The following is a 144,179-nucleotide window of genomic DNA, read 5'->3' as shown; positions in this document are numbered from 1 at the left end:
TTTGTATTATTAATTCGAATATTTATTTGAATTTAAACATTTGATTGTAACTTCCCTGAATTAGGGGAAATATATTCTTACAACCAGTTTTATAAATAGTCTGGACTAGGTCATTTGTACTCACGCACAATTTTGACTTTGCCAAACTACTTTCATCCGAAGCTTTTACAAAGTGTTCATAATAATAGTGACTCATGGATGTAGACAGATTTTAAATGCCAAATCACGTTAAAAACCTTTGATTTCTTCTATTTTGTCTAAATCATTGTCTATTGCTCTACATAATTAAGTTGACGAAAAACGACATCAACAATAAGGTACCAAAAATGTACTCGGTAAACACATAGGGTATCAGATGCGCATATTCTCTATATTCTAATTAGTTAAAGATTTATAACTAAGGGTAATTAAGGAATTATGAATAGTTTGTGTCCAAATTCAAGCAAAATATACCATTTTTTACTTATTTTACAATTACAAGGTACCCGATGATAATTATTCGTAATAGATGGTACCAAAATTGTACTCGGTCAAAACATAAGGGACTAAACGAGTACCTACCTTTTTTTTTAATAAACTAAACTATTTTATTTTATTTATTCTTATTGTATACATTTTGTTATTCTATTTCAATTGAATATACTCGTATGTTTATTTTCAATAAAATATACTGAATTGTTTATTTGTTATATGAAACTAAACAAAATATATTAAACTATTATGGAAACAAAATATATTAATATCAACACAACGATGAAGGATATAAACTAACATGTTTTTTAATTTGTTGTATGAAACTAAACAATAAAGTTTATATTAGATCAACATATATTTTGATGATGCCAATGGGTATAATATTTTTTGTAGTAAACGTAAACCGTTATCATTTTTGTTATACTGTTGCAAGAAAGTATACCAACATGTTTAGTTTTAGTAAAATATACTAAATTGTTAATGTTTATATGTAAACATAATATAACAATATTAGCAAGATAATTAATAAAAGTAAACTACAATGATTTTGATTATTTTATACTAAAAATCAATATTTTAAATATTATGTTTGTGGTGTATGTTAAGTTATTGAACAAACTAAAAATAAAATAACATATTAGACCAACATACAACGGTTACTAATGTCAAAGTTTCTAATAATTATTATATTTATTTTTTATTTAAAATATTTAAAAACAAATACTATTTATGTATGTTTATTGTGTTTACATCACAATTATATATATACTAGATACAAGCAACATGCAATATTTACGTTTGCCTAGTTTTATTTATAGAATTTATTAATTATTTTTATTAAATTTATATTAATATCATATAAATTTCAAATAAATATCCTATTTTAATTAAATCATTTATTTACTTTTTTTTAAGTTTATGTTTATTCTAGTTTTTTAATTTGGGAGTGACAACAAGAGATTAGATATTATATGTTTAATGTAATACTAAATATTATACGTGAATTTTAAATTTAAGTTTCTTATTAGTTTAAAAAAAAAAATTATTGCTAATTGACAGTAGATTATATTATATGTTTAATATGATATTATTTTAATAAGTAAGTTTAAGTTTAATTAAATTTTATTTAAGTTATAAAACGTATGATTTTATTATTTTTAAATAATTATTATAGTAAAATATCTCAAAAATATCATATTTTAATTAGTTTAATTATTTATTATTTTTAAATAATTATCATTGTAAAATATCTTTAAAATATCATATTTTAATTTGTTTAATTATTTATTATTTTTAAATCATTATCATTGTAAAATATCTCAAAATATCATATTTTAATTTTTTTAATTATTTATTTTATTTTATTTATGTTTAAGTATTTACAAACTACCGTTAAGTATAAGTGAAAATTACATTTTATATGGGTTTTTTAATAAAGCTTTAAAAAACATGGTTTTTTTTTACAAGTATTATTTTATGGCTTTTTAAAACTTGTATTCCTTTCTATGGGATTTTTTTCCCATATTTTTGTAAAAAAATCATTATTATGCCATATTTTTTTTGCCATAATCTGATTTTTTTTAATTAAATTTGTCCATACAAACTAAGAAAAGTTTAATTACCATATTTTTACATATTAATGGCTAAAAACCCATATTTATGAAAAAATCCCTAAGTATAATAATATTCTGTTAAATATAAGAATATTCCATTAAAATTAACATTAAAAGAATAAAAAACCGTTAAAACTAAGAATTTCTGTTATCTACACACTTATTATATAAAAGAGATATATATTTAAAAAAATATGTGCTACAGATATGCTTAATAAATTAAACCATTTTATTTATTTATTCTTATTGTATGTATTTTGTTATTCAGTTCCAATTTAGAATAGTCACATGTTTATTTTCAATAAAATATACTAAAATATGTCATTATTCCCATTGTTTACAAAAATGTCTCTAAGGTAAGTTGTGCTTCACTATTCTCTATCTTTCTGACTTTCTATCCTCCATCTTCTCCTCATTTTACCCCATGACCGACACACCTCCATCACCACCTACTTACCCACCTCCATTTTTTTTCTTAGTTTTCCCCTCTTTCTTTCTCTCTTTCCCCTTCCATTTCTTTTATTTTTGGATGATTTAGAACTTAAACCCACTAAAAGTTTAATTAATATACTAATATATGTATTTTGAACCGATCTAGACATTATTTTTTGGTTTTTCTTGCAATTTTTTTCTTCTTCTGTTTTTTCACAATTTTTTTATATCTAAAATGTTAAAATTTGTAGAAAATTCGATGCACATTGATGTCATAAGGTAGAAGGAGGAGGAGATAGAGGAGAAAATGTCAAAAAGAGAGAATAATTTTAGGATAACTTAGGGACATTTTTGGGAACAGGAGGAATAATGACATAAAATTGTATATAGCATGGCATATTTTGTAATGACATAAAATTGTATATAGCATGGCATATTTTGTATTTAGACCCCCATAATGCATAAATAATCAATCATATATGGAAAATTATTATATAATGGGAAAAAGCTAAAAATGAAAATTTATTAATTAGTGAATAATTAATAAATTTATGGTATATATAATTCAAATTAATAAAACTTATATTATTCAAATTGTAGTACATATTGAATAATTATATTGTAATAAGAATTTGTGGTATCAATATAATATAATATTTTATTCACTATTATAGTACACTAATAAAAAAAAACCATATAGAAACTCAGGTATTTTTAATTGATTACATAGAAAACCAAAACATTAAGATAAATAATTTTTTTATCAGTATTTCAATAGTAGATATTTTGGGAGTACTAAATAAATAATTTTGACATATAAATCACAATTCAATTAAGAAAATAAAAAATCAATAACGAATGATAAAATCCATAGTAAAAAAAGTTAAATATTAAAAATATATAGTTTTACTATTTTAATGCCATTTTTTAGGGGAACAAACCGATACGAAATGAAAAAATGTGGTAACACATAATTAATTGTTCACCTATTCAATATACCATTGATTAATAGTTTGAATTTTCAAATAAAGAAACTTTTTTTTTTGGGCATTCAAATAAAGAAACTTTGTCATTATTTTTGGTTTTTTTTTTTATTCTTTTGATCTGAGACAAAGGTTATTTTTGGTTATTTAATCGTATTACTGTTTGTAATCAAAATTTTCCGTTTTTAAAAGAATCAACCTTTAAATAATAATATTTTCTCAAAAAAAAAAACCTTTAAATAATACTAAAAAATAAATAAATAAAAGGCAAAGCTTACCTTTTCCAATTTGCATGCATATAATACAATAATAATAATCAAGCCCTACCCCAAACCATCCGAAGTCAGTACCCTAAATAGGTTTCAAAACAGAATCTGTTGAGATCTGACCCTTCTTTCTTTCTCAATCCTCCCATTCATTACTCCTTTCTTCCTCCCCACACAGAAACAAACCGAGAAAATGAGGGATCCTGTAAGCACAGAAAAAACAGCTTCATCATCCATAATATTATTATTTTTATTTTTATTTTTAAATTAAAAAAAAAACCCAACAGATAATAATAATAATAACACCCCCAATCGCCACGGCCACGGCACCGGAAACGCTATGAAATCTTTGCTCATAATTTGATTTGAATTATTTGATTATATATATTTTTTATATATATATACATAACACAATGAGCCTGAACCCTCCTACGACAACAACAACGACCACCACTTCTTCAAACTCGTCGTTAACCTCATCGTCGTCGTCGTCCAAAGGAAACGGCAACGGCCAAGCTTGCGCGGCCTGTAAATACCAGCGTAGGAAGTGCGCCCCTGACTGCATATTGGCCCCTTACTTCCCTCACGACAGCCACAGGCAATTCCTCAACGCCCACAAGCTCTTCGGAGTCAGCAACATCACCAAAATCATCAAGCAACTCGACTCACCCGCCGCCAGAGAACAAGCCATGCGCACCATCATATTCCAGTCCGACGCACGCGCCGCCCACCCTGTTGGTGGCTGCTACCATATCATCCAAGAACTCCTGCGCAAGATTGAAGCTACCAAAGCTGAACTCGACCTCGTTAATCAAGATCTCGCCGTCTACCGTGCTGCCGCCGCGGCCGCTGCAGTGCCACCACAACCTCAGGGTGTCTCTTCTCATCATCATGTGGATGATCATCATTTGGCAATGTATAACAATGACAATTCCATCTCTAACATGCACCATGATCATCATCATCATCTTCATCATCAGTTCCTTCATTCGCACGTTATTGGTGTGGATGGATCAGATCAATTGCAGGCGTCCCAGTATGATCTTGTCCAGGATGATGTTAGTTCCTGGGTTGTACAAGATTCTGGCATTGATGTGAAGCCATCTGTAGGAGGATGCGGTGTTGATGATCATGATGATCAAGATCTTCATGTCAAACCCCTCCTTGAAATTCCATCTGATGAGAAGATTATTAATGGGATACCTGCTAATTTTGAGCCTCATCATCACCATCATCACCAACGGTTGGTAGTTTCTTCTCTTCACATGTTATTAGTCTTATATAGACGAATGAGTAATTTTATTTTTATTTTATTTTTTGAAAATTGCAGAGTTGATGAAGCCATGTTGATGAGGACGGTGGAGGATGATAATGTGGGGTTGAAGGAAGAGGATGAGAATGATCAATACTCAATCCAACAAAATGATAATGGTGGTGATGGAAATGATCTAAGAGATGCAGCTACTCTGTTTACCCTTAAAAATTGTACCACTTAGAGAGGGAGGAATAAGAACACTGTTATAGCTCTCGTTCTATTACTTTCTTTTTCTTTGCTTTTGTTTCCTTTTCTTTCTCCTTTTTGTTTTTCAATTATTTAGACTTAGAAAAACATAAGAATATAAGTTTAAATATATATATATATATATATCCTAGCAATATATTGTAGCAAACTTCTTTCTCTTGACAAAATTTTGAAGCTTTATTTTCTGTCATTTTGTAGTCTCCAATTGTCTTCGTTTTAAATATATGTATTTATATATGCATGGTGGTAATGAATTTCTCCTTGCAAATGACAAACCTATCAATCATTTATGTATGAAATGTAGGAAATTATACACATATATTCAATGATAGTATGATAGTATCTTTCATAAATGATCTCTTTGTAAACAGCTGGGTCCATTCCATATTTTGAGAACAATAAAGTACAAATGAATAACATGTTAGTTTGTACAGATGACAAAAATTAGCATTCCAAAACTTAGATTCCTCAGGCATTGATAACTCTTTTAAAAGGGAAAGAAGTTGGTACTTCCTAGCCTCTCACTGCACCTCAACAATCACATTCATTTCAACACCAACAAGATTTTGGATATTAATGCTTCCATTGGGTATATATCCCTCACTTTCCATATGAAACGCCAAGTCACGAAGGAGTCCATATACTAACTTCGAATTTACTTGCCCTGCATTCCCTGCTGAGAACATATAAACCTTCTTCTTCACCTCAATCCAACTTTGCCCAGGAATTTTCTTCAAACCCTTTGTCTTCGCTGAGATCCTCACTTTAGCAGATTCCTCCCATTTCCCACTTGCAGCATAAATATTTGACAGCAGCATGTAGCTCCCTGTCGATTCCAAGTTGATCTGATGGAAAATGTGGTCTGCAGTTTCCTCTGTGATGGATATGTTCTTGTACATTCTACAAGAGTTCAAAAGAGCACTCCAGACACAAGCATTTGGTTTCATTGGCATGTTTTTAATAATGTTGCTTGCTTCTTGAAGTAGCCCAGCGCGGCCAAGAAGATCCACCATGCAAGAATAGTGCTCCATCTGGGGTTCTATTCCATAAACTCCACTCATCTGATTGAAAAGAGAACGGCCCTCGTTGATGAGCCCTGCGTGACTACAAGCAGAAAGGATAGACACAAAGGTGACATTATCTGGCTTGAATCCGGATTTAATCATCTGATCAAAAATGCTCAGAGCCTTCTGACCAATCCCTTGAATTCCATAACCGGTGATCATGGAATTCCATGAAATCAAGTCCTTTGTATCTAAATTCTCAAATATTAGCTGCCCTTCTTTGAAATTTCCACATTTTGTGTACATGTTGATCAATCCGTTTCCTACCAGAATGTTATCATCCATCATAGCTCTAATAACATTGCCATGAATTTCCCTTCCAAGATTTAGAGCAGCTAACTCAGCGCAGACAGATAAAATGCTACAGACTGTCACACTATTGGCCCTTACTGTCGTTAGCTGCATTCTCCGAAAGAGTTCCAGAGATTCTTCTCCTCGCCCCTTAGCAGCAAAACCACCAATAACAGCGCTCCAACTTATGATATTAGGCCTCACCAGAGGATAACCATTTGATTTCTCCAACTGAATAAAAATTTCAAAAGCTTCATCACATAACCCAGATTCAGCATAAGACGATATCAAAGCATTCCGACTCACTATGTTCTTGGTTTTCATCTCCAAAAATGACTTTTGTGCATGTTCGACATCTCCGCATTTCCCATACAAACAAATTAAGGCATTTTTGGCAAACAAGTAGTCTTCAAAACCACCTTTTATGACATAACCATGGATCATCTTCCCCGTGTTAACCGCAGCCAAATCAGCACATACAGATAACACTACAGCAAGAGTTTCAGCAGTTGCCCCAAGTCCCTTCGACCTCATCAGACCAAACAACTCTATGGTTTCTTCATGTTTCCCACATCGAGCATGACTCGACAACAATGATGTCCAAGTAATAGAATTCGGCTCGAAACCTTCCAACTCCATCCTGCGAAACATCTTAATAGCACCATCATAGTCACGGTTAAAGGCATAACCCGAAATCATATAGTTCCAAGAAACATAGCTTCTAATAGCCATGCCATCAAACATATGAGATGCATTTTTCATTTGGCCGAGCTTCCCATACATTCCCAGCAACTCATTCACCACATGAAGATGATTATTAAAACCCATCAGCAACACACGACAATGAATTCTCTTGCACAAAAACAGGTCACCAATAAACGCGCAAGCCCTAATAACCAAAGGAAAAGTAAAACCATCAGCCCAAACTCCAAACTTGAGCATTTTGTCATACAGTTCAAGTGCTTCGATAAATAACCCATTACTGACATTAGCTCTCACGATTGAATTCCACAAAAGCATGTTTGAGCTACTGGTCTCAACTGGGCAGTTGTCAAAAACTTTCCGGGAATCCTTAACGAGTCCCAAACGGGAATAGACCGAGACAAGCCGAGCGGCCAAGAACCCGGACCAGTGCCCGCCAGTGAGAACCACTTTAGCATGAACTTGTTTGCATTGTTGGGTTGTAATGCATCGTCCGAGAATGTAATCAAAGAATTCAATAAGTTCATTATGAGTGCCATTATAAGGTGGTTGTAGTTGGAGATAGCTCTGAATATTATGGTGGGCAACGGAGAACGAACGAGAAAAAAATGTCAGGAAACGGAAATGGGACTGAGAAAAAGATGAAGAGGTTGACGAGAAACGTTGAGAAGAGGATTTTAGCATGAAGATGATTAATTTGAAAAGGAAAAGAAGAAGAAGATAGAAGAGTACCTCTGTGACTCTGTAGGCGAGGCAAGTGAGTGAGAGAAGCCGCGGAGGAAGAATCTGAATAGGAAGGAGAAAGGAAGGAGAGCATTTAGATAGCGTCCGGTCTTGGGTGGGTCTCAGTCGAAGCTACTGCTACTCCATTGAAGACCCAAGGTCGGTGTTCGTGAGAGTGAGGGCCGGTGGGAGAGGGAGAGAGAGAACGATGAATGAGAGTAGAAGGAGAGGAAAATGGGAAGGGGTATTTTTTTGAATTGTTTTCAGTATACTTTTATGTTGAGTTTAGTTGCACGTAATCGGAAGATATACAATCGGAATTACTAAAATTAAGATTACTGAATCAGAGTAGAGGAAGTTGTTTCGTCAATTTGTATAGGAATTAGAATCACCACTTTACTTTGTAATAGTCGCTGTTTGGTAAAACTTAAAAAAATAGCTTTTTATTTAATTAATTAGAAATTTAAAAATTAAACATAAAATGTATTATTCTTTGGGTTTGTTTGGTATTGTTTTCAGTTTTTTGTTTTCAAAATTGTGTTATCAGAATTAAGAACAAAAAATTGTTTTTGTAGTTTTCAAAAAATAAGAGTTGTTTGGTTAATATTTTTTAAAAACAATTTTTTAGTTTTATTTTTTTTAAAATTTTAAATAAAAAATTAACAAATATATTTACAAAGCAAAAAATATTTTAAAAATTTGTAATAAATAATGAGATAAAATAATTTGAAAAAAAAATTATGAAAAATAAGAAGTGAGAAAATAAAGAGAGAAAATTTGAAGAAATAAAAAATGAGAGAGAATGTGATGAGAAAGAAAGTGGAGAGAGAGAAGTAGGTAGAGAGAAAGTGATTAGAGAGGAAATAGGGAGAGAGAAAAAATGATGAGAGAGAAAATGATATGAGAGAAAGTGAAGAGAGAGAAACTAACGACAGAGAAAATGATGTGATACATTAATTATTTTTTGTTTTTAAAAACAAAAAAACAAAAATAGTTGTCAAACATATTTTCATTTTTTTAAAAATAAAGAAACAAAAATAAAATTTTATTTCTTTTTTTGTGTTTAAAAAATTCAAAAACAAAAATTTTACCAAACACAACCAATAAATAAGTTACAAAAATAAATAACTTTCATAAGTTAAATTTTTTTATATAAATATTATAATTAAATATATTTTTAACTTACGGTATTAATTTATTTTTTGAATAATTTTTAAATATAATATATAATTAAAATAAATTAATAATTTTAAATAAACAATTGACAAATATTTGATTAATATATTTGTATTATTTTTTATTGAATCAAATAAAAAATATTAAATATTAAAATGATTAATTTAATAGATTATATATGCTCTTTTATTTAAAAAATGATATATTATCTTAACAAAAATATTTAAAATATTTTAAAAAATAATATGTATATATATTTTATTTAATTTTAATTAAATAAAAACAAAAATTATATTTTATAATTTGAATAAAAATGAGAATGACAATCTCATTGGTTATCTCATTTTTTAATCTCAAATTGATATGGGTCCCACATATTTTATTTTCATTCCTAATAAAAATTAAAGAAATAAAAAAGGGTGACGAAAGTGTTTCTCATCATCATTCCTTAATCCCATCAATAAACACACCATTACAATATTATTTTTTAACTTTAGCATATTTTATCAAGGGTTTATACTGTTTTAGACCCTGTGTTTTGCCTCATCATTTGTTTGGATCCGTTGATTTAACAAATTATTTTTTGGACCCTGTGTTTTGTAAAATGGTTCAAATAGGCCCCTAAACTTGATTTTGATGAACAAAAAGTTGAATATTACAACACTGTTCTTAGGTAAAATGAGTGTATTTTTATTCTGAATTGTTAGTTTGATGAATTATTTGTGATTTTAGTTCAAAAAACTTTGATCAAAGTCGGGTTTAGGGATCTATTTGAACTATTTTAGAAAATACAGGGCCCAAAAAGTAATTTTTTAAAATACAGGATCCAAACAGGTATTGAGCCAAAACACATGGTCTAAAAATGCATAAACCATTTTATCAATAAAGTGTTAGGAAAAGATGGGCTTATTAGTAGAGTCCGCTTTTAAAAGATGACGGTTCAGCGCCCTGTGCTGGAAGATGTTAAATTTGGCTAAAAACAATGAGTAAGGCTTAATTTTTAGGCAAATCAACAAACTTATTTAATATTAAAAATAGAAAACTTTTAATTAATATAAAAGACATTAATTAAAAACAAAAATGTAATATTTATTATATGTCAAATTTATCTCATATTAGACCATCTTCAATGAAAAATACAATAAGAATGTTAAATTTAGCACAAAAAATTAATAAATGACATATTTAACACCACTTTTACAATAGTGCTCTAATGCACACTAAATGATGTAAAAAGTCTACACTTAATGCTAATAATACATAAAATAACAAAAAAAAAAATAATAATAATAAGCAATAGCAAAAAAGTAAATAAAAAAATTAACATTTAATGTCAATAATAAATAAGATATCAAAAAATATAATAAAATGATAAGTAATAGAGAAGTTTTAACAATGCATCATAAATTTGCATCTCTCTATTGTATTTTGTGTTAAACTTGGTATAAATTTTAATATGTGCTAAATTTGGCACACCTTTTACAACATCTATTACGCCCAAATTTTAAGGATTAATAAATGAGCTTCGAAATGTAAAGCTTCAAGCTCGAAAGAAAGAATCTTCTCCGACGCATATGAGTGTTATGCGAGCCTTAGTTGCAAGCTCAAAGGTATTGGTCTCAGAATATTGAGTTCGATGAAACCACCAATTGAGGAGGAAGCTGACCGAAATAACAAGCTCGAATATATGTCGATCTCGAAAGCACGTTAATCGTGCATTCAAGATCAGCAACGCGTTTTGCGCATGACAGTTGTTAGGAAATCCCCTTAGGGATTCGTTGTTATGAGATATTAAATCTCAATTATCATGACATATTATGTAATTAATGTATATGTTTGCATTTATTTCAAATAATTGATTATAACTTTACTGAATCAGTGGAAGATATTATTCACCTGACTAGGCCTATAAATAGATTTTTCATTTGTGGTCACGCACAAATTTATACTTAGAATATTCTGTTGAATTGTTCTGAGAAAAATTTGAGAGAATATTACGAATCAATAATATTGACTCGTGGACTAGGCAGATTTAAACTGCTAAACCACGTAAAAATTTTACTGTTCTATTCTTCTTTTCTGAAATTCAGTTTAGTGTTCTTTAAATCTAAGTTAACGAAAAACGGCATTGACAACATCATTCATTGAATTTTTTAAGATGTGCTAAAATATAACAATGCAATATTTTTATAGTACTACACTAGAGATGCCTAGCACGAGGAACCAGAGCATCAAAAGAACGGAGCTAAGAGGATATGTTTCCTATCACTCAAATATATTTGAAATATTTGGGGTTTTCATTTTTTTATTTCATCTCCAACAAGTTGAATGTGATTTCTCTTTTCTGTGTTTATTATTAATTTCAGAGTCGGCCCTCGATATAGGCGGGCAGGACTGTGTCTAGGGCCTCAAATAAAAAGGCTCCAATTTTTAAATTTATCATTTTTTATACAAAATTGTTTTATAAGTTTACAAAAATATCATTTTACATATAAATATTGTAAAAATACTAAAAATTTCCTCCCTGATTAATTTCATAGTTGATTTATATGATCTGAATGAGAACTTTCTTTGGGCATAATTTTTTCTTGTGGTCGTATTTGTATCCGGGGATTTTAGTATAGGTAGTGGTATATAAATTGGAAGTTTGGTTTTTGAATGTGCTTTTTTCAAGGTTAGTCCGTGAATCATGATGAGAATCTCGTATGAATTATATAACATTGTATGATTTAGATTTGATTGATTCTATATCATCTACTGTTTTTCCAACAAGTTCCTAAATTTTTCTTTACGTTAATCATATTTGTGTGCACTTAGTATATACGTCCTTAGTTTTCATTCACGTGATAATTTAGGATGACTTTTGTCCTAAATGGTAGAGGGGAGAAGAGATGGATTTTGTTTTTAGGGTTTTGGGGAAGAAATTTCACAAAACGAAAAAAACAAGATTTATTTGTTTTCTATTTGACAACATAAAGTCCAAATATCGATTTGGATTTGGTTTTCAAAATCTAGCTACCAATCAATTATTTTCATAAGCCCCACAAATTTTCAATTTTCTAATTCATAAAGCTGCATCGAAATTCTATATCAATAAGCCCCTAAGTTTTGCATCAAAACTGACCCTATAGCTTTGAAGGCACAAAAATGAAATTGACACGGAAACCAGCAATTGATTCAGGGAAAATTGAGTAATTTACTTGAGTTTGTCATTTTTATTTATATTGAACTTTAAATTGTTTTGTTGCCTCAAAATGTCTTTTGTCCATTCAAAGTGTTGTTTTGTCATAAGAACAAATTAGGTCGCTCAATCCATTTGTGATCAGATCATTTCAGGCTCTCTGCTGCAACAGAAACTTTCAATGAATCTATTACATTTCATATGAATCCTTAATCGTACACTTAAAGAATTACATTATGTGTTACACTTATATGGATCTTCCATGTGCTCTGGAAATTAATCTCAGCTTTCAACCTTTTTTCTCAAAAAAAGCTCTAGGGCATTGCAACAGAGCAAGACATGGTGAGGACTTTCAATAGTCCATATCACCCATGTCCGGCATACGGCTTGGAGGTTTCTTCTGATCTGTGCTTTCCACTACAGCTGCCTCAGTTGTTGTCAAAAGCAATGAGACACTGTCAAAAACAAGTGAACAGATTTTGGTTAGAAATAACAGGATTTTTCCAACAAGGCGCAGCACAGGTTATGTTCCAAGTCCAACGAAACAAGAAACAAAAAAAAGAGTATTCCACCTAGCAGCATCTGACAATGCTGTTCTCACAACTTTGAGAGGATCTATAATGCCAGCTTTTACCATGTCCACATAGTCACCTACTTAGTCAAAATCATACTTGTTAGTGTTATTGAAAACTAACCTTAAATATGTGAGGGGGAAATCTTGAAAATTGTTTTAGCTTTGGTTTCTGAATAATTGAAAGAACAAACCTTTCGCAGCATCGTAACCAAGATTAGGATCATTTTGTTCCAATAATTTTCCGAGAATCAATGCACCATCAAAACCAGCGTTTTGAACTATCGTGAATGTGGGTGCCTGCAGCAAGTAAACCAAAATCTACTATCAGGGATATTGAGCCACGGCTAAAACCCCACACAAGATGCTAATAAATCCACTCAAACAAAACCTTGAGAGCACTCTGGATTATTTGCACGCCTCTTTTCTGGTCTTCATTTTGAGTCTGAAGATTTTCTAAAGCTTTGGATGCGTATAACAGAGCAACACCACCACCTTATACAAACAATGAAAATACAATATGATTAGTTGGAGGATATAGAAATACTTAAACCAATAGGTGGAAATAATGAAATAAACAACTAACCTGGGACAATACCCTCTTCCACAGCGGCCCGTGTAGCATTTAGGGCATCTGTTACCCTGTCTTTCCTTTCCCCAACCTCTGCCTCACTTGCCCCTCCAACCTTTAAAAATTATGCTGTTAAAAAGAGCTTAAGAAATACAAAACATGAGAGAGAATTTACAAAGTTAAAATACCTTAAACACTGCTACACCCCCAGATAGCTTTGCTAGACGCTCCTGTGATTTCTCCTTGTCAAACAAGGCAGTACTCTTCTCCATTGCAGTTCTTAGCTGGATCATCAGGACAAATTTAAAAAATAGTTTTGTGAAAATAAAAAATTGAAAAAACATCAATAAATCATTAAATATAAACCCTACTATCGACACACCTCCTCACATCTTTCTTCTATCAGCTTCTTATGCCCACCTCCATGTAGAATGATTGTGTCATCAAGAGAGACAGTCACCTGTTGTAATTTTATATTACCATTTGCCAAAATAATACACAAATAGGCAGGGCATTTACAAAAATACAAACCTTCTTTGCAGTACCAAGCATTTCAAGTTGGACTTTATCAAGAGTTAGACCACGATCTTCACTGATAACCTATATATAAAAAGCATAAGTCGACAAGAACACATGCATGTGACACTCAACTCCGAAATTTGATAGCTTTTTACCTCTCCACCGGTGAGGATGGCAAGATCGTCTAAATTCGCTTTTCTGTTATCCCCAAAACCAGGAGCTTTAATAGCACAAACCTAAAATATAAGGGTTCCCCAAGTTAAAGTACAAAATTCTCACGCCACATGCACCAATTAGAGAGAAAGAAAGAGACCTATGTACAGTGAAAAACTTACACAGATAGAGAAGTGCATGTGCATATTTACATGCATCAAGCACAAGGATGCATATATTGCATGTTAGCATATACATATATCCATTGCAAACAAAATCTTCAGAAGAACACAAACACCAACAAGAAATTAATCTGTTTATATCTATCAAATACCTTCTCTACACAAGATACTTGAAATGTACAGTATATGAGGACTGGAGCATTAAAAGGGAGAAAAAAATCCCTCCTATGTATCACAAAATGTGTACAAGTACATACTAGCACTACGTTTATTAGACAAAGTATTTGAAGGACACATATACTCTGAAATTTTCCTGAAATGGTTTCAACATAATTGACCCTGTTGAAGACCGGGTGAAATTTAATTATCACTAGATAAAAAATAAAAAAGTAATCCACTCAAATTATTTTAATCAATAAACATATACCATCCAAGGAACCAGCTATTCTAACAAAAAATTTGAAGCATGGCCAAATGCTCACCTTAAGCCCAGCATGATGCTTGTTGAGTATAAGCATGGATAGTGCATCACTTTCAATGTCCTCGGCCACAACAAGAAGTGGTCTGTTTTTCTGTTTAAAATGAAATGACAAAATAAACAAGGAATGTTCAACCACCAAATCACATATACAATTACCAAACTGGAGCACAAAAGGCCAATTACCTTTACTGTTTGCTCCAAAATTCTCACGAGAAAATTCATGTCTGAAATTTTCTTCTCATGAATGAGGATAAATGGATTATCAAGTTCCTGCCAGTATGATGGTATTGGAAATTACAGTGCATCAGAGCAACAAAAATATTTTTAAGTATAAAATAATAAGAGATGTAACTTCCCAAACAAAAATATATTGACAGGCTATTGAAAGAAAAAAAAACATAAAACAATATTTAAAAATAAAAAACAAAGAGTTGGCTTGATGGTACTTGGCCCATATATTTGGCCGATAATACAAGGACAGTATAAACTGCAAATTGGGAGGGAAAACATGGCTAGGCACACGGTCCCAAGCTTGACCCTGTACAGTGTCAAATTCTTGGGACCATTGGGGCAGACTCTTGTTCGAGTCGCCAAGGCCCATGAAATTAGTCAAGGTGCCTGCAAGCTGGCCTGGACACCCACGTTTAAAAAAAGATGGGAGGGAAAACATTCAAAATAACAATATCACATGCTGACCAAAATACAAGACCACACATGAAAGAAGTACACAACCTGCATTAGTAAATAAGTTGGGATGGTTGCACTTAATGTTAAGTTATGAGAAGGGAAAAAGGAAAAGTAAAATGAACTATAGTAAGGGGTAGGCACAGGAACAAGTTCACAATACTTCAAATTCATATAGCAAATTCTTAGCGCTGACCTTGTTATAGACTCAGTCATAGTGTATACATCAAAATGACTAATTGACTTGTGTCAAACAGAAACTATTTGCAAACAATATAATATCTAAACTTACACATTTCTGAGTCTTCTGATCAGTGACAAAGTAAGGAGAAATATAACCTCTGGCTAGCTTCATTCCTTCCACCACTTCTAACTCATTGTCTAAGGTATTACCATCCTATCAATATTCCAATCACACAAAATTAAACACTTGCTGAGTTGGCCAAATATATAACTTGGGAAGGAAAAGACGAAAAGATACTCACAGCGACAGTAATGACACCTTCCTTTCCAACTTTCTCCATTGCTTTGGCTATCAATTCTCCAATCTCACGTTCACCATTTGCAGAAATAGTGGCAACCTATATTGTATGTACACTATTCATTTAATTCTGATCATTACAAAAACACTCATGATTAAAGAGAACTTAAAGAGACAGCACAACATTCATAGATGTAACCCGGCAGTACAATCTTGTCAACACTTCATCTAAAAACTATTTGCTATTTCAAGACATAAATAAATAAACTCTCGGCAGGTTTACAAAAATTTATTGCTCCTATTTTAAATTAGTGCAAAATGCTCCCCCTAATTTACATTTTTATACACAAGTAAATTCCATGAAATTATGTAAAGTCAAACCCAATGTTTCACCTGAGTAATTTCTTCTGGTGTACTTATCATCAATGCCCTGCTTTTCAGATCTGCAATAACAGCATCAACAGCCATATTGATACCAGCGCGCAAATCCATCACATTTGTCCCTGCAGCTATCGACTTGCAACCTTCTGTCAGTATTGCTTGGGTAAGAACAGTAGCACAAGTGGTACCTGCAAAGAAATATAAACACCTTTTCCTGAATCTTTCCATATGAATATCTTCTTAAAAGTAGGGAAAGGAATAAAAACAAGTTTGTGCCTTGAATTTCATGGACAGAAATCTCATTATTAAATACGTCCAGAAAACAAAGTTTCGAAAGGATGATTACCATCGCCCGCAACATTATTGGTAGCTCTGGCAACCTGCTTTACAAGATCTGCACCTATATTCTTATACTTATCCTTAAAATTGATGCTTTTGGCAACGGTAACGCCATCCTTTGTAATCTTAGGTGCCCCCTGATTTTTCTCAATAATCACATGACGACCCTGATATACATCAAACAATCAAACATAATAAAAAGACAAGAAAAAACATTTTTGGAATCAACTTTCTTATTATAAAAAGTATTAAGTAGTATTCAGGAATTGGTGTTGTGGATATTTAACATGAACATAGAAATATTTTCCCATTGTCTCTGCCTAACTATGCAACAAACATACAATGCCTCCCACCACCCCACAAGCTTTAAAAAATATATATAAAAAAAAAATTGTATATATTAATTATCAAGGAAGCCCTTAGTTCCACCGAAATAAGTCAAAGATATCCAAAATTTGATCAAAAACAAAACAAAACAAAAATTTTAAGCGTGTAATTGTAATACCTTAGGTCCCATTGTAACTTTCACGGCCTCAGCCACCTCAGAGACACCTCCCAGCATTGCTGCACGAGCCCCAACCCCAAAATTGATATCTTTGGCCACATAATTTCTGTTGCATGTAACTCTGCTATATATCTTTACAAACCAATGAAAAATAACAATTAGTGATTAGTCCATATCCATTATATATATAATTAAATGAATGAAAAAATAAGGGCTCCTATGTCCCAACAAGGTACCGGATTTAACAATCTTTCTAAAATGCCCAAATGGCCCGGTATGTAATACGAATAGAAGAAATGGAAAAAACCAAAGTTTCCTCATAATAAAGCTCTAGGACCTTAGTGAAGCTAATTTTCGTTCCATTTTGATACAAATATAACAAATGTATAAACCCCGAAATTCGACGCTGTAACTTGGTTCTAAGGAAAAACCAAGTTGGAGCAAGTGTTTACCAGCTTCTTATAGTTAGAGGAATTAATGGATGCGGCCAATTTTGAAGCTATTCGATACATGAGCGCACTGGTTAGTCGCTGTCGGAGATGGTGTGAGCGATCAAGACTGTAGAGAGAGAGAGATAGCTTTTGTTTTCTGGGTTTAGTGGTTTCCTTGCACGTAATAGAAGTAGGAGTTCAGTAGGGTTTAAGGCTCAAAGATCAGCTGTTCTACTCTTTTGGGCCACTAGCGAACCATATTTGGGCTTTAGATTTTCACTTTGTTTTTAGTTTTCAAAAATAGCTTATATTCATTTTTGGGATAACTTGAAAAATACCTAGTTTTATGATTAGTTAACTAAAAATAGCTACTAATAACATTTAGTTGAATATTGCCCACTTTTTTAAGTACATTTCTCATATTACCCTTAAAACACTACTAAAAATTCAATGTAAAAATCACAATCTTTGCCTCTGTCGTGTCATTTACTTCCCCATTTAAATAAGTTGTAGTGGAGAGAAGACGATATGTGTGTGAGGAGAAGAAGTTGTGAAATAGAAGGGGTATAATGGGTAGAGTCAGTAATATTTTGGGTATTAATCTAAGAGTTTTAAAAAGTGGGTAAAAATTAAAAATGTTAACTTAAATTGGGTACTAGGTGTAATTTTCACTTCATTTTTATATCAACTTTACGGTTTCATATTTCTTTTGAAATATACTTTTATTTTAAAAATGAGAATTTACTCATTTGGTAACCTATGTTTTCAATAATACTTATATGGTACCCTGTATTTTGAAAATATAGATATTTGGTATCCTAATTGATAAAATTTTGTCAATATAACCAAACTGTCAGCAGTTATATATAATTTGTAGTTCGTATGATTGAGAGTAATTTAATTAAATTGGTAAAATTTTAATAATTAAATTTAAGTTTAGGGTACCAAATATGTACAATTTTAAAATACAGGGTACCAAATATGTACGATTTTAAAATGTAAGGTACCAAATATGTACGATTTCAAAAAATAGAGTATCAAATGATCATTATTTATAAATACAGGGTACTAAGATGATACTTTACAAAAACACAGAGTACCAAATGTTTACCCACCATTTAAAAATTAATACACCGAGAAAATATGGAACATATATTGAGTAAATACAATCAAAATATCTTTGAAAACATATATAATGTTATGGGATTGTTGTATTTTGTTATAAAATTTATTTTATTTTAATTTTGCAAAGGTTTGTATTTTTTTTGTATTAAATATAGACAAGTGACATTTCAAAATAATATGTATTCAAATATTTTTACTTCAAAATCTAACATAATTTTTTAAAAATATATACCGCATCCCAAGTTTTTTTATTTAAAAAAAAAAAACAAAACTTGCCCTGTTCTCTAAAAAATTTACAAAAACATATATATTATTCTGAGATTATTTTTACATAAATTTAGAAATATGATTTCAAAACCTCAACCAGTCTTCTTTCGATTAGTGACTTAATAATTATCTCAATTCACACTTATTACTTAATAAAAAAAAATCCAAAAAAATAAAAATCAGCAACTAATTGATTTTGTATCTTTTTTCTAACAATATCTCGTGATAGGAACTAGGATCACATGCCACAGAAAATAGCTCTCCGCCATAGCTACATCGTCCTAGGCTACCACTTCAACTTCTACTCTCACCAAAAAAATGATAGTATTGTAAAAAAAAAATTAAAAATTAAAAGATAAATTATATGTTGGTATAAAATATATTTTGAGAGAAATTGTAGTATGTTGTTTAGAGCAGTCACAATGGCTCTTATAAAATCAACAAATCTTCAAATTTTTAAAGAAATGGTCAAAAAAATGTGCTATGTATAAATTATTTACCAATGCTACTGAACCAAACTATATTTATAATATACTGTTCATACTATATTTATAATATACTATTCATACTTTAAATTATTTTTTTATTAATTTGCTCATCATTACTCTCTCTCTCTCTCTTCAATCTACATTTCTAGTTTTCTTTTTTATTTAAATGCCTTTCTTTCTTTAATTATTTTATATTAAGTGAAACTAGCAACAAGTCAAAAGTTATTTATGCTTAATTTATTTAAATTGTAATTATTAATTTTTCTTTTCACAATACCTTTAATTAAGGACTCATAGTTAGGTAAATATTTGAAATGAATAAAAAGTTTAATATTTAAATATTGTTAGAAAAATATATTTTATTTATATATTTAGATTAGTTAAAAAGAGAGTATAATTATATTTGTCATTATATATATAAATATTGTAAATATTAAAATATATATAAATATTATTAAAAGTGAGAGAAAATATTTAAAATGAATAAAAATATAATATTTAAATAATATAAAGAAAAAAATAGAAAAGTTGATATATGATATAATATAAAAATTAAAAGTAAAATAGAACAAAATAGTATTTTGGTGATGTATTTTAAAAAATAGAGTAAAATACGAGTTGAGATTGCTCTTATAAGGTTTTTTTTTTTCTTTCAGTTTGTATTTTATTGTGAAATACATACACTACTACCTATTTTAGTGAGTTATAAAACCCTTCTTTTTTAATATAATTTTTCTAGTGATAAGATTCATTACTTAAATTAAATGGACTAGTGCAATTAACCAAATAGTACATTGGTGTTAAAGCTTTTAAAAGCTAAGCCTCTGCCACCTACACCCATAAATCTTTAATGTTGTAAATTGTAATAAGGCAATTATCAAATTTATTATTATGTTGAATTTACTCTCACATTGCACCTAGTTTAATTGTGCGTTTCAAATTTGGATAAACCAACTTAAAAGCACATTACTCTGTGTCTATGGTAATTAATTGTTTTTGAGACAAATTTCAATGTACACTTAATTATAAACAGTGCAAATTTGTGCTTTAGTTAAATATCATATTTAACCTTCTCTTTTAATTATTATTTTTTAATAATAGTCCCGTATTTTATAAAATATAAAAACTGTAACAAATTAAAGATAAATAAAACTTATAAATGTACTAAAAAAATTAATTTAATTTATAAATTTATGAGTATTGTATGATAAATTTTAATTGTTATATTATTAATTTTTTTTAAAAATTAAAAGATAAATTTTTATAATTCACAATAAATAGATTACAAAATTACATTTTGTTGATGCGGTTCTTCGCCAACAGATAATTATACGAATAAACAGGATGGATTAGTGCTAATTAGTGAACTGTAATGTGAAAATAACTTAATTATAGACTAGATAAATTAATAACATGGGAAGGTGATCACCCCTTTCTTTTTAGGTAGTTCGAATGTTAAAATCTCTCTAGTCCACCAGTCGATATTATTGATATCTCTTGGTTAATCCTTACAGATTACTTCTTTACAAAAAATATGTCAACCCCTTGCAATGCCCAAGGTCTTGGTATTTATAAGAGGAGGATACTTAGGTTGGCAAATGGGTCATCCCGTGACCTCCTTACCCTTCACGTCATCTCTGTGACATTGATGATTAATTCTTAAAACCTGACAGTGAAGTGTGGTCTAATCAATAGGTAAGAAGGGATAATGGGCCGCATGGCCCAAACCAAGCGTGGGATGTCTGAATACGCACGTTTATACTGCGTGTCCGAGAATTCAGGAATGGAATAGACATGTGATGTCTGATATATGCACGGTTACATTATGTGGTTGTCTTTACAAGGATTCGGGTGTCAGATCTATGCCTCATCCCGAGCTTGATGTAGCACCAGCTCGTGATATCCATACTACTGACTTGCTGCCTTCGAGTAAACTGCTAACTCTCTGATCAGCTCGGGCTATACAGATGGAAACCCGTAACAACAGTTCCGGGTGGACGATTTACACATGGCGGATCGAATTAGGCAATTTTCCAGTTCGCCAATAGCTCGCGGATATTTAGGGCGTACACATTTTTTGTTATTATCAAATTTTAAAGTTGGGACCTAAATAGAAAAGAATATATGGTTAGGAATTTTGGCCACAACATCCTAATTTTTTAACCCAAAAAATAAGACAAATAATAAAAATTGAAAATGACTAAAAATGCTAACTTTTTATGAGATTAAGAATTTAAATGTAAAAAAATTAAGATTAAGGAACTAAGTATAAACAATAACTTAGGTCAAAATTTTGGCTACATTTAAACCTAATTATAATAAATTTTAATCAAATATTAGAGTTAGTTCCCTTAGAAAAAAGTCATACCCTTCGGCAATATTATATATTTGGCACAAACATAAATGTAAAGAAACACACTTGCCACGATATTTGATTTTGCCAATAATGCTATGTTTAATCCTTTCAAAGAAAAAGGTTATACTATGTTTAATGCTATAACGAGTTTCTCTCTCCATCAGCCAATTAAAATTACAAAATTAAAAGTTGATATTTATTAAGATAAAAGTCAACTGATCAAATAAAGAACAAAATTGAAAATGGTCTATCTAGTGCCAAATTTTGGCTTAGGTGCATATATTATAGAGTATTAGAGTATTGTTATTTATTATTTTAAGTTGTTCAACAATACATGAGGTGATATTCTATGCTTAATTAGTGATATCTCATAAATAGACTCTGATGTTGAATTGCACTAATAACCATACGATAAAATTTTATAGTATTGGCACCAATAATACTCCATACCAATTCTCCATGCTAAACTAGTACTAATTAAAGCACTTGTAATTTTGATATATATTTTTAATTTTAGATGGTGGCATTAAAAGGATAATAGTAAAAAAGGTGTATGGTAGGGTGTAGAATCATCACGGCTATTTATTGATTTTCTTCTAAATATATTTCGTTGATGTTTCCATATTTATTGAAAATTTTAATATCCCAATCAAAATAAACAAAAATGAAAGATTTATCAAGTCGTTTTTTAAATTTTAAACATGGTGACATCAATGTAAAATATATGAAGGAAGCAAAATTGGAGTTTAATTTCGTATCAGGCAATTAAAAAACTTTTATATATATATAAAAAAAAAAGAAGGAATATGATGTGACAGTTAATAATAGAATAGAATTTGTTCACATGCAGCATACATAAATATTTACTGACTACCCAACTGCTAATGAAATCATAATCATATACTTTATTAATTGTTATGCACATTTTGGATGTAACTTTTTTATTAGCCCAAAGTGAAAATAAATGTTCCTCATGTTTTTTTATTGAGAAATTAGTAAAAATATAATTTTTTTTTAGTAATTTTGTACTCGAGTCTATAATAATTTTTTTTGTAAAATTATATCTAAATAAAATTTATTCAGTTATTTAAATTTTTTGATTAATTATTTTAAATTTTCGATTAATTATCTAAATTATAATGATCATTTTACAAAACATTATTAAAACTAAGCTAAAAGCAAACTAACTTTAAAAAGTAAGCCTCGTCCTCCACCATAGCAAGAAAAACTATAACCAAAATCATTTTTATCTATAGTTAACTTGGAATTACGTGTATCTAAAGCCCTTTTACTAAAATTAATGTTGTTGAATGTAAACCTAAAACAATAGTATGATCAACCAAGAAGTATCTACGTTAAATTACCATTTTTATTTAAGCATCTTCTTCCCTACAGGAATAATAATAATAATATATTTTAGAAAAGAAAATAAAATTGAAATGGGTCCATAGTTAAAAGTTCAAACACATCTGCAATAATTGAAGCCCACCACAAACCCCCACCGACAGTTGGATAAACTCAATGCACAAAATTCAACAGTCATACATAAATATGCGTATGAATTATAACTATAATCTTCTTTATTAAAAGAAAAATTCCGACGTTTGTGACAACCACTAAAGGACCATCCTAAGCCATTTTTTTATTGTGTGTCGATCACTCACAATATAAAAAGGGCTCCACCATCTTGGCACGATTATTTATTGTAACCATTCAATCTATAATTTAATCTACCATATATGACCTTCCACAACTCTCAAGCACCATCTTCTTTTGGACTTATTTTCTACATATATCTCACAAATTAATTTACTTTTATATTGACTCAAAAAGTTTGAGAGTCAAGATTAGCTGTAAAATTTACATGTTAAAAATATTCTATATTGTTGTTTTTTCTTAAGAAATATAATGTTCTTACATTATAATAAATTCTACGAGGAAAACTGAGGGACAATCACTATCAAACGAGAATTCTAAAATTAAACCTGAGAAATTAAAATCATAATAATCACAAAATTATATACATAAAATTTTAAAAAAAAATATGAACTATTTCATACAATAGATCACCAATTTCTCTTCATTACTATACAAAAAACATATATTAAATCACAAAACAAAAGTATAACAAAATTAATCACATTAATCTAGGAAAAAAGCAATAACTTGCAAATGAAATTAAAAGAAAAAAAAAACAAAAGCACACCTTTTTTTTTTTGCCAAATAAATCTCATAAAATCCCTGTTTTCAGCTTAAAAGGTCCATTTCCAGATCTTAATTCTAACATCAACCTTACACTTAGCCTTGGCAGTTGACGCCGTCGCCGCCTTTTTCCCCGTCGGAAGAGTAACCCTGATTCCGTCGCAAGAAACCCTAACCCCAATTTTCGGTGACTTCAACGCTCCAACCTTGGCCTTCACTTTAGTATCCAACCTCACCTTCAATGGCAGACCACTCTTGCTCTTCATGTTCGTCCTCAAATCGCTCGCCGCCGCGGTGTCAATCGCTCTGCGGTTGCTCACAATCGAAGTCTTCAGCAAGGTCGTATTCCTCTTACCATGGACGAACGACGGTATTACGGCGTCGCTGATATCGACGTCGCCGGAGTAAATCGAGATGGAGATAGGGTCGTAGGTGTAGACAAGCTTCTTGTTAGGATTGCGAGCAGTGACACTGAGGTCGAATTTGGAGTTGAGCTGAGAATTAGTAGAGGTGAGATTGAGGTACGACAGTTTAAGTGATGTGACGGAGAAGGAAGGGCGTTGGGGACGGTACATAACGTAGAAGACGACGCCGGCGACTCCGGCGATGAAGAGGATGACAAGGATGGCGACAGTGAGCCATAGGCAGCAAGAGCAGCAACGGCTACGGCGACGGTGGCGGGGTTGGGGGCGGTAGGCCGGGCGGGCATTACTGTAAAGTTGGGCCTTGGTCGCCGGAAACGCAGGGTTAGCAGCGCCGTTCCCGGCGGCTGGTTTAGCCGAGGGATAAACTCGGTCCGTCATAGCGAGAGAGAGAAAATAAAAAGAAAGTTGTTGGTAGAGAGTAGTATTGGAAGTAAATTGAGATGAACTTATAAAAATAAAAGAGAAAAAAAACTAAAATAGAGGATATAAGGAAAGTTTGGTGTTTGGGTAGTGAGAAAGTGATGGAAATTGAGAGAGAAAAAGTTGGAGAGGAACGAAGGGTATAACTTTGAAAGGGGGGAAGCGAAGGAGGAAGGTGGGGTGGCATATGGCAATATAGGAAGAGAGCGACAGCAACACTATAACTAAACTTTTTTTTTTATTATTTTTAAGAAAATAATGTTGAGAAAAACAGAAATAAATAATAATTTTTAATAATTATAGCACACCTCTGCTTCGGGCGCGTGATTTGCACATTTTTACATGTTTTTCTTTTTCTTTTTTGTTTTTCTTGTTTAAAGAAGATAATAGTAGTACTGCTGTCGTCAGCAACTTTTTTTTACGCAAGTGCATGTTCCATTGTTCCTTCATAGCATAGTGATCCGTACTATTTAGTCAAGCAGCTATTATTATTATTAAATAACAAAATGAAATGAAAATAATTCTACAGCTTAAAATTTTAAAATTTCTTATAAACAAAATATACCAATTTGGTTGCCTCACTTTAAACAAAATAAAATATTTACCTTTAAAATTAATCTTGAATTTTTAAATTCAATCCAAAATAATATTTTATTTTTCTTTGTCTTACTGAGTTTTTTTAAATCTAAATAATTAAAATCTAATTTTAATTTTTTATTATTATTATAGAGGCTTAAATCTACAATTATTGAGGTGATTGACTACAAGCACCGATAACCGATAAAAGTAATAAAAAAGATTGTGAAAGTTTTAGGATATCTAGATGGTGCTGGCCAAAAGAACTCTGACAATCAAGCAAGTAAGCAATTCAAATGTAATAAAATAAAAGTATAAATAAAAAATCATATATCTCAGTCGTTAAGTGACAATGAATGACAGATTTAAGTGATTGTTCTTGATTATGAGATTGAATCACATAAATAGGTCATTGAAGGGATTAAAGAATGAATCAGAGAAATACATAAAGTTTGGTATTTGTAGGCTTCTAGTGTGTTGTTACCTAGCCTAGGACGAGGCGTACATAATGAGTTTCGCCCTATTTCGAAAGAGGACCACTTCTTCTGGGTATCGAAGGCTCGGGAGGTAAGATCCATGTGTTCAGTTTGACATGGTCTTCTTGCTACATTGTTTTAGAAAGTAGTTGGGTTACTTTTAGCAACTATAATTGGGATGTGGAAATGGTCAAGGCTTTTGGTCTTTGGCAAAGTGTTGTCCCATGTTGTTCGTATGCTTACCGTTGTAAATGGTCCAATATGGCATTTTGGGTCATCAAAGGATCCCATATACGTGGATCCTGTCTTGTTGAGTCTAATACAGTTTTGGGCAACTACAATAATAATTCTAAAAATATTTTATATATATTAAAATTTTAGCAAATATCTAAGGCATTTCTAAACAACCATTCACCAATTATGATTTTGCATCGTTTTATCTTTTTAAAATCAAAATTTTCTTGCACCATCATTTTTATATCGTTTTGCATTGATTTTATTATGCAAAGTCAAGTTTATACTCCAAAATCATTTTTATATCAATTTTGACGGAGCAATCGATTTGCATCAATTTTATACTCTAAAATTAAGTTTTTGTGGAACCATCAAATTTTCCCTCCAAAATCAAGTTCTTATAGAACTATAGATTTGCATACTTTTTTTTTCTAAAATCAAATTTGCTTGCACCATCGATTTTGTATCAAAATTGTTCAAAAAATCTGCAAGTTTTCGATTTCTAATAATAGAAAAAAGCGAACAAACCTAAAATATCATGCACAAAAGTGTTGGAAACATATAGATTAGTAAGATTTTTGTGAGTTAATTTCTTTTTAAAAAAAAAGTTAATTGTGATGTATGTAGTCGGTGTTGTGTGTGGGACTCCAACGACAACCCGAGCAACAGTGGGAGAGAGAGGAAGAACTTAGGGAGGGAGATTGAGAGTGTTGACGTCGTTTCTCGTCAACTTAAATCCGAAGAGCACTAAACAAAGATATAAGAAATAAAAAAATAACATAAGGATTTTTACGTGATTCTGCAGTTAAAATTTGTCTAATCCACAAGTCAATGTTATTTATTCGTGATACTATCTCAAAGCTTTATCAAAGCAATTCAAGAGAGTATTCTCAATACAATTTTGTGTGTGTCTACAAACGAAATTCCCCAAGCTATTTATAGACATGGTTGACAGAATATATTCCTCTTATTTCGGGAAGTTACAATTCAAATTTGAAATAAATATAAATAAATGCATTAATTACATAATATCCCATGATAATTGGAATTTAATATAAGATAATAACAAATCCCTAAGGAATAAGAATTTCCTAACAATTGTCACGTGCAAAACACGTTGTTGATCTCAAAGGCAAGGTTTACGCTATTTTGAGATCGACCAACACTTCGAGCTTGTTAGTTTGGTCAACTTTCTCCTTAGCTAGTGATTCCACCGAGCTCATCCTTCAGAGACCAACATCTTCGAATTTTCAACAAAGGCTCGAATTACACTCATATGCATCGGAGAAAGTCCATCATTTCGAGCTTTGACACTTAAGATTGAGCCTTCTGAACTTGTGCTCGACCGTCAATAAGGATCAGTAAAAAATCATGCTGATTTATACAAGTGTACAACCACGGCTTATTATTTTCGAGTTTATATTTCGAGACTCATTTATGATGGTGTCGAAATTTGGATGTAAGAGATAGTTCAGAAATAGTGTGTTTTGAATATGAGTGACGATTTTGTTTGAAATTAGTTTTAGAGCATATTTTTGTAATTTTAAAGTATGAGGACATATTTTTTGAAATAAAGAGTACTAAGAATAGAAGCTCAAATTTTCCTTCATATTTAACTCGTTAGTAGAATCATAAAATTTAGTTCTTAAATGTAAAATGTGAACAAATGATTCTTCCTTTCTTTAAAAAAATAAAATTGTGAACAAATGAAAAATAAAAGTACGTCATTAATTATGCATAGTGTTTTAATTTGATGACTCTTAATGATCTAGTAAATATGGTCATAATTTTTTTATTTAATGTATAGTCACTGAAAAATTCAAAATTGATTGCAAGTTGTTAAGTTTGTGTTGTAAGATAGAAATATGGCAAATTGTTAACGTGAATATTTTAATAAAGAGTTTAATGCGTATTATTATATATTATTATTAAGAGAATGGGAAGTAGTGGGTTAAATAGAGGAAAAGCAATAGATGAGATTAAATTAGATTAGAGTGAGAGTGAGAGAAACGCGTGCAAACGAGGTTGGAATAGTGCTTTCATAACCAAACACAGATGTCTCCACCTCACCAGAATTGGGCCGACTCTCTCTCCTCGTTGGGCCCATATATGTTGTCCACGTGTGATTGTGATTTCACACACCATTACACCTGTAACCCTCCCACTCCATAGCTGGGTTCCACGTGGGCAACACAACAATCAACAGCCCTCTCTCTCACAAGCTTAAGCTTTGAAGAAGATTAAGCAAAATTATGGGTTTCATTAACTTCAGTTACCAAATAAGTCTATTATGATTTAATTGAAGAATTATGATTTAGAATCCCAAAAACTCAAAATTCCATATGCAAGCCAAATTTAGCTGTATATGTTTGTAACTTTGTGTTTATTTTAGCCTTTCCTTTTCTACAATCATTGACACATCAACAAAAGTCAACGGAACACCTAATTAGCTCCCTTACCTTCCATTGTTTTTATTTTTTAATTAAAAATACATTATTATTATTATTATTAGGGATATTTAGAGTGAAATTATTGAATTTATTTTGTTTGTAGCACTTATGTACTTAAGTTATTTATTAGCGGCGAAAGTATATTTCGTTTATATTTTGGTACAGTTTAGTACAATCGTCAATTCTTACTTTTAAGTTCGATTGTGTCACATAAGCAAAAGTGCTTAATTAAATGGATATTAATAACGAAAGTACCAAATTTAAGAGATATTTGCAGCGAAAATCTCAACTGTAAGATATTTGCGGCAAAAATACCTAAGTTATAAATAAATTTTTTGTCATGAGATGCACTAATGACGAAACAAATAAATGAACTAAACTGCACCAAAATGGACTAAATGTAAAAAAAAAACTTAAATACTTAAGTGCTATAAATATAATCATTTATATACATTTACTACAAATATCAATTATTATTATTATTATTATTATTATTAAGCTGTCTACCAATAGTACCTTATTTCATTAGTAAAAAAATAATGGCTTAATTATATATATATAGTCAGAGAAGCAATTTTGTATTTTATTTCTTTGCCTTTTTAGTATTGTATTAATACTTTTTTGACTAGTGAACCAAGAATTGCTGTGTCTAAATCTCAAAATATAATTTCGCATGCAAAATTATGATGATTTTTTAAACGTGTTTTTGATTTGGACACTCCACCGACAATTTCTCATAAAACTTGATATTCAATACTATTTGGCCAAAACTTAATGCAAACACAATTAAATTTTATCCACCGTGTTATATTTTCTTTCTTTTATTGGATGCCCATTTATTATTTATTTTTTAGGAAATGGATACCCATTTATTACAAGCCCATTCTCTATACTTTTAATAACAATAATTTTTTTCTTTAATAAAAGATTGGTAGTATCAGAATAAATATATAAGGGGAAACATCAATTTGAAATTTTTTTTTCAAACGCGTAAATTTAAAGTATGAAATTCCTGTTTCCATTTTTTAAGTCTGAATTGATGAGCACTGTATATACTATTTGACTTTCTTGACATGTTATGTATGTCTTTATACAACTTATTTATTTATTAAAAGGAAAATTTGTTCACATTATTATAGCATACTTTTATTATAAATTCCCAAATGTATTTACAGTTTTATCATCACATGGCGCCGTGTTCCATTGAACTCTTCCATATTTTTAGGAATAAAACCATTAATTTTAACTAATAATATAAATGGGCATTAATGTATATATTTTTGTGTGATGTTTTGATAATTAATTTTATTACGGGTATCAATCGAGGAGGAAGAGAATGAATATATTTTGTAAATTCAGGACTTAATTGCTAAGTTGTAATTGTATAGGTCAAATTGTGATAGAATAAAGGGATTAAATATGCCCAAAAATCATATTATTGTTATTATTATTATTATTATTTAAGCATCCCAGTAGGTAGCAAAAAATATTGACAACTAGTGCCAGCCAATCAGTTAGTTCAATTAGTTTCTGTCTAAATAAAGTTATTATTATAATTTTTTACTAAGATTTATTCAAACTAAAATCTCAAAATAGAATCGTCATATCATCACAATAACGCATTGGATCCTAAATTCAATGATTTTTCTTTTTTTGGCAATTTTAATGTTTTAAACATAAATACCAAAACAAACACACTGATAAAGTCGAAAAGCGTACCTTTCTCAACTACTTCTCCTGGGGCTTTAAGTTAGGGCTGAGCATTTGGCGGGTTGGTCGGGTTACAAGGCATTTTTACTCGTCCAATGTCATAATCGGGTTAGCAAAAGTGACCCGTAACTTGCCCAATTAAGAAAAAAAAAAATTTAACCCGTCCAATAATTTGGGCGGGTTGGTCGGGTTAACCCGCCCAAACCGAAATTGTATTTTTTTTGGCGGGTTGGTCGGGTCAACCCGCCCAAACAAAAGTGGTATTTTTTTTTAACATTTTTGTAATTTTTTTCTTTTAAATACTAGTACTAATAGTGTGAAGTTTATATTTTTAAGCTTAAAACAATATTTTAAATTTATAGTAAAAAAATTAAAACAAAACTTAATTAATTTATATATTTATTTGAATATAATAAATTCTTAATTGGGCGGGTTGGGTTATATTGGGCGAGTTGATAATTATTTTAAACCCGCCCAATGTAACAATTGGGCGGTTTAAATTTTGGACGGTTTATTCGGGTTGCGTTTTTTGGCGGTTTTTTCGGGTTGGTTTGGGCGGTTTATTCGGATTGGGCGGGTTGTAAAATTTTTTGCACAGCCCTACTTTAAGTGATCTTATTTTCTAGGTCCAAACAAATAATAATAAGAATATTATTGTCCTTATTTATTAATGGATGAAATTACATTTTATATGGAATTTTTAATAGAGGGTAAAAATATGGCTTTTTTTCAAAGAAAGTTAATTTATGATTTATTTTTTAATTTTTTTACTTTTATAGGTTTATTTTGTCATATTTGTGTATAAAAATTGGTTTATGTCATAGTTTTATTCTTAATCAATTTTTATTAATTTGAAAGAGTATGTTTGTAATTTGATTATTATTTTTTTATATTAATTTTTTTTTGATTGTTTTGCAATTTTTTTTGTAATATGAATTGTATTTAAAATTATTTTTTATTTATTATTATAAACATTTTTATTTTTTTTTTAGATTGTACGTTTCTTTTTTTCAAATCATGGGTAAGGCAACCAGTTACTTGATTGATCTTTGATAGTTATGTAAAAAAGATTCTAGAGTTAAGTTAAATAACATGTACTAAGATATGTAACAAATTATCCTAAGAGGAGTAATTTTTTTTTATAAGAGTGGTAACCAGTTACGATAAGAGGGGTGACAGGTTACTCATATTAAATATGAAAATAAACATCAAATTTGAAGAAAAAATAGGAATAATACTTCATTAAAAAATGAAGAAGTATCTATGATTTTAGTAACATAGGTAACCAGTTACCATAAAGAACCTAAAAATATACACACACATCAGAACGTGAAGGTAACCAGTTACCCTAAAAAATATACTCACAAAGAACGTAAATGTAACCATCTACCCCATTAATATATCAGAAATATACACACAAAGAACGGGAAGGTAACCAGTTACAACAAATTTGAAGAAAGAATAAAAAAAATCAAATCCACCCCCTTTCCCTTTTCTCTCATCTTCTTCATATATTTTTTTTTATAGATTTGAATGTTTTCATCAGGGTAACTGGTTATTTATTCACGTTTTCATATTTTTATTAGTTTTATTTCCAAAATTTGGTGTTCCTATAAGGGTTACAATAAAAATAAAATGTTGAAAAATTTGATTTGAATTTTTTTACATATAGTGGAAAAAATTATACAAAATATAATAATAAATAAATAAATAGTAAAATAATTATGTGATGTTAAAGTATGTGTGAAAAAATGAAAAAAAAATGGAATGAGAAAATAATAAGTACAAAAAATGAAAGAAAACTAAAAATATATGAAAAAAAACAAAACAAAAGAAATGACGAAGGAAAAATTAAACAGATGAATGAATAAAAATTAAAAGAAGAAAAATAATGAAAAATGGAAAGAAAAAAAATGTGAATGAAGAAAATGGTAGAAAAAAAAAAGAAAAAATGGAAGAAGAAAAAAAAAAACTTATATGTGTGAAAAAAGAAAAAAAAATGGAATGAGAAAATAATGAATAGAAAAATAAAGAAAAAATAGAAGGAAAAATGAAAAAAATAAATAAAGGAAAGAAAACTCAAAAAATATGAAAAAAAAAACAAAATAATACAAATGCAAATTAATAAAAATGAGAAGGAGAATAATAGAAAAATAGAAAGAAAAAGAATCATGAAGGAAAAAATTAGTACAAAAAATATAAAAAGTTAGTAAGAAAAAAAATAAAAAATAACTGACAAAATAATTATAAAATAAAGGAAAAACTAAAAAATTAAAAAAATAAAAAGTCAAAGAACCTTCAAAATTAAATAAAATTTAACTACGATAAAAAAAAATATAGCATTTTTATTTTTTAGTTAGCTACTAATTATGTTTCTTATACTTTAAATTTTTTCTTAATAAATTTTCTAATAAAAATTAAGAAAAGTATAATTCTCATATTTTTGTATATTAATTATATAAAAGCCATAATTTTTAAAAATTCACTTATTGATATTCAATTATTCATTTGTTGACTTGGAGAAATATAGTGAAAATTATATTTTATATGGGTTTTTTAATAAAGTTTTAAAAAATATGGTTTTTTTTTTACAAGTATTATTTTATGGCTTTTTAAAACTTGTATTCACTTCTATGAGATTTTTTTCTCATATTTTTGTAAAAAAATCATTATTATGCCATATTTTTGTAAAAAATCATTATTATGCCATATTTTTTTTCTCATAATCTGATTTTTTTTTAATTAAATTTGTCCATACAAACTAAGAAAAGTTTAATTACCATATTTTTGCATATTAATGGCTAAATAGCCATATCTATGAAAAAATAACAGATAAAAGTTGTTTGGGCCACTGAAAAAAGCCCTATTATGGAATATGGGCTTTGCTCCACTGTGCTGTTAAAATCTCAATAAATCAAGCAAGAATGGAATCATTGTATTACTATTGCCACCAAAATTACTCAATTTTCAGATATAATCCTATGGCCAGAATTTGGTAACTGTAATCTTATTTAGTATATTGTTATCATAACTTGACATATCTGTATTTATATATATATATATATATAATTAGGCTTAAGTGCACTGAGGTGACATCCTCACATTTCTTCATTCTACATTATCTAATTTTTCAGATTTTTAAATTTTTAAATTTTTAACCCATAAAAGTCTACAATTACAATACTAATAAGACTTCTCTTTCTGTATGTAACGTATAAATTATTATTATCAAATCCTCATTATTATACAAAATATCTATACAGTCTTATAACAATATATCTCACCTTCCCATATTTTATATATATTTATTCTAATTGACTAATTGGACTCCAAGATTTAGAAAAAAATGAAAAAAAATTATAAACAATTATCATCAATATTAAGCCACTACACTTTTCTCTTTTTTATTATTTCAATTAAAATAATTAAGTACTAATTTTATTATTTGAGTTTTGTTATTGTGGTAATTATTCCTTCTAGACTTAGCTAGCGGTCTCATTTCTATTGGTCAAGTTACTAACAACCTCTTTTCTATTAATTAAGAGGGTTAAGTCGGTTATAAGACTATTAGCTATAAATAAGTGTTGTGATAGTCATTTAAGATATAACACAAAATCATTTTGTAAACTTTAGAGGGAGCGAGAGTAAGCTTTGTATTTGGTTTTACCCTTCAAGAAAGAGAGAGAAAGAACGAGTGTAGTCATAAATGAGATAAAACTTCACGAAAGCAAGTTTGGTCGAGTTTAGAGTATAAGAGATTTTGTACTATCACTTATTGTGTGCTCTTCTCAACTGTGAAGAATGAGAGTTGTATAAAGTTGTTCGAATATTGATCAATAAAACTTGTGGTGGTGCTCAACTGGACGTAGAACAAATTGTCCAAACTAGTATAAATCTTGGTGTTTTCTTCTTTGTTTATTATTCCTTTATTGTTTTTGTTCGAGGTTTCTTTTCTAATGTTACTTTGGTTTTTAGTTGTGTATTTTCTGTTGTGGTTCTTTCTTGAATTATTTAGGTGAATCTTGACTATTGGAATTTATAAGCCAACAGATATCTATTAAATTTTAATTTAGGCAAAATTCATTCACACCTAATTCTACTTTGATTTTGTTCTTTTGTCTTATTGTATAAATATTTACTTACATCGCTTTTAACTTGAATAATCTTCAAGTGCATCTGATACCGAAATGGATAAAAGTGTTTGTAATCTTGCTTTCAGTAAGTAGTTGGTTAATATTGAAAATATATTATTTTTTCCCTCTATTTTATTCGGCCTATAACTTCTTAGAATTAGTTTTCGTGCAACACAACTCCTGATATTATAATTTGGTACCTTATATATATTTCTATTTGCTGAAATCATATTTTAGAAACTATTTGTTTGGCATTGTTTTCTGTTTTTTATTTTCAAAATTTTGTTCTAAAAAATGAGAACAGAAAACTGTTTTTGTAGTTTAAAAAAAACAAAAGGTGTTTGGTTAATATTTTCTAAAAACAATTTTTTTAGTTTTATTTTTTTAAATCTTAAATAAAAAATTAACAAATATATAGAGAAATTTTTTTAAAAAGTTTGTAATAAATAATGAAATAAAATAATTGGAAAGAAAAAATGATGAAAAATAAGAAGTGAGAAAGTTAGGAAAGAAAATTTGAGAACAATAGAAAACAACTTTTTGTTGTTTTCAAAATTTTCTGTTTTTTGTAACTTTGTTTTTAAAAATTGTTTTCTGAAAACAATGCCAAACACTCCAACTTGTTTTCAAAAAACAGTTTTTAGCTTTTAAAAACAAAAAATAATTTTTTAGTTAAAGCTGTAGAATTGTATTTTTATAAATAAAGATAATAAAGTTAGTATTTCTGAAAGGAAAAATGAAATAAAACCCATATGGAGATTTAAGAGATAAAACATGAGGAATTACACTTTATATGAGATTTTTAATAGAGTTTGCAAAAATATGGCTTTTTTTCAAAAAAAGTTAATTTATGGCTTTTTTTTTAAGAATTTTCACTTTTATGAGTTTATTTTCCCATATTTTTGTATAAAAGTTTGTTTATGCCATAGTTTTACTCTTAATCAAATTTGGAAGGGTATGTTTGTAATTTGATTATTATTATCTTAAGTTATTTGTTTTTTATATTGTTTTTATATTACTAATTTTATATTAAATTTTTCTTTGGTTATTTAAATTTTTTTTTTTTGTAATATGAATTGTTTTTAAAATTATTATTTATTTATTATAAACATTTTTTTTAAGATTGTACGTTTTTTTTTCAAATCCTGGGTAGGGTAACCAGTTACTTGATTGATCTTAAAAAAAAATCATAGAGCTAAGTTAAATAACATGCACCAGGAGGGGTAACCAGTTATCCTGAGATGAGTTAATTTTCTGCCATAAGTGACGTAGTCAGTTACTTAAGAGGGGTGACGAGTTACTCATATTAAATATGAAAAGAAACATCAAATTTGAAGGAAAAAATGGAAGAACACTTCATTAAAAAAGAAAGAAGAAGTAACTATGATTTAAGTAACATAAGTAACTAGTTACCATAAAGAAACCATAAATATACACACACCAGAATGTGAAAGTAACCAGTTACCCTCAGAAATATACACACAAAGAATGTGAAGGTAACCAGTTACCCATTCACGTTGTCATATTTTTATTAGTTTTATTTCCAAATTTTGGTATTCTTATAAGTGTTACAGTAATTTATTTGATTTTTTTTACATATAGTGGAAAACACTATAAAAAAAATTACAATAATAAAAGATAATAAATAAAAAAATAGTAGAATAATTATATAATGTTAAAATATATGTGTGAAAAAATTGAAAAAAAAAAGAAATAGAATGAGAAAAGAATAAGTACAAAAATGAAAAAAAAAACAAAAGAAATGATAAATGAACAAAAAATAGATGAATAAATAAGAATGAAAAGAAGAAGAAGAAAAATAATGGAAAAATGAAAAGAAAAAAAATATGAATGAAAAAATTGGTAGAAAAAAATGAAAAAAAAGCTCATAGGTGTGAAAAAAGAAAAAAATTGAAAGAGAAAATAATAAATACAAAAATGAAGAAAAAATAGAATGAAAAAAAAACTGAAAAAATATGAAGAAAAAAAACAAAACAATACAAATGAAAGAAAAAAATAGATAAATAAATAAAAATGGAAAAAATAAGAAGAATAATGAAAAAATAGAAAGAAAAAAATTGGTAGAAAAAAAAAATGGAAGAGAAAACAAGCAAGGAAAAAAAAGAAAAAATAATAAAAAAATGATGGAAAAAAATAAAATAAATAAAAATAAAATTACCTTCAAAATCAAAGAAAACATAACTATGATAAAAAAATATGACATTTATATATATTTAGTTAGCTGCTAATTGTATTTCCATGCTTTAACTTTTTCTTTAATAAATTTTTCATACAAATTAAGAAAAGTATAACTCCCATATTTTTGCACATTGATGGTATAAAAACTATATTTTTGAAAAATTCCCATAAAACATTGAGATTTCAGATTCTGTTCCCTAATCAACCAGACAAAAGCCCAATTGGATTGATATAAGAGAACATTAGACCATGTCAATTTTTAGGTGCATTATTAGAATTTAGGCTTTTTATTTTTTAAAATGTCTTATGCTTTTGATTTTGTAAATGACATAGATCAATTTATTAGCCTGATTTGCAAAATACGTAGAATTAATAATGTTATTATTATTAATATTTTCTTAACGTAAAATTAATTTTTTTTAAATACTTATATTTGCTATGAAAATTTAAAATATGTTCACCAAATTAAAAATTATAAAGTGGCCAATTCATTTAAATAATGAATATTTAGAAGAAAATTAAGGGATAATAAGAAAAAGAAAAGAGAATGGTAAAATGAAGGTAGTTTTTTTTTTTTGTGTTGAAAAACAATGGGTTCGACTAGGGTAGTGCATGGATCTTTGTCGCAACTGGGGGCGGCTTCACGTGACTTAAACAATGGCTTCATTCTACTTCGGTCACGACTTTATTTACAAGTGATGACATGGAGTATTAGGGTTGCTTAGTTTCGATGTTCCAGCTGTTAGAATATTTATTTATATAGTCTATAGAATCAATTATGTTACAACTAATTGATTTAAATTCATCTAATATGTTCACCAAAATAAAAACTATAAAGTGGCCAATGCATTTAAATAATGAATGATAAGGGATAAGAAGAAAAAGAAAAGAGAAAGGTAAAATGAAGGTAGTTTTTTTTGTGTTGAAAAACAATAGGTTCGACTAGGGTAGTACATGGATCTTTGTCGCAACCTGGGGCAGCTTCATGTTACTTAAACAGTGGCTTCATTCAACCTCGGCCACAACTTTATTAACAGGTGACAACATGGAGTATTGGGGTTGCTAGGTTTCGATGTTCCAACTATTAGAATATTTATTTATATGGTATACAGAATCAATTATGTTAAAGCTAATTGATTTAAATTTATTTAATATATCAAAGTCAACATTTTATTTATTGGCAAATATTATAATTAATGGTCAACATTATTTGTTATCCGATTTTGTATATCATAACTGAGAGAATATCTCAATGTGTGGCAGAGACTCTGATGGAATGTCTCACCCTATAAATATAGGGTACCGGTCGCCAAGCTCACTGCTCATTTTCTGTCTTTCAATAACTCTATCTAAACGAGTTAGTGGGAGCTTGGAAGGTCGTGTACTTGTTCTAATTTCTCTTCTTTTCTTTTGTAGATCTAAAGCTTATAGATCGAGATTGTCAATAACAATAGTTGGATGTACAAATATTCGATCCTATTAATTTATATATAACAATCTGTTTATTCCACATTATGATTGTTATGCATCTAGATAAATTTTTAATCTAATACCAGCAAGTTGAAAGTCATTCTCAAGCTTGGGTTTTGTGGGTTTCTATGTTTCGAGATTTGTGGAATTTGAAGTTGCTTGGTGTTCCAACAGTGTTTCGACAACTGGGTTTGGTGGCACGACCTATGAGTTAGTTAATTGGATATTTGATTTTAATTTTTGATATTGGATTTTATTAGAGCATCTCCAACACTAGGTGCAACTTATGTTGCTTGACTAGGTTTTGTCAGTCCCACGCCAAGTGGCGTTGCCAAAGCAATGGAGTAGAAGACTTTGGTGGACAATGTTGCTTGACCATGGCAACGTCTCTTTTCTTTTTCTTTTTTGAAAAAAACAACCATCGAACTACTTTTTTTTAAGATAAAGTTGCCAATGGTGATGTGAATGATAGAGAAAATAAAAAATATATATTTTAACATGAGTTGGTAACTTTTAAGAATTTTTGGTAACCAATAAAATTGCCATCATTGGAGATGTTCTTAAAGGGAAGTCTAATTTTGGTTATACTATTTAGGTTTGTTCTTGAATCTAAATTTAAGGAATTTGCCCTTGATGATAATATATAATTTTATGCAATGGATGATGGTGGTGATTCTGGACAGTTTTTACTTTTGAAGAATCTGAAAAAGAAAAAAAAGATGAATCTTATGCATTAATTTTTAATTAAATATTATTATATGGGACGGGAGGTCACATTCTAAGTTATACTAATTTTAACGAGGAGTCCATTAGAAATAAATATATATATGATAACTCCATTTTAGTGTCGTTTTAGGAAATGTTTTTGTGGTAATCTTGAGTCTTTTTGTTTGTTTTGTGCAAGATTATGCTTGTGTTTGTCTTTGTTGTAGGTCGACGCTATGAATCGTGAGTTAAACGCGAAAAGAAGAAGAAATTGTGGGAAAATAGAGCCTTTGGTGGTTGTTCGAGTCAAATTGGCACCAGGGAGGAGTTAGAAGAAGATTTTGGTGAAGTTTTGACGAAGGAATGACTAAAAATTGTAAAGTTTTGAAAAATACAATTAGAGTCGCGATATGGGCTTAAGGGTTGCAGCTCTAGCAAGGTCAGAAGCTACCCAAGCGTGACGTGAATTAATGTCGCGACATGCCCTTTAGGGTCGCGGTAGAGAGCAAAGGAAAATCTGAGCACGCACATGGGCCGCGACATGGTCAACTCAGTGTCGCGGCGCTTGAAGACGGAGGCGCAAACCTCCTTGAGCACTTTGAAGACACGAGCCACGACATGAATGAGCAAGGGTCGCGGTGCGCTTCCCTGAAGAGAAGAAGACACGATTTAGGTTTAAATACATTGGTGATTAGGTTTTTTCAAGGAGGTTTTTAATTACGAATTTTAGAGAGATTTTGACTCCTAAGCCTTATTTATGCACTTTTCTTCTACTTTAATTTTGACTCCTAAGCTTTGGATGTTAAGGAGGATGCCATTTATCTTTATTGTGTTAGCCATGCTTAATCTCACTTTGGATCTTGTTAATTTTCTATTAAGTGCAAATTTATTCTTCTTCTTCTATTCTTAATCCCTATTGGTTTGTGTTTACTACTTACAATTAGGGGTGAACACGGTGTGGTTTGGGCGGTTTGAAGACTTTTTAATACACCACGCCACAAGTGCAGTTTAGTAACTAGAACACACCATGCGGTGTGATTTGGTTGCACCAAACCAACCAAACCAAACCATTTTTTGCGGTGTGGTTTGGGCGGTTTTCCACGGTTTGTGTTAAAAAATATGTCATAACAAAATTTAAATTTAAAAAAAAATACTTAATCATTAGTTCATAACAAATCCTTAATAAGTTATAAACAACATCACAAGTTATCAATTAAGTTCAGTGAAACACAAAAAAAATATACAAGTCTCTCATTTTTCAAAAAAAATATACAAGTCTCCCATATTAGGTAACTTTAAAAAATGGTATATATGTAAAGTTTATTTATTTTTTAATATATTTGTATGTATGCGGTGCGGTGCAAACCAAAATTTTATACCGCCAAACCGCGCACCGCACGGTTTAGCTCAAATACAAACCATACCGAACCATTACACTTTTGACACCGCGGTTTGCGGTGTAGTATGGTGCGGTGCGGTCAGTCACCGCGGTTTGTCGGTTTAGATGCTCACCCCTACTTACAATTTACTGGTCATTTATTGTATGATTTATGATTTTAATTCGAGATTGGAGAGGGGAAAGTTAAATATTCTATAGTCGTTGAGACATAGATTGCATATAGGACGATAGTATCTATATCATTTGTGTAGTTTTTAGGGTTATGATGCTTAATGCCTGCTATGTGTTGAAATCTGTCACAGATATGTAGAAGATTTGCATATAGATTGAATTCTTTTTATCTTGATAAAGAATTGAGATTGCCTTTGATAACCCGTTGTTAAGATAGAATTAGAAGATTGAATTGTGTTGAAATAGTTAAATTGACAAGTGAATTAGTTAATGAAATTAATATCCTCGGTCTTTATTCTTGAATTACTCGTTACTATTGCTTTGCTTACTTTAGTTTTTACTATTAGCTTATTAATTAAGCTGAATTTCGATCGTCAAATAGAAATCGAGAGTAAATTATTGTAATTGATTAGTAGTCTCTGTGGGACGATTCCATTCTTATAGAAATTATTACTTGTCACAACCACGTATACTTGCGTGCATTATTTTTTCACAATCAATATAGAAGGATTTGGTGTTGCTCATAATTTATAAGAGATACTCATTTATAAATTGGATTATAATAGAGTTAGCCAAGAAGTACTTGATACAACGATTATTGAAAGACCAATACCGAAACTTGAGAATGTTCTAGAATATTTTCGATTGCTCGTTCGAGAACTACGAATTTTAACTCTACAATTGAATTATTTCCTTGTATAAAATAAGAACTTCCAAATTAATTGGAATGATGCTTAATACAGAAGGAATCAAGAATATAAATATATGCAATATAGTAGTGAAAATATATCATGCATTATTCTAACTGGACTAAAAAAAAAATAACAAATGTTGTGTTTAAATTATTACTAAAAAGTAAAATATCAAATACCAAATAGTGATACTGAATTTTCACAATTTTAGGTTGTAAATGTGTGATTGGATAAACAATGATAATTACAAAATATACCTAAAATTAAACAACTAATCTTTATCTTCCATTGATCTTGACAGCCACTAGTTAATGAGAACCACGATGTGGTTAGTCACTTAACTTTGATAAAGGTACTCAAAAGTTTTCAATTTATTTTTATTGAAAAAGATTAACTTTAAAGAAGAAGTCTATATTAACGGGTTACTTAATACTAAATTACAACATGGATTAGTTATAAGGACAATATTTGGGCTCAACTGAATTTGCTCCTTTTTTATATATTTTTTTATTTTGACTAATAATGAGCATTAATTTTCTCATGGATACAAGAGCCAGTAAATTGACCAAATCATAAAGCAGAGTAAGTAAAATTTCCAGACAAGATCTACCTATACCTAAGAATGTGAATTCAATTAATTTTATTCAGAAAAAAATAAAAATAAAATGAATAAATAGAAAAATTCACCGACACTAACTTGGGAGAGAAAATTATCAGCCCATGCTTAGTGAAGTGAGGTGAGTAGTCAAAGGAACAAGGTAGCAGTGGCCATTGGCCAATAACACTACATTCCAAAACACAAAAACACCTACCAAATCTTTTGGCCTCCTCCAATTTCCGGTGGGGGCATTTTCAACATTATTTTCATTTTAATGCATTTATTCAAATAATTTAGTACTATTTTGAGAAAAAAGAGAATTGACGATGTTCTCTCAGTCCTATTATTTTTGAATTTTAATAAATCACTGACATGGAAGAAGAAATCGACACGTGTTTTTTTTTTGATGAATAATGTTAGGTATACAATTTTTTTCTCTTTCAAAATACACTCTTATGTGCCACAATTTAAACTCCGATCCTCAGTTGCAAAGACAAGGCCCGTGGTGGGTTATTTACAGTGAAAATTATATTTTATATGGATTTTTTAATTAAGTTTTTAAAATATAATTTTTTTTACAAGTATTATTTTATGGTTTTTTAAAATTTGTATTCTCTTTTATGGAATTTTTTCTTCATAATTTTGTAAAAAAATCATTATTATGTTATATTTTTATAAAAAATCATTATTATGTCATATTTTTTTTATCATAATCTGATTTTTTTTAATTAAATTTGTCCATACAAACCAAAAAAAAATTAATTACCATATTTTTACATATTAATAACTAAAAAGCCATATTTATGAAAAAAACTTTTATTTATAAGAAAACACTAAAATTTATTCAAAATCTTGTTTTATACACAATGATATTAAAAATGAATAGCAAAGGAAAAAAAATGAAGAAGAAGCAGCCAAATAATGGTACAATTATTTAGTGATGTGTCTTGCACCGTAAAGGCAACGCCATGGCCACGTGGGATTTCATCATTGATTAATAATACCAAACTTAGACTTCAAAACTCTGGGACTTAAGACATGTATGAATAATATAGGGTATATGATTATGATTCATTCATGAATAAGATCTTATGGAAAGCTTATCCCAACTTAATCAAACAAAATATCTATATTTATATTTTATAACCCAATCTTGATTTTAATTTGCCCAACTAGACAGGACAAGACCAGAATTAAAACACCATTCAATAAAAAATCAAAGGAGTCTTAAATTAGAACCTGAAACCTTTGTGATATCAAATTTGTTTATTTCAACAAAAACGGGAGTCGAGACGACTGGACCACCATGGGGTGGAGGGAGCCAATGGGTCACCTTTACCTACCTTACCGGTGGTCATAGTTGGAAGTTGGACATAACCGAAAAGCAGCTAAGAAAATCATTTAAAATAACAGACCTTTTTCTTTTTAAATTAATTAATTAAAACCAAATACCATAATAGATTCATGATATGACGCTTTGAAAGTATCATCATCCACCACCACAATTTGCACAACACTAGTCAAGCATTCCCATCTTATTCATTCTTAAAGTGCTTCACAATTCAAACAAGATAATATTAACACTTATTAAAAAATAATAATAAATAAAAACTCAGTTTTCTTTCTTATTCTTCTCTTTTTCCTCCAACCCCACCAACTCTCTTACAGAAAAGTTTCTCACTTAATTTTGTCTTTTTAGTGTTCTGTACAGCTTTTTTTCTTTTTTTTTTGCTTGATCAGTTGCTAGCCAACTTTAATCATCCCTTGCCTTGATGATAGCAAACAAACTATTCCATTTCTAGTTTAGGAGCTTAGTTTTCATATATATATATATATATGTGTGTATTTTCACCTAATCAATTTTGGTGGTTTCACTGAACTGTCCCCTCACTAATGTTTTGTGGGCATCATTGAACGGTTTGGTCCTTAAAGGTGAGCCATTTTCAGCTTCTGGGTCTTGTTATGGTTCTAGTTTACTTCACCTCCATTGTTCTAATTCTCTCTCAGATGATTGAATGTGAGCTGTCTCAAAGATTTTGAGAACTGTTCTCTAGCTTCTTTTGGTTTGAAAATGGGGGTGAAGATGATTCTTCTACTGATGGAAATATGTTTCACAGCCAATGCTTTGCATTTTCGTGGATCTGAAGGTAATCTGTTTTGTTTACTGTGTTTTAAATGAGTATGTGTACTGCAATTTAAACTGGGTATGATCCTTTATAACTTAACTGATCACGTGTTAATTATGAACTTTAAATTTAGGACTAAATTTAAGGATCTGGGTTCTTTAAAGCAAATGTTTATGATCTGTACATAGAAAAATTGTTGTAGTTGATATCTATTATATGAGCAAGATTGGAATTGCTTGTTCATGTTTTCAGTCCAAATTCATGGCAGTTTATATCAGTATTAGCATTGAATTGCATGATAGTCATTTGTGATTTTATTGATTTTTTTTTATTGTTTGTACTATAGATATACCATCTTTGAGAAGAGGGCTTCTAGAGCCACCACTGATCCACTCTATCAGTCCGAGCCAGCCATTTTCTAAAGTACCAGGTGAGTTGGTGAACTCTTTCGTTTAATATTAATAGCTGACTGAAATTCTGTAATTAAGCCGAGCTTATCTTCCAATAATACCATAATCACGTTCTAATAAGACTTGCATATCTCTTAATGATGCAACAGATCATGCCTCTTCTCCTACATCTTCTCTCAGCTTTGGCCAGAAGCGACATGAAAATCTGGTAGCACCACCTCCAAAGAAAGCATTCCACCACAAATGGTTACCAGCTAAAGGTAATGATGCAGTGAATGTCACGTCTGCTTTTCAAATTTTGGATATTTTTACTGATAATAATCAATTCAAATTTCTAATTTTTTTGTTGTAGCCGCCAATCCAGATGATGCTATAAGGCCTCCAAGTATAGCACTTCCACCCTCTATGTCATCTTCAGGAGTTCCTGCAAAGAAATGGGTTCATGGTCCTGCATATCCTCCTCCAGTTATACATAATAATCCCCATCACAAAAGAAGAAAATTCAACAACTCAGTAACAGAACCAACTCGTCCCACTTACACCAAACAAGGTCAGAACCTCCTGACCACAATGGCCTTAACCATATTATATCAAATATTCAAATTCTTTATTCTTGAAGTTCCAAGAAGCATATTACTTTCTTATGAAAAGGAAAATACTACTGTTAAATGAATAATGACAGGTCCATCTGCATCCCCCTCCAAATCTCCCTTTCCTTCATCAAGGAGCTGGTCTCCTTTAACCGCACCAGGACCTTCAGAGCCACCAAGAAGTTCCTATAGCCACTATAACAGTAGGGGAACCTCACCTTGATTCGCTTTGAACTTTTGGATTACTCTTTTTGTTGTCACTACTGATACGGATGTTGATTATGTTGTCTCTGCAAGTGCCCATTTCCTCACCTACGATATCTCCATTGGGTTCAACCCTTAAGAAGATTAAGGCTCCACCACCATCACCTCTTCTAGCATTACCACCTCCACCTCCTAATTCAGGTATCCCATACATTATCCAATTCTCCTTCCTTCACATATATAAATGAACATTTGGAGCATTTCTAATGGTACTTTCACATGTGTTTACTTCTATTTGTAGATTGTTCGTCTGTGACATGCACAGAGCCATTGACATATACCCCAACTGGATCGCCTTGTGGTTGTGTTTTGCCTATTCAAGTTAAACTCCGCTTAGGAATTGCAATATACACATTCTTCTCTTCAGTTTCAGAGCTGGCAGAGGAAATTGCAGCCAGTGTCAACCTTAACCATAGCCAAGTTCGCATAATGGGAGCTGATGCAGCTAGTCAGCAGCTAGTGAAAACTGCAGTCCTTGTTAACTTGGTACCCAAAGGAGTCAAATTTGGTTACACTACTGCATTCGCTATCTACGAGAAATTCTGGCGCAGAAAAGTTTTGATTAATGAATCACGCTTTGGTTCCTATGAAGTATTATATGTTCACTATCCAGGTTTAGAAATTTTATTTCTTTAGCAAGTTTCAACTGAGATTTAATTGAGCTTAATAATAATATGCTTTTAGGCTGATTGAACCAGCCACAGAAATAATTATTTTGCATTGTTTGTATTTTTTAGTTTCATCTTATCATGGTCTTGCCTCTGAACAGGTCTTCCACCCTCTCCTCCTTCAGCACCTTTGAGCATTTCTACCATAGATGATGGGCCATACAGTGGCCATAACAACAATGGAAGGGGAATATTAAAGCCTTTAGGAGTTGATGTGTCGAGGAGAAAACATAATGGTCTAAGCAAAAGCATGATTGCAATAATCGTTATTTCATCTTTCACAGCCTTTGTTGTGTGTTTAGGAGTTGTTTGGCTTTTGTTGTTAAAATTTGGTTATCACATCCATAAGCAGCAAGATGCTCAGCCAGCTTTGACTTCAGCCCTTGAAAAACAAACAGGTACAAGCTTAGGCAATCTAAACTTAAAACACTGCAATTCTCGCTTTTCTTTCACAATGAAGTCAACAGTTACATTAAGTATGTATGTATATATGGGAACTCAACAGGAGCTGCTGTAGGGTCTACGAAGTTAGGAAGCATGAGAGGTTCTGAGTCATTATCTATTAGTTCTGGCACAATGACTTACGCTGGGTCTGCTAAGATTTTCAGTTTGAACGAGATAGAAAGAGCCACTAATAGCTTTGACGCTTCAAGAATACTTGGAGAAGGTGGATTTGGACTTGTTTACAATGGCACTTTGGATGATGGAAGGAGGGTGGCTGTGAAGGTCCTCAAAAGACATAATCATCACGGCGGTCAAGAGTTTCTAGCAGAAGTAGAGATGCTTAGCCGCCTGCACCACAGAAACTTGGTCAAACTTATTGGTATATGCACAGAAGACCAAACTCGTTGCCTGGTTTATGAACTTGTGCCAAATGGAAGTGTTGAATCTCATTTACACGGTAGAAACAGATTCAACAAGTTCAATTTTGTAAAGGGTTTAGATGGTTGGGAAAAAAAAACAAAAAACTTACTATGACCTTATTGTTTTTGCTGTGCTTTCAGGGATTGACAAGGAAAGTGATCCACTTGACTGGGATGCCCGAATGAAGATTGCACTAGGGGCAGCCCGGGGCTTAGCTTATCTACATGAAGACTCCAACCCACGTGTGATTCATCGAGACTTCAAGTCGAGCAATATATTGTTGGAGCATGACTTTACACCTAAGGTCTCAGATTTTGGATTGGCCAGAGCAGCATTAGAGGGTAACAGACATATCTCAACACACGTTATGGGAACGTTTGGGTAAGTAATATGTAAAACCTCTTCTATTTTGTCCTCAAAAACTTACAGATAACTTTGATCACAAGCTTCTTCAACTTATTTTCAACTGGGTTTTTGTTCTCATAATGTTTCTCTATTAACCACTTTAAATTACTGTCTTCCTGTTCCAGTTACTTAGCTCCGGAATATGCAATGACTGGCCATCTTCTGGTGAAAAGCGATGTTTACAGCTATGGTGTAGTCCTTCTGGAGCTCCTAACTGGAAGAAAGCCGGTGGACTTGTCGCAACCTCCAGGCCAGGAAAATCTGGTAGCTTGGGCTCGTCCACTTCTAACCAGCAAAGAAGGCTTAGAAACAATAATAGACCCAGGTATACAAGGTGAAATGGTGTCACTTGATAGTGTGTCCAAGGTGGCCGCAATAGCTTCAATGTGCGTGCAACCAGAAGTGAGTCACCGCCCTTTCATGGGTGAAGTTGTCCAGGCATTGAAGCTAGTTTGTAATGAGTTTGAGGAAGCAAAAGGGTTGAGCTCAAGATGCCATAGCCAAAATGATTTTTTGGCTGATGCAGATAGCAAGGCCAGAAGACTTTCTTATGAGATTCAAGAAGTGTCACAATCACACCGTTCGTTTTTCATGTCTGTTTCGAGTCGTGACATTGATAACAAAGTACCATTGTCAACTTCAGAGTTGTTGAGTGCCTCAGTGGGAGTAGAAGAAAGGGACGAATTCGGGTCTCTTAGGAAGTATTCTAGTAGTTCAGGGCCTCTGAGAATAGGGAGAAGAAAGCAGTTCTGGCAAAGGTTGAAAAGTTTGTCCAGAGGAAGTGCCAGTGAGCATGGTTTCTCATTAAAACTTTGGCCAGGTTCTCGTTGATAGAGCTGCTCCTTTGCTATTTGACATATATAATATGAACAAAGAAAACTCGATGTCTTCTACACTGAGAGTATGAATAGGATTTTCTTGTTTTAAATAAAACTATTTATTTTTGTAATTTAAGACTATATATATATATAGTTGGAGTAGTGTCTGTGTTAAGGATCCATATTTGTAGTTTTTGTTGTCCTTTAATTTCAACCTAATGATAATGGCTTTTTTAGATTGTCAATTTGTTACTGCATAGTACATACAAAGTTTCGCTTAGATTTTTTATTGTAAGTTTTTCGTTTTGATTTGTATGTTTTTGAGAATCTCGTCTTTTTGTCGTTTTGTTGGAAGATACTAAAAACAACTAAACTTGATATTAATAAACTTTTTTTAAAAAAATTCTGGGGTTATTTACAACTAAATTCTAGTTTATTTTATTTTGTCGTTTTCTTCTAATACTCCATGCTATCACCCTCATTCGATGTTGTCGTTTTCCTGTCCTATTTGTCATTTTCTGGATTTTGTAGTTTTTAAGTGTTGACGTGGACGTCATCTTCTAAAATCTTTCTTCATCTTCTCGTCTTTGTTTTTCTTCAGAACAGAGACTGCACTGCTGTTCTATTTTTGTCGTTTTCATGTTTTTGTTATTTTCTCATTATCATTTTTCACTTTCCTAATACTTTGTCGTTTATTTAGGCAACGCAAAAGATAACTCTAATTTTATACTGCCCAATAAAAAGTACATGTCACGACTAAGGGACAAAGATTATATCTCAAATTAAACAAGAATGTTACAATTAGTAGGGCAGTCATAATCAAAGTCAAGACCAACCATCAAAATTTAATGTAATATGTAATAATTATCATATTATATAGTACTATATTGTTAAAATTCAACTCCAAAACATTCACACTAATCCTCAAAATGAAATCAAAACTTCATTTCTTTAATTAACATCATATCAGGCAGCATAAAAGTAGTAGCTAGATATAAATAACAGATCAAAGATTAAGATGGAAAGTTATAGATTCCTAACTAGAAATTAAGAACTTACTTTGATCTCAAATATCAGTTCTCATATTCAAGAATCTTGGAAAAAAAAAAAGTAATAGTAATAATTTTCATCTACCACACACAACACTTAAGCCAGCGCGACAAGATTGGCACTGACCATATATGGAGTCAGACTTAGGAACTACCTAATTACCAGATCGAAGCAAGCTTCACTCCAATTTTTTTACACATTCTTGCTTGCTTAGAAAATGCATTAATAAACAAAATGAATACATTAATCAAACATGCACTTTTTTTTTCTTCCACAAAATCATCTAACACTCCTCACACAAACCCACAACACCTCCTCTTCTACCTACGCACGTAACAAGCCTGTTTATTAACCTCATTATATACCAGCTCTTCTTCCCAGTCTCTCTCTCAAGATCTTCACTCCCATGTACCTGAAAATATATACATTACACAAAAAGTCAAAACCCCATCATCAGAAAACCAATATAGTTGTGTATTTTTCTTAATACATGTGGTGATTCTTATTAATTACCTGCCCATCATCATAACAGTAGCTTGTGGATTAGTCCCTGGAGATTCAGTAAAGATGGAACCATCTATGACGCGAAGCCTGTCAACACCAAGGACTTTGTATTTAGTGTCAACAACCTTGCCCACGTGAGCTCCTCCATGGTAGTGCCAAATGGTGATCACAGTGTCTTTGCAGAACTGCTCCACGGATTTGGTGTCGTTCGTATGCCTAGGTACGAAGTTGACATTAGCCTTGGAACTCATGTTCAGCACCTTCTCCATCGATGGACTGTCATATTGAGTGAAGTTGGCGAAGTGTTCTGACTGAGCAACTTTTACAGCCATGCGTATGCCTTGGACGCAGCGTCGAAGGTCGTGTGGGTGGCCGAAGTAGTTGAAGGTGATATAAGGGTTCTCATCGACGTTGGTGCTCTTGAGGGTGATTTGGCCTGTTGACATGGGGTTGGAAATCTTTTCCAAAATGAATCCTCCTCTGAATGCCTCGAGGGGCAAGTCTTTTTTGTTCTTGATGTATGCTTGAATGGCTTCTGGTGTTCTTTGCTTTGGAGGAATCGTTGATAGCTGGCCAATCTGTATAGTGATCAACAAAGTTCATAATGAGGAGAGTGCGTGATTAATCATGCAAGTAATTCAATTGAAACTCGTTTTGAATTATTTTTACCTCAGCTGACATGATTCCATGGTGGCAATGAATACTATCCTGTGACTGACCAAATCCACTGCTGGCTTCAATGTAGACACCGAACTTGGTTATGCCAACGGTTTGTATCAATGACTGGCGAACAGGTCTTTTACTAGGAAGAAAGATTGAGTTCATGGGGTTATCAGCCATGCCTTTTCCAACAAACACATTATCAAGAACCACTGGAATATTCATCTTCTTGAGATCATTTCTTGGACCAATACCACTCAGCAATAGCATTTGAGGTGTCCCAATGGCTCCACTTGACAATATCACTTCACTTTCCGGACTTTCTGAAAGAAGTGCTTGATGTTGGTTCCCATTTTCATCTTTGAAGATCACTCCCACTACTTTTGGCTTCTTCCCTGAAAAGTTAGTTAATTCAACAGTCGATCTCAGTGATCTTCTCTTCTTCTCATAGTGCTATTATCATTGTTATTATAAGTTCGAATGAGTTATTATATATATACCTGAAGTGGTGTCAAAAACCACTTTTTGGACAGTGGCATGAATCAAGACAGTGAGCTTCTGAGGGTTCCCAGTAGCTAGGAGCTCAGCAGCAGTGTGGCGACGACCGAACCTGTCATAAATGGTTCCACCAACCTTGGTTCCATAGATGTGATCATAGGTGAAACCATTGAAAGGCGAGATACCCACTGATAGAAGACTGTCCGTGAATGCTCTTTGCCAGGGTGCAACAACAGGTTTGTGAACTATTTGCTTCTCAACCCATGGAAACGATTCGTTTACTAGCTTCTCATCCCAACCCATTTTGTTTATGAACCTGTAATTATATTGTATTTAACTTTTATTATAATAATCATTATTATTTTAAAATGAAGATTAATGTGGGACATGAATTCAAGTACATAATATGTCTTTACACATCGTTAACGACCACATAACACAAGTCATGCCAAGTTTTGTGATCTAATAAGCGTAGGATTCATACGAAAAAATAGGAATCATGATAACATCATCCTAAATAAAATTATTTAGACTAGATTAATTTTTTCAATATTTATTTTAATTTCATAAAAAATAGGCTAAAAGCAAAATGTGACCTTAATATAGAAAAAATTATACTCATCTTGCTAAAAGCCATCGCGTAATCTACGTGGAGTTGAAGGATTGGTTGGTAGCCTTTGCAGACTATCAACAAATTCCACAACTTCACGTGGATTATGAGCCGCACATAAAGAGCAACATTGCTCTAGGAGCATTAGTGGTGCACAAGAACATATGATAGTGACATAATACTATTGGTATAATTCACTATATCCACACAATTTAATTTAGTGAAACTTGTTATTATCATATTGGTAATCTTAAATTAACAAATAGCCACACTTAGTGACTCTTAAACTAAACTCTACGTGGCTTGTAGATGTGCACTAGAACAAGAAAAGAATAGGGGCACGGGTGGGCCCACGTGAATAGATGGACACGATTTGTCAATGCAAGTAGGGAGGTGTGATGTTGAAAAGGTTAGGTGAGTTAGGAGTCAATAAATAAATGAGGTTTTGTTGTGAGTATTCTTTTTAATAACATGGGACCACCGCTTTTCTACCATAAGTCAACTTTCCTTACTTAAAAATGTCTTTCTTTATTTTTATATAGATAAATTTTAATATCACTACCTTAATGGAAAACCATATTTAAAAAGGGACCACCACCTATACTATGTAATACTAAAAATCAAATTATTAGACAGAAAAACTAAGAAAATACATAGTTTTTACACTATGAGTAAAAACATTACACGTGACGCTATTTTTTAGTGCACATATCTCTATTCTTTATACTATTGGTGGTGCCTCACGTACCAGTTTTGATGACATATAAATATTAAGTAATAAGTTTTGATTGTTGTTTTAGTTAATTTTACCACATAACAGGAGGCCCAGGAAAGAAGATGATAACAGTCACAATTTTTTCAGTCTATTCAACCATATTATTATGAAAATGTAATTTGAAAAGCCATCCAACAATCTTTTCTATTTGTAGCCACATAATAGTAGTTCTAGTACTTTCTTTGATTGATCAGCTTCTATATATAAGCCTAACTTTATTTACGACCATATTTTATTTTTGTGAGAAGATGGATACCAATGTTGGTTAAACAAACTCATCACATTATTATTTCCATTCTTTATTACGATTACGAAGGTTACGTACATCATTCTTTTTTTAAGTGGGGTATGTATCTTAAAACTTAAATCAAAGTCTATCTATATAAACTTACCCTTCACTTTCTCTAAAATTGGGACATTATAAAAACATACAAAATACTATTTATTATATATTTTGTCAATGCCATTTTATTTTTATTTATCTCTGATGAATATTTTTTTTAAAAATCACTCATCAAGGGTTTATCAGGAAAACCCATATGTCAGTTCCCCATCACTCTTTATAATCTTATCTTTTTATTATATTTTATTTTTATTTATCTCTGATGAATATTTTAAAAAAAAATCACTCATCAAGGGTTTATCAGTAAAACCCATATGCCAGTTCCCCATCACTCTTTATAATCTTATCTTTTTATCATATGAATCTTCCCTCAAAATTCAATCTTGCTTATATCCCAAGAAGTTGTAATCTTTACAAAAGAGATTCCAATCTTGGAAATTTCCCCCTAAACAAGAACTTTACCAACTCATAACTCCAAGGGATTGAGTTCATTTGTCATATCCCAATACTGTAGATTACAAAATCTTCTGTTCATATATATTATGAAATAATTTAACTGCTCACTAAGTTTATGTATGTGTTCATCGAACTAAGATTGTAAAAAAAAACCCATATTCCCTCTCAATCTTTAAGAAGTTTTAATCAATTCTTGGGATTTCTCAGATATATATATATTTATATGAAGAATTTATGGTACTGAATTTTCCTTATCCCAAGACAGAATACTGGTTGGTCCATCCGGTAGTAGAGCATAAAACAAAAGAAAGAAGGCACATTATTACATACCTTGAACTTGCTCTGGTGTAGAAGCCAGCATTGATGCTAGTTCCACCGCCCAAGACTCTAGCCCTGGCGTTAATGACTCCATCGGTGGAAACAAAGGCTTGGGATGCAGAGGAAGGAGAGGTGTCAGCCAAGGCAATGTGAAAGTTTCGTAAAAAAGAGACATTTGCATTGGAGAAAGGAACCCCTCCTCTTTCAAGTACTAATACACTGAAGTTTTGTGATAGAGTGGCTGCCAAGGGACACCCAGTTGTGCCACCTCCCACTATTATGTAGTCAAAACGATTGTCGTTTCCTTTGGATGCAAACGACGAAGATGGGGAAGAGAAAGAGCTTGCTCGTTTGATGAATGGGTATTTGAATTCATAGTAGGATGCTTGTTTTGCTGCAAATAACATGTATATACAAATGAAAATTTGAATGAAAAAAATATTATTTGAATGAAAATTTCAGGGAATGCCCAATGAAAAACTTTGGGTTAGTTAGGTGTTGAAGAAAATAAGAACCCAATGGGATGAGAGGGAGAGTGGAAAAAATATAACTCCATTGTTCTTTAATTAATGCTACTTATGGGATCTCTCCACAATAGTACTAAAACCACAAAAAGGGTAGTCAGTATATACAGATATGCTCTACAAAAAAGATGTATGGTGATGTAAAGGAGAAGAATTACACCTAAGGTTTAGAAACCCAGTTTGTATCAACACTAAAAATGTCCCTTTGTAATTTTTGTTTTAAAAAAAAAGTGTCCTTTTGAAATTTCATTCTTGAAATGTTATTGTTTGAACAGGAAAAATCCAAAGCCAATAAAGCCAAAAAAAAACAAGCAGACATAGCAAAACAAAACTCACACATATATGAATAGATCAAGCAAGGGGAGAAAAAGAAGAGCATAAGATAGAACCTTGAGCCAAGGAGACTAAGATGAATAGCCATATCACCAAAATGCTGAAGAGCTTTGCTTTACCAACAAAAAAAGCCATTGAAGGCAGACAAAGGCCTCAGAAACGAAGTCACAGAAGAAGGCTGCTGCTACTACTGTCTTCAAGCTCTATGTGGCTGCCTCTCGTTGGCCTTGTTTTGTGTGTGTACACTTTCTTATATACTTAATAATTCAACGTTTCTACAAATTATTTCACTAAAAATAAATAAATAATAGACTCTGTTTACCATCAGCCTAGTTTTATATAGTAATTAAAGAAAGAAAGATGTGAAAGAAAAGGACAGAATGATGTTCACAACTGTATCGAACTTCACTGGAACTACAATAGCAAATGACATTAAATGGTGAAATGAATGCCCATGGTCGGAGTTAGGAGTGCGTGACCGTTGGATTAACTCACTTTGATCTGATCGTGTGCACAAACCACAGCTCACTCCCAACCTACACCTTGACCAGACCTAGTGATAAATATTAATATAAGAGACAATTATCATTATTATTAATATTATGTTAATGGCTTTCTTTTTCTTTTTTTTTTTATCAGTGCCTTTCTTTGGTTTCTAGTCAAGAACAAGTTCACAGTATTTCAGTCACCCTTTTAAGCGTAAAAAAGAGTTAATTAAATTTCTTTTAAGGGTTAGTATGAAGGAGAAAGCAAATTAAACTGTCTCTAGTCTCTTATTTTCAGAGATAAATCAAACTTACTTCTTTTGTCCATTAATATGTTACAAAAATTATGACAAAGGACTGGAAAGGAAAATGTAACTATCAGAACCCCACATGCATGACAAAAGTTGTGGTGTGGCATAGTAGCACGGGATGTTTCTTCCTTATTCTCTCATTTTCTCTTTGGAACAGTTCAAAATACTACTCAAGAGATTCACCTTTAAAAGTAGCAATATGATAACATAATCAGTTAAGATTAATATGTGCATGTGTGTGTGGGGGAGGGAAGTAAATTGAGTTGTGAGATGGGAGTGTGTATTTTTTTTTTTATATTTATATTTGGCTATATTTGATATAAATAAAAAAGAGCAGTGCCAGCTTAATTAATTAGTTGTAAAATTTGAGTTGAGTTATCTTCTTCTACATGTGATCTCATTAGATTCTAAAAAAGACAAAGCAGGTTAATGACATGACTGATTACAATATTGATTCATTTTTAAAACCAAAGAAAAAATTAAATAAAGTCACAACCCCACCTCCAGGCTCCAATCTACCAACCCCAATAACCCTTTTTAAGTAGTGAAATTTGCTTAGAACAAAGAAAGTAATGATTCCCACCCAATTTGTTTATCTCTGTTATGGCTCCAGCACCACATGAATGTAATCTTTCAATGTCTGACTTGTACAATATGTACATGAATGTAGTGGGACTATATCTGATCTCTTCTTATTTTGATTTTTCTAACAACAAAATTAATTCAAATTAATAAGTCCATTTAAACTACAGATGAAGGAAAAGAATTAAGTACATCTAAAATATTAATATCTTACTTTCACTGCAAAACCAAACGCATGCTTATTTATCAATGCAAAGACAAAGCAGTGAAGAACACAAGCTGTCAAACATTAATACACTCATGAGGTTTTGGTAGAAACTCCTCATTCCAAGTTGTACAATGCTATTTTTTTATATTTTTTTAAGGCTACATGAGTAATACAATGTTATATGCTTGTATATTCTACATAAAATATTGTCTTATATTTCCCTTTTTCAAACATTAATACACTCATGAGGTTTTGGTAGAAACTCCTCATTCCAAGTTGTACAATGCTATTTTTTTATATTTTTTTAAGGCTACATGAGTAATACAATGTTATATGCATGTAAATTCTACATAAAATATTGTCTTATATTTCCCTTTTTCAAAAAGTTCTCCTATACATTACCAAACAGATATGGTGGTGTATATCCGTATCATAAAGAACATGTCAGATGCACTAGTGAGAGAGATGAATTTAATATGAATATTTTGAGGTAGAAATACAACTGTTTTGACTTTGTTAAAAGGCCAAAGGCTAGCCAAGCCTGAGCATGTTTCTTGGAAATTTTTGTTTTTAAGGTAATAAAAGTTTCGAGTGTATAGAGCACTTTTGGCTGCTGAAAAAAGTTACTCTCCAATTTAATTTCCATTCATGATGTGCAAACCTGTAAAGAAAGTATTTTCAATACAAGAAATGTGATCTGGTCTTGCTTCTCAAACAAATAAAATAATGAGTACGACTTGTAACAATCTGTTCATGTGTCTCAAACTCTCAGATTATTATGAACCAATCTAAACTAATGACCAGATTGTTAAATCTAATGTCACTTTCTTCAATTTAGGATACCCTTTTGCTTCTAGTCCAAACATAACGCTATTGGGACCATTATATACAGTTCAAGGGAGCATATGCATACCCCATTTCAGAATCAATATTTTTTGAAAGAGTGCAAGTATTGTCTTGAATGGTTTTTGTTGCTATTATTATTGTTTTGGGGGCTAAAGAAAGGGAATCCAGTGTGGCACTTTAGGCCCCAATAAGTGGAAATGTGGGGCTGGAGCATTAGTTTAGACCTCTTCCTAAACAGTGAGAGTCTATGCTGAGGAATAAGGGTGGCCATAGTTTTTGTTATCTAGATTTCAAAAGCAAATTAAACAAAGGGTGTCGAGGCTTTTTATGTCTGGAGTGGAGAAGCAGATGAAAGAATTGAAGAGGTGGTCAGGTCCATTTATTTCATGCTCAGCTCCAAGCCATGGACGCTCGACATCTGGAGACAATGCTGCATATGCACATGAAAAGAGTAACTATCCAGCTGTAGAAAAGGACTGCTGGTAATTATTTCTCAATCAAAACCACAACTGTAATTAGACCCTCTTATATATATATATATACATATAGAAGGTAAATAAATTCACCCAAGTTCTACTAGACTACTACTATGTTTAGGATGGTATTCAACTCTGAGTGTATAAACTCATTTTTACATTTTGGTAGCATTTTAACACTAGTTTTACCATGACATCACCTCTGTTCCATACTCGTACAGTAATATTAATGATTTTTACATTCATGGTGTTGGCTGACACATATTGGTTTCATTTAGTAGCCTGTGAGTGAAGAGTTGTTTGGAGCTTATATGGTCAAAATTGAAACACATCAGCCCTTTTAAGTTCTGACAATTTAGAATCTGAAAAATACACCCTGTAATGCTGCTGCATATATAGAAAAATAAGAATAGGATGGTATGTGAGATTAATAGTGTAGATTACTAGTAAACCACGTTTTAGATAGTTATTATTGTGATTTTTACTCTGATGTCGCCGCGCAGAATCAACTTTCATTTAACCTATTAATAGCTGCACGTGGCTCCCTGGCATAGAGTTCCAAATCACATTAAAATTGGCTGTGTTATTTAAAGCTCTCTTAATTTAATTAAATTTGGTACATAATCATTAGAGATCTTACCATTATTACTTGTAGTTTGGTAGGTGGGGTGATTTAATTTATCAAGAGAAATGCTTGCTGTGAGAAAACTAATTGAAGAAGTTGGAATGTTAGAAATATTCACATCTTGGCTGTTTTAAAATTTAAGGGACTTAATTAACACTTAAAAGGACATTGATGAAAAAGACTAAAATCTTCACCCTTTTTTGACTCAGAATTTTAACAAGTACAACCTTGCTCCATTTTTTTATTTTACTGAGAGATAGATCACTGGTTTAGGCCCTACCAGTACATCTTTCTGAGTTAATTTTAATGACCTTGATGCTCAGTCCTTCAAAAGTCCATAAAATTGATGTGTTTATAATCTTCTTCTTTATATATAAGATTTTCTTTTTTAAATAGAGAATACTAAATACAGAAAGGACCCCATCTAGAAGGAGCATAAATTATATGTTTAGCTATTTCCAGCATTATTAATACAAAACACTAAAAAGAGGAAAATCACATATTGGAGAAACTGAGAATCACAATTCCAGTTTGAGCAGTTTTATTGAGTACCATAGATATGGCAGTCTCATAATAAATGGTATAGCGATACTTACTATATTGTCTAATTATCAAAAACACCATTGACACTTCATTGAATTGATTTCATAGCAACCAAAGTTATCATATAAAAGTTGTCTTTTTTTTTCTTCTTCTAATATTTAAGTAATAATGGTATGGTGGTGTATATGAGGAGAGGAAGCAGAGTGAGGCATAGAAGGCGACCCCAGTTCCTTATAACCAACATTTGAGTGGTTAAAGCAGCCTGCACGAGTATCCGTACCATTGGCATTGAATGAGCACTAATGAACTGAGCCTAATTGGGCTAAAGTTGAAAGATGAAGAAGAAGAAGCCTAGTGCTTGGTTCTGGTCCCACCCAGGAGGCTTGGACCCTCTGCCTCTTAAATTCTTTTCCTTTGTGGCTCAGATAACTCAATACGCAATATTATTAATGTATTAGTAATACTATGCTATTTCATAAATAAAAAGTAGCTGAGTCTGAGCCTCAGACCCACAAGTCAGTTTTTGACTTTTCTATTGAGTAAAGAGGCTTTCTTGTCTTTTTTGTTTTCAAAGAAGAGTGAAGACTCTCAAATATGATTTGTTTTCTTACAAATCATGATTGAGAGTTAGATAAAGAGCCCTTAAAATGGAGATCCGCGCGTGCCGGTTACTAGGCTATTGTCCGACAAAGTACAGAAATGGCGACATAAATACTAGTACATATATAAGGTAGGTACCATTCTTAAATATTTGAATGTACTATACATTGAGTGAGCATTTAGAGTCCCGTATTACTTCAATTTTCATCGTGGTCCATACTTTTTATTAATGTATTATTTTGTTTTGGTATTAACTTCACTTTGGGCTAGGCTAATGCATATCTCCGAACAAGGTAGATTAAAACGCTAAAGTTAAAATTAATAATTAAACTCTACTCATTGTGTTACCCAATACTAAATAATACCAACCCACCAGTTGCGATATCTCACTTACTAGTGCACTTTAGTGTGTTTTGTAGCAATGCACTTTCTTTTTAGCTGGTTTTTTATTTTTCTTGGTTTTATTTTGTTTCCTTTACGTCTTCTTATGCTTTTTAGGCATTACTTTAGAAGCAATCACTTTTCTATGACCACTTTTCACCAAATAATTGTACGCATGAGTAAGAGCAACCAATAAAAGACTACGAAAATCTTAAATTTCCTTTTTCTCCTAAAATGAAATACAATCAAGCCACAGCATTACAACTGTCACGTGACAAAATTTAATGCAACCACCATTATGACAAAACATAAACGCAGAGGATTTAAACAAGATCCTTGTGTAGCTTTTTCCAACAAACAAACCCAAAAAGAAGAAGAAAAAAAACAGAAAAGAGAAACAAAAACCTATCTGGTAAAAAGTGAAAACTATTTAACGGGGGCTTCCTCACAGCAAACCATAAGCCCCCCTTCCCTATATGCGGCACTTACCCAAAAAAAATCAATGCCTTTAAGGACTGTAACCCTTACATGGCAGCAATAGTGCTGACAGTTAATAATGGTATACGTGGACCAAACACTAGCCTCTCTCTATTCGAGAGACTTGCCTACATCTTTAACCAGATGAAAACTGCTCTATAATTAGATGCTTCGTTTCACTCAGTCTTGTTTTGAGGAGCTAGAGTTGTCATTCTCTGTAATTTCGGATGAACCGGTGGATGACATTTCACTACTAGCATTAACTCCATTCTGGTAGTTTTTCGATGCCAGGGCAGGGTTCCTTTGAGGATTGTTCGCTGCAGGTGCTTGCCCTTCCTCTGCTAGTTTTTTTATTATGTTCATAACAGTGGGGAGGAACTTGGTGGACAAGGAAATAAGCCCAGGCAGCTGCGAGGAACATTAAAAAAAATATATGACAAAAGCACGTATATTTAGTGTCCATTGCTGGTTTTTCGGATGAAAAAAAACAGACAATAGAGATAGTAGTACTTAATTACTACTAAGTAGTGTTAATGCAAAATTAAATTTATCAGATGAGCAAGAGTTTGGGTATTGATCTAAATTATTAGAGGTATAGGCGGCCTTTATATATGTTCCTAAAAGAAAAGAAGAAGAAAAAGACAAAAGCTGATGAAGTAATGCAGCCTACAACACTAGTACTACTTTACCAAACTAGCTTTTAGAAGAAAGAAATTTGGATACTTACAGCACCATTGCGGAATTCACCCGAGATATCTAGCTGCACCCATAGGGCTTTGACAAGTAAGAAAGCCACAAAGATTACTCCCAGATACAGAGGATTTCTGCCATGAAAATACAAGATAATAAATATAAGCACAAAAATATAACACCAACAAAATAATAAAGATGAAAACAGCGTACCTTAGAAGCGTCATAAATTCATTGAATCCTAAAACAACCAAGGCAACAATAGCCCATGGAGGTGGTAACCAGTTGTTGTTTCTCTTGTTGGCTTCCTGAATAATAATTAAAATAATTATTTATTAACATAAACATCCATGCAGTATCCCAAGTCCCAACCATGCCACACATATTTTGAGTCCAATAATTGTAGAAATTATACGAATGATCTAGGCAGAAAAAAAAATATAAGCTCGGGGCAGGGCCATATTCTCTGGAGAAAGACAAATCTATTTAGCAGTAATTTAAAGACATTTATTAGAAATATAAACTAGGAGAGCTGATTGATGTGCTCTTGCACTTTTCATCGCCGCATAAAAATGGTAAACAACAGAGACTTTAACAAAAACCAACTTAAATTCCACTACACTCTTAAAACAGCATAATGACCAATGACTGGAAAAAGGCAGGAGCAAAAATGTGGGTGATACATGCACCTATGTTGACTTTAACCATAACCATCTTAAAATTACTACACTCTTAAAACAGCATAGTGACCCACTACTGAAGAAAGGAAGGAGCAAACATGTGGTTGATATATGCATCCTAAGTTACAATCGCAGTTTTAGATTTGTTTTCCTGTATATATATCAATGTTTTCACTGTATTTATATCCCTACTCCACATGATTCCTGCCGGACTTATGAATCCATTACATAAAATACATTGTAAACAGAAAATGATTTAAATTGTTAACGGGTTTAGAATCATGCCTGTGCTGCAATCGCCTGAGATACAGTGTACTCTGTCTCATTCTTGAATTGCCTCCATAAAGATTTGCACTGGACAGGCGTGATCAATGTTTTTTTTGGTGGGACCTGTATAAATCAGTGTCAATATACATGTAAATAAGAAGCTCCGACACATAATGAGCACATCTAACAGAGTGAGATTCTAATTATTAATAGGCATCTACCTCTTACATAAATTACAAGAAAATGCATCTCAAATTATAACTTTTACATATAAAGGTCTTTGTACAAGAGAACCACGAAGGAACAGCTAACAAAGGTTTGAGAACTTCTTCAAAAACATTACAGCTTATACTAAAAATTAAAAGAAAAATTACAAGAGATACCTCTTCCCACGAGCTCGTGGCCAGTGGATCAGCCGTTGTTATGCTCCTATCTTTAACGGCACCACCAGTAGAATCCACCAAAGCAACTGTTAAAGTGGTCTCAATGGTATCGGCATCAGAATCGTCCAAACGTATAGCAGCCATAACAGAGAGCAATTTTAAGGACTGTAGAAAGTTAAACAGTCAGCAACAAATAAAGTTCATGTAATGATAAATATTCTACAATAATTATATTGCCATACTGAAGAGCGTGCAGCTTTTGTAATAGCTCGAATATCTTCTTTCCCAGTCCAAACGCGGGGCATTGAATCAGAATCATGGCTAAACATTGTTGTGAACCTGATAGCAGTTCAAATGTCAATACATGAAAATAGAAGCTGAAAGTAAACAAGCAAAGTTGAATACAAAATAAGCAGATACCTGTCCTTCATACGGATCAAAACTCGTCCAGCCTCCTCCTTTGCTTTTGCCTCAACAACTCCTCTTGCATAATCCTCTAGATTTGTAAGCATTTTATTTCTTGTTTCTTCATTCATGTCAAAACCAGAAAGGGCATCAGAAAGCCCAGACACAGCTGATTCAGTCTCTCGTCGAAGGAGTTTTCTTATTGCAGGCCAAGTCTCGCTATTTGCTCCATCTAGCAGTGCTTCTACTGGTCCTGATAATGCCTCCTTCAGTTTGGCCTGCAAATGTGCTATTTACATCAGTGATAGTCCCAGGGAAAACTTAACCGGACTTATTATAAACATAAAAGAGATCAAAAAAGTTTCAAACAAAAATTTTAGTACGTTAATTTTTTATAATTTTATAAAATTTCTAAAAGCATCAAATTTAAACATCAAACTCTTAGCATTGCAGTTTTTCCTTCCATCTTACTAATATAATGCAATCATATCATGAATTCAAACTACTCAGCAACTTTCCCAGTTAAATTATTAGGTGTTAGATACAACCTCACATATAGCCTATGGTTACTAAAAGGCGGGCCATAAAATTAGAATTCAAGAGACAATGAACCGAACATGCTATATTACCTCATAGAATGCAGTAAGTTCAGATAGCTTGGCATCACGAACTAAGGAAATATGGCCATCTATATCACGTCGAACTTTATCCCTTACTTTAGATGTGTCCCAGTTTGCTAGTTCAATAACAGCATCTGCAATAATTCGTGTCAATGTTGTACTGTGCATGGAAATCAAGATTTACATCCATAAACTAAGCTTTGCTCTTAAGCCCATTTAGCAAATCTAACATGTCCAAATTTCAAAACCACTAGTACAGTATATTGACTCGTAAAAATGAATCAAATTTAATACTACACCTTATAAATACTTAAAAAAGAACTAGCAATACATACATCAATGCATTTCAAATTTCAGGCTTCCTCATATTTAACTTTTTGCTCTGAACCTACCTGTTTAATTATGTCTCTCTTTTTTTCATCTTAATACTTAGTTCTCATTCTGCTATGGCAACTGATCATAACTTAATGTCATCATACCTGCACATCTTTCATCAAAAAGAGACATATAGGACTGAGAGCAATCAGCAGCAGCGGCAGAAAACCCCTCGCCGCTATCCAAAGCCTTATCAAATGCTTCCTTAAATTTATCCAAAGTTCCAGATCTTATATGTCCCAGCAAAGTTTGAAAAGCCGGTTGGACGAGCTTCAAAACAGCAACAACAACAACAACAAAAAAAGATAAGAAAATAACAATTAATGAAAAAGAATGCAAAATGAGGATTAAAAATCATTGCTAGAAACATTTACAATGGAAGATAAATTTATCAAACTTGTACCCACAAGATAGGTTCAATAGCCTCCCACAGAGTTCTCTGTAATGTAATTGACACACAATCCAGATTCCAGTATCTTTTATGATGGAATCTTATTAATATGATTCAATGTACTTTATTCTATGTATCTTTAACAAGCCGAATCAAAAGTAATGCCATGTAATTGTAAATTTGCTCACTCTTTTGATCAATATAAAGTGAAAACTTAAAATTTAAAGTCCTCATATCAAGAAAATAATGCTAAACACTCATGATTACGTGTTTCTTATCTCATTTCCAGGAGAAAATTCCTGGAAGGGTGGGAGCCAAAGTGTTCTTCGAAAAGAAAGTAGAAACTTAAAATATTGATGAAAGTAAAAAGTGAATACTTGTAGCAGTTTCTCTTCAAGCTGCTTTCGCTTTGAAGATCTGACACCTTCATCAAAATACGTAGCTTCTGCATCATACCTAACATTTAAATTTTAATAAGCAAAAAATTAATAAGTAATTAAAAAAAAGGCAGATAAGATCTTGAGTATCATGAATTGCTTAATCAAACCATTCAAGAACCTTCTAAGAAACAATGGACTTGATATCTTAGCTTTCTTCTAGTAGTTGATAAGATTAAGACTTTCAATGGGCTGAAAAGATTGACTTTCTTAATATTTTTCAAATTTGTATACACATGTGACCCAAAAGCAAGTAATGAATTAGCTTCCCTCACAGGGCAGCATAAACTTTTTATTGAGGCATCTCAAATCCATCGCCAAGAAAATCACTGGCTAATTTATCATGCTGCATGATTCTTACTCGAAAGTAATATGTTGTTGCAAATGTTATCACCAAAACTACAGTCTAAGTAGCAGGCCAGTTGTCCTTAAAACCAGCAGCAGCAATGAATTTCTTACACTTAATTTTATCATTAACCAAGGACAAGATTGGACTAATCTAAGTCATAGCTAAAATTGTCAACCTACAGATCATAGTTGTTACTCGTAAAGCATGTATCCATATCCGTCATCTACAGAATGCATTGCTATTTATGGAAATCCGGACAGGAAGAAATCAATCTCTAGAATGCATAGAATTCATCCTCATATCTAACACTTGGGTTAAATTTTTATTTTTATTTAAATAAAAAGCCAAACAAATCTTACTCTGATAGACAGGTATCAATAATTGAACTGAGCTTCTTCCCAAATCCAGCAACAGGACCAATTTGTACGGCCTCCTCCAATGCCAGCCAGTACTGTGTCATTATTGAAGCAATTACCCTCCCAAAGTTTAGATACCAAATAAACATCTTTAAAGATAAAAATAAAAGTCATGGAAAAGATGGAAATGCATGAAAAAATGTTACCTCATTTCCAGAAAAGCTGGAGAACTTCTCATTGGCAATTTCTTCACAGCGCACAGTTGCCACCATCACCTGTGAATAAACAAATGAATCAATAAATATGTTTCTCTTGTCAATATTACTGTGTATAGCAGTACAAGCCATAAGCCACATATACCCTTCCAAAGAGCTGGAATTTGATACATTTATAATTTACCTTATGGGCAGGAAGATCAAGGTCCTTGTTTTCCTTGATGACTTTCCATATTTGTTGTGCACTAAAAGAAAATCCTGAAGCAGGAACAACTCCCCTTCGATCTCCAGCAAGTCCACCAGGTGCAATCGAGTGAAAGAATCTCTGCCTCAAGTTAGCAACCTGATTCATAGAAAGGGCACCAAGCAAAAGAAAACCAGGTGTATATAAGATATATCTTCAACCAATCAAAGGCTTCATCTTCCGCAGTAAACAACAAGAATTACAACAGACACCTATACTTGTCATTTTAAAAAATTCATAAAATAAAATTATTAAGTTTAGATATCCAAATAATTCCATGCAACAATTAAAAGTAATTAAGAAAAAAGAAGGTAAACTATCACTGCAATTTTTTCACATATACAAAAATATTTGTTGTAAAACATTTCTTTCAATATAATCTTCCTTTTTATCTTTTCAAACAAGGTTTTAGGTAATAAGCAAGGAAGAAATCAGTATATTTCACACAATGTCTGGACATCTCTTACACATTAGAAGCAAATTCCATACCTGCTCCTTAAATTGCTCTTCCTTTTCTTCATAACTTGAAAGAGCTACAACCTCAACCTATAGCAAATTTGGTCAACAATAGGAAACAACGTCAAATAAAAAGTGTGTTCCACAGCTGAAAGAAAAGTGGCAGTTTTTCTTAAGAGTATGGCATCTCACATTAAAAAATTCACTCAGGGGAGTTTCCAAATGAGCTTGAGGCTTCGGCACAGAGTCCCATATCTGAAGAAAAAAAAAGAAAGGAAAGGAAAGAGAGATGTTGAGAAGTAATAAAGAAAACCCAACAATGAAATAGAAAGAACAAAATTAAAATACTAACCTTCTGAATGTCTTCTCTAAGAACAGGTTCTAAATTCTCCAATGGTGTCTATTAAAAAAAACATAAATAAATAACCATAAAACTCAACTCTCAATAGGAATTATCTCAAACCATGAATCCAATACAGATCACTAGAAAAGAGGAACACACCCTTGTTTTATCACGTATGACAAACATCAAAGTTGTTTTACGTGGACTAAACAACCGCATCATCACCTGCAAGAGATTTTAACCATAAAGCTAATTGAATTATTAGTTCTTGAATTTGAGTTGGCTTCTAAATGATGGACATAAGAGAGCAGAGGAAAGACCTGGAAGACAGTTTTTAGAAGAGGCTTATTTGCAGCTTGCTCACGGCCAATATCATGACACCACCTACATACAGTAGTTTACGATGATTATCACCCAAACTATAAAAATCTAGCAAATACATAGAACTGGCCTACTAGGTACCAGAAAGTAAGTAAAAGAAGTCAGTAGATAAAACAAGAAATTTCTTACATGTTTATAAGAACAATATCTGAAACAGCAAGAGCAAAAAGAGCACTCTGCTTCTCGAATGCTGTATCATCCTGAAGATAAACCAAATCATAAGAACAAATATAAACCAACCTCTTTCATCAACACACATGACATAAGCCCTAAGACTATTAAATTTATGAAACTTAATTTAAAGGAACAAAAACTTTACACCCAACATGTGCAACAATTTAACATATTATAGTAGATCAAATTTTATATGTTGTGAAACAATAACAGAGTACTCAAGATCAAGACTGCAATAATTTAAAAACAACAAATGTATATTATCAAGGAAAGAGAAAAAAAACAGAGACAGTAAATGAAGACATTAGTAAGTCTTGAAAGAGCACCTCTCCTCTTTCTCTTCCATCTGTTCCCTCTAAATCCATAACAAGTGTACAGGGTTCGATACCGGCACATTTCGCTAACCAGATACCTTTTGTAGTTTGAGACCTGCATAATACCAGATAGTGTCAATTTGCTAATCTCTAACAAATATCAAAGAGACATTGTATAAGGATTTTGAGAAACATGCCTTCCCCTAAAAGCATCCATCTCTCTGAAGTTGGTGTTGAATAAATTATTCAACAAGGTGCTCTTTCCTGTTAAAATCATCAATAGCAATGCGAACATGAATATAAACATAGAGATCAAAGTACCAAAGTACGTTTCACAAACAGATCATTAATATTAAAAAAGAAAGCAGTCTCAGCATATGGTAGTAAAGCCTTCAAATTCCCAAAAGCTTGAAAAAGATTTTACTCAAAGTCTAATTTAGTCAAACTATCAAAGAATAATATCATTAAAATTCCTAAGATATTAAGGAAATAAAGTTGCATACCACTACTTTGTGGACCCATTATGGAGACAACCGCATACGAAAGACCGCATTCGCCCAACTTTACCTCCTTGATGAAACTGTCAATTCCAGTGACATTGAATACACCATCTCCATCTATAAGCTGAGTAGAACAGCAACCATCATCTGCTGCACAGCAATATGTGTTCATGTTAGATAAACAAAGAAAGTAAAGACTTCTAACACCCCAAAAACAAAATGTTATGCACTAACATATCAAATTCTTTAAACACAAATAGCTTGAGATTAAGCTACCAGTTCAATCCATTGTAATGAATACGATTGATCTGTACCAATTAATTTCTTTACAAAGACTGACATCCTATGAAATTTTCTCATTAATTTTCAAACAACAGGGCATATCATCTATCACCAATTTAAAAAGTGTCACCACCAACACCACCAATCTACACGCACATTTAGTGTACGAAGACGTTTTTGTTCCAATAATTGAGATTGACATAATAAAAATTACAAGATTCATGCTCAATCTCATTGTTTTCTTACAATAAGATACTACAAATCCGTGAATCGTTTGCTGCAAATGGGAACATAAAGCTTTGTAAAACTCTGCATCTGTTCACATCTAACACACTCAATTTGTTGACACTGCCAAATAATTTCATCAGCCCCAAAACACCTTATATTTGCATTTCCAGTTTTCTCAACTATTCGAAGAAATCTCAAATTCTACAGCTCATTTCTTCTCTATCCAAAATTTTCTCAGTAGCCAAGCCCCAACTCAAAATATAAAATAAACATCCCAAAATATCTAACTTTAATTCCCGAAATCAAAACATAAAAAAACCAAAACTGTCAGAATTAATATAAAGAATACTTCAGATGTCCAAAATCTACATAACATTGAAGCAAATCAATCGAATAAAAGTCAATAAGCTAAACTTAAACCCCATTACTTAAGGTTTATTTCAGTAAATGATCAAATTTAAAATTAAAAATAAATAAATAACCCAAAACAAAAACAGTTACCCAACAAGCAAACGCTTAATGATATAAATAAGAAACGAAGAAATGAAATTGATATCAATCAGAATCATAAATACATAAAGATTAACGTCAGTGGTCAAATATACGAGCAAATTATCAATAAATAATGGAATAAAACACAAATCAGAATAGATCAGATGGAAAAGAAAAGAAGGTACCCATTTTGAATGAGCGATTAAGATTGGGAATCAGAGAGAGATGAGCTTTGTAATGCGGGAAACGCAGATCGACCGAGAGAAAGCAGAGAAAGAAGAGAAGATCTCAGATGGAATGAAAATGGAATCGATCTTTTATTCTTTTAATTTTTTTTATTGTATTTTAAATAAATAATTTTAAAAAAAAAAAAAAAGGTGTGCTTGACTATCTTTGTCCCTTTGATCAAAGCTCCTCTCTTTTAAATAAAAATAAATAAAATTTTATTCTCCTTTTACCTTTTTTTTTTCTTTTTTCCTATTTTAACTATTACAATTTTTTTCTCAAAAGAAAAAAACTGTGTCACTTTTTTTTTTAAATAAACCCTCTCTTTTTTTTTTACATTATATAGTTTATATTTATTGTTCAAAATATAGTTAATAACTTTGTTGTTGTCCTCTCAGAAGGGAAAAAAAAAAAAAACTCTTCATCTTCCATCCTCTCTTGCATAAATATTGTCATGTAAGCCCCTTAAATTCCTTTTTTTGCGAAAAGGAACAAATTAAAGAGTCACTTTGATACACCATCAATCATGACTCTCAGATTTTCACCTTTTTCACCCAGAAAAAAGGAGATTTTTTAATAAATAAAAAAAGCAGTAATTGAAAAGTTTTTAGTATAAAACATATTTACACCCATAAATACTAAAAAAAAATCAACCACTTAAACCAAAAAGGTAACAAAATAATATAAATTATTGTTATTTGTACATTAACTAAACAAATAATATATAAAATGCAATGTTTTTGTGCAAACATGTGAAAATCTAGGTAGATTATGTAATTTTATCATTAAATAATGAATCATCAAATGTTTTCTTTAAAATTATATTTTCATCTACACAAATTATATATTTTTTTAAAATAAATTTTATTGAAATTTTGATCGGTGGTGACAAATGAAAAAAGACAAAAAGAAAGAAAAACATAGGCCCCACACAGACCACCCGGCACTAAATGAATAATTACGTCTCTGGCACTAAATATTTAGAGGGTAAAATTGAAAAGGCATGGGTATTGGGTAGCAATTAGCAAATATAATTTTTTTTGTGGTAATTAGCAAATATAATTGAGCACAATGCTTTCACAAAAATCCAAAAATTTACATTTATTTATTATGCAATAATTTATTTACATTTATAATCCTTAACACCTGATGGGAAAAATAAAAATAAAGAAAGAATCATAGTATAGTAATAATGATAGGCTTAATTATTGTGGCTCTTGAAATATGCTTGGGTTATAATTACTTATGGGGAATTATCTGGTATACCCTGTTGTTTTGCCTCGTGAAGTATTTTAAGTGAATTTCTTTTGTATAACTGTATATATTGTATTTATTTAGAGTATTCTGTAAATTTTTTAGAAAATTTTGAATAATATACAATGCTAAAAAATAAATTCAAAACAGATTGTTACATGCGTGATTAAAATTTTTATGCGCATGGAAGGTAACATATTTGAACATTATGTTCAGCATTGTAAATTATTCGATTTTTTTTTTTTTATTTGCAGGATGCTCTAAATAACTACAATGTATACAGTAAAAAAGAAATTCGCTGAAAATACTTACCAACCCAAAAACACCATGGGTGCACCAATGTGCCTATTTTATAGGGGTGCACCCGAGAATTTTCCCTTATTGGTAACAATGTTCCACTATTCTTCACAAATTCTTTTTTGGATAATTCTCTCGTGCACTCCTAAAAAGGGGTATACCAGTGCTCCCCTTGATGATTTTGGCTCGAAAAGTATTTTCGGCGAATTCTTTTTATGACCGTGTACATTATAATTATTGAGAGTTTCCTACAAATTTTCATAAAATTTCGAATAATTTACCGTGCCGAAAATAAGGTACAAACATGTTAACTTCCACGCTCATAAAAAAACAGTCACGAGTACAACAAACTATTTGAACTTTGTTTTATACACTGTAAATTATTTAGAATTTTCCGAAAAATTGCAGAATGTTCTAAATAACTACAATGTACACGGCCCTAAAAAAAATTATGCCGAAAATACTTCCTGAGCCAAAAACTAGAAAGAAGTGTACCAATGTGCCATTCTTTAGGGTACATCGTATAATTTTTTTTATATATATATAAATTACTGAAAAACTACCTATGTTTATTTTAATTTAAGGTTTTTTATATATTAAAAGAGGAATGAGGATTCTCCAATGTACCCCAAAAAATGGCACACCAGTGCACCCCCTTGGTGTTTTTGGCTCGAGAAGTATTTTCAGTAATTTTTTTATGACCGTGTACATTGTAGTTATTTAGAGCATCTGCAAATTTTCAGAAAATTTCGAATAATTTACAACGCTGAAAATAAGGTTTAAACAAATTATTTTTCACGCGCATAAAAAAACAATTATGTATGCAATATACTATTTGAACTTTGTTTTCTATATTTTAAATTATTTGGAATTTTAAAAAACTTTGTAGTATAATCTTAATAATTACAATATTTATGTCATAACAAAATTTGAGCTAAAAATAATTCCTAATCCAAAAACTACATAGAAGTTCACCGGTATACTCATTTTTGGGTGCAACCAATAACTACCCAAAGTTATATTTATAAGAAAATCAAGGAAAACATTCAGAGCTTGAATCTCCTGTAGACGACCACACATGCTGGAGAAGACATAATCACAGTCATGATGAATAAAGACAATTCTAATGCGTTGGATTTTAGCATCTGGTAGCACTCGAAAAGAAATATGGAGCCAAGTGTACTAGATGCTTTTCATTTTGAACTCTTTGCTGACCTGGCAGTACATGATTGGATGACTTGCATCGCACTGAAATTTTTTAAATTTATAAATAGGTCACGAACGACAACTGAAATTAGATTTAAATTAAGGAAAAGATTGTACAGGTAGGCAGGAGGGGTGAATGTGAAGCGTTAAGAAATGGGACCCACCTGATTTCACCGACCCGAGATGAGAAGTGGGACCCACCAAGCCGCCCATTTGGTTAGAAAAAGGGTTGGACGGTCCGATCATTAAGAGCTTTGGAGGTTTGTGGGGTCGCTTCATGTAGCCGCCGTCAATGGTCTACTTTGGCCTTTCGGTAGCCAACTCACTACTCAGCGTGGGCTCCACTTTTTTTTCTATTAAGAAATTCCCAAACTAATCTCTTGCCAACGTCTTCTCCTGATATTTTACTGACTCGAGACACATAACTTTATGCTTTGTCTGGTAAGAAGTCCATGCGTTAAATATCGATTGTAATCTGTTTGTGATGTTTGGAAAGGCAAATGGAAATTACAGATTTGGGATCTATTTAAAACTTGTTTAGTAAGTTGGGAGGAAAGAAAAAGAAAAAGGTTATTACAAAAAAGAATAAATAATTATTAGTATATTTACAATATTATCTATATTATTTTTATGTTTATTATTTATTTTCAATTGTATTTCACTTTCTCAATCCCTTCTATTACATTATGTTTGGTGGAGATGAGAAAATGGTAAATGGAGATGGGTGGAGAAAAGGGGAGAATCTATTGTTTGGCAAAAGGGAGAGATGAAAGGAAAGGAGAGATGGAAGAATAGAGTCTTCCTCCAAATTATTAAAATTCAATCATTCTAAGGAAATATTCAAAAAAAAAAAGACAACTTAAATATATAAACTACAATAAAAAAGTAATAAATATTTATGCTACAAATGATAATATGATAATATGGTAATTTGACTAGTTGATCTCATATACATCATTCTAATTTCATCCCTCTTACCAAATAACATGCAAGAGAGCTACTAACTTTTCTATCCATCATAATCTCTATCATTCATAAACTTCATATCCATCTTACTCTTCCTCCTTCCTACCAAACATAACCTTGGTTGGATGGATGGAAAGTAGATGAAGGATGGAAAATAAGGAGGATGGAGAAGAGAGTGATAATCATTTTATGTTGTTTGGTATGAGGAATGGAATTGTAGAATAATAGATAAGTATATATTTATGAAATTATTTTTTAATAATATCTTAAGAGAGAATAATTGTAATTTTAAACAAATTATAAAGGAGAGTATGAATCATTCCATTAATATGGAAGGTTAAAAATGATTTACTATCTTTTCATCTATTCTCTCATTCCTTCCGTCTCTCTTACCAAACAATAGCATTTATAATAGGGAATTTACTCATTTGGTACCCTATGTTTTTGCAAAGTATCATTTTGGTACCCTCTGTTTTCAATAATGCTCATATGGTACCTTATATTTTAAAATTATACATATTTGATATCCTAGACTCAGATTTGATAGATAAAATTTTGTCAATATGATCAAACTGTCATCAGTTATATGTAATTAAGTAATTAAATTTAAATTTAGAATTTACATAATTGACAGCAGTTTGATTAAATTGGTAAAATTTTATTAATTAAATTTGAGTTTAAGGTACTAAATATGTACGATTTTAAAATACAAGATACCATATAGGCATTATTGAAAACAGAAGGTATCAAAATGATACTTTGCAAAAACACAGAGTACCAAATGGTTACCTACCATTTATAATATCCTCTTATGTCTCTCTCTCCTCTCATTTCCACACACCCTCTTCTCCCTCCAACCAAACATAATATTAAGGAATGATAGTTTTTGGTAGTCCTAAGTGGATTGGCAATCCACACCCTTCCTTACTAGTTACCCTTTTTGCTCTACCAGACAAATAAAAAATAAAGATGGATCAACCCACTATATAGTGTTGAATTCATCCTTCATCTAACCCCTCCTACCAAACAAAGGGTTAATCATCAATATCTTTTTTTAATTTAATTTTGGATGATAACAAAGCTTAACATTCTTTTTTGAGTAAGTTATTTAAGATTTTAATTTTTTAATTCGTATTTCAATTATAATTTCATAAATTTGAAGTTTATGAATTAATCAATATTAATTATGTTAGAAAAAAATATGAGAAATGTGAAGTAATTTTATATTTGGTAATTATAATTGAAAAATATTGTGAATTAGGAAACAATAATATAGTATATCATATCATATAATTAAAGTACCTGATAAATAAATGAATAAATAATTTGCCAACGTAAATAATGTTTTGATTTTTTTTTTTTTAAAGGAATGTTTTGAATATTTAATACAGACAGATTATAAAAATAATATTTTAGAACAAAAAAATGTTTAATTTTATCAATATTTTTATATTTAAAATTTTATTTTATTTATTTCAAATATTTTACATCAAACTAGTTCAAATAATGAAGTATATATAAAATAATTTATCAAGATTGTGGATAATAAAAATTTGAAGAATATTTGTGATTTTTTCAATGCATATTTTTATTGAATATTCGCTTGTCTGCTAAAGGAGAATACCTACTGTGACCAAGAGTTGTAAATTATTTAAACTATAATACCATGTGGTAATTTCTAAAATCAACATACCGTGTAACTATAACATTATAAAAATAAACAATATTTAAATTAAAATATGTGCAATTGAGTATATGATTTCATTCCACGGATGATATTTTAAATTAAAATATGTGAAAAGTAATACTAAATTACATTTGCCAATATCAAGATATTAAGTTTTTTAATACTAAACTATTTTAATATTTTTACATCAAATCATCTAAATAATAATAAAATAGAAATATAAAATTAAGGATTTTCATTAATTGAGTTGGATCAATTTGGACGAGTTATCCAACCCACCCAACCAAAACTTGAGTTCTATTTAGCAACTCGTAATCTATCCAAAGTACCAAAAAATAATTACTCTAATCCAACCGGTTGGGTTAAATGAATTAAGTGGGTTGATTCGTTTTAAGAAGTACATAACAGTTGCAAAAACTATAATTTTAGTAAGCTGCTTCAATTAGATGCATGCCATGCTAAGGTCGCTCTTTGTCTTGGAGTTCTCTGGCAGAGAAGGAGTTGAGTTAGCTTGAATAGTACATCATTTTGAAAGAAAAAATAATAATTATAAATAAATTCTATATTTAAACTTTTTACTTTTCATTTGAAAAATGACCATAAATCAAATAAAAATAAATATTTTTCTAAAAAAAGATAATAAAAGAAGATGAGAATATTTTTTTAATAATATAAGTGTTAATATCGTTATTTTAAAAAAATAAACATATATATGACTTAAAACTTAAAAAAAAAAGTTACAAAATTAGTTATTAGTCAAGTTAAGTCTAGGGATGCACATTTTTCCTACGGGGACGAGCCTCCATAGGGATCCACCCCTAATGGGGCGGGGAATCTCTATTTAAATGTGAAACAGGGCGAGGACGGGGATAATTTTCAATCCTCGAATGTTAAATGAGATGGGGGCAGGGATGACACTCCCTTCCCTGACGGAACCCGTTTAAATTATTATATATTTTATAATATTTATATTTTTCTTTATGAGTTATTGTAGTATATTAGTAACTTTTTTAATATTTTAAATTTTATTTGGGTTCGTGTTTAGTATTTTAAATCATAAATATTGTGCAATATTTTAATTTACTATTTTTATTTAAAAATTTTAATCTAAAATTAACTTTTTAAATAAATGGGTTCCCCGTGGGGATTTCCCGCCCCGTCCCCGACAGGAAATAAGCAGGGATGGGGGCGGGAACGGTGATTAAAATTATAAATGGGGACGGGGACGGGGACGGGGATGGTGGGGGGGGAGCACTCCCCGCCAATTCCCCGCCCCTTGTGCATCACTAGTTGAGTCAAGTTAGGTGGGTTAGAATTGATATCTAACTCATTCTTAATTTTAATGGTCAGATTGAGCATACCTAAAAAGGTATACACTGATGCATATCTTTTGTGTTTCCTGACTCGTGAACAGTCTTCTACGCGATTTTTTTTATGACTATGTATATTGTAGTTATATAGAGCATCCTGCAAATTTTCAAGAAATTTTGAATAATTTACACTGCCGAAAACTAGGTTCAAACAAATTATTTTCCACACGCATAAAAAAAATTAGTCACGAATGCAATAGCCTGTTTAAAGCTAGTTTTCGACATTGTAAATTATTCGAAATTTTATGAAAATTTGCAATAATTTAAGAGAAATTTACGTATATCACTAGAAATTAAGACAAAAATTACATTTATATTGTAACACAGAGTTTTTTTCTTTTTTACGGTTCAAAGTTTTTTTATACACTTATACAACGTCCTCACTCACTTCGCCGGAGAAGACAGTCATACACCGGGAGAGGTAAGGGGTCCTGGGCTTGGGCAGAGGCTTAAGTCAGCTCGGGTGCTGGTGGAATCACACCTGTGATTACGGTGTTTACTTCTCTGGCAACACCGTCCATTGATTTTTTGAGCTTCATAGATCACGATGATGGGGAGCTTCCGAGCTTGTTTACATCGACAACTGTGATTGCCACCACTATCTGCGGCTATGACTAATGAGTCCCATCTGGACAACTGTAGCGACCCAAATTTCCTAATAAGGCTTAGGGCCTTGATTAGGGGGGCAGGATGACAAATTTTGGAAATTATGTGATTATGCGATATTTATGTGTATCATTATGTGATTATCTGAGTTTATATCATAATATGACTTGATATGCATGTGTTAGGTGCATTAAATATGCATGTGGACCCATTTCTGTTTAATTAAGTAATTTTCATAATTTGGCTCGTTATGGGTATATTTAGCAGATATGTGGTCTGTGTGTGGTACTTCATTATTATTTGGTTATGCATGGGTTACTCAGCACGAGACGATCCTAGGAGACAAGCCAGTGGGAAAGTCACAACGGGATCCATACTTGACTCGGAGTGAGTCAATGACTATTTAGCACATTACCGGGATATTGGGTAGTGGGAACAAATATTTGATGATAGATTGGGAGTTAGTGAGATCAGGGGGAGATTTTGGGAATTTTGACTATTTTACCCCGGTGGGCGTTTTTGGGACCCTGAGCATTTGGATTTACTTGAGGTTACTTAAGTTTGAAGTAACATGTCAGAATTATAAAAGAACGTTCAGAACGTTCTCTTTCCATCATGTTCCCTTTTCGACACCCGGTCGCATTTTCGAAGGAAACTTGAGTTTTAGGACTCAGATTCAAGCAAGGATCAAGACATAGCGATTATAGGGAATATTATAAGCTTTTTAGCCGGAGGATTTAGTTGAGAAACGACTCAATCGTAGGTAATCCAAGTTTTAAGTTCTAAGTTTTTAAAGTTATTAAGCTTTGATTAGATTTTACGTTTTGATGAGTTTTTGGATGGATTGAGACTTGGGTTTTATTGGTGTTGGATAATAAGGATGTTTGGGAACTTTGATTTTGGGATTTGGATGTGTTTGGATATGATTTTGGAGAATTTTAAGTGGGGAAAAACGTAGGAAATGGCTGATTTTGTGGTCAATTCGCGACCTTGTTCTAGCAAGTCGCGACTTAGATGAAGTCAGGAGCCAGGAGGGCTCAGCCTGGGGGGCACGCCGCGACCCAAGGGGGGCCAAGTCACGGCCCGCACCATGAAGCCCAAGCAAATGCTCTCTGACTTGGGGCAAGTCGCGAACCTAAGGGCCAGGTCGCAACCGACTTGGGCATTTTTGCCTAGATTTGGTTTTTAAGCGTGGGAACTTAACTCTAAGGGCTTGGGATCGATCCTACTACCCAGTTTAGTAGGATTTGACGTCCCAGAAGCTAGGTTTGGGTTTGGAAGTATTTATTTACTCATTTTTATGAGGTTTTATATTATGGTTGTGACTAGGTTTTCGCTAGGGGCTTGGAAACAGGATCGTGCTTAAGGATTGTTTATTGTTAACCTGTGCTTGGACCAAAGGTAAGAAAACTGCACCCAATATGTGATGCATGTGATACATAAGATACATGTGATTAGGGCATGGCATAAATGTTGAATATGAGATTGATCAGAGCTTGGGTCTTTGTAAATGTGCATGATCATAATTATGCTAATGAATGTTGAGTAGCATGTTGAATACCTTATATTTGGATATTTGACATATGATATATGATATATGCCTAGGTGCATTACTTACTTGTGAGTGGTACGAACTCATTATTCAGAAACGACACGAGTCGTATGGAATTGACCTATGAGTCAAGAGCGGCATAAGCATATTGAACGCAGAGCCGAAATGATTAGATCTAATCAACATAAGCATTAAATGCTTGACCGACCCTAAGTTCGATGAAAACTAAAAGCGCTTATCTAGTTTAAAGGCTAGTTACTTAGAGCCAGGGCGAAAAGGCTCATGTGACTGTAACGTCACATGGCTTAGGGTGTGGAGCCCAAGTGAGTGACTCAATTGTCACTTATCTGATTAGGGTGCGGAGCCCAAGTGCGTGACTCATTAGTCACTTATCTGATTAGGGTGTAGAGCCCAAGTGCGTGACTCATTAGTCACCTATTCAAAGATGGACACATTAGCCATCTATTCCCAGATTGACTTGATAGTCATCTATACAGGGGGCAGGGCCCATAATCATTTATTTAGACTTGTCTACATGCATGAATAGGGTTATTACTGCTAGGCATGCTATTATGATTTAGTGACATGTTCATGAGCATATTGAGTTTTCTTGTTGAGCCTCGACTCACAGGTGCTATGTGGTGCAGGTAAAGGCAAAAGAAAACTGGACCATCCTTGAGTTGGAGAGCTTAGGTGACGATGTGTACATATGTGGCTGCTCGACCACCACAGCCGAAGGTTTAAAGAGGAACTAGGTTTGAACTCTATTTTGTCGCTTAGGTCGACTGGTTTTAAATCTTTTATTGTAATTAACCTTTAAAATATATTTTGGGATCCCAGTGTATACAATAAACGTTTTAGTGAAACGTTGTATCTTTAACCAAAAATTTTAACTATAAATCGTTAATCACATTTAGTTATACGATTATGGCCAAATGACTCGGTTAGCGAGTTTAGCACTGTTTAAAATGCACAACGTAATAGTCCCTGGAGTAGTAAAGTGTTACAACAACCATGACCTCTTCTCCGGTAGCGTTGCGATGCAGTGTCGAAGAAGACAATAACTGGTTTGTAGACCGTGCGATGGTGACTTTGGAATCAGCTTATGCCGACGTCAACCTCACCTTTCTAAAAGTCACCTCCGACTACGCTAGTGGAGAAGTTGCTATATGAATTTTTATATATTTTTTTATTTGTTTTTCTCCAATAACACTATTCTTCTTCTCCAGCAACAATGACGCACAAGACTCCTACACTAACTATCTCCAACTTCCACAATTTTATTTTCAGATTAGCTAATTGTAATGCCCCGAATTTCCTAATAAGGGTTAGGACCTTGATTAGGAGGCCGGGAGGGCCATAATTGAATTATGATGTTATTTAATGATCATATGCATGTTCATGTGAATTATATTATTATATGATGGTAAATGCATGCATATGGGAGTATTTATAATTATAATGGTAATTTGGTAATTTGGCCGCTGTGGGCATAATTGGGTATTTTAGGTGCATGGTTGTGATTAATTAATATAGCCACATCATAAGGTGGATTGGTTCGAGCTGTTCGGCATGAGACGATCATGAAATGTAAGTGTTCGGTCTACTCATAACGGGCTTAAGTTCGGGGCTCGGGGTGAGTCTCGGGGTCATTTTGATGATTAAAACATTACTGGGAATTAAAGGGTAATGGGATATGATTTATTGGCATTTGAGAATATTGAGAATAGCGGGAATTGGAGAGCGTTAATTATAATTAACGAGATAGGTGGAAAGTTCCAATTTTACCCTTGGGAAGACTTTAGAAACTTTAAAAGACCTAGGGGTATTTAGGTCATTTGGTTTGGATGTATATGACCTTTAGATGGCTGTAGAAATACAGAACAAAATAGAGCATCATCCTCATCCCCTTCCTTCTCTCCCGTGCATCTTTTCCCTCTTTTTCCCTTTGGAATTTTGAGAGCCAACTTGAGGAGTTAAGCTAGGAGATCAAAGGTGGGAGCTTAGGGTCGTGATTCAGCCATTGAGGGGGATTCAAAATCAAGTTTGAGGTAAGTTTCAGCCATTAGTTTTATGATATACCCTGTTTTTGGTTTTAAACTTTCAGCTTGTGATTTCTTGGTAAATAGTTGGAATTAATGGAAGTTTGATTGATGTTTACCTTGGGTTTTGATGAGGGTTTGATATAGGTGATGTTTAGTGGTTGAATTGAGTGTTAGGTTGAGGTTTGGGACTAGTTTGAGGGTTTGGTTTCAAAGAAAAACGCAGGGGAAGCAAGCTGGTGGCTTGCTGGTGCGCGTACAGGGTCGCGGCCTGGCTATGGTGTGCCGCGGCCTGTGTGTGTTCCTGGGGAGGATTTAGCCTCTGTCTGAAGGTGAGCCGCGACATGGCTAGGGAGGGCTGCGGCCCATAGAGGCAGTTTTGGCTAGAAATGGGTTTTTGACTTGGGGATGCTACCCATAGGCCTCGGGGTCGATCCTACTACCCGGTTAAGTGTGGATTGATGTCCTGGAGGCTAGATATTGGTTTGGGAACCTATGTTGATCATTTTTATTGATGGTATCCTATATGTTTGGTTATAACTAGGTGACCGCTAAAGGACTAAAAGTTGATCATTCTCAAGGGTCGTTCTTTAAATCATTCTAGCTCGAATCTGAGATAAGAAAACTGCACCCTGTGTATATGTGACATGCATGGTTATTCTTGATGCATGTTGGTTGATTATTAAACGTGACATGCATGGCTATTATTGATGCATGTTGGATTGTTAAATATGATGCATGTGATGCACGAGAAACATGTGATTAGGACATGCTTTGTATACTGAGTATGATATCGTTCAGAGCTTGAGCCTCTGTGTTCGTGCATAGTCCTAATTGTACTAGTACCTGTTATGTAAGCATGCTGAATACCTTGTTTATGGATATTGGACATGTGATATGTGTTTGGTGGCATGGCTTACTTGTGTATGGCACTGACTTATTAGTCAGAATTGGCAATGGTGTCAGATCCGTCTGTGAGGCTGTGACTTAATAGTTAAGCTCACAACAGGTTGAGCACTGGTCGTGTTTCACTGACCTGAGGGTCAGAAACGGCATAAGCGTCGAGGACGCAGGGCCGAATGAAGATTAGATCTAATCGATATCAGCGTTGAATGGCTCTATGGCATTAATGCTAGACCAACCCTAAAGTCGATGAACATATAAGCGCTTGCCTGGTCTAAAACCAGATGTTCAGAGCCAGGGCATATGGCCCTGGTGACTGTTTGTCACGTGGCTAGGGAACGCTGTTCCATAGTTACGACTCTAGAGTCGGGAGGAAGGTTATGTTGGTGACCAATCACCATGCACCTATCCTGTTGAAGCTAGTGAGATGTTCACTTATTTATTAAGCCCTGGTGGTTCTATCATCACATGGCCAAAGGGTGCTGTCCCCACATTTGTGACTTTTGTGATAGTCACCTATTTGCTTGGACTGTTGGACCTGAACAATTAATACAATTACTGTTGATATTATATCATGTTGTATTGTGTTTTCTTGCTGGGCTTCGGCTCACGGGTGCTATGTGGTGCAGGTAAAGGCAAAAGGAAGCTGGACCATCCCTGAGTTGGAGAGCTTACGTGATGACGTGTACATATGCGGCTGCTCGTCCGCCACGGCCGAGGTTTAAAGTGGAACTAGGGTTTAACCCTGTTTTGCCGCATAGAACGGCCTGTTGTAAATATTTTCTTGTAGTAGACTCTAAAATTATACTTTTGGGATCCTAGTATATATGTTAAACGTTCTAATAAAACGTTACATCTTATCCAAAGTTTTTAATCCCTAAACCGCTAATCATACTTAGTTACACGATTTTGGCCAAATGACTCGATTAGCAAGTTTAGCATTGTTTACAAGGCACACCGTAATGGTCCCTGGAGTTGGAGCGTTACACTAATGCCGATATGTTTGTATGCGTGTATATATAATACATACATCTACACCTTTGCTTTAGTTTTATTTTTCATTTTTCTTGTTTTCACGTAATCAAAACAAAAAACCAATTTTGTTTATTCCTTTTCTCACGTAGCAATATTATATCTTTATATATTGTGTTATCCCCAAAATTTCAGTTCGGTGACGTGGCAATCAGAAGTGACAAGTGGCAATGCATGGTCAGTAAATGCCACATTAATAGTCAATAAATGTATTGGGTCTTCGGAGTTGTGATAAAGTGATCTGACCGACCTGATAGAATTTCTGTCCGACCGGTAAAGATTTTTTACTGACCAATCAGTCGTTTTGACCGACCAGACCAGAGGTGTGCTTTGCCGATGAGAGGTGCTTGCCTATGTCCTCAGTAACAGCTTCAGCCCAAATCATTCTCAACTATCGCGGGAATCTCTCAGATATTACAGAATAATAGCTATATTATTGTAATTTAAATTCATTTATATTTGATTAATGAAAGTCTATTGAAAGAACCAAGGACCCGGTCAAAGTGAGATATCTGATGTACGATCCATGAGCCTATAAATAAATGGCTCATGGCATCATTTGAGGGGATCTGATATTTTTAGACTGAGAAAAACTCTCTAGTTTGGAAACTTTGGGATTGTTACTTGGGGAATTCTCGGGGCATTTTCTGAGAGAGTTTAGAGAGAGAAACTATGTATTTTCTACTTACACTTAAGAAACTCAGTTGACTCAAGTTTATCTTATCTTAAGTGTAAGATATATATCACAACTCCAAGTGGATTAGGCTATTACCAATAAATTAGGGCTGAACTACTATAAAATTATCTGTGTCGTATTTTTCCAAAATCGTGGTCAACATATCATAAATGTGAGTTTAATGGAAATTATTGGTTTCCGTTAGAGTTAACACTTTTTTTTTTCTAACACTGTTAGTTTTAAATTCATATAAATAAGGAAAATAAATTTTAAAAAAATAAAAAATAATAAAATTATCTAAATAAGGTAAATCAATTGAAAACAAAAATAAAAATTAATAAATGAGTCATAATAATTTATCATCACATATTTTAAAATTTCATATTAATGTATTTAAATTTATTATTTTCTTTCTTTTATTAATTATTTATTTTGTCATTTAATGTATTTTTTTTATCCAAAGACATATGTAATAGTAATATAAGATATAAATACATATTTCTTATTTTGTCGTTTAGTTTTTTTTATGAGAAATTACTTATTTTAATTAATTTATCCGTTCGTAAGGACCTCGCAACACAACCTCGTCTCGCGCGCAAGGGTCTAATGCCACGACCCCGTCTCGCGCATGGTCCCGTCTCGCGTGCAAGGGTCTCGCACCACGACCCCGTCTCATGCACAAGGGTCTCACACCACGGCCCTGTCTCGTGCACAAGGGTCTCGCACATGGTCCCGTCTCGTGTGCAAAGGTCTCGCACCATGGCCCCGTCTCGCGTGCAAGGGCCTCGCGCCACGCAAGGGGCCCCATCTCGTGCGTAAAGGCCTTGCGCCACGACCCCGTCTCGCGCATAAGGGTCTCGCGCCATGGCCCCGTCTCGCGCACAAGACCCCCACGCCACGGCCCCGTCTCGCGCGCAAGGGTCTCGCCCGCATGTAGTTGTCTCACGCCAAGGGTCTCGTGAGGCTCTTGCCTTCCACGCCCTTTGGGGCCATACCTTCCCTGACAACCCATAAGTTCTACAACACTTAGCAAAATATAAAGAAGCTTGGAGAGAGTTTATATCTTGTAAATAAAAGAAGTACCATTAGGTACAAGGCACGCCCATGAGTATGGGATGTACAACTCTGAGGAGGACAGAGACGTGACTCTGACATCCGTGCCTGGCAAGTATTGGAAATACGAAGAGTGGTGGCATGACCTGCATGTCTCTGACCACGAACAAGCATCGACACCACAATCCTCTGTTCCACTACGACATATGCCACTACCATGACAGTGTACCCGCGTACTTACTTGTCCCCTAGGACCACCTTGTTTCAGGGGCCATTAGAGCCAAGCTATAAATAAACCTCCACCCGTCATACTAAGGGGTTGGAAAATTCTTGTAATGCCTGGCTATTCAAAGAGCAATATACATGTTTTCTTCCATGACTCTTCTGCAATTTTTCTCTAAGTCTCCATAAATTTTCCTAAGTTCACAAGTTCCTAGTTAAGTCTTTGAATTTTCTGACCTTAATTCGTTGACAAATTCTCACCGTCAACACTTACGTATATATTACCCTTGTCTTTTGTTTTAATTTTTAGTATATTTGTTATTAATTTAATTTCTATTTTTTAATTATATTTATAATTTTAGTTTATATTTAATATATGTTTCGATTATTTTTTTTAATTATTTAGATTTATGTATAGTCGGTTTAGTGTTATATTTAGTTGATTAAATTTATGTATAGTTGCTATGTTGATGTCTAATTGATATTTAATTGTTTTATGATATATTTTTTATTTTTTTTCAAAACGTGTTATATTTTAGTTATTTTTTAACTATATGGTGAGCTAATATTTAATTGTTGTCTCATTGTTTTTTTTAGTTATTTCATTGACACCTTATTATATAAATATAAAGATTTATAGTTTTTGGACATGTGTTTTTTCCCATTATCTGTTTACCCAATGTTTTGATAAATTACTTTTTAAATCCTATGTTTTGTAAAATAGTTAAAATAAAAGCCTAAATCTGATTTTGGTCAATCTTTCCTCAATTAAAATCACATATTATTTTCCAAACTAACAATTCAGCTTAAAAACTGTGTTGTTATATTCAATTTTTTCTTCATCAAAATTGAATTTAGGATTCTATTTTAATCATTTTACAAAACATAAAGTCTAAAAAGTAATTTATCAAAACACAAGATTCAAACCGGTAATGAGAAAAAACATAAGGTCCAAAAAAAATATAAAATTCAAGGATAGTAAAAAAGTAAAAATTAAAAATAAAAAAAAGTATATTTTTTAAAAACAACCCTTTTTTTTAATTGATTGAAATTTTAAAATATATATGAAAAAGCATACCATGACAAATGCCCTTATTTTAACGGTGTACTTAACAGAATTTATATGAAGGATGTGTTGGACAAATTTGCCAAGAAAAAAAGGTTAGGGACGTTACCAAACAGCATAAAGATTATGGACTTTCCATACAAAAATAAGCCTCAAGGGTTTATTACTATAATGCCTTTAATGGAAAACCATAGGCCAATTCTTAAACAAAATGAAATATATTTGAAACGCAAGGCAAAATTGTTTAAATTGATAATTGAAGGGCTATTTACAACTATTAACAAAATTCAACACAACAATAGTGAATATTATTAGACAGCCATAACCCCAAAAAAAAAAAGTCTTTCTTCATATTTGTTATTCAGTCAAAACAATGCATTATAAAAAAAGACAAGAGTTCCAAGAAAAACCCTCTTTATGTTATTGTAGTTCATCAGAACAAATGCAGAAAAAGCTCCATCCACAGTGGACAAGGATGGCACTGGTACTGGCATGCAGAATCACCTACCAAAAGTAAGATACTTGTCACTATTGCTGAATACTACTTATAGCCACCATTGAACCAATATGCACAACTGATAGATGTGATGAATAATGAACATTTATAGAATTGCTCTCATTTCCAGAAATACTGATTGGAACTATAGTACATGATTAAACCATCCAAAAGAAATATTCTAATAAAACTAAAACGATCAATTTTTCCCCATTGTATCAATGCTAACATTGTTACTAGTACTACTCCACACAAGATGATAATTAAGCAGGGGTGAGGGTGGGGTGCGAGCGAGGGATTGAGCCCTATTACCACTTAGGCTAAAGCCTAAATCCACTAGCTAAGCATGCTTTTGATTAGGTATACACGTTCCTTAAAATCTCTCACTCTCACTAGCTATATAGTTAAACTTACAGCATATGAAAACATACTCGCCATACCATCTTAAAGTCAATGATGGTGTCTAGAATCTAAACACAATTGGGCCAACCCCGTAATAGGCAATACCAAGTCCCCCTTCGTTGCCAAATCATCTAATGAAATTATCCTGGTCCACTAAAATTTTGGCTACTCAGTCAAATTGGGTGGTATTCGTGATTTATGAGCATAATAAGGCATCAATCTAGGCATCAATATGCAATGAACGACAGGCGGTGAACTAAAATTCCCCACAAGATTCTTGTATTCACTATCTTCCTTAACATAATAAATCGGCTAAAGTCCCCACAAGATTCTTGTATTCTTGTATTCACTATCTTCCTAAACTCATACCTTAGATAGCTAAAGTCAAACTGATTCATGGAAATTCAGCTTCTATACAATATTAATTCCTATCAAACAAGCATAAAATGCCCAACAGAGGGAAGAACAAAAACAGCGGTTATTACATTAGACGTCTCATCAATTTACTGTTAAAGAAGAAACTATATGCACAAATAAAATCTGGAATTTAAGATCTTGGGTTTATGAAATTAGGGAAATACCTCTTGTGCCTCTGAACAAAGGGTGAATTCTTGGCATCTTCCTCTGATGATCATCGATTAGTAAAAATGGGTCAGAGACAGAATCGTATTTGGGCTTTGAAATTTCAATAATCAAATATCGAATGTGGCAACAAAGGGGGAAAATTACCAGTGAGGCCAAGAGAGAACTTGGTGATGATTGTTCCGGTTACGGCAAACCCTACAAGAAAAGGCCAGTTCCTCTTCCATTCTCGCCTGAAAAATATCGGCCATGGGTCGAACTTCGCCATTTTCTTAGGTATTGAATCTCTCTACACTTGCTACGTCTGCGACTGCTAGTTCAGAATGTTTGTTGCATGGTAAAAGTAAACGGCACAATAGAAACAGATACATTCAAAGCTTAATTTAGCTTAAATAGAAACAAAAAAGAAAGCAAAATTTCAAACATTATCACTTCAAAGATTACCTCATGATGGAAAAATACTATACCTAATGAAGTACTAAATAGAATATACCAAAATCTTCAACAGTTAATACTATATTTAATAATGAAACTAGAGAGATATACATTCAAATTCACATATTCACATGGCGAGATGAACAAATAACATTTATATATATATATGATATATATATGAACCCAGAAAACATTATTCAACAAACAACCATATAGAACCACCAATTACAAGAAACAAACTTTATTGGCTTAGAAAAATGAAACAACGAACAATAGATCCAAGCCAAAATCTGAAACAAAAGAAAAACCCAAAGACCTAAATAAATAGCACAAGTGAAGGTGTAAAAGCCTAAAAAAATCAAACGCATAACCGAGAGTCGCTTTAATTACGAGATCAAGACATTAAAATAAGATAAGATGCAACCTATTTGAGTTGACTTGTTTGGTTACTGAGAAAATGTGCGAAAGAAGTAAAAGAAACCTTGGAGCGACTACTACCAGGCAAGGTAAGGGAAGAAAAGAGGAGCTTACAATGAAACAAGGCGTCGAGAGAAGAAAGTGCAGATCGAATGGGTTGCGTTGCGCCGGACTGAAGGTGAAGGAGTGGAGAGAAGGAGAGAGACCTAATTTTAGGGTTTCCTTTCCGTATCCCGTTTCGGGCCGAGCTTCCTCTACCAACTCTCTGGGCTGGGCTGGGCTGGGCTCGATCCAATGTGGAAAAAGCTAGGATCTTTAAGAGTATATACCTATAATATCAAATAATTACAAAAATCACTTTTCAAAATTTTTTTTACAAAAATACATTATCACATCATCAAAAAATATCAAGTTCTAAAAATAATATACCTGAATTTAAAATTTTGTCAAAATCCCAATTTTTTTTTGGTTTAAAAAATTAACTTATTAATTAGTTAATTTTTTAATCGCTTTTTTCAATTTTTTTATTTTCTTTTTGTTTTTTTCATGGGTGTCTCTCCACTATATATATTTTTTATTAATTTCTTACATTTTTTCTTATCTTTAATTTCAAAAATCTTTTCCAATCACAACACTAGTCAGTCGGGCTCAAAAGTGGTATCATCGCGACCTACTCTTCAAGGTCATCATTTTGCTATGTGGGAAGCATATGTTTTTTAGCCGTTGTCGGAGAATATGACTATAATAAAAAACAACATTTTAGTTTTTTTTTTATATTATGTTAACTAAAAAGTGACTAAGTTTTAAACTTGATCAAAACTTAATATACTAAAATTTGTATTCTTATTTTACATGTAAAAGACACTATATTGTATTATAAACAACTTAAATTTATTTAAAAATATTCAAAGTAAACTTTTTTAAAATAGATTCTTTAGGATATTGTTTGGTAACTTTTAAATAAAATATAATAAAAAATTATTATATAGTATACTAAAAGTAACTTTTAATAATAAGCTATATAGTAATTTGTTATATTTTATTGTAACTCATTAGTTTCTAAAAAATTACCAATCGGCAACGTAAAAGTAGGGCTGAGCATTGGGCGGGTTGGTCGGGTTACAAGGCATTTTTACCCGTCCAATGTCATAATCGGGTTAGAAAAAATGACCTGTAACTTGCCCAATTAAGAAGAAAAAAAAAAATTTAACCCGTCCAATAATTTGGGCGGGTTAACCCGCCCAAACCGAAATTGTATTTGTTTTTGGGTGGGTTGGTCGGGTCAACCCGCCCAAACAAAAGTGTTATTTTTTTTTTACATTTTTGTAATTTTTTTCTTTTAAATACTAGTACTAATAATGTGAAGTTTATCTTTTTAAGCTTAAAACAATATTTTAAATTTATAGTAAAAAAATTAAAAAAAAAACTTAATTAATTTATATATTTATTTGAATATATTAAAAATAATAAATTCTTAATTGGGCGGTTTAAATTTTGGTCGGTATGTTCGGGTTGCGTTTTTTTGCGGTTTTTTCGAGTTGGTTTGGGTGGATTATTCGGGTTGGGCGGGTTGTAAAAATTTATGCACAGCCCTACGTAAAAGTATCTTAAGTAATAAGACACCATAATATAACTTCAAAATGACTAATTAGTGTGTTAAGATAAAAAAAATTAAAAGAATAATTATTGGAGGTAACCAAAATGTATATAAAATAATATGCTATAAAAATAATTTATTTCATGAAAAATAGTAACTAATTGATAACTTATTAACATTTTAAGCAACCAACAAGTTACTTTTTTAAACCCAGAAAAACGGAAAAATCGGGATTTCAAGAAAGTTTCAAATTCAGGTATACTACTTTTAGAATCCAGTATTTTTCAATGACGTGGCAAAGTATTTTTGTAAATAAAATTTTGTAGGTGATTTTTGTAATTAAATTATAAAAAACAATCAGGAATGTAAATTTCTCAAAAACTTACCCAAATAAAAAATCAAATAAAAGTTGCTTGTTATATACATGTTTTATGTCTTTTTTTAAGGTTATATACTTATTTGGTATCCTATACTTATTTGGTACTCTATTTTTTATTGAAATACAGATATAGTATTATATGTTTTTAACAATTCTGATATGGTACCTTGTAATTTGAAATTGTATATACTTGGTATTCTATACTCAAATTTGATTAGTAAAATTTTATCAATATACCAAACTGCCCTAAATTATATATAATTAAGTAATTAAATTTGAATTTAAAATCCATATAGTTGAAGGTAGTTTTTTTCATATTGATAAAATTTTATTGACGAAATTTTATACCAAGTATGTATGATTTCAAATTACATGATAACAGTGAATATTATTGAAAACATAAGATACTAAGTTTGTATTTCGAAAAAACACAAGGTGCCAGATGGGTATTTGCCTTTTTTTAACTAGTTTACAAAAATATGAATATTTTTTTAATTTAAAATTTTATGGATTTAATTTATCGTATTTTTTATAAAAATTAGTTTATATCATAGTTTTACTCTTTGTTGACCGCATTTTTGGCCAACGACGTGAGAACGTCAAAAACGATAAAGCCTTCAAGAGAAATAAAACGACACAAACGGGTTTGAAAATAAAATAAATAACACGCGCAATTTTTATAGTGGTTCAGCCTCAATATGTTGGTAATAGCCTAATCCACTTAGAGTTGTGATTATAGATCTGTACTCAAGATCAGATGAACTTAGCCAACTGAGTTTCTTCAGTACAGAATACAAGAATTCTTTCAGATACAAGCACTTTCTCTCTCTAGAAAACTCAGACCCAAAATTTCCCAAAAAGTCTCCAAAGGAAGGAGCCCACTTCTAATCCCATAAGTCATATATTTATAGGCTTATGATCATACATCTGATATCCCCTAGAATCGGGATATTTTATTATATTTATTACATTTAAATTACAAAAATATTCAAAATATAACAGAACACCAAATTTGTGGGAAGAATGAGAGATTCCCGCATGTGCCAAGACCGGTTCTTGTTGAAGCCGCTTCTGGGAATCTTGACTTAGTCCTCCTCTATCTAGTTGATCCATATCTCCTTAAAGCTGGTCGAACACACCTCTACTGGATAGTCACACACTTAGCTGGTAGGATATACACTTGCTGGTCGGACATGTGCATGCTGGTAGGACATACACTTGCTGGTAGGACCACTTACTGGTAGGACATGCAAGTGTTGGTCGGACACATGCATGCTGGACGTATGCAGATGCTAGGACATGTGCATGCCATGTCTCTCCTCTAACATGGCACTCTGGTCTAGCATACCACGTCACTCCTCTAACATGGCACTCTGGTCTAGCATGTCATGTCTCTCCTCTAACATGGCACTCTGGTTTAGCATGCCATGTCTCTCCTCTAACATGACACTCCGGTCTAGCATGCCACTCTTGGGCAACAATGTCACTCCTGGGCAGTAATGTCGTGACTGGTCGGACAAGGTCATGCCTGGTCGGTCATGACACTTCTCAAGCCAGTCAAAATTGTATCACAACTCTGAGGAGTCAATGTATTTATTGAATATTTAATGTGTCTTTTACGGACCATGTACTGCCACTTGTCACTTCTATTGCCACGTCATCGATCTCCATTTTTTGGGATAACACTCTTAATTAAGTTTATTTAAATTATTACATCTCACGCTGTCTTTATAATAACTAAAATAATATATTTTAAAAAATATTTGTTTTTATTCATTTATATTTTTTAAAATTGAAATGTAAACATGGTATTCTTTTTTGTAGTTATCCACATTATACTTTGTATGGAAAGATATAATAATCTTGCCTAAAAATATAGGAAAAGAAGAAATGGAATATTTTGAGTATATATGTACTTTAATTAAGGTGCCAATAAAAGGGAGAAACAAATAAGATAAAAAATATATAATTTTTAAAATTAATTTGTATATATATATAGTCCTTTTATAGTAGTGATGAAAATAAATCCCTACCTAGAATGATTTGTTTATGACCCTTAGATCTTAATCTAAAGGCTTACATTGCTTTTGTATTTGAACAACAAAATATTAATGCAATAAATACCTAATAGATGGGCAACTTGTTGGTGACTTATTGTATAGATAGTGATTTTAGTTATATATATATATATATATATATGGATTTTAACGATGATTGAGTTTTTTCTCATAAATGGGTTGTCAATTAATAGTCATTGTATTAAGATTCAATAATCCGCATTTAAAGATGTTAATTAATGTTATTTTTTAATTTTTCAAACTTGGTAATAGACTACATGCTCACATGGCAGTCATTTTTTTAATTTAATTAAATAATTAAAAAATCATAAATTAAAATTCACTCTAAGATTTAATATCTCATTCCTTCTCCATTTCTTCCATTCCATGTTCTTTCTAGATCTATTCCTCATACATTAATGACTCTTATTTTCCAATTAGTTGGTTAATTAATGATGTTTATTTTAGAAATTTGTATATATTATATATTTTTTTATAAAAAATTTACTCATCTTAAAAAACTTGTTTACTAAAGAAGCTTTAATTTTTTAAAGTGTTTTCAAGAAAGATTTAAAAGTTTATACAATTTTTTTAAATCACTATAGGAGTTTTTTTTTTTCAAAAAGATTCAAACTTATTTTGTTATGTATAATTTGAAATTCACCTAGATAAGTAATCTTATTTCTTTTGAAAATCTTGTTTAGAAAAAACTCATAAGAACAATTTATTTTTACAATGTTTGATGAAAAAACTTTAAATTTTTCATAGTGTTTCTTGTCAGATTTTTCAATCATTTTTGTGTTTTTTTTATTTTTACAAATAAATTATCATATATTTCTCAAATTTTATATTTTGAAATTCACTATAAGAGATTTTGTTTTTTTTCAAAAAAATTCTAACTTATTTTTATTTGTTATTGAAATTATGTTTTTAGTAATTACCAAATTAATTAAACCATGTGAATTAATTAAAATGCGGAATGCTAATTAACTGTTTACAAAGATAGCAGTTATGTCGGGACATAATCCGAACTTGTCACGACAGAAATTGAACACAATAAATAGACAGTGCAAAACAATAAAGAACACACCGAATTTTTACAAGGTTCAGAAACCCTTTCGAATAACCTACTCCTTGGGGCCACGCCCAGAGAATAAACCAATTAGTAAATAAACAATATGTATAAAAGCATTGACTTAAATAATGTAAGACTCCCTCTTAAACTATTGCCGCAATCTTGTTGTACTCTTCTCTACGAATCTGATTTGATGAAACGCTGATTCTCTTGAACTCCCTTCAAAGAATAGCGAGTGCACACTTCCTCCCGAAGTGAGACTTAGATAGAATCCTCTTCTGAAGATCCTTATGAACACGTTCACAATAGACACTATCTGTTTACAATGGACTAGATAAATATCCACAAATACACTCAGTACTCTCACAGAGATTAAGGTGAACAAACTTAATCTCTACAAATAAAGACACTCTTCAAAATAACATAATGTTTACAAATATTCAAAATAGAAGAGGTGAAAATTCTAAAGACCTTGGCAGGATATTTATAGGCAGGGAAATCATCAAAGGCCATCATTTTCTGATATCTTTGAAATCAATTTGCGAATTTCTTTGATTTAGGAAATCAGCCAGCCAGATAAATTTTGTGTCGACAGAAAAGGAAATTGATGAGTCAACAACATAATCAGTTTTATCTGGCAGAACGAACATGGTCATTTATTTTGACCATGTTCATTTTCGACACCTTTTTTATTCCATAATAGACATAATCACACATAATCACTGAAAATAATCTCAAGATATTTGCACAATATATTTTTACCAAAAATTAATTATTTGTGATAAATAAGGCAACAAATATATTCACACTTAAAGATATTTTCACATTACAAAATCAGCTAAAAATATTGCTAATTAAACCGAAAATCAATATGGAGATATGCTACTAATTTTCTTTAAACATTTTAAAATATTTTATCTAAATTAAAGTTTAGCCAATAAAGGACTTTACAATTATGTAGGATATGAAATTCACATAGAAGAGTAAATTTTATTTCTCTTTAATAACTTGCTTTGCAAAAACCCACATGAACAATTTTTTTTTGTAAGTGTTAGATGAAAAAGCTCTAGATTTTCATAGTGTTTCTTGTAAGATTTTCAATCATCTTGGTGCTTTCTTTGTTTTTACTAATAAATTATTAAATATTTCTCAAATTTTATATTTCGAAATTCACTATTAGATCTTTTTTTTTCAAAAAAATTATAACTTATTTTTATTTGTTATGTTGGATATAAAATTCACATAGATGAGTAAATATTATTTCTCTTTAATAACTTGTTTTGCAAAAACCCACATGAACAATTTTTTTGTAAGTGTTTAATGAAAAAGCTTTAGGTTTTTTAAAGTGTTTCATGTAAGATTTTCAATCATTTATGTGTTTTTATTTTTATTTTTTCAAACTACTTATCATCTATTTCTCCAATTTTAAATTTCAAAATTCACACGTATTTTTTTTTTCATAAATATTCCAAAATATTTTTATTTGTTATGTAGGGTTTGAAATTAAAAAAAATGAGTAAATCTAATTTCTCTTGAAAAATTTGTTTAGTAAAAACATACAAGAACAAATTTTTTGCAATTGTTTGATAAAAAAACTCAAGATATTATAAAGTGTTTCATTTAAGATTCTTAATTATTTTTTTTCTTTATTTTTACAAACAAATTGTCATATTTTTCTCCCAATGTAAAATTCAAAATTGAATTATAGGGTTTTATTATTTTTTCGAAAAAAATTCAAACTTCTTAGATATCAACTATTAAAGTTATAAATTTACATGGAAGGTTATAGGATTTTATAAATTTTGATTTTTTTTTTAAATACATCATTATTACAAATTATTTGTAGTTCATTTTTCTTCAATAAACTAAAAACGTGAAGAATTTTAATGTTTTGAAAAATTAATTATGTAAAATTTTCAAACATATATTTTGTTTGTCTTGAATTAATTATTTCTTATAAAGTGCCAATCTTCATCAATTTTTTTTGTATAAAAATTCGTGATGGAACCATAAATGGAATGGAGAACACTAATTAAATGCGAGTTGAGAGATAGACTAAACTTTATAAAACGGGATTTACAAGCCAAAGATAAAATTCTATGTAAAAAATTAACATGTGAATCCATTAGTGAAAAAGCATCACCATCACTATTTTTTTTTTAAAAACACGTTATTATCCCGTCTTTAAGAATTTGACATTTTACACGTTTGTTAACCTTGTGTTTTGCCATATTACTTGTTTGGACTATGTGTTTTAATAAATTAATTTTTTGACATTGTGTTTTCGTAAAATGGTTCAAACAGATCCTTAAACTCAATTTTTGTCAAAGTTTCTAAAACTAAAATCATAAATAATTCACAAAACTAACAACTTAAAACAAAATCACAGCTATTTAGAAGCCTAACAACTGTGTTATTATATTTATTTATTTTTCATTTGAATCAGATTTAGAGGTCTATTTGAACCATTTTGTAAAACACAATGTCCAAAAAATAATTTGTTAAAATACACGACCCAACATAAGTAATTGGACAAAACATAGAGTCCAAAATAATACAAACATTAGTATTGAGTAGGATAGTCTCTATTAACAAATGTCAAATAATATATCTGGAGTAACACATAATATATGCCTTGCATTAACCATATTTTAATATGAAGATTCTATTATTTTGAATTATGTAATTACAACTAATAACATATTATTATACGTGATTCGTGAATGCGTTTAGTATTACTCTTTGTTTTAGAGTAAAATAATTATTTATTTTCACCATCTTATTGAAGTCGAGATTCGTTAATTTTGTTTTTAGAAGGAGAATAAGAAAAAGACAACTAAAATAACTAAAAGTGTATTTGGGAACAACTGTGTAATTATTAGGCCGTGTAATTACTATGATATTAATTACATTATATTTTAAAATACAAGGTTTGTTTGTATGTCAAGTGGTAATTACTTATGAATTCATATTGTAATGTTTAGCAAAATAATATTAGTAATTACACAGAAAAATAATATTATGTAATAAATACTATTTAAGATTGATAGTAATTAGTAATTACACAATGTAATTATACCAAATTCTATAGGGGCTACGAGAATTGGAGAATGTAATTGAGACCTCTCAACTACATTCAATTACATAATTTATATGCAATTGCATAGTCACACAAACACGTTAAGTTGAGTAATTATTTTGAATTACATCAAATTTTAATTACAGGGTAGCTTTCCAAACACACTCTAATTAATGAAGTCTACTTGGTTTGTTACTTTCAATAATATTTAAGTTAAATTTTGCAAATAGTTATAATGTATTTTTTTATGATTGAAAAATAATAGTTTTCCTTTTAAACAAACTTAATTAAATAATCAATACATACAACTTTTTGTGGAGTAAGGATTTTTTTAAGTGATTGAATTACATTAAGAGCATGTTTGGTTTGATGGAATACAAATAGAATGGAACACAAATTCTTATGTGACATTTGGTTTGGTGGAATGAAATTGTAATAGTATTAGGAATAGGAATAGTAATAATAATAGTAATGGAATAGAATAAGAATTGATAACTATGTTTGGTTTGATGTGGAATGAACATTAATATCGTATAAGAAATATCAATTAATTTTTTTAATTTATTAATTTGGGAAGAAAAAAGAAATGACAAAATTATGATTATGGTTGTTATTTTTATTATTATTCAAAAATAAACTTCTATTCCAAAACTTTCTACAAGTTCACCAATGGAATAAAAGTCACCAAGTGTAGGAATCACCCGTTCCTATGGAATTGACTCCTAGGTGTAAAAGTCTAAACGAAACATAGGAAATAGGAATAGTAATCCCCTATCTCATTCCAACAAACCAAAGATGCTCTTATTCCTTTATTTGGTTTGTGAAACCTATGGAAAGCATTTCCATAGTAATCCTAATTTCACCATATGTGAGTTTTATTATTTCAACTGTGAATTTATGGGAATGAGATTTCCATTATCAAGGCACAATAAATGGTAAGTGAAATGATTGTTCTATCTTTCATTTTCTAAGTTTTCAATATTTTAAAATATATAAATAAAAAATTAAAATATGGACATTTTTTACAATACACCATTAATTAATTTCATTTCTACACTAAAACAAACAAAATAAAAATAATTATGATTCTAATATTCACCTCATAAATAAACCAAACATTATTATCAATTCACACTACTGTTATTAGTTTATTTATATTACCATTTTGATTCCATTCTATTGAAGCAAATGCCACCCAAGAATAAAAGTGAATAACACGAGAAATTAGCATAGACATTCAAGCATAAGAGCATATTTAACTAAAATATGAGTTGTTATGTTATGATCGTATGAGTTAGAGATGCTCTTAAAAAAGATTTGACTAGTTTATCTTAAATAATTTTATAAATCAAGAAATATTAAAATTGTGGCAATTATTACCACTAATTAATTTTTCAACAAAATCATTAATTATTTATTTAAGTTTATATAAAAATTAAATCATGAGGTGTTTAGTACGAGAGTTTGATTTGGTGGGAATAAAAATGTCAAATCTAATTTATGTTTGTTAAATTTATTTTTAATAACTTAGAAACTTGTTTCTACGTGGGTCTAACTTTTTAGTTTGATTTGAGTTTAATGTACATTACTTTTAACTATACTCTCACAAATCTAAACCTAGCACCAAACAACCCATATAAACAATAGATATTTCAAAAATACTTAATTTAATGTATAAATTTAAAAAATACCAGATTTTGAAAAGTATTGATTTAAAAATAAAATAAATGTGTACGGAAACAACCTAGTTAACCCTATATAAACTCGGGACACGTAATTGGATTGGAGCCGAATTAGCAATCTGAAAAAAATCACAGCTTTTACAAATAATTTTTATTACAGTTTGACGAGGGTAGGGAGAAGAAGTGAGTACATTGTACAAAGACCAGAGTGAGGACCCGGGAGACACGAAAACCCACGAGTCCTCACTCGAGCAACCAAAGCATCTACCCAAAGTGGCGGGAAAACTCGAAGAGAAATCCCACCAACCACAAGGGAACTAGAAGAAACCCGCTTGATCCGACTCACTGATTTTGAAACTCGACGGAGATGAGGGAGAGAGGGAAAGGAACCGAGGCATCGGTGGAGGAGAGGTACACCCAGTGGAAATCTTTGGTCCCAGTTCTATACGACTGGCTCGCCAATCACAATCTCGTTTGGCCTTCTCTCTCTTGCCGGTTCGTACTCTCCATCCATCCCCACCTTTTTTTTTTCTTTTTTCTTTAACTCGAGATTGCAATGTAGTTTGTTTGGAAGTCGGGAAAATGTGGACAATGGAAGATGTCAGGAAATAAACGATGAAATGTAGATTATAAGCCTTGTTGTTGTTGTTGTTGTTGTCTTTTCTTATATCATTTGTGCTTTAGGGTTTTTTACTCGTTGCTTTTGTTAAGTTTAAAGGTTTAAGCTGTTTGGTTTACTGGAAAATCTGGGTTTATGTCTATTCTAAGATTCTGTCAATTCAAAAAGTTGTTTCTTGTGGGTATGCAGACCTTTTTTAGCATTTAGATGCGGGCTATGTACTTATTATGTGCTCATGGGTTTAAACTTCAAATGTGTCTTTTGGTTTTGATATTGATAGATGGGGTCCGCAACTAGAGCAAGCCACTTACAAGAACCGCCAGCGTCTTTATCTTTCTGAACAGGTAAAAAGATGATCTTCCACGCTTACCCAGTTTTTTTTTTTTTTTTCTTTAAGAAAAAGTTTATATGGTTTTTTAGACTGATTTGGGGACACTTTTATTGACTTTGGAAATAAGTAACTTTTATTGGATTTATTAATCTTTGAGGTTATATAACTTATATTGTTAGTTTCTTCGTTGGGAAATAAATGATTCATTTTGCGTTTTTTTGGAAAGATTGTTGATTATAGGTATTTGGAACTGTGAGTTTCTTGTATCATTGTGTTAAACTTTCAAAGCTTTAATACTACCCAAGACGACTTCTAGGAGTGGTTGCTTGCAACTTTTCAAGAGTGAATTTTAATAATAATTTGTCTCATTTTAGTAGTGCATCCTTGTCACTTTGCTTTATGCTGGTCTCTTTTGGTTATTTATGGTTGTTTCTTCACACAGACTGATGGCAGTGTTCCAAACACACTAGTTATAGCAAACTGTGAAGTTGTCAAACCTAGGGTTGCTGCTGCAGAACACATATCTCAGGTGATGTCATGATGAAAAAATAGTATTGTCTCTTTTTTTTTATTATTATTATTTTTTTTATTGCCATCTTGTATCAGTGTCGTTCTATCTTGTTTACTAGATTGCTTTGATATGGTTTTGTTACAGTTCAACGAAGAAGCACGATCTCCCTTTGTGAAAAAGTATAAAACTATTATTCATCCAGGCGAGGTAAGGTTTCTTTTAATACCTTTCCATCTTTGGTCTTTCCTTCATAGCAAGTTATCATGGAGTGTTTAGGGATTTTTAATGAAGATTTGATTCTCATGTGGTTGACTGCATTTATAACCTTTTAAATCTTTAAAATTTCACCGTCATCATTTGCGAAGTGGGAAATGGAAATTGACTCTGAATAGTAAAAGAAATTTAACAATTTTGGAAGTACTCAAGTTATTTATTTTTCTGATTGGAAACTTAATGCACTAGCTTTAATTTCGCCAATAGTTTTAGTTTGTTAATGAGGGATTTGAATCAATATTGTATTGCTTTTGACATAGATAAGGGAAAAATCAATCTACGTCTTTTCTCGAAAAGGCTGTCTGAGTCTCCGAGATATGTCTCAGCTGATATTTGCATTAAGTGAAGGTCTAACTGCAATTTTATTGTGAATAATGTTTAATATATTATGATTTGTAGGTAAACAGAATCAGGGAGCTACCACAGAACAGTAAGATAGTGGCTACGCATACTGATAGTCCTGATGTAAGAACTAATGTCATGAGTTTCATTCAAATATAGGAAGTGGCTGTCTTATAAATTTTGAACTTTATATTTTATAGAAACTCAATGTGGGTTAGTGGTTTTTAAATTGTAAAACAGGTCTTCATTTGGGATGTGGAGGCTCAGCCTAATCGCCATGCTGTGCTGGGAGCGTCAAATTCTCGTCCTGATTTGGTGCACTATGTTTTCAAATTCTATTATCATATATATATATATTTATATTAGTTTATCTACTGATTCAGATTCATTACTCCTCATGGATACTTCATTCAGTGTTCATTCATATCAATAGCTATATTATTTATTCACATATGCTCCCCTTTTCTCAGGTAGGCGTTTATTTATTTACGTTTTGCTATGTTGCAGCTACTAACTGGGCATCAAGATAATGCTGAATTTGCACTTGCTATGTGCCCTACTGAACCTTTTGTACTTTCTGGAGGTTAGAGTTTCTTGCTATGATGTACGTTGTAATTGAATCCCTAATATAGTCACAAACAACGTAATGTTTGGTCATTGGTGAAGTTGTAAATGAAGGATATTTTGTATGCTATTGTGTCTATAGTCGATTCGTTATCATTAAACTGTTAAATAGGGCTCTACTTACTCATGTAACTGATATTTTCTCCCTTCCCTTCTTTAGTTAGGAAATGATACTGATATTTTGATATATACTGTTATATTTGAATTAAAATTGAATTGAATTGTACAAATGATTGGAAATGTTAGTTGATTGTGCTTGACTGCTAAAACTTTAATCTCAATATCTATTTCTTCTTAAATGTGATTCTGATTGGAAAGAATATTTTGACAGGCAAGGATAAGTCGGTAGTTTTGTGGAGCATTCATGATCATATCTCAACGTTAGGGTCAGACTCAGTAGCCACTAAATCTCCAGGATCTGGTGGAACCAATGCTAAACATGGCTCTAAAGCTGGTGGGAGTAATTATAAACCTACAGATAGCCCTTCTATTGGGCCACGAGGTGTCTACCTAGGGCATGATGATACTGTAGAGGATGTGCAGTTTTGCCCATCAAGGTAGCTATTTTCCGTTGGTAGCTGACACAGCTCAACTGTTTTCACACATAGAATAAGTTGAAACTGGAAGTCCTCTTGGTGATTAAAATTTAGATTAATGATGATGCTTTTTCCTCCCTACTCATTCTCCTCCCCCTCTTTTTTCAAGAAGTATCTCATTTTAGATTATCACCTAAACAGTGTCCATTACAAAACATTAATGTCTTCAAAATTCTTAAATGTGATATATTTGTTTGTTGATTGTGTTGAAGTCCTCAGGAGTTCTGTAGCGTAGGTGATGATTGCTGCCTCATACTATGGGATGCTAGATCCGGCTCTACTCCCTCTGTGAAGGTATAATTCTTTGCTTTGATTATTTGGCATTTTACTTACTATTTATATATATCTATTTTTCTGATGATGATGATACATAGTATTTAATCTACTCTGTTTTTCTTTTTAAAAATAAAAAAATAGTAATAATAATAAGATGACAATGATATTGGAAGGTAGATTACTGAGACGACTTCTAATTTTATGACAAAATTATTCAAGATTTTAGACTTGGAATTGTAAATTTTTATTTGAAACAGTAACATGCAAAATATTTGTGATTTTATTGCCACATTGAAGGCATATGATAATGCGCATGACCGCATAGCTAACATGAACTCATGTAATCTTACTAGTCATTCCCATTGCAATTTTATACAAGTCCAGTCATTTCATAGCTTATTCCAGGCATGTTTATTTTTATAACAGTGACATAGATGGTTTATATTGGCTTTTTGTTATATTTATTTTTAAATATTCACATAACAATTTTTAAATCAACTGTTCTATACGTCACGAAGAATTGCTGAAATGAATATTTATGTTCAACCTTTTTCTCTAATAGTCTTTTATTTTTTTTCTTGTTTTTCAGTATTAGTGTTTTTGTACGAATTGATTCTGTTTTGAGAGATGCATACTTCTCATTCCTGGTGTTGCTTGGCATTGCTGTTAATCATGTTGCTTGTATGTTTTTTTTTTCTTCCAAAAAAAAAATGGGCAGGTCGAAAAAGCTCATGATGCTGATCTTCATTGCGTTGATTGGAACCCTCATGATGTCAATCTAATTCTAACAGGGTATATTTTTTCTTTTTACGGTTATATACACTGCAACATGTTGATAATGTCATTTTTTTTTTTCAATTTCAATTTGAAATAACCTTTTTTAAAAAAAAATTTGTGTGTGGCTAACTTTTATCTAATGCAAGCTTCATATTCTTATGTTGTTTTGAATGTTTCACTGTTCTTTAAACTCAGATCTGCTGATAACACTATCCGAATGTTTGACCGTCGTAATCTCACTTCTGGTGGTGTTGGATCACCAGTCCATAAATTTGAGGGTCATAATGCAGCTGTCCTCTGTGTGCAGGTAACCATAATTTTTTTTGTCTATAATTTATTCATATAGTATTTAAAATTTTCTTTTACATCTTATAAAATGATGTTTGTGGTTTGTTGTTTCACCATAACAAATATATATGTATGTGTTTCCAGTGGTCTCCAGACAAGTCATCCGTTTTTGGAAGTTCTGCTGAGGACGGGATTTTAAATATATGGGATCATGAGAAGGTTTGATGCTATAGGTGTTTACTGTATTTGTTTCCAGTAGTCTTGAGGGATGCCCCTTTCCTTTATTGTAGGCAAGCATTTGATAATGTTTAGCCTAACTGCAATATCATGGTTCTGATAACCACTTGTCTTACCCCAACCAGTCTTTTGCACTTGTGTAGACATTGTTATATCATATAAATACTATTCGATTGGTGTTGCCCATTGTATGTACTAGCCGTCATTTATAAGAGATAATGCGTTTGCCAATTCTAGAATGGGGTTTAATTTGAATGAGAATATAGAAGGGCACAATTATTAACAAAGCAAAAATAGTTAGAAAGGGTTATAGAACTTCAAGAATTACAGGTTTTCTTTAATTATTATTATTAGTTCTATCATCAATATGAAAGACTAATTTTATTTATTCCAGATTGGCAAAAAGCAAAATTCTGCTGGATCAAAGTTGCCAAATGCTCCTGCAGGCTTGTTTTTCAGGCACGCTGGTCATAGGTATGTGTGTTACGCGAGTGATAAGTTGTGGTTTGTCCGTGACCATGCATAAGTTTTGAAAGTTTATATTTTTTTTTCAAGTCAACTTATTGTTATTCATACTAGCTTTTATTTTTTTCCTCCTTTCAAAGAACCATTGGGATAACTATATGATGCTACCTATGAGTTTTGGGCCAGTAACTGCCATCTTCTATATCTGCTCCATATTTTCATTTGTGGTGTTTACTTCTAATATATTGCAGGGACAAGGTAGTTGATTTTCACTGGAATGTATCTGATCCATGGACGATCGTTAGCGTGTCTGATGATTGTGAAAGCACTGGAGGAGGTGGTACACTTCAGGTACAGAATAAGCTATCATATCTAGTACTGATAATACTCATTTTCCCCATTAGGTGATGAAAAGGACAAGTGAACACTTCTTCCATTTAAGTAATAGGGAAGCTTAAATGTGCTTGGAGAGTATTATAGATAGAGAATCGATCAATTCTTTGAATGTGGTTTGTATCTTTTGATCTTAGCAAATGGCTATTGTTTTGTCTCTGCACAGATATGGCGGATGATTGATTTGATATACCGACCGGAGGAAGAGGTCCTAGCGGAGCTGGACCAGTTCAAGTCCCACATACTGACTTGTGCTTCTTGATGCCTCTCTGAGCATGATAGGTTGGATCAGGAATTTTTAATTTCTATTTTTTTTTCTTCTGTTCATTATGAGTACTTATTTGCCAATTGCAAAGATTCCCAGTTTATGTAAGAAAAAAAAAAAAGAATTAGCGGCCAAGGAAGAGATGAGGAGAACCAGAACCAGTTACTGTTCACAACATTTGAATCAGTAGTTGTTTTTTATTTATTTTTGGTTTCATGGGGATGGAAGCCAGGTGTTTTAGTTTATATTGTTTGACAAATATGGTTTCTCTTCCTTTAAGTTAAAGCTAGGTCCTAGGTGTGAAAATGGTTGGGGTTCCTCCTATGGTACACTATTTACCTAGTTTACCTCCTGAGGTGATTCAGTGATTGTGAGGTTCAAATTTGGAGTGCATCCAGAAAAAAGAGAAGGAATTGCAAGAAAGAGTGAAAAAGAATGGGAATATTTCATTTTTTGACTAACAATTTGACATTTTTCTTCTTCTTTTCATTTGGTGGTATAATAAAAATAAAATGAAAAGTGTGAAACAAATTTACAATTTAAAAGTATTTATTTCATTTCGAAAAACTAAGCTCAGCCCTGTTTGGTTTGGGTGAAAAATATAAAGACCGTAATGATGCTTTTTCATAAGTATTGTAAAAAGTTAAATACTTGACTATGCGTTATTGTAAATATTCACGTGACCACATTTAAAATTGGATTTTTTACATAAAATGTCTAAATTATTTATTTTGTTATATTTTTACTATTTGGCAGGGATTTAAACTTTTTTCTGTTTTATATTTTCTTTTAGTGAAAATTACATTTTATATGAGCTTTTTAATAATGTTTTAAAAAATATGGTTTTTTTTTTACAAGTATTATTTTATGATTTTTTAAAATTTGTATTTCCTTCTTTGAGATTTTTTTTTTCATATTTTTGTAAAAAAATCATTATTATGTCATATTTTTATAAAAAATCATTATTATGCTATATTTTTTTCTCATAATCTGATTTTTTTTTAATTAAATTTGTCTATACAAATTAAAAAAAGTTTAATTATTATATTTTTGCATATTAATAGTTAAAAAGCCATATTTATGAAAAAATCATGTGTATAGTATCTTACATTTATATCTTTTTTTTTCATTTTTTTTATTTTCACTCTCTTTCCTGTATACTTTAATTGTTATTCTCCATCATTTGTGTTTTTTCTGCTACACAATCACATCTTATTATTCTTATTCTTATTATTATTATTATTATTAATTGGTAGAAGTATAATGTAATTTAATAAAATAATGCTAAAGTGTAAAATGAAGATAATTGTACTTATACCCAATATTCCACCCTCTTTAATCACGACATTCTACTATTTTTTTTTCTATATCTTTAATCATTTTTTTTATTATCTTTTCTTGCACTTTACCATGTACCCAATACTCATTTAGTTGTTATTTTTCTTCTTAATTTTTCATTTTTTTTAGTTGAGGATCAACATATTTTTTTTTATCTCATATTCTTCATGATGGTCACTGTTCAATAGTTTATTTTCTTGAACATTACCCTAATACCCAATACTCATTTTAGTTGTTGTTCATCTTCTCCATTTTCCATCTTTTTTTTTTTCCGGAGATCAAAATATATTTATTTATCTCATATTCTTCAAAATGCTTATTACTCAATGAGCTATGGTTCTCCTTCTCAATTTGCAAATAACTAGTCGTTTTGTGAGTTTTAAGTTTATGTTGTGTTTTTCGTTTGTTGTTTACTTCCATTTCTAATTTTAATGAACCTCCAAAAGTTCATAAGTGCCCATGTATATATATCATTTCTCATGGTGTAGCACTCAACATTTCCATACTATATTTTTATTATAAATCAGAGGTTCAATACATAAAATGTACAAGTTTAAAAATTTCAGAAATAGTAATAGAAAAATAGTGTTTAAAATATGATTTTATGTTATTAATGAGATTAAAGAGAGAGAAACTTGAGTAGTCAAGTATTTGACCAAAATGTTATATAATTTTAATTGGAGATTTTTATAAAATTAAGAAAGTTTTGTTAAAGGGCTTATTTGAAAAGAATTTTAATATTTTGGGGTCAAAATGTAATTTCAAAAAAAGAAGAAAAAAAGAAAGGCTTCAGCCTTATTTACCCGTAACCCCTCTCTCTCTCTCTCCTAAAAAAATGTATTGTCTTTCTTTCTCCTTCTCTTCCTCTTTCTTTCTCTCTCTTTTTCCTCTTTGTGTGCTACTGTTGCCGACGACGAACGTCTACTTTCCGGCCCCCACATATAGCCACGCGTCGGGTCGTTGGATTCAGAGGCCTCCAAACTATCGACCTCGCGGGAATCTAAAGCTCACTTGCCTGTTAAGCACCTCAACCGGTCGATTTAAGTTCGGCCACCGCGCGACTTCAAAGTTGCGATTCGGCCACCTCGGGCATCCGTTTGCCAATCCGTCACCACAATCGTGTTCCTCGTGTTGTGGGCTTCAAAACCTAATAACTTGTTCCCACATCTACCATAGTTGGGTGGTGGGCCCACCACGAGCCACTGCAATCCACCGTAGACCGACGGTCAAAACTTTCGAGGTTCCGGAGTTCGTTTTGAGTTTCGGAAAATCATCGTTTTGGCTTGTTATGAAACCCAATCATTGTGTTATAATTTATTTGACCTATATTGTGATTAATTATAATAATTGTTATTATGTGTATTTATAGTATATATTTTATATATTCTTGATGTACTTAATATTTTCTATAATTATTCTGGCTATCTGGGATTATATGTATTTTTTTTATATACAAATTTTGATTTTGGGTTTGTCGTGCTGCCCAATTTTATAGAATATAATAGACAATTAATAAATTTTAAAACGACATATTTAATTGATTTTCTATTAATATGGAAAGAGGACGAGGACGCGTTGCAGCTTGCCAGAGAGAAAAAAGAGCTAGGAGTATTTTTGTTATTTTGAAATTTTATTTCATATAAATGTAAAAAATTTCGTACTAGAGTAAAAATGATATTTTTTTTATTACTTTTTTGCTATTTAAGAAAAAATCTCTTTAAAAACTTAGATATATTTATTGTGATTTGGAAAATTATCACAATAAACCTGACTAAATTAAAAAAATGTTTATATTAAAAAAGCTAAATTATATTATAACTGTATTGGATTTTTATTTTTTTGTTAAGAATGTTGTATTACAATATTAAAACAATAGTAATAATCAGATTTAATTTATTTTAGTAACTTTTTGTAATATCGATCATAGATGAACGGTTATGAAATTTCTTAAAGACAATCCAATTTTATATATAAAAGTAGTGTTGCATTGTTCTTAACACATTAGTATAAAATTTTCTACGTGAATTTATCATCTATCGAAAGTACTGCTTCATGACTAATTCAAATAATAACACTCGGAAAACTAGATGACAAGTAAAATAAAATATTAAGAAAAATACTATCTCTAATAAAACATCAAAAGAAAAGAAGCTAAGTGAATTTCATCTACTCTTAAGGATGAAAATTTTCCCCACGAGGATGGGGATTCCCCGCCTAAACGGGGAACGGGGCAGAGATCAGAGCCATTTTTAAAACCCGAATGTTAAATGGGTCAGGGACGAGAATAACACTCTCCGCCCCATCCAGGCCACGTTTAATTTTATTTATTTATTTTATAATATTTTATTTATTTATTTACATGTTTCTTTATTTGATTTTGTAGCATATTTTTAAAATATTTTAATTTTATTTTGGACATATTAATTTTAGGTATTTTACATTTGTTTATTTTAGTTTTAAATAAATAAGTACCCACTTGATTTTTCCGTCCTACCCCTAATGGGGAATATGCAAGGATGGAGACTAAAGTAGTTAACAGGAATGAGGTGGCATCCCTGCCAATTACCTGCCCCGTTTCTATCCCTATATACTTTAGATGTAAAATTCGCTAACAACTTATTAGCTTATGAGAAAACAAGCTATTGAAAGGAGAAGAGGAGCTAAAGTTTGAAAAAGAACTATGTGGAATATATTTTCCTATTAAATTGCATCATTCTCTAATACATAATTTTTCTAAAAATTATTGCTTGTTTTGACTATAAATAAAAAGAATAAAAAATATTGCTGGTCTTAAAAGACAATCACTTAACTGAAATATAAATATAGTGATAGTTTTATTTATTTATATATTCTTAACCATTTTTACTTTATGATTCGTGATGAACTCTTCAATATTTAAGTGTTAGAACACTAAGAAAAAAAGAATGATATATTGTGTGGTGGTCACAATATTATTATGACTAAGTTTTTTTTGTGACTAAACCACCATAATTTATATTAAAAAGATTGAAAAATTACAGTAACTGTTGAGGTTTTTTCTCTAACCTTTCATCAAAATTAAGTTTTGAATTCATATTAACATTACATTAACTCAAATATTTATATTTATTCACATTTTAGTTAGTGTGAGTGTCAAAGTCCCCCCGTAATTTATACACTCATTATAATTTTTTATTTTGTTTTTTAAAAAACTTTTCTAATTAGTATATATAAAAATTCTCAACATTATTTCGACAAAAAAAAAAAAAAAAATCTCGATGTCATAACATTACATTGCTTAAAAATAAAAAAGCATATATTTGTTTTTCTTATTAAACAAAAAGGGAAAAAAGTTGCAAGGGGCGAAAGCGAAATTTAGGCTATATCTTTGTCTGCGCAAGTCTATAGCAGCAAGGGCTCTCTCTTTCTCTCTCAAACTCTCTTCGATGAAGAAGAAGATGACGATGGGTAGGATCTCCAGTGGTACAGCCATGGGCATGCTATTGCTCCTTGCTCTCTTCAGCATTTCCTCTGTTCATTCCTTTTACCTTCCTGGTGTTGCTCCTCGCGATTTCCAATCCGTACACTTCTCCCTCTATTCTATAGTTTTTATCCCATTTCTTTACACTTTGTAGTTCTCTTTAGATTTTCATATTCTTTTATCTGTTTCTTTATCTTTTATGTTGGATCTGGGTTTTTTTTTAATCTTTTATGTTTGATCTGTTCTGGTTCAATTCCGATCTATGTTAAGGTTTTAGGGTTTAAAAGGGATGTGAGTTTTTCTTTGTAGTTAGGGGGCATCATCGGATTTTTAATTATTATTTTTCGTGATTTTTAATATTGTGGAGAATTTGAGTTACTGTTCATCTTTATTGGTTCTCTGTTATTGGTTTGTGGATCCTTAGGGGGCTTATTATTTCTATGGTCTTATTTACTGCTTTTGAGCTACTCTAGATTTTTCTTTTTAATTTCGGTGATGTAATGATGGAGATTTGATTTTTTTTCGTTCAGAAATGTGAGAACGAGACAACATGTGAGTTTTGAAAGCAAGAGAGAAATTATTTGAGATACAACGAAAAGTTTAGAAATGTGTAACTGTCATTGAAATCTAGGAAAATAAGTTATAACTGCAGACAATGTTATGTATTTGATAATGTTCATAAGAATTTTGAAAGATAAGGTTGACCAAAGAAAGGTTTCATTAGTTTTTTTTTTTTTGGAGATCTTGTTGTAGTGTCTTTCTGTTTTCTGATTGATTTCACGAAACTTAGAAAGGTTTACACTGAGGTTCACGCTGTGTAAGTTTAGATTACAAGACATGGTGTTTAAAATGAAGCAATTTTACAATAAAATTTGTCATTTATGTCTAGTATCTTGGAGACATATCTTTGTACTTTCATCACGCTGTTCAAATTAAGTAATATCAACTTCATTAGTCTTTTTAAAGATTTCCTTATTTTTCACTGTTATTGTTTCCTTCCTGGATAGGGCGATGAGTTACCTGTCAAAGTGAACAAATTGTCGTCTACAAAGACACAACTCCCATATGACTTCTACTACTTAAAATATTGTAAGCCCAAGAAGATTTTGAACAGTGCAGAAAATCTTGGGGAGGTGCTTCGAGGTGACCGCATTGAGAATTCTGTTTACGTTGTGAGTTTCATAGTGTGTCGTCCTGTTTTTTCTTGTCTCATAGAATTTTTATTGCGTGTACAAATTTATTTTTGTTAATTTGAATTGATGAATGCTCTACCAGTTTAAAATGAGGGAGGAGAAATCATGTACAGTGGCCTGTGGTAGAATTAAGCTTGATGCCGAAGCTGCTAAAAATTTCAAGGAAAAAATTGATGATGAATATCGAGCAAACATGTAAGTAAAAATTGTCATTCAATACTAAGTAATTCTGAGCTTTTCCTTTGTCAGTTATTGGTTTGTAATTCTATAATTATTCCTTGGTGACATCCTAAGTTAAAAAATTTATATTTAACTGACAGCACTGATTTTGACTTGCAGGATTTTGGATAATCTTCCAGTTGCTGTTCTTAGGAAAAGGGCAGATGGAATTCAGTCAAAAACTTATGAGCACGGTTTCCGTGTGGGGTTCAAAGGAAATTATGCTGGGGTATGCTTCAAATTATAAATTTTACTCTAAGAATGTTGAGTGCTTAATATGATGACATGGTTATTTGTTTTACAGAGTAAAGAAGAGAAATATTTCATTAATAACCACTTGAGCTTCCGGGTGATGTATCACAAAGATCCCGAGACAGACTATGCCAGAATTGTTGGGTTTGAGGTTACACCAAACAGGTATTGTAGAACTAGCCTGATTTTTATTTGCTGTCAAGACTACTCTATTATACATATTGCCTTTTGTTTTTTGGGGAGGGTAGTTTCATCCAACTTCTGTGTTCAGTATCAATCATGAATATAAGGAGTGGAATGAGAAGAATCCTCAGTTGGTTACGTGCAATAAGGACACCAAAAATTTACTGCCTGGTAGCACTGTTCCGCAAGAGGTTGATGCTGATAAGGAAGTTATATTCACATATGATGTTTCCTTTGTGGTATGTCCCAATCAAGCGCTGTTTTTATTTGCTTTCTCCTCTGCTAAATAGATCTCTTGCAATTAATTTATCCGTTTATGTCCAAGCTATAAGCTTCTATAGACTCATCTTCTTTTTCCCTCTCTGAAAGGAAAGTGATATCAAATGGGCATCTCGCTGGGACACATACCTCCTCATGAATGATGATCAGATCCACTGGTTCTCCATAATAAACTCCCTGATGATTGTCCTCTTCCTTTCTGGTATGGTGGCTATGATCATGATGAGAACTTTGTACAAAGATATTTCCAACTACAATCAGTTAGAAACCCAAGATGAGGCTCAGGAAGAAACTGGATGGAAGCTTGTTCATGGAGATGCTTTTAGGGCACCAATCAATTCTAGTCTACTCTGTGTTTATGTCGGCACTGGGGTTCAGATTTTTGCGATGACACTTGTAACAATGATATTTGCTTTGCTGGGCTTCTTGTCTCCTTCCAACCGAGGTGGCCTGATGACTGCCATGGTTCTCTTGTGGGTTTTCATGGGCTTATTTGCTGGTTATTCCTCTGCAAGATTGTACAAGATGTTCAAAGGCACAGAATGGAAGAGGAATACTTTAAAAACTGCATTTATGTTTCCTGGTATACTTTTTGCCGTATTCTTTGTGCTAAATGCACTGATTTGGGGGGAACAATCATCTGGTGCAGTGCCCTTTGGTACAATGTTTGCCCTTGTGTGCTTATGGTTTGGAATATCAGTTCCCCTAGTATTTGTGGGTAGTTATCTGGGTTTCAAGAAGCCAGCTATCGAAGACCCCGTGAAAACGAACAAAATTCCTAGGCAGATACCAGAGCAGGCATGGTACATGCAACCAGTTTTCTCGATTCTTATTGGAGGCATTCTTCCATTTGGAGCTGTTTTCATTGAGCTGTTCTTCATCTTGACATCAATATGGCTGAATCAGTTCTATTACATCTTTGGATTCCTGTTTATTGTGTTCGTCATCCTCTTGATCACTTGTGCGGAGATAACAATCGTTCTTTGCTACTTCCAGTTGTGCAGTGAAGATTACCATTGGTGGTGGAGATCATACTTGACTGCTGGCTCCTCTGCCCTATACCTTTTCCTCTACTCCGTGTTCTACTTCTTTACCAAGTTGGAAATAACAAAGTTTGTTTCAGGTGTTCTGTACTTTGGGTACATGATCATTGTTTCATACTCTTTCTTTGTCCTCACCGGAACCATCGGCTTCTACGCGTGCTTCTGGTTTGTTCGAAAGATCTACTCGTCCGTGAAGATTGACTGAAAATTGCATCACATGAAGACCAAGTTCTCCAGACATACATGAGAAAGCTGAAGGAATGGTTTGAAGTGAGAAGTTTGTTGATTAGCTTTCTCCTTATAAAGAAGATAGGAAAATTTTCCAAGTCTAAAACTTTTCTATTGTGATGGTAGCATAGGGCTTGCTTGTTATGTTGTCTACATTATTAGATGTTCTTGAACTGTACTTAGTAAAGGTAAGGTAGTATGTGTACAAGTAACAAGATGCTCAAAACAATGATCTCAGATGTCTTGTTTTTTAAACATAATCTTTGCATCCGAGTCTGTGAACGCTTAGTCGGTTTTTAGTAGCTATTTTATAAATTTCTTTATTTAATTACCTTCAAGATTTTCGATGATAAGTTAAAGCGGCAATTCACAGCCTCTTGAGAAAATGACAACAAAGGTCGCAGTACGACACACACAGGAGAACAATCGGAAAATAGAAAAGCCAAGTACAACAAAATCCAAAAAAATAACAACAAAAACAACCAGCATTATTAAAAGATAAATTTAGTTAAAAAAATGAGCAAATCATATAAATGGTTTAATTTAAAATTATTAATTAAATAAATGAAAATTTAATAAGCTTCCAATTAATATAAAAAAACATTAATTAGTGGTAAAAATGTAATGTTTATTGTATGCCAAATTTTGGCACTAAAATATAACCATGCATTTAGAGCATCTCCAATCCTCTCTATGTTTTAATCTCCCAAGTTTACAATATTCTTTCTTTTTGCCAAAAATTTCTGTTGCTTTGTCATATCATATTCCCATTAATTTAAGACTTTTTTTCATACTTAGAAAATAAATTATTTTTTAGACATTGTATTTTGTAAAATATTTTAAATAAATTTCTAAACTCGATTTTGGTCAAAAAAATTTAAACTAAAATCACAATTAATTTACCAAATTAACAATTCAAAATAAAATTGAACTTAAGGTATATGTGAATCATTTTACAAATTACATGATCCAAAAAGTAATTTGTTAAAACACATTGTCCAAACAAATAATAATAAGGTCCTAAAATGTAGAATTATTTTTTAAAATGCATTAGTTTAATACTTGGAAATTGTAACCAAGAACTAATATATTTATTTTATTATTACTCCCTCAGATATGTCCAATCTACCATATAATTGTACTTGCACAAGATTGTGTCACACCAATGGAGTTATTTCTATTTGGAACTCATCTATTTTCCACTTTATAATGAAATACGTGACTCAATCGGTGTATAAATTCAAATATACTAGTATTGGAGATATAAAAATATTATGCACTCATAAGTATTTGTATAGTAATGCGACTCATCACTTATAAATTTTTCTTTGTTGAATTCAATAACCAATCTCATTGCCTTGCTAGCTTCCATGTTTGTTGTTATTATTATTGTTCTTTCTGAGCCAAAAAGATTAAACAAAAAAAATTAGGATGAAATTGAACTGGAGTAGCACTTGTCACAAACTCAATATTTTTCTCATTTTTCTTTTAGGATATTTGCGGCAAAAATATTAAATATTTACCAAATGTAACATTTAAATACCCAAACATTTTTTTTACTAAAAAAGTACTCAAAGTTGTTAAATATAGCATTTAAATACTCATACTTTTTTTTTTGCGTCAAAGATACCCAAAATTGCAACTTTACTACCCAAATAGTTAAAAAAAATTAATACAAATGTATTTAAAGTTATAAAAAATCATTAAAATTATATAAAAATATAAAAAAATAACCTAAATTAATTCTAAAATTAAAAAATAGTTTTATTTGATGAAAATAGTAAATAAATATATTTTTTTATCATATTAACGTTTTTCAATAAAAAAATTTCTCTTTTAATAGTTTTTTATTTATTGGTTTTTCATTTAACTATTTCCAATCAAAAATATTTTTTCATTAAATAAACTATACATTTTTTAATTTTAGAATTAATTGAAGTTATTTTTATATAATTTTAATAATTTTTATAAATTAAAATACATTTGTATTAATTTTTTTAACTATTTGGTAATAAAAATGAAACGTTTTAACAACTTTAGGTATTTTTGATGCAAACAAAAATTTTGAGTATTTAAATGCTACATTTAAACAACTTCAGACATTTTTCCATAAAAAAAAATATATTTTTGCCACAAATATTTTTGCCAATGTAGTTTGGTGCAATTTGGCTGTTCCTAAACATATGCTTATTTTATGGCAAGCTACTCTTAGGCACTTACTCACCCGAGATAAGCTTGTTCACTACCATTTGAGTATTGCTTCTTTACTGTGTCCAATTTATGAGCTGAAGCAGGAAACTCATTCTCATCTGTTTTTTTATTGTCATTTTTCTCAGCAAGTTAGATCAAAAGTTGCTTCTTGACTGGGAATTGATATATGGCCGGTTAAGTATGAAGATTGGTCCTCTTGGATGTTTGGGAGACCTAAAAGTCTGAAGCAAAAAATAGCAACAACTGCTTTGGCTGCTTCAGTTTATATGATATGGTGGAATCGTAACACTCGTTTATTCAGATTTTACTCTATGACAGCTGACAGTATAGATCATTTGATCAATTTTTATTTGAAAGCTAGAATTTTTAGACTTCCTAAGACAAAGTTTGGGAAAAATGATTTAGCTTTTGTTGAGAAGTTTCACCAGTTGTAATAGTTCTAGTTGTGGGTGCTCTGTTAGAGCTTGAGTTGTAATTGTTTTGTTGAGTTTCAATATATTCTCTTTTCATCAATGTCTTCATTTAATGCTTATATAAAAATAAAATAAGGCTACCAAAACAATAGCATATAATACAGTATGCTACTTTTTAACTATATGTTATGCGATCCCAAAACTCAAAAACACGTCTCATGCCTCAGTTCCTTCCATGCACTATCATTTGAAGTCCAAAATCCATATGACTCACTCTTACATGTATAGAGAATGTATATTATATGGAGAAAGAGAGAGAAGAAGAAGAAAATCTATTGCACAGACATTGCACCATGCATTTGAAACTTTGATTCAAGTAAAGCTTGCTTTATGCAAATAGGCGCCCTCAAAGGCTCAAAAGCTCAAAAGAGAAACCAGCACAGGATCAGGTATGGAGCACATTTTAGAGTTTCCATAAACTCAGAAAATGTTGCCAATTAGTAGAAAGGCCCAAATTCAGAATACTGGGTACGCTGCTTTCAGCTCAAACCGGCTTCATTGGTTGAAAAACCTACCAAAAAAATGGAATTTGTTTTCATTGCCCCAGTTCAAAGAACAACAAGCAGTTCAAAGAATTATGACTTCGGGTGTTGGATATACATACTGCTGAACTGAACTGAAAAATCCCATGACTACAGTTAGCTAGTCACTCTGATTAGTTTGAGCAAGCTCTCAATTTCCCATTTCTCTGCCTGCAATGCAAGTAATCATGGAATGTACAGCAATTAGTAATCCATGCTCATAGAGAAGACAAGGGAGGAGAGATAAATCAATAATAACCAACCAAAATGAATCTTTCTTCTCTTGTGCTAGTAACTCTTCAAAAGAAATGTCAGAATATTCTGTATCTGCCGTTTCTATCAACTCTTCGGATTTTTCTTTCAGTTCCATGCGGGCACCGATTTCTAGCATCTGTAATGCAAAAGCGAAAGGAGCATGTTAAATGCATAACTAATATGCTGTACAGAAAACCACATGTTACTTTATTAGCAAAAATGAAAATAATACCTTCTTGTATGCCGGTGAAAGTTTGAGCTGTTGTTGGAGCCAATTGTAAACGAATGCATCCTCTTCTAGTCTCTTTTGTTCTAATTCTAGTTTATATATCTGAAATATAATAGCATAAACTTCTTATTGAGAAACAAGATATACAATAACATTTCTTATGTACCAAATTCAAATACTTGTTATATGTACCTGCTGACGAAGACGATCAAAAGAAGACCGGTCTGCTTTGCATAGTAAAGCCTTTGTAATAGTGAACTTACGCTGGATGAGATCAGCCCTTTCATACAAAATGACATTAAGTTAGAAACTTAAAGTCACATTATCAAATTAAAGAGGAAAAGGTTTGATTTGTATCAAGCTACATAATCATGAGGTTCAAAAGAAGGAAAGTTTTATAAGTTGCAAATGACTTCCTGCCAACAAAATTAACACGACTTAATAGAAAATAATGAATTTGTACTGCTGATCTAAAATATGTGGATAAATTTGGCAATGAATAGAAAAATGAAAACTCAGGCTAAATAAAAAAATCACAAAGCTTCTTAAAAGTAGCATCACAACATACTTGTGCTGCAACTCATTTTTAGCCTCCACCAAACAATTAGCAAAATCTCCAATCTGCATTATGTTGAAACACTGAGGATTAAAACATTGTATGTGAAACCCCTAAGAAATTACCATATATACTATCTTAATATAACCAGAATAGGATAATGAAATGATCCTCCAAAGTTTATATCTTTCATTCCAAGCTACTATAAGATAGTATATCATACTTATTTTTTTGTAACAACATGAAAGTCTAGACGAACTTAAAAGTTAGTAAAAAGACTAGTCTCTGAAGTCCTAATATGTTATGGAAACTTTTCATGCTTCAGAGAGAAATTAAACATAACTAATAAATGTTTGTTTAAAGAAGAAAAAAATAAAAATAGCTGCCGCTTCAATGCATGGTTTACAGGTGGTAAGATAAGCAGAAATAATTAGAAATTAAAAAAATCTCATCTGTTATCTAAGAACGACAAGAACACTGATAGGCTCACAGCTCAAACTACATGACTCCAGAAATTTTATCTAGTCCAATGTTGCCCAAGCAGCCATTGCCTTGAGACTTTCATGTTACTCTTCTCTAGTTCAGCCCAACTTTTCAAGCACATATCTATAGTTAAACTTGCTGCTCATGCACATAGTTCAAAGCATCTCCCCCTAGTGTTCTATACGCATAAGAAAGGAATTTCTTTATTTCTACATCGTGTCCTCACTCTAAACCTTATAATCTTTAGGAGGTTAGAAACTCTAGGAGATCCCACGAGGAATTGATCCTCAGATATGAACCTTCCAACGTAATCCATTTCCCACAGTAGGTGAAAATAATACTGAAATTTTCCCAAATGGCTAAAACATGATAATGATCACTCTCATATATTTTGTTCTTCTTTCTCAGTGTTTTAACACATTTGGTAACAGTTAAAGTTGAATATTTGCAAGGCAGGTTAGGACTTAGGACATAAATCAAAATATCTAAAACTCAACCATTATCAAACAAAACATAGAATATAAAATCATTTGTTTAAACGACGATTTAAGAGTTAAAACAATAATATATACCAACAATTTGCATAGCTACGGATATGAATAAAATGTGAAAAAAAGCATCATCTTTGGAAAAAGAAGCAAGCACCTGAGCCAGTGTCAATCCCTTGGATTGATGACACTTCATAAGTTCATCATATTGTTGCTTGATCTTCCTCTGTGTAACACTACTTGATGATGTAAACGGGTACAAACAAACCAAATCCTGTTTCGCCCGATAACCCAAACCCAAATCGCCTTTATCTAAAGGAGAACCATCTTCTTCACCATTATCTTCGCCTTTCGAATTCGAGTTTTTCTTCTTGCTCCTCTTTTTCTTCTTTTTCCCTCTCTGATCCCCAACCGAGTTACTCCTCTCCCCATCGAAACCCGACCCTTCAGAAGCCGGGTCACCGCCCTTTTGGTTCTCAAACAAGCTCTCCCATTTCGGGGAATCGGAGGGTAAAATCTCAAGGAGGAGTGAACGAGCCGACTGGGTCAAATGGGTCGACTTATCTTCAGGAGTTTGACGAGTTTCGCCATTGGGCTCGTTCTGGTTCTGGTTCTTCTGGGTTTGCTCTGTTTTTTTTAACCTTTTGTACACAGCGAAGGAGAGAAGAAAGACAGAGAAAGATGATAAGAAGACGAAGAAGCAAAAGGCGAACATGGGTCTATCTCTATCAGGTATTTGGGGTTGATGGAGTCTCGTTAATGGAAAATTAGAGACAAGATTGGATATATATGAACATGTAGCCGCCATTGAAACGCGTCATTTAGTTTACAGACTTTCTTTGTTTTGATTTATACTATTACAAACACAAAGGCCTTGGCTTTGATAGTGTTTGTGAGCTTAAAGCTATAGAGAAATTATGTTCCCTACTTGATACTCACTACACTACTTGTTTTAAAATTTTAAAGCTTCTAATTACAATATTTATTTATAATTACAATACGTGTGTCTTTTTAATTGGATTTAAATCAAGATTATGTACAAGTAGGACACTTAACTAACTTTACACTTTTCTTTCTTATTATGTATAAACTTTAAGATTAGGTGAGCAAATAAAAAAACCATTTAATGATATGTACACTAATTAAAATATGCACAATATTATATTTATCTAAACTGGAAAACACTATTTTAAAAAATAATATTAAGTGATTGTGTATAATATTTGAGTGTATATTTTAAGTGTACATATAATTACTTATTAACTTAATAGTTATTTTTTAGTGAAAATTATTTAATCATACGTGCATCTCTATTGATATTTGACAGTTTTTTTTTGTGATTTTTCCCTAGTTTAATGCATATAATAAGGTCCTAATTTTGACACACTTGAATTTGAATGTGCCATATAATAAGAATGGTTCAAACACTATAAATTAGGTTTTCTTTTAATCCTTATTATCATTAACATTACTAGCTTTGTAATGTAAAGTTGTAGTTGGTCACTATGAACTGATTATAATATTAGATAAGGCTTTCACACCACATTTTGTAGTGGGAAAAGAAGTACTCATAAAATATAACTTATCCATCTAGCATCATTTGACTAAACGACATAAGTTAAAAAAACATAATAGATAATAAGATAAGAAAAGAGAATAACGTGACACATTAATTAAAAAATACAATAATAAAAAATTGAGGCTGCAAGCGTTAATAAATTAGTAACTCTTCTTGAACTTTAATTGCTAAGTCTACATAATATATATAAATATATCCAAACGAATCCAATGGTAGATTTGGAGCAGTGATTTTGTGCACATGGTAGTTCTTACTGGGAAACCAAACTTCAGATTAAATATTTGACTATCTAACAATTTGTATGAAGCTATAGGTTTTTAATTGATCTTGATATGCTAAATTATGACTCTTAGTTTCCACCCACTTGATTCAGATTGTAACTAAATAAGCACAAAGTTTTTTTCTCTTAATTGAAAAACAATGCACCTTATCTTAAACAAGGCTAAAAAAGTGGGCTCTTATGTATTCATTTTCATCTTTACACATTAATTTGAGCTGTTCTGTGAAGCAATTGCATGGTAACAAACTAACAATGCCTTCCTTGTACAAACAAGTACTAATGGACCAGTAAATTAAATCATTTCATCTTCGCTAAAGCTAAAGCTTATTCCAATTTTCAGGAATACATGCATGACAGTAAAGAATGCATATGTAAAAAAATGCTAAGTATACAACCATATACAAAATACTAAGTCTACATTGGGAAGTAATATTTTTGCACATTGGTCACCACAGACTTCTTACCATTAACCAACCAAGTTCAGTGAATTATTTCCGGTTCAGTCATTTCAACAGTCGGACCATTGGTCTTTATCTTTAAACACTGCTGCAAGTCTTTTAACAGGCTTTTACTTTTTTGTTACTGATGACACTTTTTCAGAGACTTATTAAGTAAAAGTCCTCCAAGATAAAGCAAAGAAAATAATTTTTTTAGCTTTCACAAGCCATTTTACACATGCAATAGAAAGGGTCCAACTGTGCTAGTCAAAGCTTAACTTGTTAATAATATAGCATCATAATGTGAGTTTTTGAAGCTCGAACACATGAATAATAAACTTGAAATTTTTACTCGTTGAAACATTTCTACAAGAACAAGCAATGAAACAATTGCTCCCAAGTTACACATAAAGAAGAGAAACCTTAAGCTTACTACTGGAAGCCAGAAGCTTCCATCATCAAATTAAACTATAAAAGAAAAAATGTGCACATGGACTCTCATCAGTGTCATCTCAATGTGCAACTGACCCCACAATTTTCTTCCCCCATTGTATAACATGCAGGAACCAATTGAAACGAGAGCTAGTTATGTACATATTGCTTACTCACAATCATCTTGAAGAGCTCTTTAGGCATTCGACCATGTGGTGTGTTGTATTTTCTTTTGTACAACTTCACCAAGGAGAAAGCCAACGAATGGTTGCAGCTGACTTACATGTATAGAATATTAAACGTACCCAAAAATTAACTGAAATTGCTATATGCGAGCATGAACGAAAACAATGCGAGAGACCTTTTGCTTAATCAACTGCATACGGCCTCCACGGAGAGTTTCTTCATTACACTAGGACATGGATCACCTCCAAACATCTCTGGTGCTACAGTAACCGAGCATGCGTTCTGACCAATGCAAAGCTGCAGGGAAAATAATATACATTGTCAGATTTTAAATTCAATGACCACTAGGCCATAACCAATATAAGCCAGCTGAGTTTTTGTGATAAATAACAAAAGAAACAAAGTCAAAATCTATGGTATGTGAGTAGGGTGAGGAGACCATCAATGAAGACATTTGTTGAAACTGAATTAGAAATATCTTGTCAGGAAACAAAGGAGACCCCATAAACGAAAAAGCAATTATAGTAGCATAGCAGACCAATGTGATCTAAACAAAAAAGATGCATGCTAACGCAAAGATATAGTGGCATACCCTTTCAAAGGCATCATATGAGTTGTGAGCATGACAGGCTCCCTCGTGGAAGCTTCCACAAGCACCTTCTGGTGTTCCAAAGCTAGCAAACTTTATCTTTGTAATCTTCTGTCCAGCGCCACAAGACAAGTGGGCTTTAGGCCTCAGAGGTTTATTGACTTTACCAGAGGCTTGCATATGCCAATTCATTAGTGTTGGCTGCCACTCATAGATATCAGCACATACAGTATCTACATCCCTTCTATCCAAAAAGATACCATTGGGGTCTCCACCCCATTCTTCGAATACCACCAACAAATTGCCTGTTGGTTTAAGCCATGAATGAGGAACATGATACCTGAAAATATTAATAATATTAGTCAGTTTGTGACCTTCACACCAACACATTAGAGCCCAAATAAAGTTTCAATTTTCACTTACCATCTTTGTGAAGCTTCCCCACAGTTACTTAGGCATTTCTTCTCATGATATGTTCCAGCATAGTCGCAGCCACCACAGCTACCTGATGCTTTATAAGAAGGCCAGTAGCGGCCAAGACTTTGGCCATTAATCCATATTTGACCTTTGCCCATGCTGCCCATATCCAAAGCTAGTGGTGCATAGCCTTTTGGAGCATCAAAACTTGTCTGCAAGCAAAAAGAGGATGTCAGAAATCCGTTTGGATTCTGGCTCAGAAAGAACCTATTAGTTTACTTAACCTTGGATAAGTAACTAATGAACTAAAGTTGACATTTGAGATACTCACTTTAAACCATGTCAGAGGCTGCTTTCGGGCTACTAAAGACCCTTGAATCCAATCAACAGAGGAACTCCCAGTGAGTGAATGAAGACTCAAGGCTTCTCCTTTAAGACCAACCTGATGGGAGAACATAGACTTAGTAATCACTACCATCTCAGGGATTTATGAGAAGTCAAGGGAAACCAACCTTGTAAGACCATTTCTGCCATGATAAGTCCCTCCTACCCTCGTTGAGACCATTTAGAGTAACAGGGCCAAGAACACCAGCATTCCATGTCTCAAAGTGTGGACCAACATTCTGAAGCCAAATCACAGTAAACATGTCATATTCAGATTTCCATGTTATGCATGCTCAGTACTGGGAATACAGATGAGAGAGAGAGGACAAACCGGAAGACCAACGGCGATACTTAGAAGTGTAATTGTGTTGATTCCAGCTCTCAAGTTCACACCCTTACTGAATGTTAATTTTGGGAATTCCAAGCTTCCATAAGAAGTACCTGTAAAAAGTAATAAGAAATGGCATGTCATGGAGAGAAACCCTAATATGATTAAGCTAGAAGTGCTCACCAGAGTAATCTAGTCTACTCTGTACTATCTTTCAAAGTAAGATGAAGGAAGACCGATTCTGCCTAATAAATTTTAATGAAGTGTGCTCATAAACACAAAAGAATCAGTAATAAGCTGCCTACCTGCTAGTTGACCATTGACAAAAACATGCAATGCATGGCCAGCTGACAAGACCGTTAGTACAGGGTAATTTCCGCTCCTCAAAAATTCTTCACTGGAATCAATCTTGATACTGGAAATTCAAATGGTATTATTAAGAACAAAATGCACAATCTAAGAGAAACATTTCAAGGCGATATGTCAAAGAAAAATGAAGAAAGCATAGCTATGTTACTCACTCTGTCATGTACCACAGATAATCAGAGGCATCTCTGGTGGTATTTATCTGCTCCAATAAGCCAACAACTGTGAATGATGTATCACTATAAGAGGTGGTCTCTTCATTGTATGCTTGCCAAGAAAATCCTCCATGAATAGGAACACGGGTCATCTTCATGGTTGCACTTTGAGCTCCAACCTGAATCAGGGAAGAAAAATGTCAATTTTCTTTTCTGTAGCCAGATAGACATAAAAATAGTTTTAACAACTTGTGACAATGACTGGGGATATCTTGGAAATACAATTAACCTTTATAGACTGGTGCTGAATCAACACATTCTTTTCACAAGTAGCTAATGTTTTTCAGAAAGTATAATTTTCAACAAACAAAAGCATTTTCTTACCCTTGCGGTGTTATATACTGTGTTTTTGCAATCTGGAAGAATGCTAATAGACCAAGGAGGTAGATTGTAATGCATATTCCCGAAAGACACTTTTGTAAATGATTTTGGGTTGTAGTTTGAAAGGAATGCAGCACATGCTCCAGATTTTGACTTAAATACATGAGCCTGCAATATAATTACATGTTTAAGATGTAAGCTTTCCTTCCAGACCTATATTATATAGAAAAGCATTTGGTCAGAAAACTAAGATCAACCTGTGCATAATTTCCAAGTGGTGTTATAGTAGGATCTGCAGAAACTAAAGCTGGTTCACACAGTTTTATTGCCCTATGTAAATCTTTCAAATGACCCCATTTAGGTTGCCTCAATAGTCCTGCACAAGGAAAATAGAAGAGACCCATCAAATTTAAGCAATAAACATGTAAAAAAAATCATAAGCCAAGTACACATAAAGTCAGTCAAAGCTGACAAAATTCCAAGGTTAGTTGCTTGTTATTTTCATCTGACACCTTCTTTAACTTCTAGATCACTGAGGTGGCAAAGCTAAGTAACAAGTAATATGTGCGTGTACGTACGAGTACAAGTGTGCAATGATTAATAGAAATTAATATCCGAAAGATGTAATGACCACATATCAATCTTTCAACAGGGATGGACCCACATAAGATGGGATAATGAGCGCATCCTTAACATTTTCAAATGATACCATTTCAAGTGTTTTTCACACAAGAAATCAAAAGGATTTATGAGAAATTCGTAAGAAATAACAAAGGCATGTTGCAATCAATTTCGGGGTTCAGTTCAGTGTCTATATTTCAATCAGAGCACATCACCTTGCAATACGGCTGGCTTCTTGTGCCACCTTGTTTAATGAAAAATTATTATTTCACCAACCTCAAGAGAATCTAGATTTTTAACTGTAGTCACCTACCCCCTTTCTTAATAGTATTCATAATCCTATCAACATTATCTATTTCTAAAGAAAAGTAGCATTGGGTGGGGACAATTTTTAACATCAAACATTTTCTGCGCATAGTCACGTACCATATTCATCAAGAGGTGCATCATAATCATAGCTAGTAGCAATGAAAGGACCACCGGCAGTTCGGCCAAAATTTGTTCCTCCATGATACTGTAACCATGAAAACAAGCAAATAATTCTCAATTAGCTTCAATAAGGTGTTACTTTCGAATGGTGATTCAAAAAACAATATGAGTACCATATAATAATTGATGAATGCTCCCCCATTCTGAATAAATCTAGCAACTGCAAAGGCCAAGTCTTCAGCTGGTCGGTAAGGAACTGCACCACCAAATTCTGTATACCTGCAAGCAGACAAAGAAAGTTATAACCAATATATCCAAATTCCAAAATATGCTTTTCCCAAAGCAAGCAACAAGCATGCAAATTTACCAGCCAGTCCAGGCTTCAGTCCACATCTTAGGTTTATAAGCCTTGTTTGGAGAAAAGTAATCACAGTAGAATCCATTGCAGGCATTGATCTGTTGAGGGAAAAAAAGCAAATAAAAGAAAAAGAAAAAATCACTATTAAGTTCTAAATCCTTAATTTGTGAAAACACAACAGAAAGGCAATGGAAATAATATGATTGTAATGGTGGTGAAGCTTAACTAAATAAGGCAGACTTTTTTATTCTAACTTTTAAATTTATTAATCCACGCCATTAAATTTAAGTAGAAAAGAAAAGTAAAATAAACAAATAGAAAATGGTCAACTTGTTATTAGTGCAAAAGCTCACAGATGCCAAAAGGAATTAAATAATAACAAAGAGCAGAGAGAGGAGAAAACACTGCCATGTGCAACGAGGAATAATCATTCATTTTATTTCATAAGCAACATGGGAACATAACATCACTAAGTAACAACCCCACTAACAGTGAGGGACCATAACAAAAGAAACATCAACTTTGTGTTACATAATAACATGAAAAGAGCAGGTAAAAAGATTAATAAAAGGTTTAAGATACTTACAATAGGATCAGGAGCATCATCTTGCTTACACATGATCCAAGGCACACCGGTGCCTAGTCCCACAGCCATATGAGCTGCCCAGTTAGAGTATGCTTTACCAGGAGCGCCAAGTTCATATTCCATGGGACCATATTCGTTTTCAATCTGTCGAATATATCAACAAGATGCCTACATCAGTCTACCACTAAATCCATTTTACTTGCAACATAACAATTGAGAAATCTAGGACCAGAAATAGTAAACTTGGACTACCTGTGATAATATTATAGGACCACCCTGAGTTGCATACAGCCTTTCAGCTTTCATCATATTCACAATCTTTCTTGTGAATTTTTCCATGTGATACTTCATTATTGAATTTCAGAAATCAAAATTCAGGAGATTATAAGTTAATATCATGTTGCGAAAAAACAATTAAAAAAGAAAAAGCAAGTGAAAACTAAAGAAGTACAAGTAAAGATTTCAAACCTTGAAAGGTTCATTATCTGTTCTAAATCGAATACCCGGAATGTACTTCAACCAGACGGGAAAACCTCTGAAAGTAAAACATAAGGTTAGCTTCACATTTTAGCAACTTCCAAAAATGAAAGAACTTTTTTTTATAAGAATTGTTACGACTTCATCATTACCCGAAATTCCATTCGGCACAAACATAAGGACCAATTCTAAGATTTACGAATAGGCCCGCTTGATGAACCAGCTTGACAAATTTAACCAGATCATAGTTCCCCTCAAAATAGTACTGCAAAAAATTTACAATAAGAAAAAAAAATTATAATCTGAATGCATGGTCAGAAACATCTAAGCGCACATAAACAGAAAAGGTGGCCATTATCCATTACGTTGCCCTGTGAAGGTTCATGCCCATTCCAGAAAACATAAGTTTGAACCACATCTAGACCTCCTTCTTTGGCCTTCTGAATAAGATCTGGCCACATCTGCAGCAAACCAGAAGTACCAATTTCATTAAACTAAGATTCTTGAGGCATAGGAAAAAAAGCATAATTATATAAATATAATACATATATATACAGACACAACTAATAGTTTGAGGAGTAAAAAAAACAAGTGCCCAGATTAAGGAAATGAACAAAGTACGGGAAAAAAAAAAGAAAAAAATAAGGAGAGTAAAGAGACCCATGAAGCACATTTCGAGGATTACCTCAGGAGCACTTCTGGGATAGTGAATGGATCCAGAAATAAGGATCCTTCTCTGGCCATTAACGACAATAGCCTTAGAATCATAAGAAACAGAGGCTTCAACAGAACAAGCCCATAGGGACAATACCACAAGAAGCAAAGCATTCCACATTGCTAGCTTCAACCCCATCATGGCATGAACCAAAATCCCCTCCTCTTACTTGAGCTCCACCAAAGTAAATGGATGACCTTTTTAATAAATATTATTTCTTTTTCTTTTTCTTCTTTTTCTTTCTCTTGAGTCACTTTATTCTATGCCCCCTTTAGTAGTACAAACAGAGAGAAGGAGAGAGAGACAAGAAAACCCAGCTGGGCATATGTCTTTGTTTGCCAGAATGAAGTTCACTTTTTCCCACTTCTCTTTTGTTTTGAGTGAAAAGATGGGAGAGAGAAGAAAATGGTGTGTTTTCAAACTAAGTATGAAGCTTTAATGGGTTTTTGCCAAAATGTAGATGCTTTGCAGCTGCTTTTAAACACTGAAAAATGGAGGTTTTGAAGTGAAAGCTGGACCCACTTTTTGGCCTCACTCGAACTGTCACTCAGCTAATCCAGTGGATCAATATTATTATTCATTAATCTCTCTTCTTTTCTTTTATTTTATTTTATTTTATTTTTCCCCTTATTATAGGAGGAGTAAATAAATTTATTATTATAGAGAAAAAAGAAATTAACTATAAAGCTCTGTTTGGCTGTTCGCTAAAAACCAGGGCATTTGTTTAAAGCGTTTTTTTTCCGGACACAGAGATTCTTAACACAATCCCATATGGTCGGCTTCGGCTCCTTCCAACTTAGTCGGCCCAAATATTTATGTTGTCTTATGGATTTTCACACCCACGCGCCTATACTTTATGTAATTTCTTTGACCGATTTATTTCACTTTGAATTTATTAAGGCTGTACAGTTCACGGGCACCTTGGGCGCGTAAAATGCTATCTTAATTGTGTTTTTCTTTTAGCTCAAAATTATAATCGGTTTTGGTTTTTTTTTTTTTTAAAAAAGATTGTATTATATTTGTTCCACATTTAATTTAATTAATCTCGAACATGAATGGTTAGAACATGTTTGGTCAATTGGAGGGTGTTGTAACCTAATAATGGGTGATACTACTAATTTTATTATTGAGTGTTGTTAGGACTGAGCATAAAATTTGAAAAATAAAAAAAATCGAGTACACTGACTTTCCAAACACCAAAAAAACAAAAATCAATTAAACCAAATACCGAAAAAACCGTTAACGGCGTAAATAGCCACTGTTCGGTCGGTTTAAAAAATCCGTGTGGACCGACCAGTTTGAACCGAAACCGACCAAACTTATAAATATGTATTGGTTATGTTATGCATATGGACTTTTAATTATGTTTTCAAACTTTTAAATTTATAAATGTAACTATATTCTATATATTTATGTTTTAAAAAATCACCAAAATGGATTCCAACAATCCAAACTTTTTAGTTTTTTTTTTAACTAAAACTTTCTAAAAAATTATAGAATTTAAAAAAAAAAAAATTTAACTTCAGTTTGGTCGGTTTAACCGACCAAATCGCGGTCTAAAATGGTCGGTTTTTTTCTTTAATTAGTTTGGTTGGTCGGTTTTTGGATTGCACCAATCCGGACCGAAAATCGAATTCTGAATTTAATAATATGAAAAAATCGTCCAAACCGACCGATACTCAGCCCTACATGAGGTGATACCCCATGATTAGTTAGCGATAACTCACAATACTTATTAAATCTAAATAAGTGAGACCCAATATTGAATTGCACCAATAATAGTATATCACCTCCTTGTGGTGTTGGACAATAGTAATGCCCTAGCAATTCTCTTTACTATATAGGCTTAGTAATTAAACAAGAAACTGGTATTAGAAGAAAAATGTGTACACTAATACATATAAATTTTATCATATTAATTTCTTATATGCCTAATCTCACATCATATTTGTATTAACTATGATACTATGCATGGTTCCATATAGTATGTAGCAATGCACATAAATAAATAATCTAAGTATAAATTATATTGATAAATTTTTTTTAACTTTTTTTAAAGAAGTTTTGCTTCTTCTTCTTTTTTTAACTATAATATTCCTTTTTTTTATATGGTAATTTACTTTATTGCTATTTGACTATCTGTTTACTCGTCAAGGCGAAAAAAAATTCAAATCCCATCTACGCATTGATGCACCCCTTAATTGGTGATAATGATGTTATACCAAGGGCTAATTTAGAGTGATAAATATGATATCCGCACAATTGATAAATAATTATGATTGAATCTTCATGATTGATACCGACAAAATTCAAAAATTGCTGTAATGCACAATCCAAATTTGTATATATTTTTTTTAAAATGTGGAGCAAATTTTGAGTTGTGCTTTAAATACTTATTACTTAATTTAATATAGACATTGCAGTTATGAAGCAACATTGTCAATAAGTTAATCAATATTTGAGATGGTATATTCGATCATTACAATATATATTATCAATAAAGCTAAATTGATGTTTTTGTACTGATTTTTATTATTATTATTAATGAAAAAAATTCGTACAGCACAATAAACAAAAATCGGCACACTGACTAATGTTGCAGAAAAATACACATTGGATTTATCAGGAAATTAAATTATTTTTGTAGTAAATTTTTGGGTATAGTTTTCATATTTTTAACTGAATCCCTACAAAGCATTGTGTTTGTTGTATGTGTATAAGATTGTACAAAAATAAATGAGATAATTGATTAAGTAGGTTGAGTTGTGTGTAAAATGGGGCAATATGATTAAATTAAAAGCATATTTATTTTGCTATGTATACAATTTATTCTCAACCTCCACCTTATTGATTTAAACATACAACAACCATGCATGGATACACAGCGTTGGATAATTTATTATATAATTAATTTTGGTTTTTTCTCATTTAAATCAGTTTATGAATTAACACCCCACACACAGCTTTGTCCCTATATATATATATTAGCTAGCTTATTTATAGCAGTTTAATGACTTAATTTTTTTTTCATCTGAGTTAAATTTCATGTTAATGTGATTCTTGTTTTAACACAAAGATTTCAACACCAGTTATATTGTGTCTCCATACTCAAGGGTGAACATGAATTTATGGGGTTATTTTGTTCATTCAAGGAATAAAAAATAAATAAAGAACTTTAAACTGGTTATTATAACTTGATAATTGACAATAAATGATACTATAGTTTTTATTTGAAAATCTAATCTATGTTATATATATATGTGTGTGTTAAAGCAATACAATGGTAATTAATTTCCAGGGTAAAAAAGCTATGTCATGATTAATACTGCACTTACAAACTTTAAAAGATGTGAATATGTACAATTTTAAAACCTTATTGATTGATTGTAACCAATTAACTTAATATATTGTTGTTTACTCAATATCATCTTTAATACATTATATATGGTAATTCAGCTACATATATTTTCATCACTTTTGTTGAATATTTATTTTTTATGAGAAAAAAATACTATAAATACAATTTAAATCTTAAAAAAAAAGAATTAAACATATTTATAAATATTTTATTGTAAATAAATATTCACCAAAATGGATGAAAATATACAATTTTGAAATAATATATTTTCTTAAAAGACGTGTGTGTAGTACAAACTCTGTGTACTAATAGTATTAATTAAACAATATGTGTCCTTTATACCACACATAATAATAAGAATGCATGCTTTGTTGAGTGTGTTGTATTTTAGCCTATTTCTATTTTGAAATATTAAATGAGAGGGGTGAGATTAAGGTGATTTTGCATTCTGATTTATTAGTGATAATTCTTTGCAAAATGATATTTGTTTAAAATTTAATTAGTTATCTAAAATTTTTGACCAACTATTTGAATTTTTTGATCACTTATTTAAATTTTTAATTAGTTGTTTAAATTATAAAAAAAATATTTTACAAAAAATTATTAAAATTAAACTAAAGTATAAAATATCTTTAAAAAATAAGACAATTGAAGATATGACCGTACTAAATATTAATAATAAACTTTCACTTTTCACTTTTTAGTTTGAAAATCACAGGAATACACTTGCCGGGAAGTTAAAGTGAAAAAGCATACAAAAATAAATAAATAACAATTTATGTTGTCCTATAATTAATATACGAAAGAAAAAAGGCAAAAAAAAAAAGAGAAAAACATTATAATAACAAAGCTTCCACGCACTTGGCTCTCAACCAATCCAAGGCTTTATATTATTACAAACACCTACCGCCCTACATTGCCAAGATTATTCTAACTCCAAACCTAATTCAATTTTTCCACACAGTTAATTTGTGTTCATATTCTAGCTAGTCGAGGGTATTTTCGTCTTATTACTGCTTTCATGAATGTGGCTGTACCCTGTACTTTTTTCTTCTTCCGTATTTGCTAATTATTAAAAAGTAAATAATGGTCAATACACATGTTTAGAAATTTAATAATCGTATTATTATATTATATCATATATATGTAAACAGAAAAAATGGTGTTATGTTCCTCAGTATCGTGGCAAACGAGGACTTATTAGCCTCAACATGTTAGCTAGCTTTGGAAAAGAATCATATATGATCAAATAAAATAATATTATATGTATGTATAATATATAATATATAATATAATATAATCCAATAAATGAACGCGGTTTTATGTGTTATTTTATTGAGCTGTGTATTCGAATAAGAATATGGATAAATAATTCTAAATATATTATTGCAGATTTGAGTATCACAACAGTAAGGAAATTTCCACAACAGTTTTTTCATTTTTTTTTTTATAAATAATTTGATAATATTGTTGGGATTTTTCTTATCTCTAACCTTCATTTTATAAAATGGGCACTATGTGAGATGCTTAACAAAAGAAAGGAAAAAAAATAGTGATTTTGTTTTTTAAATAAGAGAAAAAAAGAAAAAGGGTCTACCCATGATATTAAAGTATAGAGAATTAGGGGAAACTGTGTTTTGAAGCATCAACAAAGTGGAGAAAGTAATGTTAGAATATGGTGTTTATGAAGAATAAAAGTTAAAAAGAGATAGCTAGGTAGGATGCATATCTTGCAAGACATAACTACTTGAAATGCCCCATTATGGCATTTAAAGACCCCAACTAACCAATCCATTACATTATCTAAAAAGCATTTACAATTTCTTGAAGCAAGTTATGCTTAGATCATGATGTTATATGCATGATATGCGTGTATACTTTATATTCAAATATATATGGGATAATTTTGTGGTGCATACACTAGTAGTGCATTGTTTTCGGTTCGTGAATAATTTTCGGCTCGATTTTTTTTATGACCGTGTTTATTGTAGTTATTTAGAGCATCTTGCAAATTTTTAAGAAATTCTGAATAATTTACAGTGCCGAATACTAAATTCAAATAGGTTATTGCACGTGTGATTAATTTTTTTTTTATGTACGTGAAAAACAGTTTGTTTGAACCTAGTTTTCGATATTGTAAATTATTCAAAATTTTCTAAAAATTTACAAGATGTTCTAAATAACTACAATATATACGGTCATAAAAAATAATCGAGCCAAAATAACTATTCACGACCCAATTATGATTTGTGTATGCACTATAAAACTATCCTATATATATTAAACATTTCTGGGCAATTATCATTTGTTTAATATATAAATGCAAATCTAAAATAATTTGTATATAATGTTATTCATTAATTAATTGCACGCTTTTATTTGAATGGTTATTAATTATCAGTACCACGTGCTATTGGTTGCCCTGCTGTAATTGCTTATAAGTTATAGCTTATTTTTAACATTTTTATAAGTAACATTTTTTTTAGCATGTTGGAAAGCTTAATTTAAATATAGATTCTAAAAAAATGTTACAACTAAATGACACAATTTTGTAATAATAATAATAAATGAATATCATTTTTAATACAAATTTATTGTAACTAAAAAAATTATTTATATTTAATTATAAAACATCGTTACATATATATTCTTAGTCACAATATAAATATATGTAATAATAAAGTTTCAAGTTTACTCTATTCCGAATTTGTGGGTAAACTTTTTAATCACAAGATAAATAGTGATAATATTTTTTAGGAATTCATATATATTTATTTTTTTTGTAGTGCCCCACTTTTGGTCCAGTAGTAACTTATTGCTATAAATTTTATTTTTCTTCACGTGCATGCACTCCAATTTTGACAAAAATAGTTAGACATCTCTTCTTCTTTCTTTTTTTTTCTTCTTAAAATATGCCATTATTTAAATTGTATTTTCTTACTATGCGTTTTACTTTTTAGATTTGTTTTTCTTATATTGACAAAACTTCTTTCAACAAGAATATAGAATGATATTGTTTGATATAAATTATATGGCAATGAAGTAAAGATGAGAGAAAAAATATATATTAATTATAATTTAATATCACGAACCATTATAAACTACAAATACAAAATAAAATAGCCCTTTAATATCAAATATTTATGACTTTACCATTAGACTTAGTGGCCCTTTTTTTTCTGAAAATATTATTTATTTATTTATTATTTTGGGGACATTTATTTATTTTCCTGACCATATAACTTTTAATTGCTCGAATTTAAGCATCATTTAATCTCTATATACATGTATTAAATCAGCATACATATAATAAATAATTTTTCTCTCGACTTATTTTTAATTAAGTTGAGCGAAAATACCTAAACATCAAGCTCTCAAGATCATTTAATTTCTTATTCAAAATTACCGTAAATAAAAAGTCTATTATGGTAGTAGGTGGTCAATAAGGTTGAATTATTTGCACTGAAATATCGTCACAAACATAAACAATAATTTCGAAGGTGGAATTTGGTTGAGGACTTATTATTTTGTGATATAATACGAAGTAAAGTACAATAATAAGGTAAAGTACCATAAATTTTCACGTGCAATTAAGCTAGTTGATTGAATTTGAAGCCAAAAACAGAGAAAATCAAGATGAGAAACTAAAACCAAGGCCGCAATACCCAATGAAAGAGGGAATGTTATGTAATGGTATGTTTGCTTTATATATGATTTGTTTTATTATTAATAATTAATTAATGCCATAAATAATAATAATAATAATAATAATAATCATAAAACAAGTGAGGAAAATCTATGTCATCCCAAAGTTCAAAAACTGAGGGTTTTTTTTATAATTTTTTTTTGGGTAACTTTTACTCATCCCTAGGTGAGAAACCACTGTAGCAACTATAGCAAGTGACCAAAATAACTCGCCAACTGGCATCAATTTTTCAGGCAGACCTGCATATAAAATACAAAAATGATTTTCTAGGTCATTGTACATTCTCCCAAGTCCCAACCATGTTATATCATTATCTAGTTTATAGATTTTTTTTTTTTGAAAGGTCTAGTTTATAGATTTTGAAAAGAACTTATTTCAATTTTCTTTTGAAGTGTAATCCACTAATACAAATATTATTGGCGCTTATTTTATTTGGAAATTTAAAATTGAGATATTTCTTAAAGGAATTATCAAAACTAAAGTTATTTTTGCTTCAAGCAAATAAAAGAAAACAAAAACGGTATTATATATTGACTAGTGTGTTTTGTTTGGAAGGCTTGTTGCATTGCATGGTTAATAATAATTAGCTAGATTAGTTAAAAATGGACTAATTATCTTAATTATGAAAGAGATAGTAGTTAAGAATTCGGTTCACTTACTAGATTTTTTTTTAAACAACTAATTTCATAGTTGGTGTTTGATATCAGAGTCACTTCATCATCTTTCAATTATTTGCACGATGCCAGTGAATGTATAATAGTGTATTAATTATTATTATTATTAGTTTGAGAATGAGATGAGGGGGTGAAATTGTAATATATTATATGGCACAAAAAATCAATATTAGCAATGATAATATCTATATTATGTGTAGAGTACTCGATAGAGGGTAGAGAGACATGGATGGAATAAGGCTAAGAATAATAGTAATAGTAATAATGTTGTAATTGTAATAACTCATAATAAGCGTGTGGACACACTACATTGCCTTTCGGTGCTTTGCTGGTCCTGTCTTTGTCTTCTCCCTTCGTCTTAGTGCAATACAATCCACTGTCATTACCCCCATGTGCCTTTCTTTCTTTCTTATTATTTTTCAAATTTATTATTTGATCCTGTGATTTTACTTTCCAAACTTAGATCACTCCCAACCAAAGTAAAGTAGCTCACTTTCTAATATATAAATATAATGAAAAAAAATTGTAAAAATGAGCTTCCGAGGGGGTGAGTTGTTTTACATTTTTTTTTTTTACCTTAATGAATAGTTTGCTCCATGTTTAGAGACAACTATTCATTGAGCAAAAAATATTTTCTTTTTTTTTTTTATTTCTCTTTCCATATTAATTTTTTTTTTCTTTCTCTCTTATTTTTTTAATATTTTAGTGATTAAAAAATAATATTTAATGATGTAGAGAAAAAATAAAATATATATAATTTTGGTGATGTATTTTAAAAAACAAAATAGATAAAAGTGAACTTACCGCTAGTATTATTTGAGATTCTAACAAATATTGTAAATTAATAAGTGGAGACAAGTAAAGCTGCACCAGCTCGTATCTTTGGTACAAAACCAAATGTTAATTTTTTTCCATGATTTTTATGTCATTTTCATTATTATTTTCCAATCAAAAGATATCTGGCATTGCATTGTAATTATATCATTATCATGACTATAATTGTGAAGCTTATTATTGGTTCGTGTCGAATCAAGTTGTGCTAACCGTCTCTCATTTGCACCCACCAATGTTGCTGTTGTGAATTTGATGAGGATATATGAATTGAGACTTACATAACCTATCTTATCAACAATAAAAATAAAATAAAAAAACACTTTTAACAAGCTCCAATTATTTTTCTTTGGTTAGGTTATGGGATTTTTATTTTCTTCTTATTTATTTATTCAACTTTTTACCAGGGAAAATTCGTAAACAAATTGAGGAAATTGGAGTTTAAATATTCATTAACTAATAATTGATAATTGCAGTTTCTGACAAAACATAAAACGAGTTCATTGATGGGTCCTAATTTGGATGCAAAAGTCAATGCTATTGATTTTGGGAAGATCAAAAGCATCTAATCCCTATTCTGTCTTCCACTCATTTATTTATTTTTCTTCGTTGTTGTACCTATTACCTAATGCCAAAGCCAAACAAATTTGATTTTGCTTGCCATTTAAATTACATTACTACCTAAGTAATTTTTAAGCCAATGAAATTTATCTAGAATTTTATTTTTATCTACCTATATCTTTACCATTAATCAACATAAAAATTGTAGAGTTCATTTGTGTGAAGTTTTTTTAAATTATTATCTCAACTATTAGGAGTTACCGATAAAAATAGGATTTTATTTTACATATAAGTGTGAAGTTTTTACAAATATCAAGTGTGTTCAGTAGGATAATAAGTGCCTCAAAAATGTTTTTTTTTTAATTGAAAAAAATACTTTCTTGGCCCTTATATTATTTCTGAATACACGATCGACTCTTGTGTTTTGTTAGATGACTATTCATATTCTAAGTTTTACAAAATAGTACCCTAGACCTGATTTTTGTTAATAAATTTTTAATTACTAAATTCAAGTAACGTGCAATGAACATTTACTTAGTTTTATTTATAGAATTTATTAATTCATTTTGTTAAATTTATATCATTATTATATAAATTTCAAATAAATAAATAATATATTTGAATTTGAATTTATATTAATATTAATATAATTATTAAATATGTAGTCTTATATTAAATAATAATGATATTTTATAATATTTGAATTTATATTAATATAATTAAAAAATATATATTTCTAATTAGTTTTAAATGTATATTCTGTTAAAGTTAAAAAAAAACAGTTAAAACTAATAATTTTTGTTATCTACACATTTTTTATATGAAGAGATAAGATCAATTTTTGGATCGTTGGAGATGAGATGAGTTCACAATAATGGAGAAAGTGGTCGTGGAGCTGAGAATGCAATATTATATTTGAAAATATTTTGAACAAAATGGAATCCGTAGTATAATTTTGATATTTTGTAAACCACATTATCTGAATTGTTATTTAACAAAACATAAAGACTGATCGCATATTCAGATAATATACAAAGGCCAAGCTGATATTTTAAAAAAAAAAATTATTATACAAAATAATATTAAAAAAAAAATCCTTCTAAATAGCTTAATAATTATTTACAAAAATGATATTAACTCAACTATAAACTTCCAACAATAATTTAGACTACGGTTATGCTTATGACCTTGACCCACTTATGAAACAAAAACTTGACTGTTTTGTTCAAATCAAAATCCGAACGAAGGCAGCAGCCAGAACCCAGCACATATACGTTATTTCAACTATTACTATAATTGCAGTGTTTGACTATATACGGGGCCATAAATAGTACATAAATAAATTACAATATACTACATTTAATTCACTTCCTATCCCTGGTTATTTCACTCTCACGTGCCTTGCACGTGCCAACATTTCCTCTCTCTCTCTTGGCTCAGTAATAGTATTATTAACCCTTATTATAACATGAGTAATCTAGCATAGAATCCCTTCCCTTTAGGATTTCATAATAGTATACGACAAAACTTGAAAACAACAGCCTACGATATATATATATCAAAATTTAAAGTTTCATTGCTCTGTACACATTTTTTTTAGAGGTGAAAATTTCTTCACCACACAACTAGATAGTCGCTTTCTGCTAACTTTAATTGTGTTTTGTGGTCCTAATCTAATGTTTGAGTATTCAAATATCACCTATTTTTCAATTGTTATCTAAACATGTTTGATGTCTCATTTTTGGCATTCGATATAGACTAAACCAAAACTGATTAAAAAAGTTCACTATAAAAGAAAAATTATATTTAAAAAAAAAAACCAAACCAATATCTTTTTAAAATTACAAAATTATACTTATTTGCAACAGAGACACCAAACAAATATAAACTGGTAAAAGTGAAAGTAAAAATGGTAAAATTTGGGGATCAAAACACTCCAAGCCCAAATGTATATTATGCACATATTATACATTGTCTTCCTATGGTAGTAGTGGTTGATGTTAATTTCTATAATATGTGTTGTTAGTCTTTTCTTGTGAGCTGTTCGACACTACTTCCTCAGGGCCATATTGAATAGGGTGCACGGTGGGCGGGTTGAGCGGTTTGCGCGATTTTTTTATTTAGTGGTTTTAGAAAAATACAACCCATAACTGCCCGACAAGTGTGCGGTTTGGGTGATTTTTTTATGGGCAGATTTGTGCAGTTTTATGGGCAAATTAGGTTGATTTAAAATTCAAAATTATCGACTTATGATATTTAACAAAACAAAAAATTATAAACTGTAAAGTTATAACTTATACATTCTTTACTTGTCAATGTCACTTGATAAAACATTATCATATCTTAAACTTGAATTTAAAACTTCATACAATATTATAATAATTATCTAAACTATACAAATTATAAATGGTATTAAACTTATCAATCCACACATTGATAATTTTAATAATTTGAGTTTTATTATGAAAAGTTTCACGAATATTTAAACCATCAATACATTTAACATTATTTGTTTTTTCATCTATTATTCCTAAACAAGATTTTATATATAATTCCTAAGTTATTACCATTAATCTCATAATTAAATATTTCATTAAAAAAACTTAAATATTTGGACTGATATAAATATGTATATATATGTATAAATATAAAGAATACAATGATTCACATCTCAAAATCCAATATTAAAATAGTCACAAATTTTATAATTTTCAATGAACTATTTATGGGTTGTATTTTTAAGTTTAGACTATTATTAAAAAATATAAAAAAAAATAGCGGGTGCGAATTGGACCTACTTTTATATTGTAACCCGTACTCAACCCATCTAGTGGCGAGTTAGGTTTAATCCGACCCAATTTCAATTAGTTTTTTAATAGACGAGTTAAAAGTGGGCGGATTTTGATGTGTTGGGCGGGTGGGGGGATTAACGCTTTTTTGTGTACCCCTAATGCTGAAGTATCTCACAATTGAACTATGTTCAACTTTGAAAATTTTAATGTAAAAATTTAGGTTCATCGTAATATATAATGTACTCCATTGTAATATCTGTCGTAACATGTATTAATAAAATGAACCGTAAAATTTAAATTTTTTGACTAATTGTTCCTTTGTAGTTACAAAAATGTCAAACATGAAAATTTGTATTCTTTTTATTACCTATAAATAAGCACGTGGGGATATATTACGTATATATATTGATCTATTTAGAATGTAAAAGAAAGAAAGAGTATAAAAGGTGAATATTTGTCAAGTTTTGGGGCTGGTCTGGTCTCCACTCTGTGGTGGTGGGTCCTAAAAGGTTAACATGTCGATTATTGGGCCATGATATTTGTCATTTTGATCGGTCTAATAATAGTGGACCAAATTTTAACTAACAGGCCCAGGACCCTTAAGAGGTCTGCATCTTGAAAGAATTAGACTGAGCTGAGACTCACTAATAAAATGTACACAAATTGAAGCAGCCAGACAAAATAACCAAAAATAAATAAATTAATTAAATAATTATATAACAAGAAAACGACTTGGAAAGAATATATGTGTACAATAAAAGAAAAGAAAATAGTTTTATGTATTTTCTATATTTGGCTGCAGCAAAAATTGATGAGGATGTCAGGATGAGACGTGAGTAGTACAAACAGAGAACAGATGAGCATGACACATAAGCTGATTAGCTCTAATACTAAAACGGTGAAATACTAAAATTATAGATTTAGTGATTATTACCCTAAAAAAAATTAGATATTAAAGTGCATTTTTTTTTAAAAGTAGGTATTATTAGTGTCAATGTCCATATATAATATGTCTATTTTTGTTTGTGTATATATTTTTTTTTAATTATTTATTTGAAACTTATGTTTTTCAACTTATATTTTGTAAAATTATTTAAATAGATTTATAAATTCAATTTTGATGAAGAAAAAATTAATATAAAAATAAAAATTTTAAACTGAATGATTTTATTTTTATTTTAAATTACTAATTTTGTGATTTCAATTGAAAAAAATTTAACTTTTAAGTTTTTATTTGAACTATTTTACAAAATATAAAGTCTAAAACAATAATTTGTCAAAACATAAAATTTAAACAAATTATGTAACAAAGTATAATTTTATATATATATATAATTGATAAAATTATACTAAGAATGCATCACGAAAACATCTGCAAACAAAAAATGAATCTCGTCCGAATTAAAAAATTATTGTGTAGCCTGAGGATATGCTTAGTTCGAAGAAACAAGAATTGATTTTGGTAAAATAATGGGCGACGACTATACTATTTCAATTCACACTTTTTATTTCCTTCAAATAACATAATTTTATGAAAAAAGAAAAAGCATAGCAAAAAAATAAGCCCCAGCTGTCCACATCTCGAATAAGTAGATTTTGTGGGCCTTATCCCTGACGCAGTAAAAGTACTATATGGCCTATATTGTACAGCATAAGGCTCTGGTCCTACATTTGGGCCTTCAAGGCCTGCTTGATTACTTTTTTTGTGTTTTTATTATCTTACTTTTTCACGTTAACCTGTAAATAAATTTTACAAAGAGAAAAAAGTGAACGTGGTTCTTTTTAATCTAAACATACGTAAAAATGAGGCTCTAAAAGATAATATTGAAAAGAAAAGAAAAAGAGAAGAATCAAAGGTAGGTAGGGATATTTTCTTACTGAATTTGATAAAAGGTAGCAAAATTGAGATTTTTCCAAATTCTCTGGTCACATCACACGCATTATAATAAAAGTATTAATTAGTACGGGAAGTAATTTATTTATTCTTTATATATAATTGTTTTTAAAGTGTTTAAATATTGAAGTTAATCATGTTCTTGTGCTGTGCCTAAAAAAAACTAAGATGCCGTTATTATTATTTATTTATTATTTTTCACTCAAATACATTCTCCAAATAAAAAGTGTATGAACAATTTTATTGGCCGATCGCATAATAAAATGATTAAAATCACCACTCCCAGATAAATAAACTATTAACACCATTTAAATAACATTTCGCCATGTCTACCTAAAAAGATGCTAGCTTTTACTTTTTAGCAAGTAACAAACACATTTTTGTTTTGAGTTTCTCTTCAACTCGAAGATTTGTTTTTTAAAATTTTGAATGCTTTGAACTTTGCTAACGTAACTGGAATACTTCCCATTTATTTATTTACATTATGTACTAAAAGTAAAAATCCTTATGGATATATGGGGACAAACCCATGTTATTACCCTCCAAAAAGACAAGTTCACCTATGAAAATGACATCTTCAAATTTCCACTTCTTCCATGGGTCCAACCACATGAGTCATTGACGTTTGGGATCATCAATCCAAAAAAGAAAAAGGGTCCAGCTCCACACGTCTGAAAGATGATATGTATGAGTGGCTTCTCTAACCTTTCAAATTCTCCAAAAGGGCATATATCCATGCATGCATGCCTTTCACTATCAATAAAAATAGATAGTTTTTATTCCAAAAAAAAAAACCCATTTGTTAAAACTCTTGTTAATTATTACACTAACTGAGCTAATCACATTATTCTTGCAATAATAATTTAAAAGACAAATCTTATTTTAGGACAAAGGTATATGAGTAATGAGACTATGAAAGCTTATCCATATATATAACCAACCATACATTAAAGAATAATAGAAGAAAATGACCCTTTCTCTTCTTCAACCACAACAAGGATTATTGGTACTCTTTCTTTGCATGTGTTGTGTATGCGTATCAGTTATGAGTTATCCATTTTCAACGCCATATGTTTCAAACTAAACGTTACCCAAATGTAGAGGACAAAGGGATAGACCCAATTATCCTCTTTTCTGTATTTTAAGTTTCTCAATTACAATAAATTAACTTTGGCCAAATTGGATAGCAAGGAAAGTAACACAATTTGGGATTATTTTATACATATAATTATTTTATTTTATTTAAAGGGCAAATATTTGAGTGGGGAGAAAAAGGGTCACGTTATCTTCTTATTGAGGATTGTATTGCCACACATATTTTGGAGAAGACACCCCATATCCGAAACCTCTTGGCCATTGAGGTGACCCTACACAATCCAACACAACAGTCGACAGTGATATTTATATTTATATGTGATGTGATAATATGAATATGAGTCCTCAAATTTTGCCTTATCCATTGTATTATGAACATATTAGTCATATATTTGATAATTATGCAAAGATGTATAGTCCATAAAACTCAAATAAAGATAGGAAAAAGATGAAGAGAGAAAATAGAAACTAGAGTGTATTGCAAAATAGAGAGAAAAGTGTTCTAGGTTACAAAACTAATAAGCCAAACTTTTTATAAAAAGCAAAAGATATAAAATAATAATAATTAAAAAAATACTAAAAAGCCCTAAAATAATAACTCTAACAATATTAATTAAACTATTACCACGAGATAGGACTAGAATCTTTTGAACATTGACACCAGCAATCTATTTATTTCAATTATGATTTTTAATACAAATATGAAAGTTATAAACCAATTTTTCCATTGCTTGTATGTCCGGTTAGTTAGACTATATGGCTACATTGCCAGGTTTAGGTCTATTACTTCTGCTATAGTGATAATTGATATGTTTGATCATTTATGTATTTTCGTATGCGTAATAGTGCGAAAAGAAGGCCTGATTCTAAATAGAATAGCGGCGTTGTGTTTCTCGACCCTTTGTCTTAGGATTAGTCAGTTATATTTCTCAATAGAAACAAAGAAAAAGATATAATTTAAAGTGTCTTTTGATGTGGTGGAAGTCATCAGGTAAAAAAAACTATTATTACAAAGTCTAGTTACACAAAGCAAGAGATGAAGATGACACATCATCATGCAAAAGTGGGACCATGGACCTATGCGAGTGTGACTCAGCCAAATAATTGGTTTTTTTAAGGAGATAAATGGACTGATTTATATAATTCGAGGTTATCTGATTTCAATATTTTGTGTATAATCTATTATCTATTATATTATATGGATGAGTTTGCCAAGTCATATTGTCTATTGAATTTTTTGTAGTTTTCTTTCTAAGAAAATACATTTATTTACAACAAAAAAGATATATAAATTAATATGAATATACTCAGATAACATTAAATCATTTGAAATTGGACTTGTGTGGGGTTGAAAATATATATATATATATATATGTATATATATATTTTCTCCGTGGGAGAATAAAAGGGATTTTCATCAATTACGTTAATCATCAAATATACTGTCAAAGAAAAAGAAATAATACTAAAACTAACTATAATAATAATCATCAAGCATGCTATAAAATTGAGATATTATAATAGGTGATAAAGTGTGTTTATGAGTTAAAATTCGAATTGGCCTTTTTTTTTCTTTTCTATAACACTAATGCCCTTTTATTTATCTAATTTCCTACTTATATGCTAGTAGTTTATTTAAAATTCTAAGGCTTTTTTGCACGGTAATCCATTTTTTATTTATTTTTATGTTGTAAATATAATATATATTGTGTTTTGTGTTTCAAGCAAATGAACAATCTTTGTAAAAGTAAGCCTCTAAATCATTAATTTGTTTAAAGTTTTTGCTATCATAACATGAATGAATAATGAGTCTCAATCAATCAATTAATTAGTTTTTTTCCCAATTAAAAAACACTTATTTGAAACAAAACATAGAGAAAAATAATGAAATTTCTACGAATTTAGCTTTAAAATGGCAAAAGTAGAAAAGGTATTGGTCCTATCTTTTTTTTTTCTTTCTCAACAATATCTTTCAACTATATATGCTCATAAACATTTTGCTTACATAATGTAGGGCATTAATCAAAAGCAGCCTTTATTTATTTATTTATTTAATAATATCTGAAAGAGAAAGAATAGCCTATGAAACCATGGCCTTAATTTTATTTCTTTAATTTAATTTATACAAATCTGTTTCTTCCTTAATGCAGAAGATATATAGATTTTTTAATTATATTTTTGGGTGGGGAGAAAGAAGATTTGAATATTTTCTTATATAAATTAGTACAGCTAGAATATATGGACTCCAAATCGATTGGTCATCATTTTTGTATTTTATTATTAATGTGCAAGTTAAGTGCACTTCATTTAAATTGACAAATCCTAACATTTTCAATCGTATAAGATTCAACTTAGTAACACTCATAATTGCTCTTTGCCTAATTTATACCACTCACAATAGCCTCTTTATATTATTTAAATACTATACGTTTCTAATTTTCTCTTCATTTCAAATATATAAAAAAAATATATACAAAAGTATGAGGAAAGATTATTAATTAAAATTATTTTTAAAAAATAAATAGTATTCCATAGAGTTATTATAGCAAAAATGTGAAAATTTTGTATTTTACAATCTGATAGAGTACTATTTTAAATTTCTTCATATTTTGAAGAAAACTCAATTGTACAAAAAAGTGATTGGGAGTCCTCTATAGAAGAATAAGCACCAAAATTCCAAGTTCTGGCAAAATTTAGGTCACCAAATTTACTGCAGCCAATCATGCAGATCCAACCAACCCCTATAACTAGTCTTATTCACTTAATCTTCCTCTGGTGGCTGCTGGGTTGGTGTGAGAAGAGATGGTATGGGACCAGACCAAAGACAATATGTAGTTAGGTATCAACATCACAACCATTAACCCAAGGGACCATTGGGTATATGTGGGCTACACTGAACCAAACCACCCAAGAATCCACAACAAACTCTTGAGCTGTGGTTCATTGAAGCTCCAACCATTTCATGTGAAAAGTGTTAAGACTTATCTTACTAGATCAGATCTGCTCCAATCCCATCCATCCCCAAGTTTTGGTTAACTTTTTCAGGTAGAAGCCATCATGCTCTTTTTCATTAAACATATTCACATGAACAAAATATCTTTATTCCTTCGAACTTACTTCTCAATTCCAATGTTGTGTAATGATGAAGCTTAAATTCAACTGAACTGAACCAAAGCCTGTTTATTAACAGACCAAGAACTTTCTTAAACGGTAGCAGGTTGTGATTTTCAAAAGAGTATCGGTGTGCCCAGTGGCTGGTGTGAGTTCAGATACTTACTTTTGAGAAAGAGTGCAACAAACCTTATGTAAAGAAATATCAACACAAGGGATTTTTTCATAAATATGGTTTTTTAGCTATTAATATGTAAAAATATGGTAATTAAACTTTTCTTAGTTTATATGAACAAATTTAATGAAAAAAAATATGGGATAATAATGATTTTTTTACAAAAATATGGGGAAAAAATCCCATAAAAGGGAATACAAATTTTAAAAAGCCATAAAATAATAATTGTAAATAAAAGCCATATTTTTTAACACTTTATTAAAAAACCCATATAAAATGTAATTTTCACAAGTTTATATTTGTTTAAGATCCTATTCCTAATTGGGCCACCCTACAACCCCTGATGGAAAGTGTCTATAGTCCTTGGGCTAATATACAAAGTCCAATTGTTTCTTTCTGATGGCATCTGTCTGGGGTTTGTAATGGGCTTTCAGGTTGATATGCAATTATTGTACACAAGATGCTACACCTATACATACATTCACGACAATGTTACAGCTTTATTTTGCAAGTGAACCAAATTACTGCTAATATTAGACCAACGGTAAACGGAACTCAAAATTTTCTTACATATCTTTTGTTCAAGGTACAGATTTATAATACTGGATGAGGTACAACTATTTATAACATGTACACCAAAAGTATTAAGGCAAAACTGTATTTCATGGAAGCTTTGGGGCAATACCCTCTGCGCTTTTGCCTGCCAAGAACAAGTAAAAGCAGATTGTTTGGTCATGGTGTGACAAAGTTTCTCATATAGGAAAGGAAAGCAAGATACTTTACTCAACTACAAAGGGGTAATTTTAAGATAACACAGAGAGTTATAGCTCCTCCGCTCAGAATTGAACTACAATGCAGAGGTGCAACATAGGAAAGAATAATAGGGTAGTTACCAATATATAACAGCCATAGCTGAATAGTGGAGAAAATGAAAGATTATATGATTAGTAACTTACCGACTGATTCCTCCAAAATCAACTGCGTTGAGGAGTCGGTTGAGAATCCAATCTTAACCATAATTTCGTCCAACCGATTTGCATTTGTCAGATAGAGATAACCAATCTACAAATACACGGGAGCAATTAGATTGGTGAAAGGTTAAAAAGTCTACTCCCTAGCAAGAATAAGCTATGATTTTTCTTAAAAAGATCTTAATACTTAATACTAGCTGTTCTTCCATTCATTTTACTATGTGATAAGCCCATTGACATGAATTTCAAAAAAATATTACCCATAATACTATGTATACGCCCATTTAAATATACAATTTTTAATTTATTTTTTCCTATCCTCACAAAGGATGACAATACATCAGTCAAATTTACAATAAAAAAACACCAATC

At 31.4% G+C, this 144,179-nt stretch overlaps 13 protein-coding genes across 19 annotated transcripts in view; 4 read left to right on the top strand and 9 right to left on the bottom strand.

The window, feature by feature from the left end:
* The first annotated feature begins 3,599 nt into the window (after positions 1-3,599).
* LOC133794971 (LOB domain-containing protein 22-like) lies at positions 3,600-5,264 on the top strand. Its single transcript, XM_062232422.1, has 2 exons — positions 3,600-5,011; positions 5,099-5,264. The coding sequence occupies exons 1-2, from the start codon at positions 4,182-4,184 to the stop codon at positions 5,262-5,264; spliced, it is 996 nt and encodes a 331-aa protein (XP_062088406.1). The 5' UTR covers positions 3,600-4,181.
* Positions 5,265-5,607: 343 nt separating this feature from the next.
* On the bottom strand, positions 5,608-8,351 carry LOC133794473 (putative pentatricopeptide repeat-containing protein At1g17630). The gene has a single exon (XM_062231708.1). The coding sequence runs from the start codon at positions 8,029-8,031 to the stop codon at positions 5,812-5,814; it is 2,220 nt and encodes a 739-aa protein (XP_062087692.1). The 5' UTR covers positions 8,032-8,351; the 3' UTR covers positions 5,608-5,811.
* A 4,240-nt stretch (positions 8,352-12,591) lies between these two features.
* On the bottom strand, positions 12,592-17,910 carry LOC133794472 (chaperonin CPN60-like 2, mitochondrial). 2 transcript variants are annotated; one of them, XM_062231706.1, is made up of 17 exons: positions 17,747-17,910; positions 17,295-17,426; positions 16,797-16,956; positions 16,463-16,638; positions 16,074-16,169; positions 15,881-15,985; positions 15,088-15,174; positions 14,906-14,995; positions 14,244-14,324; positions 14,101-14,169; positions 13,952-14,029; positions 13,758-13,853; positions 13,585-13,684; positions 13,390-13,493; positions 13,193-13,298; positions 13,000-13,078; positions 12,592-12,882 (listed from the first exon to the last, which is right to left on the bottom strand). In XM_062231706.1, the coding sequence occupies exons 1-17, from the start codon at positions 17,804-17,806 to the stop codon at positions 12,780-12,782; spliced, it is 1,722 nt and encodes a 573-aa protein (XP_062087690.1). In that variant the 5' UTR covers positions 17,807-17,910; the 3' UTR covers positions 12,592-12,779. The 2 variants fall into 2 exon arrangements, with proteins under 2 accessions (XP_062087690.1, XP_062087691.1); XM_062231707.1 differs by lacking the exon at positions 17,747-17,910 and adding an exon at positions 17,531-17,735.
* A 6,081-nt stretch (positions 17,911-23,991) lies between these two features.
* LOC133794471 (NDR1/HIN1-like protein 13) lies at positions 23,992-25,190 on the bottom strand. Its single transcript, XM_062231705.1, has one exon. It carries the CDS (start codon positions 24,964-24,966, stop codon positions 24,214-24,216), a length of 753 nt encoding a protein of 250 aa, XP_062087689.1. The 5' UTR covers positions 24,967-25,190; the 3' UTR covers positions 23,992-24,213.
* An 18,244-nt stretch (positions 25,191-43,434) lies between these two features.
* On the top strand, positions 43,435-48,211 carry LOC133794470 (receptor-like serine/threonine-protein kinase ALE2). Of its 3 annotated transcripts, XM_062231703.1 has the most exons (12): positions 43,436-43,753; positions 43,829-43,968; positions 44,294-44,377; positions 44,507-44,617; positions 44,710-44,907; positions 45,040-45,150; positions 45,245-45,352; positions 45,453-45,824; positions 45,981-46,277; positions 46,385-46,780; positions 46,884-47,124; positions 47,274-48,211. In XM_062231703.1, exons 2-12 carry the CDS (start codon positions 43,893-43,895, stop codon positions 47,977-47,979), a joined length of 2,700 nt encoding a protein of 899 aa, XP_062087687.1. In that variant the 5' UTR covers positions 43,436-43,753; positions 43,829-43,892; the 3' UTR covers positions 47,980-48,211. The 3 variants fall into 3 exon arrangements, with proteins under 3 accessions (XP_062087688.1, XP_062087687.1, XP_062087686.1); XM_062231704.1 differs by having other exon boundaries at positions 43,435-43,968; positions 44,722-44,907; XM_062231702.1 differs by having other exon boundaries at positions 43,436-43,968.
* Positions 48,212-48,979: 768 nt separating this feature from the next.
* On the bottom strand, positions 48,980-54,352 carry LOC133794469 (protein HOTHEAD). The gene is made up of 6 exons (XM_062231701.1): positions 54,094-54,352; positions 53,193-53,574; positions 50,681-50,994; positions 50,190-50,575; positions 49,530-50,098; positions 48,980-49,428 (listed from the first exon to the last, which is right to left on the bottom strand). Exons 1-6 carry the CDS (start codon positions 54,170-54,172, stop codon positions 49,374-49,376), a joined length of 1,785 nt encoding a protein of 594 aa, XP_062087685.1. The 5' UTR covers positions 54,173-54,352; the 3' UTR covers positions 48,980-49,373.
* A 4,943-nt stretch (positions 54,353-59,295) lies between these two features.
* On the bottom strand, positions 59,296-68,496 carry LOC133794468 (protein ROOT HAIR DEFECTIVE 3-like). Of its 2 annotated transcripts, none has more exons than XM_062231699.1 (23): positions 68,339-68,496; positions 67,155-67,301; positions 66,849-66,915; positions 66,664-66,766; positions 66,293-66,363; positions 66,103-66,166; positions 65,942-66,007; positions 65,792-65,839; positions 65,632-65,694; positions 65,473-65,529; positions 64,924-65,082; positions 64,731-64,799; positions 64,528-64,619; positions 63,760-63,838; positions 63,096-63,261; positions 62,626-62,750; positions 62,012-62,274; positions 61,834-61,930; positions 61,592-61,756; positions 61,227-61,331; positions 60,475-60,569; positions 60,299-60,395; positions 59,296-59,979 (listed from the first exon to the last, which is right to left on the bottom strand). In XM_062231699.1, the coding sequence occupies exons 1-23, from the start codon at positions 68,340-68,342 to the stop codon at positions 59,752-59,754; spliced, it is 2,430 nt and encodes an 809-aa protein (XP_062087683.1). In that variant the 5' UTR covers positions 68,343-68,496; the 3' UTR covers positions 59,296-59,751. The 2 variants fall into 2 exon arrangements, with proteins under 2 accessions (XP_062087683.1, XP_062087684.1); XM_062231700.1 differs by having other exon boundaries at positions 67,155-67,298; positions 68,339-68,492.
* Positions 68,497-84,596: 16,100 nt separating this feature from the next.
* LOC133794467 (ATP synthase small subunit 6, mitochondrial-like) lies at positions 84,597-86,915 on the bottom strand. Of its 2 annotated transcripts, none has more exons than XM_062231697.1 (4): positions 86,757-86,915; positions 85,938-86,100; positions 85,790-85,832; positions 84,597-84,814 (listed from the first exon to the last, which is right to left on the bottom strand). In XM_062231697.1, exons 2-4 carry the CDS (start codon positions 86,056-86,058, stop codon positions 84,811-84,813), a joined length of 168 nt encoding a protein of 55 aa, XP_062087681.1. In that variant the 5' UTR covers positions 86,059-86,100; positions 86,757-86,915; the 3' UTR covers positions 84,597-84,810. The 2 variants fall into 2 exon arrangements, with proteins under 2 accessions (XP_062087681.1, XP_062087682.1); XM_062231698.1 differs by having other exon boundaries at positions 85,938-86,094; positions 86,757-86,907.
* A 9,711-nt stretch (positions 86,916-96,626) lies between these two features.
* LOC133794466 (WD-40 repeat-containing protein MSI4-like) lies at positions 96,627-102,753 on the top strand. The gene is made up of 15 exons (XM_062231696.1): positions 96,627-97,006; positions 97,411-97,474; positions 97,904-97,990; positions 98,117-98,179; positions 98,645-98,710; positions 98,828-98,902; positions 99,095-99,170; positions 99,543-99,768; positions 100,020-100,101; positions 100,802-100,875; positions 101,056-101,167; positions 101,293-101,367; positions 101,780-101,859; positions 102,102-102,201; positions 102,410-102,753. Exons 1-15 carry the CDS (start codon positions 96,879-96,881, stop codon positions 102,503-102,505), a joined length of 1,404 nt encoding a protein of 467 aa, XP_062087680.1. The 5' UTR covers positions 96,627-96,878; the 3' UTR covers positions 102,506-102,753.
* A 4,417-nt stretch (positions 102,754-107,170) lies between these two features.
* LOC133794465 (transmembrane 9 superfamily member 7) lies at positions 107,171-111,034 on the top strand. The gene is made up of 7 exons (XM_062231695.1): positions 107,171-107,406; positions 108,314-108,478; positions 108,582-108,694; positions 108,839-108,947; positions 109,023-109,135; positions 109,242-109,392; positions 109,523-111,034. The coding sequence occupies exons 1-7, from the start codon at positions 107,272-107,274 to the stop codon at positions 110,678-110,680; spliced, it is 1,944 nt and encodes a 647-aa protein (XP_062087679.1). The 5' UTR covers positions 107,171-107,271; the 3' UTR covers positions 110,681-111,034.
* A 2,431-nt stretch (positions 111,035-113,465) lies between these two features.
* Positions 113,466-116,813, bottom strand: LOC133794464 (uncharacterized). 2 transcript variants are annotated; one of them, XR_009875233.1, is made up of 7 exons: positions 116,077-116,812; positions 114,961-115,013; positions 114,585-114,672; positions 114,396-114,494; positions 114,172-114,299; positions 113,992-114,079; positions 113,466-113,898 (listed from the first exon to the last, which is right to left on the bottom strand). XR_009875233.1 is itself a non-coding variant. In XM_062231694.1 (6 exons), the coding sequence occupies exons 1-6, from the start codon at positions 116,725-116,727 to the stop codon at positions 114,043-114,045; spliced, it is 1,056 nt and encodes a 351-aa protein (XP_062087678.1). In that variant the 5' UTR covers positions 116,728-116,813; the 3' UTR covers positions 113,466-114,042. The 2 variants fall into 2 exon arrangements, 1 of the variants encoding a protein (XP_062087678.1); XM_062231694.1 differs by having other exon boundaries at positions 113,466-114,079; positions 116,077-116,813.
* Positions 116,814-118,542: 1,729 nt separating this feature from the next.
* Positions 118,543-125,089, bottom strand: LOC133794463 (beta-galactosidase 1). The gene is made up of 19 exons (XM_062231693.1): positions 124,610-125,089; positions 124,290-124,385; positions 124,077-124,189; positions 123,916-123,982; positions 123,700-123,792; positions 123,448-123,591; positions 122,871-122,959; positions 122,677-122,782; positions 122,501-122,588; positions 121,711-121,829; positions 121,457-121,621; positions 121,073-121,251; positions 120,857-120,966; positions 120,555-120,664; positions 120,352-120,462; positions 120,171-120,281; positions 119,846-120,051; positions 119,426-119,762; positions 118,543-119,130 (listed from the first exon to the last, which is right to left on the bottom strand). Exons 1-19 carry the CDS (start codon positions 124,778-124,780, stop codon positions 119,020-119,022), a joined length of 2,526 nt encoding a protein of 841 aa, XP_062087677.1. The 5' UTR covers positions 124,781-125,089; the 3' UTR covers positions 118,543-119,019.
* An 18,259-nt stretch (positions 125,090-143,348) lies between these two features.
* The window catches only part of LOC133794462 (uncharacterized), a 2,945-nt gene continuing 2,114 nt past the window's right edge, over positions 143,349-144,179 (bottom strand). Inside the window, exons 6-7 of the mRNA XM_062231692.1 lie at positions 143,793-143,898; positions 143,349-143,536 (exon numbers count right to left, since the gene is read on the bottom strand). Of these exons, the coding sequence (XP_062087676.1) occupies positions 143,499-143,536; positions 143,793-143,898 (144 nt within the window). The 3' untranslated portion in view covers positions 143,349-143,498. The remainder of the gene's footprint in view (positions 143,537-143,792; positions 143,899-144,179) is intronic.

This window comes from Humulus lupulus, chromosome 8 (genome assembly GCF_963169125.1).
Source record: "Humulus lupulus chromosome 8, drHumLupu1.1, whole genome shotgun sequence".
Taxonomy (NCBI): Eukaryota; Viridiplantae; Streptophyta; class Magnoliopsida; order Rosales; family Cannabaceae; genus Humulus; species Humulus lupulus.
The sequence above is the reverse complement of the archived record's forward strand: the minus strand, read 5'-3'. Positions and strand labels throughout refer to the sequence as shown.

Bases quoted from the DNA above. Each gene is read 5' to 3' on its own strand.
- LOC133794467 (XM_062231697.1), bottom strand. From the start codon at position 86,058: ATGGCGAAGTTCGACCCATGGCCGATATTTTTCAGGCGAGAATGGAAG. The intron at 85,833-85,937 runs GTAATTTTCCCC...GATGATCATCAG, and splicing joins GTTCTCTCTTGGCCTCACTG to AGGAAGATGCCAAGAATTCA.
- LOC133794971 (XM_062232422.1), top strand. From the start codon at position 4,182: ATGAGCCTGAACCCTCCTACGACAACAACAACGACCACCACTTCTTCA. The intron at 5,012-5,098 runs GTTGGTAGTTTC...TGAAAATTGCAG, and splicing joins CATCACCATCATCACCAACG to AGTTGATGAAGCCATGTTGA.
- LOC133794468 (XM_062231699.1), bottom strand. The intron at 65,083-65,472 runs GTATGGAATTTG...TCTATGAATCAG, and splicing joins AAGAGCAATTTAAGGAGCAG to GTTGCTAACTTGAGGCAGAG. The intron at 63,839-64,527 runs GTAAGATTTGTT...TTTAAATGTTAG, and splicing joins ATTGATACCTGTCTATCAGA to GTATGATGCAGAAGCTACGT.
- LOC133794473 (XM_062231708.1), bottom strand. From the start codon at position 8,031: ATGCTAAAATCCTCTTCTCAACGTTTCTCGTCAACCTCTTCATCTTTT.
- LOC133794463 (XM_062231693.1), bottom strand. From the start codon at position 124,780: ATGATGGGGTTGAAGCTAGCAATGTGGAATGCTTTGCTTCTTGTGGTA. The intron at 122,960-123,447 runs GTAAGTATCTTA...TTCCCTCAACAG, and splicing joins ATGATGCTCCTGATCCTATT to ATCAATGCCTGCAATGGATT. The intron at 120,463-120,554 runs GTTTGTCCTCTC...ATTTGGCTTCAG, and splicing joins GTATCGCCGTTGGTCTTCCG to AATGTTGGTCCACACTTTGA.
- LOC133794465 (XM_062231695.1), top strand. From the start codon at position 107,272: ATGAAGAAGAAGATGACGATGGGTAGGATCTCCAGTGGTACAGCCATG. The intron at 108,479-108,581 runs GTGAGTTTCATA...ATGCTCTACCAG, and splicing joins TTGAGAATTCTGTTTACGTT to TTTAAAATGAGGGAGGAGAA. The intron at 109,136-109,241 runs GTATTGTAGAAC...TTCTGTGTTCAG, and splicing joins TTTGAGGTTACACCAAACAG to TATCAATCATGAATATAAGG.
- LOC133794469 (XM_062231701.1), bottom strand. From the start codon at position 54,172: ATGGCTTTTTTTGTTGGTAAAGCAAAGCTCTTCAGCATTTTGGTGATA. The intron at 50,099-50,189 runs GTAAAAATAATT...ATCACTATACAG, and splicing joins ATGGAATCATGTCAGCTGAG to ATTGGCCAGCTATCAACGAT. The intron at 49,429-49,529 runs GTAATTAATAAG...ATATATTTTCAG, and splicing joins ACTGTTATGATGATGGGCAG to GTACATGGGAGTGAAGATCT.
- LOC133794472 (XM_062231706.1), bottom strand. From the start codon at position 17,806: ATGTATCGAATAGCTTCAAAATTGGCCGCATCCATTAATTCCTCTAAC. The intron at 15,986-16,073 runs GTGAGTATCTTT...GAATATTGATAG, and splicing joins AAGGTGTCATTACTGTCGCT to GATGGTAATACCTTAGACAA. The intron at 13,685-13,757 runs GTATTTTAACTT...TAATTTTTAAAG, and splicing joins GGGGTGTAGCAGTGTTTAAG to GTTGGAGGGGCAAGTGAGGC.
- LOC133794470 (XM_062231703.1), top strand. From the start codon at position 43,893: ATGGGGGTGAAGATGATTCTTCTACTGATGGAAATATGTTTCACAGCC. The intron at 45,825-45,980 runs GTTTAGAAATTT...GCCTCTGAACAG, and splicing joins ATTATATGTTCACTATCCAG to GTCTTCCACCCTCTCCTCCT. The intron at 46,781-46,883 runs GTAGAAACAGAT...CTGTGCTTTCAG, and splicing joins TGTTGAATCTCATTTACACG to GGATTGACAAGGAAAGTGAT.
- LOC133794466 (XM_062231696.1), top strand. From the start codon at position 96,879: ATGAGGGAGAGAGGGAAAGGAACCGAGGCATCGGTGGAGGAGAGGTAC. The intron at 99,769-100,019 runs GTAGCTATTTTC...ATTGTGTTGAAG, and splicing joins GTGCAGTTTTGCCCATCAAG to TCCTCAGGAGTTCTGTAGCG. The intron at 100,102-100,801 runs GTATAATTCTTT...AAAAATGGGCAG, and splicing joins GCTCTACTCCCTCTGTGAAG to GTCGAAAAAGCTCATGATGC.
- LOC133794464 (XM_062231694.1), bottom strand. From the start codon at position 116,727: ATGGCGGCTACATGTTCATATATATCCAATCTTGTCTCTAATTTTCCA. The intron at 115,014-116,076 runs GTGCTTGCTTCT...AACATAATGCAG, and splicing joins AGGGATTGACACTGGCTCAG to ATTGGAGATTTTGCTAATTG. The intron at 114,673-114,960 runs GTATGTTGTGAT...TTTGTATGAAAG, and splicing joins AAAAATGAGTTGCAGCACAA to GGCTGATCTCATCCAGCGTA.
- LOC133794471 (XM_062231705.1), bottom strand. From the start codon at position 24,966: ATGACGGACCGAGTTTATCCCTCGGCTAAACCAGCCGCCGGGAACGGC.